At 45.1% G+C, this 115,061-nt stretch overlaps 2 protein-coding genes and 2 pseudogenes across 4 annotated transcripts in view; 1 reads left to right on the top strand and 3 right to left on the bottom strand.

Annotated features, from left to right (window-relative positions):
• Nucleotides 1–6,857: 6,857 nt before the first annotated feature.
• On the top strand, nucleotides 6,858–68,418 carry mRpS18B (mitochondrial ribosomal protein S18B). Of its 3 annotated transcripts, XM_084588130.1 has the most exons (8): nucleotides 6,874–7,098; nucleotides 9,745–9,795; nucleotides 14,658–14,829; nucleotides 18,553–18,650; nucleotides 36,447–36,518; nucleotides 44,100–44,166; nucleotides 51,251–51,310; nucleotides 68,277–68,418. In XM_084588130.1, the coding sequence occupies exons 1-8, from the start codon at nucleotides 6,940–6,942 to the stop codon at nucleotides 68,378–68,380; spliced, it is 783 nt and encodes a 260-aa protein (XP_084444256.1). In that variant the 5' UTR covers nucleotides 6,874–6,939; the 3' UTR covers nucleotides 68,381–68,418. The 3 variants fall into 3 exon arrangements, with proteins under 3 accessions (XP_084444258.1, XP_084444256.1, XP_084444257.1); XM_084588132.1 differs by lacking the exon at nucleotides 51,251–51,310 and having other exon boundaries at nucleotides 6,858–7,098; XM_084588131.1 differs by lacking the exon at nucleotides 9,745–9,795 and having other exon boundaries at nucleotides 6,882–7,098.
• Nucleotides 23,740–24,647, bottom strand: LOC146202380 (uncharacterized; annotated as a pseudogene).
• LOC146202379 (uncharacterized) lies at nucleotides 24,711–25,499 on the bottom strand (annotated as a pseudogene).
• Nucleotides 68,419–106,151: 37,733 nt separating the features above from the next.
• LOC146202377 (acid-sensing ion channel 4-B-like) overlaps nucleotides 106,152–115,061 on the bottom strand; it is a 33,270-nt gene continuing 24,360 nt past the window's right edge. The window contains exons 10-11 of the mRNA XM_084601156.1: nucleotides 111,228–111,300; nucleotides 106,152–106,277 (exon numbers count right to left, since the gene is read on the bottom strand). Of these exons, the coding sequence (XP_084457282.1) occupies nucleotides 106,152–106,277; nucleotides 111,228–111,300 (199 nt within the window). The remainder of the gene's footprint in view (nucleotides 106,278–111,227; nucleotides 111,301–115,061) is intronic.

Genomic DNA, 115,061 nt, shown 5'->3' with positions numbered 1-115,061 from the left:
AGACAAATTTTCTTTTCAATAACCTCATGTCATGCTTGCAAATCCAAGTCTCAAATTAGCTGGGTGCTACATTACCATAACATGCCTAGAAATGAGACAGCCAACAGACTGCCTGTGTCAGCCACTATGAACACTGAGAAAAAGTACCACACAGGCCTCAACGTATTTGCCCAGGCAAGGGCTGCCACTCATGTCACCTTAGCAATTTTACAGATCTCGTTATACACTGCAAATTAATATTTTAGGGCTATTGTTACTTAATCACTTTCTAAAAGCTTCACACCCAGCACATTTTACTGACTTGAGTTAACCACTTTTCTTGTGCTTGGCGCTCTTTGGCTTCAGATCCCCTGCACCGTAAAAATCCACCGTCACAAGGAGTTGCCTGCTTCTAGTGGCTAATGGCAGCAGTTATGCCAAAGCCGCAAACACTGTCTCAGCTACCAGTTTCACCCTGTTATTGCTGTAATCTAAACTACACGTGGTTTATTTGTTATTTCAGGGTTATTTGTGCTCTATGCAGTGCATATTACAATATGAAACAAGACATAAATGTCAGGTGCAGTTTCAAGGAATGAATCTATCTGCACTGACCTGTACAGAATGGGTGCTGTTGTACTGAGAGACCAATTATGTAAAGCATTCAGTTGTATCCCTGGACCAGGAGGATTATTAAATGCTGCAACAGCAGGCTCAGGTACACACAACCAAATCAATATGATTCGATTTACTGTATCTTATCCTTTTAACATTTGCATGGATGCTGAGAATGTCATACTGGTTGTTCACACCACCACTTGTGGTACCATTTTGTGAATGGGCTGTTACAATAGTTTCACCAATAAAATTGTTGTCTCTGCTTTGGCCCTTAGAGCACTATATATAGATGCTGCCTCCTTTCGGTCACTTTTTCTGCACACCGCACATCATCGGGCTCAGAATGACTTTCAATGTGTTGTTGCAGCTTGATGCAGAAATGACGCACACATTATGGTGATGGTTAATATATCTCTCAAGTTCTAAGAAATTTATCTTATGGCCTTGCTCAGTGAAGCATTTTCTCAAGAAAGGCAGCTCAGTAGTCGAAGTAAATGCACAGTGGTAAAACCAAAATGGTATTTTCATACCCTAAAACAAATCTATACAGCACTACTCAGTGTAGCAGTGGTGGAATATATGTCTTCTGCAAATTTTATTGCCCCAGCAGACAGGAAGAGAAAATGGTCTAGGCATATGTGTAGTGCACAAATATTCTGGAAGAAAGCGGCATTGTACAGGGGTGCAAAGGGTAGGGAGCTCTTCTCAAGGATACCTGGCAGAGGGATGTTGGGAGCTTGTTGGCATATTGGAAGTGTAGTTGAAGTGGGCAATTTTAGAGACCGGGCCTGAAAAATATGAATTGCTAGTCTAGTTAGTCTTAATTAGGATGCCAGTGTCCTGCTGTGAAGCACATCTCCCCCATCCTGCATTTCTAGCAGGAGGTGCTTCTACACCCTACACCCTACTAATGCTTTTCAAATGCATCTCCCCCCCCCCCTTATTTAGACACCTACTCCTAATTTAAGTTCCTAAAAAAAGCACGTAGAAGGCAGATATTGGTGAAAGGAGGAGTGATGCTTGGGATGCAGGCAGTTGCATTTTCACTAAACACTGCTAGCATGCAATACAGATTTGTGGCACCATGGCAAATAAAGAAATGAAATTGGAAATGAAATTACGCGGGTCGCACTTCGCTATGTGGCCGTTGGACAGCGTTTAGAAAAAAGCCGGGGTGGTGCAGTGGTAGGACACCCGCCTACTGTGCTGGAGTTCCCGGGTTCGAACCCGGCCGCGGCGGCTGCGTTTCGATGGAGGCGAAACGAAGTGGCGTCCGTGGGCTGTGCGATGTCAGCGCACGTTAAAAATCCCCAGGTGGTCGTAATTACTCCGTAGCCCTCCACTACGGCTCCCCTTTCTCTCTTTCCACTTTCACTCCCACCTTTCTCCCTTCCCATACGGCGCGGTTCAGGTGTCCACAGAACAAGTGTGACAGATACTGCGCCTTTCCCTTCCTGTGAACCAATTATTATTATTATTATTATTTCATCGGCGCATGGATGGCGTGAAATAGAGCGCTTCAGTTTAGTGCATGCTGTCTGTTTCACACATGACGCCCCGCACGCTCAGACGACGTGAATCTTGTTCCTGCTCACGAAGCAGCTCGATAACCGCTGCATTTAACGCGAGCGCGAACAGTCAAAATCACACACACACACACACACACACACACACACACACACACACACACACACACACACACACACACACACACACACACACACACACACACACACACACACACACACACACACACACACACACACACACACACACACACACACACACACACACACACACACACACACACACACACACACACACACACACACACACACACACACACACACACACACACACACACACACACACACACACACACACACACACACACACACACACACACACACACACACACACACACACACACACACACACACACACACACACACACACACACACACACACACACACACACACACACACACACACACACACACACACACACACACACACACACACACACACACACACACACACACACACACACACACACACACACACACACACACACACACACACACACACACACACACACACACACACACACACACACACACACACACACACACACACACACACACACACACACACACACACACACACACACACACACACACACACACACACACACACACACACACACACACACACACACACACACACACACACACACACACACACACACACACACACACACACACACACACACACACACACACACACACAAAAGAAAGAAACGAAACTATGCCGTTGCGGATGGAGCGCGATCGAGCTTTATGGTTTAGTTTTTGGCATGCTTTCTTTTTCTTGACCTGCGCAGCTTAAACGATGCAGGTTGTAGTATACATTACATAGATTAATTAAAAGAAAGCGCTAACTTGACAAAACAGGCAAATGGAATGAAAAAATACAAGACTTTGTGTCTCGTATCGTGTATTTTTTTCATCCCGTTTGTCTATTTTGCCAAGTTAATTAGCGCGCTCCTTTAATATATGAACAACTAACTAGCCCCCTTTGAAGCATTATTACACAGATACGCGTTATGGTTTGCAGCCGCTACAGATATAACGCAAATCGTAGCGCACGCCCGCTCAACGCGATCGACGGTGCTCGAGCTCGGAGCTGAGGCACGAATAGTGCGTTTAGGACGTTCTGAATATGCAGCACAGTGATGGTGCCAAGTCTTACATACTCGCGGAGATTCATACATATATATGGTGGTACATTAGAGGTGTAGTAAAAATAATAATAAAAATTAGAGGGTCTCTTAGATGTCTCTCAAGAGGAGAATGGCGAACGCCTACCCTTTCTATCCTATAATTTGCCTCCAATCGTTAGCATCTTGTCAGCATTCATTGCAGTGCTACATTTGGTTTACAGGAAAGGGAAGGCGCAGTATCTATTACACTTTCTCCTTCAAGTGTGAGTTAGGACGGTATACACAATCGCTCCTGTCGCGTGGCGTTCCTTATTAGCGCGCGTTCAAGTGTGGCGTTGTAGATGGCAGCTGGGACGCATCCCGCCTCGGACAATCAGAACGCTGCAAAAGCGGGACTTTGTCCACCACAGCATGGGCCATTAAAGGCTTTCGCTTTAAAAGTAGTCGGTATCTGGCCCGTACGTGATTGTCTTAGCAGTCTGCAGAGCTCGTCACATCGCATATAGTGCACACAATATATAAGTTCGGTGCTCACATGAGTGAATTAGCTTACGGTTACGCGCACTGCATTGCGGCAATGAAACCAGTACTGTTAGTAGACGCGGTTCGATCCGCGGAAACGGCACAGTGTATGCGAGAAAATAAGTGACCTCACATATTACATACGTCCCTTGTCGATATAGTCCGTTACTTGCTCCCGTCGTTCTGAGCTACGCTGCAATTATACATAGGTTTCTCCACCATCTATTTTTTTGCACTCCACCGGGGGAGCTAGAGTGCGGACATTTCCAAATTATATGTGATCGAGGATCCTATAGCTCAGTAGCAAGGTTGAAAGTTGGACGAGTTGAATCTGGTTCATTTTGTAGGTAGCGCGAAAAACGAGGTGTTGTGTCCTTCTACTCTTGGTCCTCGTTTTTCGCGCTATACCTACAAAATGATCCTATAGCTCATCCCATCACAGCGGCACTGGCTTCGGGGAACATTGTGGTTCGCCATAACAGCTATAGGACACATATATGTAGGCTTGCAATCGTGTTCACGCGATTGCCTGTCTACAGTCGAACCATAGAGAAAGAGATTGGTAAAGAGCGGTCACTCGGCGAAAACTGGCCCCAGGAAGTGACGCGCGACTTTTTGCGCTGCCGCCGATTGATGGATGGCGGCACCAACGTGCGCATGCGCGGACGCGCGCGCGACGGCACTCGCTGCAGCGGTAGCCCACCGGAGCACTAGCAGACGACAAGAAGTCGAAGGAAGCTGTGTGCTCGTGCCTCGCCGCGCTTGTGCGGCACAGACCTCTCGTGGGCTGCTGCGCGGAACGACAGCGGTTTGAAACGACGGCGAGGTGAGCAACGTTTTTTGCTTAACTACGCTGCATTTCAAGCAGTTTACGCTGACCATGCCGGCCGGTGCCAATAAGTTTCGCAGCTCGTGAACAGGCGCGCCAGCTGTTCAGGCGCAGTTCGTTACGCCGTAACTCTGGCGGTTCCCAACCACGGCGAGGTGTAATATGTTGTGTTCTCGGGAAACAGCTTCATTTCGAACAGTTTAGCTCGTAACGCTTGACAAAGTGGCATGTGAAGGCATCAAGGCACGCCGTTGCGCCAAAATGGCGTGTTCGCCGGCCGGTGCGGCCATGGTGACGCAGTTTGCCGAACGGCTAGTTTTGCTAAGTGTCGCGTTTAGCAGAGCAACGTAAAGTGAGAAACGTTTCATTCTTGACTTTCTTGTCAAACTACGCAGTATTTCAGGCAGTTTAGCTCAGTACGGCGGTCTGCGCTTCACAAAGTCGCACATGAAGGGCAGCCAACAGGCATGACAAGGCGCTCGCCAATATGGCTCGCCGGCCGCGATGATGGCGCGAGGATTTGCGAACGGCTAGTTTTGCGTGGTGTCGCGTTTAACAGGGCAACCGCAAGGTGAGAAATGTTGCATTCTTGTAAAACTGCGAGGCATTTCGGGCAGTTTAGCTCAGCGCGGTGGTCTGCGCTTCACAAAGTCGCGTATGAAAGGCAAGCCAACATGGCGTGCTCGCCGGCCGCGGTGAGGCCAGGCCGCGGTTTTGCGAACGGCTAGTTTTGCGTGGTGTCGCGTTACATTTAACAGGACAACGTTAAAGTGAAAAATGTTTTATTATGCGGCAAGCTTCATTGCTTCAGCTGTTCAGTGCTCTTGAAGAATATTGATAGTTTAGTGGCTGTTATTTCACACTCTGTAGAAATGTATTTTCAGATGGGTTCGGTTAGCCTGCATTTCCTGACCTCTACGTTGCAAGAGTAGCTTTTGTATCAATTTTACTAATGACAGCTTTTCTGTTCTGGACCATAACTGCTGCTCACCAAGTTTTCAGTACCCACCCACATGCACAGATGTGTGCGCGGTGCAGTGGCCTTACATTTCATTGCAACCTTCTGCATCATATTCATTCCTTTTCCAACAGCACTGCATGGACCCACGGACTGTAGCCGAAGCACGGCAGATGCGACGAGGAAATGGTGTGGCCTTTCCTCAAGCGTCAGTACTCCTCTCTGCCCTGGACAATACAAGTTACCCTTGCTGAGGTAGCCGCGACTGGGACTGTGTAGTTTATGTATAATGCCTGTTTTGTTACATATCATTTGCAATAATTCGGAAATCAGTTATGCTATTTTTTGTCTCTACCTAAGTACTGTTTCTCACCTTGTGTATTTTTATTTTTCTGTATTGTGCACATCGCTTAATGTGTGTCAAGTATTGTCAATGCATCCGTCTACATCTGTTGCATCTCGTGTTTTATATGCAACAAAATAAATTCATTTCACGAAGCACTTGGCGTCGTTTCTGCACTACTGTTTTGCAAAGGCTGTGGCGCAGCTGCGTTGATGGGCAGTTTAGAGAACTGGGAATTTTTCCTGTTATGCATGCTGAAAATAAATAGAAACACTAGCAGACCATTTAAAACCAAAATAATGTGCCAAAAGGGCAGGGAAGGGCGCAGCGCATGGCTAGCATTCAAATCGCGCGCCCTTCAGCAAGACCGGATGTAGTTGCCGCCGGCCGCTTGGTGCACTACAGTCAAATGGGCCGCTGGGCCCTGTGGGAGTGTCCGCTCTTTACCAATCTCTTTCTCTATGGTCGAACGCCCTAACCATGCATTGCGATATATACCGGGCGCTAGACTACTGTGCACCAAGGATGCGGGATCGAATTCCGGCCGCGGCGGTTGCCTCCTAGCTGGCCTAGCCACCTAGCGGCGGTGAGATGGGCACGCACGGCGCGCACGCACGAATAAAGTTGCGTTTCTGTTCTACAAGACGCTAACGTTAAGAATATTATTTTGCTTTACATGATAGTTTTTTTTTATTATCAGTATGTACAAACGCGTGCTAAAGAACAACCTTTTTTTGTATACAATGACGTGCAAGACGCTAACGTTAAGGATATTATTTTGTTTTACATGGTAGTTCTTTTCTGTACAAACGCATGCCATGTACATTGACCTTGCGCATGCTAAAGCACAACGGCACAACCTTTTTTTATACACTGACGTCATTTATGTCACTTCCTTCGTGTGTGGAAATAGCCACCATGGCGGAAGTAGCCACTGCCAAAGATTACAAACATTATCCCCTGCTAACATGGCCGCGATCGCGTGGCGTGCGTGCTTGTGGCGAGACTTGAGGGCAGCATGTAAGCCGCTGCCAAAATATTTACAATCAGTCGGGAAGAGGCCGTTGCTTCTAGAGACCCCCAAACTTCAGGAACTGTCTTCTGTTTGTTCCTTTAGTTGGTTTCAGGTGAGTGTCTGTTCTGACGTCTTCGATGGAGTAATCACTAGAACCAAACAATCTTTTGCTAAAGCCGCTAACTTGGATAGTGCTTTTTCCCGATTCAGTTCAGTACAGGCAAATTTCTAATGCGGGATTTTTTCGGCTAAGTGTGGTATGTTAAGGTCAGTTCGATTCAGCTGCACTCTTGGCACCAGTTCCGTAAAATTCTGCGGCGGTGCCGCAAGCGTACAGCGCCAGTTCCAGCAGTTCAGGTGCAGCATCGGCACCAGCTGCTTCCAAACAAATGGTAGAGTGCAGGTCGGGCCGTCTGCTAGTATTAGCGTTGCCAACAAGCTGCGGTCGGCTGTGTGCAACTCGCGTCAGCTGACGCCAACGCCTTGGTTAACTTGAATTTTCAAATAGCATATTACAGCGAAGTTTTCCCATTATCCAGCCGCGATGGCCTTTGCGCTGTAATAAACGGCGAAAAGACCCAAAGTTAATTATTGCACGTGTCAACGAGGACACGATCGAGTTTGCCAAGGAAACGGCTACGCGTATTTACAAGTAGACACACGCATGCAATGTGATGCATGCTGTGCGTTTCGATCGCCGGCTGCCGCAAAAGGTGCATATATATGCATTTGCACAACACGTACTTAATGTGATGTGCTATTTGAAAATCATGTTTGGAGTGATTGGCGTCCCCGATCTGAGCGGCATATACACATGCTATAGGATTCATTCATTCATGAATATGTTATGCATATATGTACAAAAGCTGACCGCATTCATATAGTCTGCTAGCTGTGAATTATATTGCCACTCACATCAACCGGTGCCAACATGCTGAATAAGATCAGTTTTCAAATAGCACATCGCAATGAAGCGTTGCGGCAGCTGGCACGAAGTGCAAACAAGTGATTACTTGTTAGACATGGCTTGAAGTACGCGTCGTCGTTTTTTTGGTGGACACGGGCACCATTCTCGTTGACGAGTGCATAAACTAGGGACGCTTTACTACTTATCACAACATGCAAGCCATCGTCGCACAAGCTGTTTGCTTTCATGTGGCGTCTGCAGCTGCACCATTTCGGCACTGACCGCTAAGGAGGTGCACAGTTTTGCTGAACTTTTCGTGAACTCGACCTGCACTACGTCTGCACTTTTTGAAATGAATGACGTGGTGCAGAGTGTGCCATGTTGAATCGCTGAAACGAATGGAGAAGTGCGGCACCACATGAACCGGTTCACATAGTGCAGGTGAAACGAACGGACCTTTAGTCTAGTTGAACTGAACACTGGCATTCTTCACTTACGTACAGCTCTTCTCCAAAATAAGACAACACGAGAGCATGGGCGCCGCCATATTTTGTCATGTGACTGACCTTCCTACGCTGCAGCAAGGTGTTGGCTGCAGGTAGCATCCGCCAATCCCTAATCCACGACCTCTGAATTTCGCGTTCTGTGCGGTACTAGTTGAGCTACGGCGGCATGTGTTCAACCTTCTATCTTCATAAGCACTTATGTCGCATGTAATCTATTTTGTCGGCAGCTGCTGGCACGCTGTCACCTTTTGCAATAAATACTACTAATAATAATAGCTTCGCAGGAAAGGAAAGGCGCAGTTTCTGTCACACTTGCATCTGTGGGCACTCGAACCGTGCCTTAAGGGAAGGTGGGAGTTAAAGGGGGAAGAGGAGCCGTAGTGGAGGGCTACGTGGCAATTTAGACCACCTGGGGATCTTTACCATGCGTTGACATCGCAAAGCGCTGTTTTAACTTTCGGGAATAATGACATTGACAAGCTGGCAGACGGCCCAAAGCCTAGTGTGAGGTGTGAATGCACATATGGTGCGTGGCTTGTGCTGCCATTTTTCGTTTTGTATTTTCCACTCCTGTTACATACAGCCCCTTATGGTGGCTGACAGTATTAATAAATGAAATGAAAATGAAATGAGATAGCTACTTCATTTACTTGCCTCTTAACTGCCTGTATTGGGCTGGAATGTATCAACAGACCGAGCTCAATCGTGTGTTCGTTCTTATTTTTAAATCAATTTACCGTCTAACACACTTCGTAGACTGCATGCACAGATTACAATTGGAGTATTGCTTGAAAATTTCCTTTCCGGGGCTCGGAATGTTTGCTGTAGGAGGAATATGTGTTGAAACCATCTATTAATGTTCACCATTCAGCAGTGTGGAGAATATTTACAGCTGTGTTTATTTTATATCAGGGCTCGAAATTTTTGATGTAGAAGTATTATGTCTTCAGACCTTCTGTGAATGTTCACAACTTAACGTTGTGGAGAATATAACGCAATTTATCTTCCATTAATGTCACGGCTTGCAGGTAAACATTCACCATGCGCGTTGCTCGAATGCTGCCTCGGGAGCTTAGTGGCGTTCGGCTTTGCTCTGGCAAAGTAACACTGAAAACCACGTCGGAGTTCAGCACACACAGATGCAGCCAGCCGGCCAATAAACTGCAATATGTCAAATTCTGGTGTGATAAATTTTATCGTCCCATCAATTAGCATAGCACTGAAAAATTTTGACAGTTTAAGCATAGGTGAATCTAGTATAACGTGTGAATGCACTGGCTTGTTGTATCTACTTTGGTAGATATAGATGCTGTCTTCTTGCACTGCCTGGTGCGGCATGTTTCAGCCCTCTGCAATTGCTGCAAAGGATGCCACTGCTGACGTCACAACGTTTAATGTAAGCAGACATAAAGGCAAGCAATTTAAAGGGCAACTTCGGGGTTTTTAGAACATTGAGTTCATAATCGCATCACATTTACCATTTGCACAATTAAATTTACATAGAAAACCATTTATTAAATTACCATGTAGAGCAAATTATTTTGAAAGAGCAGAAATCAGGAAATCGAAAAGTGGTTTCAGCCAGCATATGTAGTCGCAACATGCAAACGGATAACGTCATGGATGCAGCTGCAAAAGTTGTGGTTAAACTGATGACCGTAAGTGATGGCTGGGGCTACTATTTGTATGAAATTACCAAAAGCAAGCCCCCTGATTTTACTCCTGCAGAAAATGCAGGTTGAATATAGCCGACCGTTCATCCAGTGATGTCACACGCCCAATGTTGCGCTTAAAAATCTTCTGGATTGAGGCTTTGAAATTGGACATCTTAAAATTAATTTGTGTAGCAACAAAATGTTGAACTGCTGTGAAATTTGGCATAAAGTGCCAGAAAACTGCGAAGAACATACCATGAAAATTTCAATAAAATTCGAGGGGAGGAGAAAATGCCAGAGTTACACACACACACACAGACCTTCTTTTGCCCGACCGTGCCAACTGCCAAAAGCATGCTCGTGAAGGGGATCGTGGTGTATGCTGTCCAAGTTGCCGTGAGTGACATAGATACAAAATTTGATTCAACCAAACTGTAAAATTGTGGCCGCATGGCCTAAGGGTAGCATGTCTAACTCTGAATCCAAGGGTTCTGGTACCCATCTTGGAAGAAAGCAGCAGAGCAGACAACAGAACAGAAGAAGCACACACAGACACAAGGACAGCGCTGCACTGACAATATATTGATCAGAACACGCACATCTTCTTCCTTCACTTTACGTTCTGTTCTGTTGCCTGCTCTGCTGCCTTCTTCCAAGATGTGTGACCAACTAGCTCAACGTTCAACTCTATTAGGGTCCTGGAAGGCTGGATTCCATCTCACCATGCCATGTGAGTGGTGAAACCTCTGAAGTTGGCAGCACCCGTTGCAGTTCAGGGAATGATGAGACTGTTAGACCTCATGAGGTAGTACTTTCGCACTAAAAGCATCACTACAGTTTTAGTGTTTAACGAGAGTGAGCAGGGTTACAGTGTTGAACACATTCACCTTTCTTTTTTGCATGATGAATTGTAAATGTGCTTTCATTAATAGCCACAACATGATTCAATTGACTGAAAAAGTAATGCCATTGCAGTGCAATTGTGTGATGATTACTGCTGTAAAGATGTCTCCATCTTGCTGTTGTGTTCCCGAAGCTACTGCTAGTGCTGATATAAGCTCGTGCTTGGGGTTTGTGTTATTTTGATGCAAAAACACTACTTCACACGACTTAACCGGCTCACTGATTCGTTGCGTCATTAAATGGCTGAAGTCTAGAGTGTATACTCGGGCTTCATTATTAATATGGGATGGTGAGATTTGAATCCATCCTTCTAGGAAGAACCCTTGGATTCCATGCTAGACATGCTACTCCTAGGTCATGCAAGCACGTTCGTACAGTGCGGTTATAGTGGAGATTTATATCTACGCCACATGTGGCAACTTGGTCAGCATACATTAATGATTATGGTCCTTAGGACAGCGACGTTGTATACATCTATCATCTGCCAAGATAAACTACGGCAAAATAGTACATTCGCATGTTTTTCCGGGTTTAGCCACATTGAACCTTTAGTTTTTTATTTTTTACTGCAGAATAAATGCTTGGAGGTACTTTAAAGACAAATCCAAATCAAATCTCTTCCAAATCTCATCATCCTAAATCACGATCACATCTGGGACTGCTCAGCTCCGACCTGGAAGCCCAAGTATACTTGGGCTTCAAGGTGGTGACCAGAGCCCAAGAGGCTGCTGCTAATCTACACTGATGGCCATCTGGCAAGCAAAGTCCCCACTAATGCGCTAAGCCGATAATAAATGTTTTCCAATCCAGTTACCATTTTGTTCTAAAATATAGCAGCATTAACTCAAAGGGTAGCTCTTAATAGACCAAAGGAACATAGCTCTACTTCCCCTGATGCTTTTATGAGCGGAGGGTCAGACTTCAATTTTTTTGGGTTCAGGTTTCATGTTCACATCCTTTTGGGTTCAGCTTTATAGCTACATTCAGTTCCGGTTCAAACTTTTTCAAACAAGTTAATGACCAAAAAGCAATTGAACATGGATGGATTTTTTAATGAGCATCATTGGTGCTTTATTTTTATTCTTCTATGTTGTGCAAGTCCGGAAACTAAAACAGACAAAATTTGTTCTTTGCAAGATGTGCCGACTTTGACCCACATGATTTTACTGTCTACTGCAACGGATCCAATTTTACAGTTTACAGCTCAGAACAATGATTAGCGTACAGTTTTTCAGGAATTTCAAATTTTAGTAGCATTTTATCTTTCCAGATTGCTTTTGACCTGCATCATACTTAGACTCAAAGGCAGGGTTCATAGTGGTTCTTGAAACATTTGAAAACACTTGGTTTTTAAAACCCCATTTTCAAGGCCTTGAAAATACAGGCCTTGAAGTACTTGTGCTTGGACTTTATGCTCAAATATGCTTAATGGCTTTGGCTCGACATCTGGCTACATTGCACCTAGACCGGTTACAGGCAACATAAATACCCAAGAAAGCAGAGTGCCGGACACGAAATTTGGAAGCCGTAGGCTTGGGTCCTACCAGCGACGTGTCATTTTTTGTCTACATTGTACGGTAGTCATTTACATTTCAACCATAACATTATTACAGTAATAAGTCATGTCAACAGCAGCTATTAAAGAAAAAATTCGTCTGCGCTACTTGGCTTCGCTGACTTGGCTTCTGTCAAGAGTGGGTTTCAAGGCGGCATGTGCTTTTTTTTTTTTTTTTCTTGCTAATAAAAATCGAGGTTCATCTTGTCGATGGCATTGTTTTCTGTCGACAGTACTGCACACAGCGTCATAAAGTCCTTGAAATTACTATGTCAGGGCCTGGAAAGTTCCTACATATCCTTGAATTTTTTTCCTTTAAAACTGCTTGAAGCCTGCTTAAAAGAGTGTAGACACAATTTTAGGGCTCATGTTTGATTTGTTATTTTGATACATAAGACATTACTGGGTACGCATTACCACATGATAATTGGCTCTGACAGCTAAATAATTTGTAATCGAATTTCTTTTCTCACCTGTTTCGGTTTCAACAACAAAGTGATGACTGTGATGAAGTCAAGCCTAGGTCATGTCAGGGTGAAAAAATGAATTAATCATTTCCCTGTTATTTTAAAAATCTGCTACGACACTAAAGCCAGCCAGCCTCAAGAACAGAAATTGCAGCAAGTGGAGAAGCAAGCAGCAATTGTATCTTGCTTCTTTTTTTTTTTTTTTTGTCTTTCATGTGACCCTAGCCTTGACTTTGTGTTCACAGCTATCGCTTGGCTGTTGAAACCGAAACAGGTGATAAAAAAAAAAATCAATTATAAATTTAACGGTTTTAGGTAAAAACTACAAGGTGATCTGTATACAGGAGTGGCTTAAATGTCATTAACAAGAAAAATGCAACTGAAATTGGGTGTCTGCACTCCTTTAAAGATCTTGAATACATCTAGTGCAGTGGGTCAAATACACTTGCTTTAATACGTAAAAGTATTAATAAAATGTATGTTGACATGTACTAAGCTGTTTTGTTGTTAGAGCTAAATTGCTCTATCAACAAAACAGCTTAGTACATGTCGAAGCAGCAAGGGAAACTTTTTTCTTGCTCAAGGGCAGGTGCCATTCATGTGATTTGCAAGGATTTTTGCTTAAGCTGTATTTGCATGTGGATATACATAAATAATTACTGGCTGGGAAAGTGCCTAATAAGGGTGTACATAGAAGATTTTAATAATTTGAACTTTGAGCGAATGGAAGAAAGTGCAGTGAATGGAGGAGTGCTAAATGGAAACTGACTATGTATACATACAGCAGTCCCACTTGCAATGGATATGATGAGACAAAAAGCTGGGCACTTTTGTTTGAACACACAGCTCAGCATTTTTGGAAACCCTGTTGCACAAGTGGTAGGTCTCTCATTGGGCCTAGGCTTTTATTGGCATCATTTATTCAACTATAACTGAAGGTGCATATATATATATATATATATATATATAGCTTTAAGGTGAAACAGCATTAAAGGTAATATGAAATTTGTCTAATTTGTCTTTCTTTAAGCAACCGAATATTGCTTCTGTGTGCTTGAAAGCAAAGAAACTAAGACATGGGAAATACACATAGACATTTCTACTGGTGTAAACTTCAGTTAAGTGTTCCTATTTAACAAGGTAATCACTAAACGAATCCAGAGAAATTGAAGAATTCAATCAATCAGAACAGGTGGGTTTTAGGAATTGCCACTTGAAGAAAAAATCATATTCATATAATCAATAAGGTGACAGAGTAATTTTCACGTAATAGCCACTCCCTTGCAATCCTTGCAAAATAATACTAAAAATATTATCCAGCCATATTTGTATTCGTCAAATACTGGAGCAGGCTTCGAACTTGACAATGTCTGGGACCGAAGGTGCATAGGGTTTTGCATACAAGTTTGTTGGGAGCACCCGTGTAAAAATTTCATCCTTACACATTTTCTTCAAACTTCCAACCATGGAAGTTCATTCACTAGATGGGAAAATGATTTGGTTGGTATTTCTTGGAAATGAAACGAGCTGCAGGCCTTTGTACCATCTTTTTTTCTTTTTTAATTTCTTTGGGCTAGTTGGTATTCACTTTTAGTGGCATTCAGGAATAAGAAATAAGAGCTGCTTCGGGTACCTTGTGGAGCTGATTACATATTGTTTCTTATGTTTGCTTGCGTAGGGCTGCAAGAAGCTGTCCACATCAGCTTGCAGTTTTTGCAAAGAGGAAGAAGAGGTGGAAGCAAAGAGCGTTGCTGAAGGCAGTGAAGAAAGTGATGGTGATGGCAAACTAAATGTCAAGAAAGTGGTTCTTCACCCTCCAGAATTAAGTATTGAGTATCTGGAAAGCAAAGGTTTGTACCTCCTTCTCCTCCTTTTTCATTTCACCTTTGAGCGGCAGCATTTATTGCATTTAAACTCTATCAAACTGTTATATATTTTGTGCACGCAGCTGGACTAACTGGTACCGTAAACATGCTGAGACACTGTACTAGCATCAAAATACGAGGGTGGAAGTCAAGCCAGGCCAGTGTTTTTGGCGTTGTTCAGCTTGTCTTTCCTTGTCTTTGTCTTTCAGTGCTTGTGTAGTAGGTCTCATTCTGTAATTCCCTTCTCAGTGCATACAGACAAGCATGCATGTAAACTAACTTAAAGGGTCCCTTACAGGCATTTCAGAAAGAGGGCTATCAAACACATGCATTAATGCAGAATACAGAACACTCAGCATTAAAGCTGCATATAAGACTTTAGAAGCAAACTGGAAATTTGCAAGGCTTATTTGAAAATTTCCACTTTTGTGCCTCATGGTGAGCCACGGTGCTAAGCCTTCATCCTGATTGCCTGCTCGGATATCTGTAGTACTCGTGAGGTCAGCAGTGAAGTGCTTTCGTTGGTTTGCCAGCGCTGCTTGCCCATCCTGGAAGGAGACTGCAGCTTTTCTTCCTCTGCGCTCTCTCCACTGTTGTATGAGCGCCCTGCATCGATCAGGTGCCATTACCATCAGTTGTCATGAAGAGCAACCGCATGACTGCTTTTGCGCTCACTGGGGGACAGCCTAGCAGACGAGTTGCACAGCAGGCAGTGGAATGGAGAATAGGCAGACCTGCTGCAGTTTCAAATGGATTCCTGGAACTCCAAAACATTCATATTTTTCCCTTTCTTATTACGTTGAAAACTTCAAAAGGCGACAGCTACTACTCGAAGCGGGTTATGCTGGAAAATGTATTCTGCAGAAGAAGAAAGCCAACGTGTCGCATGAGCAAGTCAATTTGTTTAGGGTTAGTTGCGTTTGTGCAACTGCGCTGCACTGATTTGTTGTCGCGTGGCCACTTTCTGTCGACTGGCGCGCCGTTGTGCAGCCATTTCCCTGGGGACTGCTGGGCTGCTGCTGTGCCTCTACAGTGGCCATGATTTGCTAGTTTTCGGGCGCTGCAAAATATTGAAAAAGATGGTTGCATCATACGGTGGTGTCACAATAAGTTTATTTGCGTTTTCATAGAGTTAATATCAACTTGTTAGTTGTCAGATTCAATCTGACATTTATGTTGTGTTGGTGTTCAGCACATAGTCATTTGAATACTGCCATTTTGGTACCCTACAGCCAAGAAACGAACCTAAGCGTGGCCATGCAGATAGCTCTCGCATAACTCCAGGTTTAACCTCCACAAGCTAAACCACAGCAAATTTTTTTTGGCTTTTTTACAGTGATGCCGAAAGTATATTTTCGTAAGGGGGGGGGGGGGTTGGAAAACAAGTTGCTTCTATGTTTTTCTGGCGTCCCTGCTTCTAAAGACATGTACTTAGCATGCATGCTTAGTGGTATTTCCTAAACACAATGCAACAGTTCGATAGGCACTGGATCCCCTTTCTCTGTCTCTTTAAATGGGGAGGCTACCCTTGAACACCAACTTTTTTCATTCTTGAGATATTTGAATGAAATTTTCAGGGTACGCTCATAGTACACACATTTGAAGAACTACTAAGTTTCATGGAGCTGGGCTTATCGATTCTCAAGTTAGAAGAGTATATCAAGATAGTTTACATAGGTCCCTAGGGGCGGGCCTGGAGAATTTGCAAAATGTGCTAGCAGTGTGACATTTGTTATGGTCATTCCTGGATAGTTTCCCCAGGGCAAGACAATTCCCTTTTTCCAAATTTCCTCTTTGAAAACTTTTAGTATAGCCCCAAATTTAGTGTTAAAATTTACACCTGACTTAACGATATTTTAATTGACTGCCTCGTAATTACTCATAAAATATTTTGAAAAAAAAAAAAAACATATTGTCTTGCCCTCAGAAATTTACTTAGGTATGTAGCAAAAAAAACCTCATGAAAATCCAATAAGTGGTTCTTGAGCTATGACTTTCCCTAGTAGCCACACCGTGCAAAAAATTGATTCTGAGAAAACGGCTCTCAAAGGTTGAGAGAACAATAACTTTTTTGTTTCTCAAGTTATCATGATGAAATTTTCAGGACAGGCTCATGACATTAACAAATGAAAAACCACCAAGTTTCATAGAATTGTGCATGCTAGTTCTCAAGTTACAGAAGCATATCAAATTGGTTCGAGTAGGTCCTTTATATCGGGCCTGGAGAAATTGCGAAAGGCACTGGTATTGTGCAATTTGTCATGCTGATTCCTAGATAGGTAGATAGGCAAGACAAAACCCTTTTTCTAAATTTTCTTGCTGAAAAATAGCATAGCACTGGACTTGTTATCAATTAGACCTATGTTGATTAATCAAATTAATTATGACAAATTCCAGACATAATATTTTGAATACATGGGCTTGCCTTGCCCTCAAAAATTTTTTCAGGTACAGTCGAGCCCACTTATAACGGCCCCACTTAAGACGAACGCTCGCTTATCACGAACAAATCCGGTGCGACCGTCAAAATATACATTAAGGCTATGGCGCTCCGTCTCGGCTACAACGAACATCTGTGCGACTAGCCGATCAGCTACAGCGAATGCCTTGGTGCCGCGGACCACTTTCCACGTGCTGAGATCCGTCGATCCTGTGCTCTGCAAGCTGCGACAATCGGCATCCCCGATTACCCCGCGGCATTTCGCCCTAGCATGGTGGGCGGCGCAGACGGAGCAGGCAGTTTTCCGGTTTTATCTCTCGCGGCATCTCGCTGGAAGAACGAGGAGCGGCCCAAACGCGGCAAGCGACTTCCCGGGTTATCTTCCACGGCATAAGCGCCGAAACGAAAAAAAAAAAAAAAGCTAGCCAAGTCTGCACTGAACGCATGTCACACGTTGCACGAAACCGTTCAGAGGGCACGACGAGAGATCGTAAGTCCGGCGATCGCAAAAATGGCGAAAGGTGAACAGAACGCACAAAGTACAAAGACGGCCAACAACGACAGCAAGCAAAGAGCCGGAGCAGACGACGCGGGGAGGTAGCTGGCGGAGACCGACGCGTCAGCGGCCGCAGCAGTAGTCGCCGGATCCCCCGCGTTCTCGCAGAGCGCGCGCTTTGCCCAATCGCAGCCTTGTATTCGAGCGTGGGAAACTTGAAAGCCGCCATGAGGCTCCCAATCGGAAGCAAGCCATGCCTCGACCGCACCGCCGTCGCCGCCGCCGAGGGTGGCAGAAGAGAGCGCAAGAATTCACAAACAAAAAAAGACCAAGATGGCGGCGCTCAGATCGGCGGGAGAGGAATGGCGCGCGCAAAGTTTGAGAATTTTCGGCGCTTGCTCGCTGCTCCGCGGCTGCCGCCGCTTGTTAAATAATTTTGAGTATTTCTACGGCGAGTTGGGCATTGATAATTACAGAAATGGTAGTTTATAAGACATACTACCGGAATATATAATCTTCCAAAAATCGATTGTTTCGCGATTTTTTGGTTTTCAAAGGTCGCGTCCCCCCTTAAGGTGCACCAACTCATGATCACAAATTATGCAAAATTCCTGATTACGGACAGTGCTGCGTGTGAAATAAAACTTTATATTTGACAAACTGATTATTTATCCCCGCTGCAGCAATAACTGCACCTGAACAGTTGGACAATCATTCAGTGCACTTATGCCTTATGAAACTTTTGTTTAACATGAGGCATTTTCGTTTGCAGCTTACAAAGAAACCTATGGAGATGACCCTGTTTGGACAATGTACCGAAGAAATTTCAAAGGTCAATTTGCTCCAAAGAAGACACGCGGGAGTTGCATTGTGAGTAGTGCAGCAACTGCTTAGCAAAATACATTCAGGAAAAAACCCAGGTTGAGTTCCCATGGTTTCTTTGTACTATTTATTACACACTCTATGAAGCATCAGTAGAGGAAATTTGAAGGGGCTCTCAAATAGTAGGACTTCAGATCCTAATGTGCGGGACCCGCAGAAGTCCTTGCGGATATTTATATCAGGTTTAAGAGCTTTCTGGGAAGCTAATAATATTTGAAGACTGTATGTAGCTCTCAGTCAGCTGAGGCACCAGAGCTGTGAATGTTTTAATAGTGATAATGTTTAACGGACCGTCTACTGTCGGAGATCAGTATAAGAATATTGGCATATTTTGGTAGGCCTCACCACTTCTTGGCAGTAACGAGAGTAGAACTCTTAGTTCAAGTGGGGAATTTATATCTTTATTTGGTCAAAAAAGTCACATCTGAGCATATAGTATGCCATACTGTGTCCTCTCGTTGCAGCTAAAATGGTAGCCGTCAGCATTTGAAGTGGATGTGCTATATGCTCCATGACTATGCCACAACATTGGGGGCAAATACATTTTACATTTTTCCGCAAATCCTGCTTGGTTCCAGAAGTTGACAACGGTGTGATGAAAGCGAAATTGTACATGCAGTTATGTCGTTCAGGCTCATATGCTTTTTAAAAAACGTCTCAACTTTGCTATATTCTCAGTGTTCGGGCTCCGAAATAACTGCTGTGTTTATTTTCAGCATGTGGATTCAATCGTTTGGCACTCAGATCAAAGCAGCTGGCACTTGAATTGCATTGCCTTTGGGGATTAAATTGGTTGGCACTTGTATGATTCTAGTTGGCATTTGGATTACATGTGCTGATGCTTAGATTAAATATTATGGCGTGCAGATTAATTGATTGCTTCTTTGATTCTTTTTGTTAGCGCATAGATTAAATTCAGGAGGAAAACCTGTAGCAATGGCGCCGTTTCAGCACTGCAAACTACTGTCACAGAATGCCGAGTTACATAGCTGTGGTAACTGCCATGAATTTTTTTTTTGACTTACTGGTAGTGCGGTGAAATGTTTGCAGTGCTCGTATTGTGCTGAGCCTTGCTACACAACTTTTCATATTTTGTTGACGAGCTCCGAGATTGCACAGAAGAAATTTCTATTCTTCCCAGATGCTTAATTATGGAGCTTCTGTCGAGACCTCATTTCTAGCTTCAGGCTCTCATTTCTACTGCTTTCAACTTACTCTTGTCCTAAGAACTCGTAAGTCTATCACGGAGATAAAGAATGGTCACAAATTGTCCTGGGGATACGAATCCGGTTGATACGAATTTCGGGATGATACGAATTAGCGAAATTCCCCGGCCATAGTGCATTGTGTACAATGTGCAAAATTTCGGAAGGTTCGAACGCTCTCCCGCGCCACTATGGATGATACGAATGCGCGAACTGTGACCGAAACCTTGAGCACTATGCACTCCCCGCACAGCGTTGATTCCGCGATCGCCAGCCGCGCTGTATGCATGCATTACGAGCAGTTCGCGGTGACACGTGGTCTGCACCTTGCCGACGTCGCTATTTTTTGTCGGGCTCACGCCGCGAAAAGGTTTCAGCGAAGTGTGGCCCACAAACCGCAGACGTTGCAACCGCCGTAGCTGGTGGCGGCGAGTGCGCACGGACCGGACATTGCTGGCTCCGCGATCGTGATCTGGGAGCAGTTTGCGGCGCTGCGCGGCCCACATGTCGCCATCTCCAGTCATGCTGTACGCGCCACGAGAAGTATGCGGAGATGGGCGGACCGCATATCGTTTGCAGCGATGTGCGGCCGTGAGTAGTACCGTGTTTACTCGAATATAGATCGACCCCTATACACTAGGCTCGCCGAGGAATAAAAAAAAATTATTCGAATATAAGACGACCCATATTTTTTGAAAGACCGAGAAACACGTACACGACAAACCTTTATTCATAATGAACGTGGCCACTAAATTTCGCTAGTCGCTGTCAGAAGAAGCCACATCATCGTCGGAATTGCTTTCCTCTTGGGATGCTTCACAGGTGACCACGGCATCCCAAACGACGTCGTCCTCGCTGCCGTCGAGCGCATTCGAAATGTAGCATTCTTTGAATGCTGCAGTGATTATGTCCACTGGAAGGTTTTCCCACGCATCTTTCACCCATGTTGCCACTTGGCTGAGTGAGGCCTTCTTGCGACGTCCCGTTGGTGTCATGGCTGCACTGTCGTTCGCTAGCCACTCCTTGTAATATTTCGAGGCGCGGTCCTTGAAAGGCTTATTGACAACGACATCCAGCGGTTGCAATTGAGATGTCATACCACCAGGTATGATGACCAGGTCCGTGCCTGCCTTCTGTAGGGCTTCCTTGACGCCCGGGCAAATGTGACCTCTGAACAAGTAAAAGACCAGCATATTCGAAAGGCCCAAGTCAGCGCCTGGTCGCTTCCTACAGACAGTCTTGAACCATTCTTTGACCATTTCTTTGTTCATAAATCCCTTTTCATTGGCGCGGATGATCACTTTTCTCGGGAACGACTCATTTTTTGGAAGTGTCTTTCGGCTAAACACGATGTATGGCGGCAACTTCCAGCCATCTGCAGTGCAGCACAGCGTGACAGTGAAACGCGTATGCTCGTGGCCAGTCGTCAACAAGCGCACATCTTTTGCCCCCTTTGTGGTTATGGTGGTACAGCTGGGCATGTCAAAGTATACCGGCGTTTGGTCGACGTTCCCTATCTGGCCAAGACCATAATCCTTTTCATGCCGGAGCTTCAGAACGTAGCGCTGAAATTCTGTAAGCCGTTCCTCGTACTCTGCTGGCAAACGCTGGCAGATGGTCATTCTACGACGAAGGGACAGTTCGTTGCGCCGCATAAACTTTTGAACCCAACCCCGACTCGCTTTGAACGTCGACCGACCTATCCCCTCTCGCTGTGCCAATTGCTGAGCCTTTGTTTGTATGTCCTTGCATGACACCTGGAGACCTTTTGCATGCTCCTCTTCTACATGAAGACTCAATTTCTTTTCAAGAGCTTCATATCTCCCAGTTGCTGGCCAACGAAAAGCACGACGCCGCCCGTTACAAGCAAACAGTCGATTGCGCTGTTTCCGCCAACCCTTAATCAACTTTTCATTCTCATCGAACTCACGCTGAGCGGCACAGTTGTTCGAGTTCTCTGCAAAAAGAATCACTTCTCGCTTGAAATCGGCGGTGAAGCTTTGTCAACGTGACATCATCACTTAAGCAGCAAAACCAGCAAAACTGCGAATGCAATCTCAGAATGGCGACACAGAGGTATAGCAGAGGGAAACAACAAAGGCACAAAGACAGGCTTTCCGAGGTATGCGAGCCCCGTACGAAGCCTGCAAAGTAGACAACCTGAAAGCGGATGTCAGCGCCACCTTTATGAATTGGTTATACCAGAGATTCTTTCAATCAGCAACTTAGTCCTGCCGGTGCTGGTGGAGCTCCTCCGTATGGAGGTGGACAGGGTGGTGTGTGCAGTTGCCACGGCACTGCGCAATCTTGCCATGGACCAGCGAAACAAGGAGCTCATCGGTGAGTTGTGTGTAGTAGTGATGATTGCATTGCCGTATAAGTGATCAGTCGGATGTCAGCGCCACCTTTATGAATTGGTTATACCAGAGATTCTTTCAATCAGCAACTTAGTTGCGACTTATTAATTTCACTAGTACTTTTGCTGGATTTAATTGTCGCAAATGTTCCATATTTAATATTTGTATTGTGCGTGACTGCGGCTGCGGCCAGCTGCTGCTTCGACATGCATGCCGGAGCGTTTGTTTTGGTCACGACCTCCTTCTTCCACTGTGACCTCCTCTATAAACTGGCTTTGGTACCTATTTAAATGTAGACTGCTTCATATGCTGTCTACCACACGATAAGACCACAGAAATGAGCACGCAGAGCGATGCGGGTGCGAGGTCACCCAGCACTTCTCTATCGTCGACTCGCCGGCATGGCCGTCTCGAATGCAGTCGGCAGCATTCAAAGTAGTTCTGAACGTTTTTATTAGACTTGCCAACGCTGTTTTTTATTTGTGTGTGTATTTACTGCAAACATACATAAGTATAATACCAGTGTAGCCGGCGCTGCTTGAACAGCGAGCGCGACCATAGAACTCCATTGTCTCGCTACCGTTGCTCACTTTGGTCACGAATATAGGTTGAGGTTCTTTGGTCACGAATATAGGTCGATAGCTAATTATGGATAACATTTAAAAAAAAAAAAAAGGTCGACCTATAGTATGCGAATAAATATGGTAGTCTGTGCACGCGGTGGGCGCACATGGGCCATACATCGTAGACTTCGCGACTGCTAGTCGTGCTGTACGCAACACGAGCAGTCTGCGGCACCGCATGGCTGGCATGTCACCATTTCTTGTCGTGCTGCACGTGCGGTGAGAAATCCACGAAGGCACGCTGCCCGCGCTTCGCCGCCGATGTCGCTATTGTCTGTCGCGCTGTGTGCGCCGCGAGTGGCGAGCTGTGGCCGCGCAACCGTAATAAACCTTCTCGGACGTAAACATATGTGCAACTGCCTTTCCCATGTTTCTGCATACTTATTTTCTTTTATTTCGTCGATACGAATGTTTGGATGATACGATTTTTTTTGCGACCCCGTGAGATATCAAGGTTCTACTGTATAACGCTTAAGTTTTACATTTTGTTTTTGTTTGAATTTTTTAGTTTAATTCAACTATGTAGGGTAGAGCCTGGAGGAGTGGGACACTTTTCATAAATAAATTTTTAGATTTTTTTATTTTGAACATCAACAGATGTTTGATGGTTTACAATATAAATCAGAACACACTGTACAAATTCTGAGAAGCAATATTTTCTACCACTTCTGGGTTAGGTGCAAAAAAAAAACAGTTTACAATAGTCAACATCCGTCCCATTCCACCCCTCCCATAGGGTGGAGTGGCACATCACTTGGGAGGAATGGGGCGTGTGTAATGTTGTGGCAACAACCTTTTTATGAAACATTATAAGTTGATAGTTCCACATCAAACTTGAAGCAGGACTGCAGGCGCTTTTTTGTTCCCCCGATAGTATTCGGTACTGGCAGCTTCATTGAGAGCTCTCGTCTTTCTTTCGAAGGAAACGGACACTGATGTCGAAGTTGTCAATGGTCTCGACTCTACCCGCTGTGGTCCTTATGAAGACGCAGTTTTCTTTTTGTACAGGTAGTGGCGGCAGTCTTAGCTTTCTTCGGTGCTTTTTTTTCTGACTCTGCTGTGCCAACCTCTCTGCAGTTGTGTGTTTGATTGCACATTTCTCTAGGGTATCTGTAAATACTTTAGTGCTACCTTTCTTCCTTCCTTTTTGCCCTGGGTTACGCGATGCAGCCTTAGGTGCCTAAGGTCGCTTGGGACAATGCGACAGGGAGAAACAATCCAAGTCGATGCAGCTTCATTGACATCTCTGAGGATATTTCGAGCTGCATTAGTGTCCGTCTCTGAGTTCAAAAGGTATCCCAGAAGGCTGGAACCATCCATTTCATGTATTGCAGTGGTGAGACCTCTCTGCTAGGGGAAGCTTTGGGCCTGTCAGTGGCGGACGACGTCATGCAGTTGTCCACAGTGAAGGGCTCACTATTGAAAGGCTTAATGCTTGTTTTGTAGAACCTCGAGATTATGTTCATTTGTGTTACCATTGATACATAGGCGGATCCCACTAGTTCTCCAACGTAGATGGATATTGCCTTCCCTGGGTTAATTATAAACCAGTCATTGCAAGCAGTGTTGTAACAATATTTGAATGGTCCATATACGGATACATCAAGGGGCTGCAGGCGATGGCTACAGTGTGGAGGAAAGGTCAGCAGAATGACGCCACTTTCTTTGGCTTTGTTGATGGTGCCGATGTTGACATGACTTTCATGATTGTCAAGGATTAGAAGAATTGATTCTTCCTTCGAGCACTTTGTATATGTCACAACGTGCTGTAATGCTAATAAAAACAGTTCGCCGGACATCCATCCCAACCTGCTTGCCAATCCAAGACTTCCGGCTGGGGCGCCCTTCAGGAAACAAATGTTTAAGTCTCGCCTGTGGAAAAATGAATACCGGTGGCAGAGTGTTTCCTATGGCATTGACAGTGCACAAGACGTTCACCAATTCTCCGCGTTCCTCAGATGTGACCTGGCCAATTTGCTTCTCTCCACGTGCTGCGACGATCTTTGGCAGATTGTGGGCAGTTTTGAAGCCTGCTTCATCACAGTTATAGATGCGGTCTGGAGTTAGCTTGTGTCGGTTGGTCGTAGACGCCTTTCAGATTTGAAAGGAAGGCATCAACGTTGTGCTTGTTGAAGCTCATTGCTCAACCGAGACTGGTCGCTTCAGGCGATCGAAGCGATAGCTCAGGATGACGGTCCATAAAGCCCGAAAACCAGTCTCTTCCAGCTAACTTGTTGATTTCCCATGACTTTGGGCACTTGCGACTTAATGCTGTTGCAAACTGGCATGCCAATGAATGAACCTGCATTCTTGTAAGCCCATAATGCATCATGCTTGCCTTTAGCAAATATTCTTTCAAGAGTACATCATCTTCTGTGAGGACCATACTGCAGACCAAGTTGGAGCTGAACAAGATACTCGGCCCTCTCGCACTGCAACCCTTGCACTTTTTCACAGCTCGACCAAGGGATGATTTTGACAATTTGAGAGCTTCTGCTATGGCCCTTATACTTCTCTTCTTTTTTTTCTCCACTTTCACAGCATCCAACATCAAACCGTTCAATGCTCGAGCCCTCTTAGGATGTTTTTTCTTGTACACCCTTGGCATCTTCCTGAAAATTCAAATGGAGCAATAGCATGCAAATATAAACAAGCACCCTCACAAAGCCCTAATAAATTGGCTTCGCTTAATTCATAGCATACATTAACTCTTTCGCTACCGCGGAAAAATGGCTGATTTTGGGTGTATATAAAGAAAAATTTTTTTTAGAAGAAGTACTCAACGCATCGCACATTGCAATATATGCAATTGTAGCTTATGAGTTGATACTTTTGAATGAAACAGACTTGAAAGTTGTGCGTGGCCGGAATCTAGAAATTTTATTCAATGAACAAGCTAGTAATGTGAAAAGTAAACTCAAACAAAACACAAATTAGTGGCCGCATGAAGCCAGAACTTGATTATTGAAAAACTGAAATATACAAACTGTTGCACATAGCTTCAGTCATCACATTTGCAAGTTTCAACTCAGCAGAAAAATCACTGTGCTTTCCGTGGTTGCTCAAGTCAGTGGTCATGTCTGTTGTGCCACAGTGAAAAGCAGTCACGTGAGGATGTGAAGCAGAGGTACACTTGACATGTGCTGCACATAACTATTGTTCTGATTTCCGCTTTCGTATTCTGGTAACAGAGTTTACAATTTCTTCTCTTTTCCATTTTTTTCGGTTGGTGGCGGATTCGTTCTATGGGAGGATTGGGGGCGTGGCTCTCTTCTACCTCGTCGTACTCAAAAATCTGCTGAATGAGCTGCTCTCTAAAAGGAAGCTGGTCAAATTTGGCATTTTGGGCGAGTTCTGGGATATCCGCATGCTCCTTTCGATGAGCTTGATACAGAATAAAACTGTTCACGCAGGCAATATCCACCTCAGCGGAGCGCGCTGAGGTGGGCGCCATGTTCGCCGAATGACGCTGCTATGCCCGATCAAAGTTTTATTTTTCACGGCGCCCCCTCACGTTGTAAACTAAAAACAAAAGCTGCAACTGTGCATTGGGTTTCATAAAACCAACCTAGATGGCGCAGTGTGTCCAGAATGAATTTTTGGCGGCATTTTCAAAACATCGGTCATATGCGCCCGATCGCCTATGGCGCGGTAGCGAAAGAGTTAAACAGCACTGTAACTGTAGCCTACTATTTATGCCCTTTACCCGGGATGCTCACAGAAAAGTACAGTAGTAATCGGAGCTCGTAAATGCTTAATATGATTGTTTTATAATGCCTCTTTAGGTCCCTATCTAAAATGCCCCAACATGATTTTTTATCTAGACAGCCTGACTGTTATCTCAAGCCATTTTCATGGCACCAAATATTTATAAACTCAAAATGTGAAATAAATAAAGATATCTGGTTTTGAGGCTATTACGGCTCAGCCTTGCGGCAGAGTCGCTAGTCATAACACTAATCTTATTGGCGGGAGGAATGGGACAGTGTCTCGTTCCACCCTCATCTTAGCTGTCCCATTCCTCTCAAGCTATACCGCCCAAAGAAAGAAACCCTCAATAGTGAAAGTTGTCTTCTAGAGCTATACTTTTTACTGCACGAGGTAGAACTTTGATGCGCCTTCTTAGAGAAAAATTGGTATTAGTGACATCAGAGTTCTTTATATATGAGAAAGGTGTAATTGAGATAGCCGATACTTACTTTTACAGGCGAATCAGCAATTTCTTGTCACTGCAGCTTGCACCCGTCAAAGACGTCTGCCATTACAGCCATGCTATCGATATGCTAGTGCCATCTCGCAAGTAACTGTAGAACGTTTTTGAACTAGTTGCTAGAGAGATACACCAGATGTCTCATTCCTCCATACCTCCTGACTCTCCCCTATCCTTATAACCCTTAAAGATTCGCAGGAATGGCCGAGTTCAGCATTCGTGGACATGAATCGTCATTTTCACTTGATACATATAAATGTAGTGGGGCTATAGTTTTTCACATGTTGTGAAATCTGAAACATTCTACGAATGACTGTGTGCTCACTGATGCATGTAGATAGCTAAAAGAAAAACTAGTTAACATGAGCTCAAATATGTTAGAAGCACGGCTGGTCTGCCTGGCTGATGAATTTGTCTGTTGTGGTAAAATTAAAATGTTGTGAGCACGGGAATGAAATTATTTCCGATTGTTTGCTTTAAAGACACAGGGTAGGCTGAATATTTTTAAATTCGCTGTATGAAATTTTCACTTTTTCCTGAACAATATTCAATGTCTCTCTTGCATGTTTGCAATTTTTTCAGCTCCCCAAAAAAAGGGCATTTTCAAAACTGGGGTGGGGACCAAACATGCTCAATTTTACAACTCTGTGCAGCGTGTAGCTTTCTTGTGTTGGAAAAAAAAAAAAAAAAAAAAAGTTTTTATAGCCAAGTTTAGAGAAATTATTAAGGGTTCACCTTTAAATAAAAAAAAAATAAAAGCTTTCTAGCATTTTGTTTTAGGAGAGTCTAGGCTCTATGGAATTAACCCGAAACACACTTTTCTTTTTTTAAACTCTTAGGCTCTTGTGTGGCACATATTGAAATGACTAACTCTGAGGAAGTGAAGAGTTTTGGAAACATTGATTTTGTGCTCATCACCCTATACTGACCATCATTTTGTTGAATTCTTACTGCACCATTTCTATATGGTAGCTATCATCTACTATAAGATCTCGGTACAAGGGTCTTCAATTTTTGTTTTTGTGTGGGGGTGGTTCTTAGGACATACAGTAGAATCTTGGTGATACGAAATTCAAAGGGAGACGAAAATTTTCGTTTCACCCGAAATTTTGTATCACCGTTTTCAAGCCTTCCAACAGGTACGAAATATTTATTTTCGTTGAAAGAAATCGCGTATATCTTTCTGCTCCTTTTTTTCCGCGAGATCTGATAACAGAGAGTTTTGAAAACTGCAAAATTGGGCCGCTGTCTTCTCCCGCACAGACTCGGAGGTCACGGCGCGCCACAGAACATCGATGGCGTGCATTGTTTCTGCTGCCGTCGGCGGTGGGTCATCAACACTTTGGTCGTCGTCATCTTCGTCACTGCATGGAATGCCAGGCTGTGATGACGCTTCCTCCGCAATATCTTCAACCGTGCGGAGACTACAGGTGGCGAGGTCGTCGTCCGCGGTGACGAAATCGTCGACGCAACAGTCGACGTCAAGTTGATTCCAGACATCGATGGGAATCGGGTCTGGCACTTGCGAGGCAGTAGCCACAGCGGATTTGAAAACCCCACACTTCGCGAAACAATTGGCGATGGTCGTAGGAACGACGCGATCCCAGGCAATTGCAAGAAAATGCACAGCGTCCAGAAGAGTGATCTGGAGATTCGCGTCCTTCCTTTCAATCTTCGCGAGGAGGCGGCGCACCAACAAAGCTTTGAAATGGTGCTTAACATTCCTTATAATCCCAGCATCCAGTGGCTGCAAATGACTGGTTGCGTTCGGGGTCAGGAACACCACCTTAACACTCTGTAGTGTCATTTGTTTTGGATGGGCGGTGCACTGGTCCAGCAGCAAAACTATTTTTCTGTTGGGGCAAGACATCTTACGGGTGAGGTACGTGACGAATTCCATAAACAAAGAAGACGTCATCCATGCTTTTTTGTTCGCCTTGTAGACGCAGGGCAATCGACCGGCTGCCTTAAAGCATCGGGGCTTTTGATATTTGCCAATGACTGTCAGCGGCATCTTTTCCGATCCGTCGGCGTTGCAGCAAAACAAAACTGTGATACGTTGTTTGCTCTTTTGTCCGCCCCGGCAGGCATCGCCTTTAAAGCACAAACTTTTTTCGAGCTGAAGATTGTAAAACAGCCCTGCTTCATCTACATTAAAAACATCACGTGCCTCATATCTCGCTATGTAAGACGGCAGTGTGGTTGTCATCCAGTCTTCCACGGCGGAGGCGTCGATTTTTTTTCCTTCGCCACAAACGGTCTTGTAGGAAAGATTATGACGCACCTTGAACCGGTGAATCCATCCACCGGAGGCCTGAAAGTAGCCAATTCCAAGTGTGAGTGCGATGTCCGCTGCCTTCTCACGAAGCACTTTTCCGTCGATGTTGACGCCGGCCGCCGTGACCTCTCTGAACCACGTTAGAAGAACCTCTTCCAACTTCACATGGTGGGCAGTTTTGGCTTCTTTAGCATTCATCGCGAAGTGCTGCACATTCTGCATAATTTGGTCGCGCTGACCAACGAACGTTGACAACGTTGACAGCTGCAGGCCTAGCTCCTTGGCCATGTCAGTGCGCCTTTTCTTGGGCTCTTTGTCCACCTTATTTAAAATTTCCAATTTGTCTTTAAAGGTCAGCGCCTTTCTCTTCCGTGACATTGCAGTATGATGTACCTTTTCGCGTTGCCGAGATGATCACAAAACGGCGCGCTATCAACGCGGTGTCAGCCTCAACAAACGAGAAAACGAAGCAACGTGTAGCAACATGTTGCCGCTGCAGCGAAGACTCCGGAAAGCGGAAGAGCGTGGCCTGCGGGGCGGCGGAGAAATGTGGAGAGGGCCGCAAGGCCGTGCGCACACCAATAGCAGAAAGCAACAACGAGATAAAAAAAACAAAATGCGGGGGAGGGGAGAGAAAGAGAGAGAGCGGGAGGGGGGGGGGGGGGGGGGGCAAGATATTGCCGCCTTCTTCGCCAACTTCGCTGCTGCCGCGGGTTGCCAAGCCGATTTTTTCCCCGCTCTATTTTTTTTTTCTTTCGTGCGTGTGTGCGTGATCCGTGCTATCAGTGCTGCGCTGCTGCGCACGCTTTTCTCGCTTTGAGTGTGTGCGTGGGCCTCGACCGGTCGTGATATCGAAGTTCGTATCACCCGTAGCAAAAAGAAAAAGTGTTCGGAACATCCGATTTTTTGCCCACTGAACGCAATGCAATTCGGCCGGGGAATTTTATGAATTCGTATCACACCGAATCTCGTATCAGCCGAGTTCGTATCACCGAGATTCTACTGTATTTGTATTTAAGGAGGGGAAACACCCCGGATCAACGCTCATCTCTGCAATTGTTGAGATGAATATGTAGCAGGTGGCTGTTGAAATCATATATCAGCAGTTATTTGTTGAGTGTAGTTTGGTAATAAAGTCTTTACTTCAAAGCCAGTTATCCAAGGATGTGAATTTTTGCAGTTAATGACTAGTTTTCTTGGGAACCACAAGTGCTAGAAGCATAATTTGCACCCCATTGCCTAACAAACACAAAGGAGAGTTTACTTAACCAAAATTATTGAAATTGATGCGGATAAATTTTTAGCACAAGATGTTTATTGCCCAGTTCACCTGGCTGCTGCAAAATTAGCTCGTAGTTCAGAACGGAACAACAAGTTATTGTTAAACAATAATTCTAGTTCAATAAACACAGCAGGGATGGAAGTACTGCTCCATTTACTCCATTCTGCTCCATTCTGCTCCAAACTGCTTTCTCTTTTCCATCCTGCTTTAAAACATAGTATTGCTTCAAACTGCTTCAAATAGGCTGCTTCGATGTTTTGCCATGAAATTTAGTGAAACGCGTTTTTGCTGCTCGGTGGGTCATTAATGGTATTGCCTGCGAAAAATAGGATTCGATGCAATTTAATTAAATGACTGTGAGATTCACATCATGGTGGTAGCACGTCCTAGTAAAAGTGATGGCAACACGCTTGTAGCAGTGGTATCTCTCGCTGAGCCTAATACGTTTTCATAAACGAGAAGAGCATGGAGTGTAACAAAAGTTTCTTCACAAGTAAATTTCAAATGAAGTGATTGGAGGGCATTGATTGCCAAAGAAATGCTCTCTGCACGTGACATAGCATTTTTTCCCAGCTACCACAAGCCGTTGGGAAACTTGTCTGGCTGCAAAGAACTACACGAGTTGTTTTAATGGTTCTGCTGTTAAAACAAGCAGGTACTTTCACCATTGTGGGCTGTCATGCCAACGCTAGACAAAAGCGTACTTGAGCTGCTATGGAGGGGATGCCATTTAGGTGCTAATTACTAAATGTATTCCCAGGAGTTTTGGGAAGCCATAGAGGGCTTACTGCCAGCTTGTTGAAATTAAGGAAGCTCCATCGTGGTTCAAGCGATAATGTGGGCAGCTACTGTCAGAAGGCCGTCAAGTAAAGAATCTGAAGGGGGAAAAGGCTATCCTTCAGTGCCGACTACCCTCCCTGATGGCACTACTGACCAGTACCCAGAAACTATTCAGTATAGGCACATGATCGAAAAGCATATGCACAAGATAGGGAGTGGAAATGTGCTGCTCATCAATGTGAGGTGCTTGAGCACATCAGAGTGGGCTACCCTCTGAATCTGTCAAGTCATAACAGTGAAAAGCTTTTACGTAGACCTTGTGTTCAGTTAGCAAATGTGAAAGGAAGTGTTCCAGTGGCTGCTAGTCTGTTCCAAGTTTTACTCAGGTTGTGTTATTTTAAGGATCTGTGCATGTTTTGGCTGTTTGTCTTATCTTATCAGGGACCTGTTCGTAGTCAGCAAAGTATTGAAAGTTGAATAAAAGTAATCAGATTGGATTTTTGATGTCAGGAAGCAAAAATTTCTATTATTGAAAATGTTTGAACTTGTATAAATTGAAAGGAACGACGTTTGCCATTTGTGAGGATTTTTCACTTGCAACACAGAAGGCCAGGTCAAAGCTGATTGAATTCGCAAAAATGCATGATAAGAAATTCAAGCTATCAGTAGGCAAGCTGTGCATGGATTCACAAACATACATATGCGACATCACTTTATCGCTGTCATCCCTTTAGATCGGTAGCCACTATCCAGATGCGGTTTTCCCAACCATCACAAGCCTAAATCAGCTGTCGTCTCCTCATTTTTGTCTATTTCATTTGCTAAAATACAAAGTATTCTATCAAAGCGCACTCTTGTCACATCTTTTCGTGAAGATAGCTATTCTGACATTATCGTATTCACCGAAACATGGCTCCACCCCGATATCAGTGATCATGAAGCGCTGTCGCGCTCCACTTCATTCAATATATATAGGGGTGATCGACCTCAAAGGCGTGGGGGAGGCGTCCCCCTAGGAACAAGAAAAACTTTTACATCATTCGTCATTGACACTGGATCAGATTTAGAAATAATCTGGACAGCTTGCATGATTTCATCTTCTAAACTTTTAATAGGTAACTGCTATCGCGCACCAGATTCCGACAGTTGTTTTCCGAATAAACTTCGTGAAAGCATGGCGAGGGCACTTGAATTCTTCCAGGCCGATATCACTTACCTCTTTGGGGATCTTAACTTCCCACAGATTGATTGGATAAAGCTATTATCCCCTTGTAGTGCCTCAACAAATTTTATACACGTGACTTTAGGTTTTAATCTATTTCAAATAGTTACCAAGCCCACCCATGGTTTCAATAAGCTGGACCTAATCTTTACAACAGCCCCTGAAGCAATTAGTAACATAAATTTTTGGGATGGATTCAGTGACCACAATTTTCTTCAGGTGACTATTAACATTCCGCTACCGTTTTGTGGCACTGCGCGAAAGCAAATTCGTGATTACAATAGAGCTGATTACAATCCTTTCAACACAGAACTTCAGGAATTTTCAGACAAGATACTGCTCTCTGGTTTCTCTGACCGGTCTGTTAATGACAGCTGGGTGCTATTCCTTCTCTGCTAAAGAATAATCCGAAAAAATTCTGGAAGATAATAGGTCAGCGTAGCAGGAATAACGACATTTCAATACATGGCATCAATAACATTCCTTATTCTGATGTTGACTGTCCAAAAGCATTTAACTCTTTTTTTACATCAGTATTCACTACAGAAGACAGTTTTAATGTTCCCCATGTATCTGATTTTGACTACCCGTATATGGCTCCGTTTGACATTACATTAGATGGCCTAGTCCGTTTCATCACTAGCCTTGATGACTAGCCTTGAAGTGGCATTGATGAGATCAATTCCAAAATACTAAACAATTCTATTTCTGTGTCTAGTACTTTCTTACTTCATATATTTCGGCAATCATTATTAACGGGCATGCTCCCTGACGATTGGAAAATAGCAAAAGTGGTACCAGTTTACAAAAGTGGCAATAAACATTCCCACGAAAACTACCGCCCCATTTCACTAACATGCATCTGCTGCAAGATGCTTGAGCACATTATTGCGTCTAATATTTATGGCCACCTGAAATCAATTAATTTCTTCTTTTCCAATCAACATAACTTTAGGAAAGGCTTTTCCTGCGAGTCACAGCTTTTCAAATTCGCTACTGACCTTCATTCCAACATGAACTGCAACTTACAAACTGACTGCGCCTTTCTTGACTTCTCAAAAGCATTTGATTGCCTAGCACATTGTCGCCTAATATCGAAGCTTTCTGCTCTCAGCTTAGACTCTCTAACTTTGTCGTGGATTCACAATTCCTTTCTGATCGCCAGCAATTCACAGTTGCTAATAATTACTCCTCTCCTCTCTCTGATGTTACGTCGGGTGTACTGCAAGGAAGCGTCCTTGGTCCGTTACTCTTCTTAATTTATATTAACAACTTACCGAACAACATTTCATCTAAAATGTGAATATTTGCTGACGGCTGTATTATATATTGAGTAATAAAAAGTACTGGAGACCACAGTGTACTTTAGTGTGACTTGGATATCATTAACAATTGGTGTAACACAGGGCTAATGACCTTGAATGTCTCCAAGTGTAACGTAACCTCTTTCACTCAAAAGCCAGCTACTTCTCACTTTCCTTACACCATTAGTAACAACATATTTGCGCGGAAAAATGAGTATAAATACTTAGGCGTTCACTTGACACCAAATCGCTCATGGGTGAATCACATAATTACCATTTTCGCTAATGCTTCCCAGTCATTAGGCTTCCTGCGCTGCAACTTACATAGTGCTCCTTCTAATGTGCTTGATTAAGCCTATTTAACATTTGTTGGATCTCAACTAGAATACGCCTCTTCCATTTGGTCTCCCCATCAGACATACTTAGTCGATATGCTAGAATCAATCCAAAACAGGGCCAGTCGTTTCATTACACGAAATTATAGTTATCATTCAAGCGTAACACAAATAAAGCTAGAACTTTCGCTCCCTTTGTTGAGATATTGCCCTTCTATCTCTATTTCACAAATTAATCCATGCCACTCATTCACCGTTATCGCACCTGCAACGACCCTCTTATCCGTCAACCAGATCCCACACTAACTACAGTTTTACTCGCATTTATGGCAGTACTCATGCCTTTAACTTTTCTGCGCTCCCACGTGTTATACGCCTGTGGAATGACCTTCCAGACCACATCGCCTCTCAGCGCAATCGTGAAATTTTCCATGATCATCTATTCAAACATTTTATTGACAATTGCACTTGGGACATTCCCATCTGTATCGGGAAGTCATGACTTTGTTTTACTTTATTTTTCCCTGTCTTATCACATGTGGTTGCTATGTATTACTATTTTCTATTTCCCCATCTGTAAGATATGCACATGTTTTTCTGCCAGGCTACTTTTTATGTGTTTTTTATTTAATTATTTTGTTCATGTTGAGGGGGGGGGGGGGGGTCTTTTGCGTGGTTGTTATATTTACAGTGATTGCTTAATATATTTTTGTATTTAACACTGTTCATTGCTGCGGATTTTGCAGTTTTTTTTAGGCACCTTTGTATGCATATCTCTTCTGTACCCCCCTTACACAATGCCTCCCTGGAGGCCTGTAAGGTATTGTAAATAAATAAATAAATAAATAAATAAATAAATAAATAAATAAATAAATAAATAAATAAATAGAAAAATGCTCCAAAATATAATTCGAGAGTACTCCAAAGCTGCTCCAAAATGGCTTTATTAATGCTTCTTGAGCTGCTCCAGAATGCTTAAGCCTGCTTCCACCCATGATATAGCAAGTAGAGATGTATTACAATGATGCCAGAGTGGCCACTTTGCACGTAGCAGATCCTAAGGCTAATGGTCACATTTGCTAAAATACAGGGGAAGTACAGGGCTTATCCTATTCCCTTAATGTGAGAGCAATGTCAGACCATGTAACATATGGAAAAAAAATCGCCAAACCTGAGGATGGGAGTGTGAGGATATTTGGAAGTTGGAACATGTATAGTGTATCATGAAACTGGGAAATAACCCCATTAATAATGTCTGGTGGCAGGTTACGGTAGCAAGCACTCTTAAGGACCACAGTAGATGGGCAGCATTGCATCAGATAAACAGAATTTCTAAAAGAGAAGTTGAAGGCGTGAGAACAGAACTGACCATAGTGAATGCACCACCTCGCCAGGTGACATGGTGTGATATGAGAATATGAGACTCGGGAGAGTATGAAATAATTTCAGACTTATGCTTGGTCTCACAAGCTGTTTGCAGTACTGCAAAAGGCAGGGGTGCCCTGGACCCATCAGGATCATGGGCACTGTAATGGGTAATTGTTCTTGCACTTCGCACCCCAGGGCACATTAATAGGCAGTTGTGCCAATTATGGAGGGGCACAATAACCTATTGTAATGTGCATGATCCTGAATGTACCAGGGCTCCCCTGCCTTTGGCAGTGCTGCAAGCATCTTGTAAGACAAAGTATAATGGATGAGTTAACCGTGTTGTAGTAAGTACCACAAGTTCAGCATCGAATGACATTATGAAGCTACTCAGTGCATTATTTCCTTTTGAAAACGATTCTAATATAGTACTATTAGTGAAAAAACAATGCGGTTATGAGGATGAGATGAAATAGATTCCTTTGCTTCATTTACAAAGAAATGTTATTAAGCGTAGAAAGCTGGGCTAGTTGGTTTCTAGCACAATTGTGAGACAGTCTTCCAGCGCACGCAAAAACACGGACAAAGGTAGAAGAGAGACACAGGAACACACGAAGAAAGACACGTGGCGTTCGTGTGTGTGTCTCCTGTCTTAGTGTTTTTGCGTGTGCTGGAAGAATGTCTCACAATTGTGAAAGAAATGTTTACCTACTGGAACATGTGCAGCCATTTTTTATTTGATATTTATGAGATGTTTCCTACTGAAGTGTCCTTGAGTAGTTTTTGAGCTCCACGTTTGCATTTCTGTTGTCTTTTTCAGAGAAGAGGCATGATTGCTACTGGTAATCCTTGCCCTTTGTGCAGAGATGAGTACCTTGTAGTTCATCACACTGTAAGTACATGCCCAGAAATTCTTAAGTTCTTTGTTATAGTTACTACTGGTATATTTTATTTAGTGTTTCATGAAATGGGATGGTAATTTACTGATATTGATTTTGTAAAAATATTTTGCAGTTCTTTTTGCTTCCTCTTCATTTTTGATGGGGGAGCCATAGGGGAAAAATGGAAGTGAGCAGGGCTAGGCTTGTGGAATGAATGATTGGGTCAGATTCCTACTCATGGAGGAAATTTTCCTATACTGTATCATAATCTGTATTGGACCAACACTAGCCCTCTGTCTATGGGCCTAAACCAGCTCTTGAGTATTTTTTGTACAATGTGTGCATAATAAATGAAAGAAAAAAAAATAGTATATGCATTCTTTTTAATGCAACAATCAAGAAATATGACCTATTTAAGAACTAAGTTGACCAGAGCAATTGTTTTCATTTTGTGGGTAGGAATTTAAAATATCGCTGCCAGCATTTATCCTCGTTAACAAGAAAATTGGAGATGCAAATAGTGCAGCACATTAATTTGTTGTATCTGAGGTTATGGACTGCCCTGAAATGGTTTCAATCCAAGTGGGTGTGTATTAGTACAGTGAATGCTTGAATAAGGTAAATGGGCATAGCAGAGGTAGTATTTTGTATTGAATATGGAAATATAACCTTTAAGCCTGCAGGGCCCCAGTGCTGTGTGTTCCTGAGTAATGTTATAAATACTAGGCGCTTTTCAACTCAGAATGTTGGAGGTCCAGTTAAATGAAATGGGAACTTGAAGAAGGCATGGTTTAAAACGAGATGACATTATGTTTTGTTAAAAGTGTACTGAAGGAAATACTAAGCCCAGCTAGACTGAGACGTTCCTCCGTAATGCCAGATATGTAATTTTTTTACTGAGAACAAGACACTGAGAACAAGGCCAGAAAGTTGTGTAAAAGCAAAGGTTGGTAACAACTCTCAAAAACTGCTTCAAAAAGACACTGAGGACAACTTTATCCAACCTTTGTCTGTAAAAATTGATTCTCTGGCTCTTTTTGCCTATTTCAGTATTCGGGATCGTGTGCAAGCAGCATGTTTGTGGAAGCTGGCGCATCGCACTCTTAGCTTCCACTGCATAATCACAGAAAGTTCTCCTTGAGCTTAACAAACTTGAGGCCTGAGAAATGGGCGGCAATATCACTGCCCAGTGACCACTGTGGGGAGAACCCTAAAAAGCTCCACGTTTTTCAATTGGTGTGGTGTCTTCGGGATTAGATTGCAGAATTCTGTTAATACAATTTGACTTCGATGCTCAGGGATGTCGCTTCTTCCCTTCAGCTGGTTCATTGTTTTTGTGTGCAACACTGTTTTGATGAATAGGGGCAGGCAAACATACTATTGAAATATGTGGAAAAGAGTGAAGTGAGCTCTGCTTTGATACAGAAACGTGAAGTAAGGATGCTTCACATGCTGCTCAGTTTGCCTGTGTGGAGTTGCCATGTCACGAAGCGTGAATCAAATTGCATAATGAAATGGTACTGATTGGATCCCTTGTTCGTGGTAAATATTCTAAGAAGGACTGTGCATTTCGTTTTTGTTAGTCTTCTTTGATTTGCTGAAAGCTCAGGGGTATAAACGTCATAAAAACAATGTAAAACTTCCCATCCCACATAACATGATGATGTTAATTGAAGGGGGTCAAACTTATTTGCAATTTTCTTTGCAACACAATCACCTTTTCTAGTAGATAAATTGCTGGCAGTGTTCTTGAAGGCTGATATATCAGTCAAGCATAGCTTATTTTTTCATTTATGTCTTTCTTTAGTGTTTTTGTAAGTGCTGTATGATGCTGTTGGTGAACCATTGTTATATAAATAACTTATGGAAGCTTGTCTTGGAAAAGAATTTATTTATGAAGTCACAAGTATGAACTTTCCAGGGAAGATGAGTTCTAAGGGGCTAATTCTGAATATGCCATTGAATTTCATCCTTGTGCATTTATCCAACATGTTATGTAAGTTTTTCGTAAAGGTTACAGTCGAACCCGGATATATCGAACTCGAAGGGGATCGCAAAATAGTTTGATATATCGATAATTCGATATACAGGAATCTGCTTGAAACGCCACTTGCGATGGTGAAAAATGATACGGTATTTGTCGCATAGTCAACTCACTCATAATGAACCCACTCCCCATTTTTCCCCTGGAGCATTTGGGGAAAAAAAAGCGTTCGGTGGCGCGCCCCTCCATCGCACCCACCATCGCATCCACAGCTCATTTATTGGCAGCGTGCCAAGATGCTGCGCAGCGACAACGTCAGGACGTGCTTATCTTTCGACTACTTTTCATAGATCTTGTGGTGGCAGGGAGCGAACTTGGCAGAGTGATTGCATGATGGCTTGATTGTATAAGCCAGGTTTGATTTATTGCACCGCGCTTATGGTGGGGCGGGCGTAGTCCACTGCTACAAAATCATTGGCAAGAGTCATAGCTGCGAAGGCCGCTTGGAGCGACCAATGCTAAAAGCCGGTGTCATGATCGTAGCCAGCCGCATGCTTTCGTTGATTCATAGATGCAAAAATAAACGACACTTGCAAAAAAAAAAAAAAAAAAAAATCTGTCGCTTCTTAACGTCCGCAGCTGCCATAGTTTATGCTGCGCCACACGTTCAGCCCGACAAGAACAGCTCTCGCAAAAGAAAAAAAAAAGGTGCTGCTTCTTAACCTCTGCAGCCGCCATAGCATACGTTCAGCACGATGGCAAGAATAAACGACTCATAAAAAAAGAGAAAAGAATATATCTGTCGTTTTTTAGCGTCTGTGGCGCCGTAGCTTACACGCGTTCAGCACGATGACACGAGATGCTCATTGCCGCCACGCGCAGAGCGTTCAAATACACACCGGAGAAGTGTCTGCCGCGGGCCGAGCTGGCTTGTCAGCGCATGCGTAGTGCGTGCTGCTGCGAACGAACACCAGAAAAGAGAGAAGAACGGGAGAGATAAAGCTCAGCAGAAGGGTGGGCACACCCTTGCGCTTCGCTCTATCGCATTTTTCTCTTTTCCCGAACACCACAGCTGCATTGGTTCCCTCTCGTTCCTTCACACACATGACTTGCAAACGTCACATGCTAGTGCGGCACCGATCACCGCAGACACGCGCGCCTTTGGGGGAAGGGCGCGGCGCTGCCTTAGACCAGCCGTCACAGAACTGTGCCCTCTCATTCCTTCCGCGCATGGCTTGAAAACGTCACGTGGCAAATGGCCGAGGTGATGCAATCGTCTTTGGAGGAGGCTCACCGTCCAATGCGTGGTGCGGAGTTGGATATATCGAACGACCGGTGAAATTGAGTTCGATATACGACGCATTTTTCCTATACTTTTACATGGGATTTTCAAGGGGATATTCCGTGAGTTCGATATAGCCAAAATTTGAAATATCCGGGTTTGATTATCCGGGTTCTACTGTATGAAAAATATTGTTGCAGGGAACTTTCAGAAATGCATGCCATTGGTTTGGCTTGACATCTTGGAATGCAGTGGGACGAAAATAATCATCCTGCCTATCATAGAACTTGAGTTACAAGATTTTACATTGCCACCTAAAATGGGAATAAAGGTTTGCTTTCCTCTTTTTCATGTTCCCAATCTCAAAATCCTCTAACTCAATTTCTACTTTGATAGGCAGGACAATTATTTACCCTCACTACATTCCTTGGTGTCAAGACAAACCACTGGCATGCATTTTAGAAAGTTCCCTGCAAAAAGACTTCAGAAACTCTTTAAAAAAGCTTACATTGCATATTACATAAATGCGTATCACTTGTGTTACACAAAATTAAATGCCATATTTGGAATCAGATTCAAGAAATTCAATTTTTTCTGAAAATTTAGACTGTTATAGTAAATTTTTTTTAAGCATGAAATTAAATGTCATATTTGGAACCAGATTCAAGAAAATAAATTTTCCCTGAAAACTTAAACTGTGTTAAAAAATTTTTATAAGGACTATCTTCCCTGCTTTATGTTTCTATACTAATGATTTTACTATTCTAACGTAAGGCCGATTGCCAGGACATAATGTCAACACATTAAGAGCAAAGAAGATTTACATGTAAATGCCGTTGAGTTTATGGACACTGAAGGGCTGTATGAAGCCACTATTGATATTTTATGTCTGTGAGTGAAGCTTTCATTTGCAAAAAAAGTGCTGAAATTATGCAGTGTACTTTTGCCAGCCTACTGATAATTTCTTAAACTCTACTTATGAGGAACATGACATATTGTGGTCCACAGTGTCATTTCACGTGCACAGCCCTATTGCAAAAACCAGCGTCTCCCAGCGTCTTCCAGTGCGAAAACAGTAAGATTTTCGCGCTGGTTTTGCACTGGGTGTGCTGGGCACACTGGAGGTCTGCGATATTCACTGGAGCAGTGACGGGGAGAAAAACGTTGGGGTTAGCTTTTTTGATCTAGGTGTGTCGCTGGCATCCGCGATGCACTGGGAGAAGCGCTGACTGTGTGCTCGGGCCGCACTGGTCTCGGTTAGCATCCCTCTGGGGCCAACATGGCAACAGCATACTCGCAATCGACCATCGGGGCACATATGAAAAATATGGTTCCAGTAAGCGCTTTTTGCTGTGAAGTCGTTGCGCACCTGTAAGAAAACAAAGGCAGTACCTTTTTTCTAGAGTTTTCTGTGCTTGCCGGTATTGAAGCTTCGTCGCACTTTTTTCCTTGAAAGCTTGTGCTACAGCTCTGTGTTCAGCGAAAATTACGCCCACCGGTAGCTGAGCACCACTGAAGAGCCGGCGTTGGTAAATTTGCCAGCGATGTCAAGCTGCACATGTTAAAATGATTCCAGTGCACAAAATAGCATGCATAGGCATCCAGAACATTGGTTGCAAGTCTTGAGAGCAGGCAGCAAGCTCCAATGATCAAGAAGTTGTAATTGTTAGAGCGGCAGGAATGGGCCTGTAGACTCCGAAACATCAAATCCCAAACTTATAAATTTGGTCATGACATAAAATGCAAAAATGTTTCGCAGATTTCCAGCTCTCGGCGTGGCCAAGTAGTTAGCGTGGAGAGCTAGAGATTGAAGAGGGGCCGAGAGGTACTGAGTTCGAGGCCCGCTAGTTACTGCTCTTTTTTCTTTCTTTTCTATACTTTTTTTTTACTTTTTTAGGTTTTTTTAATGTACTTAAGGTGCTTCGTTACTTTTTAGCTTTTACTTTTTATCCCAGGCCTTTTTTTCTCCGGGCGACCAGTGCCGACAGTGCGGAGCATGCCAGTATGCCGCGTCCCAGTGTGCCCAGTCTCCAGCGTCATACTGGGACCATAACCAGGTGTGGCGCTGGGGCGCTGGGACCCAGTGGCACTGGTTTTTGCAATAGGGAGCTTTGATGTGATTGTACTTCCTTGCTCCAAGGTTAGGATTCCAATTGAAACCAGCTGATTTTGTACACCATTGGAAGCATGAGTTTAAAAGCAGTTTGAGTCAATTGGTTTCACATCCCATTGGTTGCAGTTGCTCTCAATGATGTCTAAAAATCGACTGTTTCCGAATGAAACCAAGCCCCACCGCAGTGGTAAGGCGCCTGACTACTGTGCCAGAGTTCCTGGGTTCGATCCCGACTGCGGCGGCTGCGTTTCGATGGAGGTGAAACTAAGTGGCGTCCGTGTGCTGTGTGATGTCAGCGCACGTGATCCCCAGGCGGTCGAAATTACTCCGTAGCCCTCCACTATGGTTCCTCTTTCTCTCTTTCCATTTTCACTCCCACCTTACTTCCTTCCCTTACAGCGTGGTTCAGGCGTCCAGAGAAGGAACATAAGCTAGATACATATGTACGAAACACACTTTTGCTCCTGCTTATATACAGTCGACGACTGATTTTTCGGGCTCTCAACGGACCACGAAAATGTACGAAAAATCGGGCAGTCCGAAAAAGCAAATGTGCACCAAGAAAAGCTCAATTTATTGCCTCTTATTCATTTGGAGGCCGGAAAAAGTCATGAATGCTTTTCTGCACCACGCTCCGCTTCCGTGCTAACAGATCCGCCTGAATTTCGCTTGCATCAGCTCAGCTTGCGTCGGCTGCGCTGCTGCAGGTGGGTCATCGTCGTCGTCGCTCTCAGACTCCACAAGCACTTGGCAAATAAATTCTACATCTGTGAAGCCCAGTGCACAGTTCCAACTCCTGGTCCATGTCTGTGAACTCTGAAAACGAGACGGCCGATGGAATTTCGACACCGACAGTGCAAAGGTCGTGAATGAGCTGCTCACTGCCTGACAGCTGCTCGACAATGCTCTCCTCGTCCAAGGCATCCGACTCGTCATTCAGCACAAATCCCGCGTGGCGTTGGCAATTGCGCAGCGTTGTGGATGCTACAGACTTCCACGCATCGGCGAGCGTGCTAAGTGCTCCCAGCAAATCGACTGAGTAGGTTTTCTCCACTGTCGAGGCACACCACAACCACCAACCACTGGATCACAACACCAACTCCGTTGAGTGCCTTCTCGCTGCTGCATTGTGCGCAAAAAAGAAAAAAATCTTTATAAAATCCGGAAACGGCTTCTTGAAGAACTGAAGCCGATTCAGTTAAATGCGAGCCACAGTAGCGACAGAACGTAGTTCATGCATCAGCACGACCACGGCTAGGCCTACTCGCTACGCTCGGCAACGCACTTGAAACGCACGACAAACACACAGAGGAGCAGGCAGTCGAAGTGATCGTGATCCCGCTAAAAGAAAAAAAAAAAGCACTCCGGCGGCGAGCAGCGACGGCAGCGACGGCAGCGACGTTGTCTCGGAAATGGAGGCTGCTAGGCAAATAATATAGCCTCGATCCAGCGTCAGTTTAGTTGAGGAGCGGCACGCAATGCCGGTACCGGTTTCGAGGCTATCGAAGGAAAAAGTAAACAAACAAGATAGCGGCGACACTGCTCAAAATGTGTGGCAGTTGGCCCTGCTGATGCTTGGAATGTCCGAAAAATCGAATAGCCCTCCTTAGAGTGTCCGAAATTTTGAGCAGCGTAATACATTGACTTTATAAGGTATGTCCTGGGGCCGGGAAAAAGTCCGAATAATCAAGCATGTCCGAAAAATTGGGTGTCCGAAAAATCTGTCGTCGACTGTACTGCACTTTTGGGACCCTCTCGCTCGAGCAGTGGCGCTTGTTCATTGTACAAATTTATTTCATTTAATTATGCCAGAAACAATATATTTTTACTAATAAAGTCATTAATTCGCAGTTTTGTGTTGATAGAGAGCTATGTGCAGGTGTAAAGATAAGTGTATATTTGGAATCATTACAGCATCCAATTACAGAACCAAATAATAAATTTGTCTTGTTGGATTATTCAGCTGGTTTTTCACATTCTAATGGATTCCCAAATTCCAATTGCTGTCATCTCTCCCATTTGCAAAAAGGCATGACAGCAATTGACATTTTAGCATCAATTGAAATAGACAAATGGAATTTTCAAAACAAGTTAGTTAACCCTTGGCAACAGCCAATTCGATCCAGCTGGGACCAATTGAGATTCTCACTTGCCCCAGTGTAGGGGGCAGTTCTTATCATATTTGCCCCCATTTTTTTTTCTCTCTCTTCCAGAACACCAAATTGCTGGCTCAGTTTATTTCTCCATACACAGGACAAACACTTAAGCCAGACAAAACAGGTGAGTGACTTGCTGGTGGTGGCTTGGGTCAAGGGGACTGGGAACAAACAGTGCAGTTGCAGTCACATATAGCTAAACCTCTATATAACGAGCCTCCATGTAGCGAATTCCTCGATATTATGAAGTTTTTAATTCTTCAACGCTGCGCCCATTGAAGTGTGTGTATTTGAGAACTCCATGTAACGAACATGTCACGGCAGTTGACCTTGATGTAACGAACTCGTAGTGCCTACTATCTCTTAGTGCTGAATTGCTGGAAATTTGGCAGAAACCGCAAGTTTTAAAGAAGATAAAACACGAACTGACGTGAGATAAACGTCTGCGATGGTAACGAGCGATCGCAGTTGATGTAATGTGCGGCATTTCAGCGCCAACGGATGTACGTGGCAAATACAGTAGTCTCCTCTGCCTTCACATTTGGAATGTGTTGCTAAAACAGTTTATGCTTTAAAGCAGTGAAAAATAACAAAGAAAAAAAGACACGGCGAGCAGTGTGCATCCATCGCTGCCACGCGGTTGCTTACAGGCTCCCGCGCATCGCAGGAACAGCAGAGCGCGCTGCTCATGCGAGGCAGAGTTGGTTTCCTAGGGCAGCGGTGGTGGGCCAGCAGGAACATGTTTGAAGATGCAGGCGCCTCCTCACTCGGCAGTGGCATGAACACTCTCCCCCAGACTGATTCTCCTGCCACTCCCCCATTTCACGCTCACTCGTAGACACGTCGCGTGAGCCGCGGCAGTGGAGGCTGCTGCCAAAGTCGCAACGTGCTCTCAGCGCAATCTCGAAATGTTGCACCGCCTCTATAACAACTAATAATTCTGATTTACTGTTAACACTTTCCAGGTGTTTCACTTGCAATCAATTTTTAATTTGGTTTATGTTCTGCATTGTCCTCCTGAGTATTGACATGAAAACTGCATATAACGAAAACCTGAATGTAACGAAAAATTGCTGACATTTTATCATTTCGTTATAACCAGGTTTAACTCTATTTTATTGCATAAACTTCACTGAAAATTGTGCAGTTTTTACTAATGTGATTCACTCTCAGATAGCAGCAGTTAAACGAGATTATCATGTGCGTAAGCATGTAAGAAGCAGCATGTGCAGGTTTGAATGGCACTCGGTGTTCATCCTTGTGGGAAAAAAAAGAAAATATTATGCATAATCGCCCATGAAATTCTTGAAGCTAACACTTTACATTACAGCGAAAGCTCATTGATTTGAACCTCAATAATTCAAATTTTAAGATAATTCGAAGTACACTACTTAGGTAGGGGTAACATTAAGAGATAGGAAGCGTGCAGAGTGGGTCAAAGAAATAACTCAAGTTACCGACATTCTAGCGGAAATTAAGAAGAAGAAATGGACATGGGCAGGACATGTAGTGCGAAGAGAGGATAACCGATGGTCGCTGAGGGTAACAAACTGGATTCCAAGGGAAGGAAAGCGTAGCAGGGGGCGGCAGAAAGTTAGGTGGGCGGATGAGATTAAGAAGTTCGCAGGGGTCAAGTGGATGCAGCTAGCACAAAACCGGGTTAAGTGGAGAAATATGGGAGAGGCCTTCGCCCTGCAGTGGGTATAATCAGGCTGATGATGATGATGATGATGATGACACTACTTAGTCCGGCCAAGCCCCATAGAGATCAGTGTATAAAAAAGCCCGTTAATTTAAACACACGTTGGTTCCGCTACGGACAATTTGAACTATGCGCCGCCACATCTGGGCGGCTTGGCACTTAAGCACATGGCCAAAAAAAGAATACCTCTGCGAAAGAGTGATAGAACCAGGAGTGGGTAAAAGGCGCCATGACCGGCGCGGCGGCCGGCAGCGCCGTAAGGTAGGGGTTGGCGGCCACAGTGGCTCTTTAGCAGTGGCAGCTGCCTACTCTCTTTTCTGCGCAACCTCCAAAACTCGCCACTAAATACTCGTTAATTCGAGCTCTGTTCATTCAGAAATACGGATAAGTACTGAAGTACTGTCGGTGCCATCCCAGTCAACGCCCTTGAAAGGCTATAGCGTTGGACGGGCGCTACGGATTATGCGGAAAAAAAAGTTTTTTTCTTTTGCGCAAAACACGTTTGCTGCTATCGCACTAGCAGTTGACGGCACCCACCCCAATTACCCATGGTATATGATAAGGCGAACATAGGCTTGCACAACCGGACAAGCACTGGCACTCTGCCAAGCATCTTGGCACACTGCCAAGCAATCCGTTGTGGACCGGGACATAGGGAAATGCTAAGGGCTGACACCTTTCCTTTCTTTTTGTTTTCCAATTCTTAGGCAGAAGTTGGGGTGGGTGGGTTCATAATGCTAGTAAATATAGTACATTTACCATTAATGCAAATGGTTTTTGCCAGTTTTTTCGAGACCATTCGATAATTCGGACATTGGATGATTTGAACTTTTTCCCAGTCCCGTGAAGTTCGAATTAACAAGCTTTTACTGTATTCCTTGTAGTGAACATAAAAGTTAACTGCCATGAGCCATGGGACTTAATTCTGGCTGTTGCTTTGCTCAGAGAAAAAAAAAAAAAGTTCTTTTGTTCTAGCCATTCACTTACTTGTTCAGGTTTAAGTTTCGCACAGGGGTGGCGTTTAAGGTGGGTTCGGACGAAAGGACCGGAGCGTGGATGGTCCGCGCGCATCAGCACGGATCTGGTGCCACGTGACACGCGTCCACGTGTCCATTCGACCGTCGAGCATTCACACGAATCCAGCGGACCATCCGCGTGTACCCTCTTCCCCAGCGCTGTCCGCTCGCTGCCGAAAACGTTTCTACCGAGAGTTTCAGCATGGACGCCGAGCGAAACCGTCGACTTGCTGCTCTGACTGTTCTATCATCTATGTGAAGTGTGCGAGGACGCAAGGAAGCGAAAAAGCGCTCATTTATTGCAAGCATGCTTTATTGCAATTGCAATAAGATGCTTGCAAATTGCAAGCATCTTCAATATTTCATATTGGTGGACAGCTCTCTACGAGCGTTAAAAACGAGACTGTCGCTTCATCACTGAGCGCTTTTTGCTACTTCACCCATAATTAGCACTAGAAACTGAGTAAAGCTACAACTCTGGCACACCCACAAGCACAAACACACAAAAACGAAGCACTGCTGTGAACACAGAGCGAACGACGCAGCGCATGCACAACAAACAATACCCCACTTGAACTGAATATGAGACGAAAAGCGCGGGCGTAGCAACAATAAAGCAAAAAGAGCAAAAACATTCTCAGTCCGCGGTGGACGCTCGGTTCGCGCAGACTGAAAAAGGTGCTTGGCATATTCAGTCCGCTCCACGATCCGGGGACGGCCACGCCGCTCTCTCACCGTCGCTCAGAGCAGTGACGTCGGCGTCATGTGGGGCGCGGGTAGCGCTGACGCGTGCGGACCGTCCACGCTCCGGTTCTCCCGTCTGAACCCACTTTTAGCTGTAATTTTTGTTTTCCATTATGTTTGGGCGGGATACTTACCCGATTTGGTCACAATTAAGTCCTCATCGTCTGCTGCGATGTTGGACCGTAACAGTTTCTTGCCAACAGTACCAATGGTGCTATCTCGCATCCAGCGTAGAGCGAACATTCTATTGTCGAGCTGTAGAGCTTTTGTTCGTCCCTTGGATGGGAGATGCCGTGGCCAGTACAGCTGGTGAGCGGCGGCCGCTTTTTGATTGAGACGGAAAGCAGGGCGCCCTGTGTGCTGTGTATTTTCAGTGCACGTTGAGGGGTGGGGGGGGGAGGCTACCCTTGAGCACCAACTTATTTATTTCTTGAGATATTTGAGTGAAATTTGCAGGGTAGGGTCATAGCACAACCATTTAAAGAACTACCAAGTTTCTTGGAGCTGGGTTCTCTGGTTTTAAATTTAGAGGAGTATATTAAAACGGTTTACATAGGTCCCTTAGGATAGGCCTGGAGGATTTTCAAAATGTGCTGGCACTGTGAAATTTATTATGGTCATGCTTCGATAGTTACCCCAGGGCAAGCCGAAGCTCTCTTTCTAAATTTCTTTGCTGAAAAATTTTGCACAGCCCCAAAATCGGTGTTATTAATTAGACCAGCATTAACCAAATTTTATCATTAATTTCAGACTCAATGACTTAAAAAAAAAAAGAGATTGTCTTGCCCTCAGAAATGTATTGAGGTATGAAATAAAAGAAACCTGTGAAAATCTGTTGAGCAGTTCCCGAAATGCGGCTTTCCTAAGCAGCCACAGTAGGCAAAAAAGTGATTCCGAGGAAAAGGCCTTAGAAGGTAGAGAGAACACCAGCTCTTTTGTTTGTCGATATATCTAATGAAATTTTTAGGGTAGGCTCATAGCATGGACATTTGAGTAACTACTAAATTTCATAGAGCTGTGCACACTGGTTTTCAAGTTACAGGAGCATATCATATGGGTCACATGGGTCGAGGCGTGGAGAATTTGCAGAATGTGTTGGAATTTTTATTTATTTTTTTAAATTTTATTTTCAAATACTGCAGGCAGCAGCACATTGTGAAATTAATTGTGGTAATTTCTGGATAGGTATCATAAGGCAATACAAGGCTCTTTTTTGATGTTTACTTTTATTCAAAGTTCCACTGTAACAGATGCTAGGACGTTGCAGGCATCGATGAAGCCATTGGCGGCGCGCTTCGGCATGTGGACGGCCTTAGCTTCCGTGAGCCAAACAAGTGTAGCGTCCCAAGGCATTGTGAGCGACCACAAAACGATTGACATGTTGCACAAAACCGTTCAAAGGGCACGACGAGAGATCGTAAAGCAGTTTTGCCACATTGGTCAGCTGGATTTTCCCAGGTCTTGGCACAGAATCCCCCCCCCCCCCCCCTCTTTTTTTTTGCGGAAAAATATTTAGAGGGAACATCTCCAAGCAAATTCACAGGAAAAAGTAGCACAATAAAATAAACTAAAAGCCTGTGCATAATGATAATCAGTGCAACAATTCGAGGCGCCTTCAAGTTCCTACAGCTCTATGGCTTGGCCTGCGCTACCTCCTCCCTCGTAGCGATCCACAACACCTTCTCTCCAACTTATCACCTGCAGTTCTCTGCACCCTTGGAAAGTGGGGTGAGTGTGCTCAAGTGTGAGAAAAGAAAGCTGTCTCCTTCCCACCTTCTAAAAGTAATCCAGAAAGCCATACCCCGGTTGTGTATGCAGTGTGCCACATGCGTAAATCTTTGCCTTTGCAACAAGGCTAAGCAGGAAAGGGATGAAGATGGGCCAAATTTTGGCTCCCAAAACGGGCCAGCTCGGTGTTTTCACTGTATCTCTTTACATTTTCCTGAGAATACGCATTTCTCATATATTCAATTGACTGAAAATAAATTTCCCTTTTTCCTTTTGTAGCTTGCTCTTCCCATGTTTCGATAGCACTGTCGTAAAGACGATCGCAAAAATGGCAAAAGGCAAAGTGAACGCACAAAGTACAAAGACAGCCAACAATGAGAGCAAAGAGCCAGAGTAGATGACGTGCGGGATCATCTGGCGGGGACCATCGCATCAGCGGATGCAGCAGCCAAGCAGTCGCCCGATCTCCCGTGTTCTCGTGGATAGCGTGCTTCACCGAATCGCAGTCTAGAATTCGAGCGTGGGAAACTCAAAAGCTGCTGCGAGACTCCCAGTCGGAAGCAAGCCACGCCTCGACCGCACTGCCGTTTCTGAGGTTGTTAAAAGAAAGCACCAGAATTCACAAACAAAAAAAGACCAAGATGGTGGCGCTTGATTCGGCGGGAGAGAAGTGGCTTATGCGCAAAGCTTAGAAATTTTCGATGCTTGCTCTTAGCTCCACGGCTGCTGCCACTTGCTATATAATTTCTAGTATTTCTGTGACGAGTTCGGCATCGATAATTACAGAAAGCGTAGTTTATAAAGCATACTACCGGAATATATAATCTTCCCAAAATCGACTGTTTCAAGATTTTTCGCTTTTCAAAGGTCACTTTCCCCCGTAAAGAACCCCAAGTGGTTGAAATTTCCGGAGCCCTCTACTATGGCATCTCTCAGCTTAAGTCGCTTTGGGGCATTAAACCCAATAGACCAGTACCACTGGTATGAAACTGCTGGTGTGAACACCACCCAAACATGATGCAAAAACAATATAACATTAAATATTGCTTATATATGAAATCTGAGCTAGGAGTGGAGGGGGGGGGGGATTTTTTTTCTTTGGTATAGCCACATTGGCTTCAAAATGACTGAAGCTGCTGGCGAAGTTGGAAGATATTTTTTCATAGTCAGCAAGGCCAAGCATTTCTTCTTTATTTTCAACAGACATCTCATTCATATAAGACCACAACTCTGAAAATTAGCTTTTTTTTTTTTTTTATGAAGAACATTATAGCATTATTGGAGTACATACAAGCAAAAAAACAAAATTCAGCCTTTTTGTTTTTAGTTCACCAAATTTGTTCAAAAACCAAGTTTTTTTTTCCTTTTTTGAATTGTTTGATCAAATGCTCTCTTCATTCATGTGTACTTGTACAGTGTTCTGCAACTTATCAACCGTTTTGAAAAATTCTCCCGCCTTAAGTGGAGACTTGTTTGCGGTGAAATAGCATACAAAACTTACACATTGTTGACCCTTTTGTTGTGTAGTAAGTTTGACAACGGTGCTTACCTGCTTTCGTCACGCATGATGAGAAACCAGAACTATCTGCGACAAGATTGAGGGAGCAAAAGATGCCAAGGCCGAGTTTCTGGTAAAATGCAGTTGTGGTGCCATTTGGCGTTGCTGAAGTAAAGCACCGCTACTCCAAAGCATCGAGGCAAGAGTGGCATGTTTTCGCAACAATTTTAGATGGTGCCATCACTGCCCTTCACCGGGAAATTGGCATTGGCATCTTTCGCTCCTTCAATCTTGTCACAGACGGTTCTGGTTTTGCATCATTCGGGGTCAAACCAGGTAAGCACCATTGTATAACTTGCTGTACTACAAAAATGCGAACAACACAAGCTTTTTGCTCAGTTTCACCGCAGAGGAGGTTCTGATTAAGGCGAGATAATTTTTCAGAATGGGTCAGATAAAGATGCAGAACACTGTATGTTCTTGCCAATAATGTGTCACAAAGGTTGTTCTCTACTTTCAGGATTGTGTAGGAGGAAACAGTTTGAGCTTGACTTAGCCATCTTGAAAGCCAAAGACTTAGGTGAGCAAATGTTACAGGCACTGATATCATTCATGCTTCCTTTCTTGTGCCAAAGGCGAGCAGCAGACAGGAATACAGTGCAGCAGTAACAAGAAACAAGAGAGGTGGACGCAAACATAGGTTGCACCTGTGTTTAGCCAGTGCCTGTGTATGCGTCCGTCCCTCTTGTTCATGCTACTATTGCGCTGTATTTCTTTGTATGATGGACCAACAAGCCAGATGTATTAGAGTGCAGCAGTTGTTTCATTTCTTTTTTCCTTCACATTGGGGATAATAGGGGTGAGGGAGGGTGTTTCTTTGCCCTTGCAGAAGGTCTGGGAGTTTATAGTTTACTTCCATTCCATTTTATGAATTGAATATTTTGTGGTGTCTCATTTGGGTCGTGTGTTTACCGCTGGAATAGAAAGTAGATACTAAACAGCTGTTGCCGTAGCGGAGCGGTAGAGCACCGGACGTGATATTCGGAGGTCGTGCATTCGTATCCCACCAACGGCAAGTGGTTGTTTTTTTCTTCTACATTGTTTTTTCATTTTCATTATATACAGGGTGTCCCAGCTGTGGTGGGCCCCAGTCCAGTGAAACCAAATCAGAAGCTGTTCAGTCGCCTATGGTAACCTCCACTTTTTTTTAATTCACCAAAGTTAATTCATTAGTAAGGAATAATTAGCTATTTTTAATTATTGCCTTGAGAGAAAAAGTGTCAATACAAAAGTTGTAGATCTTGAAAAATGGCTAGCTACATTGCTTCCATCAAACCAGCGTTTACGTTAAGTGATATTTTTACCAGCTGAAAACGACGCCTGGCACAATAAAAAAACGAATTCCTTGTGACTGCGGCGTGTCACTTAGCCTCGAGATGTGTCCAAGATAACAAAATCCGCTTTTCTGGGCCGTGCTGTCTACGATGAAGCTGGTTGTACGCACTATGCGAATGATTTAAAATAACAGTTGCTCACGTGACAGCATTTTTTGAAGGCCTATAAATAGGGCTTCGTAGGTCGTAGCATGAGGAGACCTACTTTTGTATTGACACCTTTTCTCTCAGGGCAATAATAAAAAAATAGTTAATTATTCCTTACTAATGAATTAACTTTGGTGAACAAGAAATATACTGGAGGTTAGCATAGGTGACTCGGAACAGCTCTATATTGGTCTCCTTACTAATGAATTACCTTTGGTGAACAAGAAATATACTGGAGGTTAGCATAGGTGACTCGGAACAGCTCTATATTGGTCTCAGTGGGCTGGGGCCCACCGCATTTTCTGGTCTTTGGTCCAAGTTAGCTGAAACACCCTCTATATATATATATATATATATATATGTATAAATAAACATACATGCCCCTTTTCATTCTTGGTGTCAGTGGCTTTTGTCTTTCTACCTTATAACAAATCTGGCACTTCCCCCACATATGTTTGCTGACCACTGGGGTTACAGTAGAACCCTGCTATAGTAAACTCGGCCATGTTGAAAACTTGGATATAGTAAAATGAAACTGACGTCCCAGTTCCTCTTCCATAGACGACTGTACATTTCTCTCTTTTATATACTCCTAGACAAGTTTTTGTGGCTATGCAGCCAAAGCTATGGAGCCAGAACACATCAGCTCACTGCGCAGCACAATATAGTCCCTTGATAAATTACGCAAATTGTGCTTTGCAATATTATATCATTACAGAAATGCCTATATTGTTATTACATCAAGATTGCACTACAATATAGGCCAGTACAAAGTTAGTGTAGTGCATTTTAAAATCAGTACATGACACCGTGTAAATGGAATGGCCGTGCCATCTGCCGGGAATCTTCCGAAGCGTACTTTGGCTGCTGCTGCTGTGTCTACCAGTCGGCTTCTGTGTGCTTGCGTAATGCACTTGTTTCGGTAACATATGTAGCACATGATATCCATTAACCACAAATATATGTTCGCTTTGACCTTAAGTAGTCTAAGAAAGACATTGTGCGTCATTGGAGGCTCAGAAGCCATTATTTCAAGCTAAGACGGAACTGAAACCGAAACCGTACCTAAGGCCAGATATGTCAGAACTACATGGTGTAGTAATACCATGACGAAAGTTCCGCCCCCGTAGCCTTGTCTTCATAGCTAGAAAAACTTGTCTGCGAGTATAGTAAAAACATTTTTGATAAAAATTGGTTATAGTAAAATGTGTCTGGCCGCGGCGACGCTTTCCCAAGAAATGACATCACCGCACGCGCGCTACCTAGAATCGCGAACAGTTTAAAAAAACAAAACAAACATTGAGTGTTCTTTTAAATGGCTTTACCACTAGGTTTAGTAATACTTGGGAGAAGCCAACTTTACAAAAGTCTTGGAGCCGTGGGGGGAAGCATGCAGCGCGTAGAAAAAAAAAAAAAAAAAGCAAAGTAAAGCTGTTTACAAGCTTGGAAAGAAGGCGGCGCAATCTGTTCAGATATTAAAGGAGAGTAAAAATGCAGTGAGAAATAAGGAAAAGAAGAAATGACCGAACATTCACAGCACTGTGCAGTACGAGGCAGCAGTGGTAAAAACTGGAGGCGCAGCATGTACGGTTTTGCAGCACTTGACTGCCGCGTGGAAGATGACGCCGTGTTCATGCAACGCTTTGGTTTTCACATGAAATCAAACTTAGTTGTATTTATAGCCACGTTGTCCTCATGCTTAAGTACTTCCACAAGATGTAAACGAAAAACCAATAACTTGAAAACAAAATGGGACGAATAGACTATAAGAGATGGGAGGTATTTGAGAATGTTTTTTCCGTTAAGCAACAAGACGTGTTCAGTAAGTAGCTATTTAGCTACCGAACAGCAACTTCACGACCATGTTATCACCAACCGTTGATATAGCAAAGACCCTGGTATAGTAAAGATTTTTGCCGGGCCTAGTGACTATTATAAAGGGGTTAAAAGAGTAGCTTTAGCTTTGCATATGCCGCACCCCTTGAAGGATGGTGGTGCTGCTATTGCAGTTCACCTAGAACAGTAATTGTAACTAATCTAGCTTTTACCTTGTAAACTGTCATGTGGTTACATTAACGCATTCACTGCATTGTGGGTCACTACTGGATGGTCATGTCATGCATTCAAGGTGTGCAGCCACGCATACTGAGTTCGAGGATGAGCTGTGGGAGAGTAGATTTTTGAGAAAGTCTGCTAAATGCACTCATGCCATGTCACCATTGGCATTTGCAAGCTGTTCCAAAAAGTTGGTTCCACCGGTGACTTGATGGTGGGTCATGCCGCATCCAAGAAAATTAAAGTGTTCCACCAATCAGCCACAACATTGAAAGATAGGGTCTTCGAAAATAGCTGCCACAGTGAATATGTTAAGTTATGTTTACTGAACAAATGAGCAAGTGTGGCAGTTTGAAGCTCAAGTTTGGGACGAGTCGAAAGAATATAATAAGAAGGATTCAATTTCTTGGTGGCTACATTCAGTGTAGTTGCAGATCTAGGGACAACAGTGGCAGTAGATGTAAAGCCTGGCCGACTTTAGTTGCAGATGTTTTTAATGTAAACTGGGGTTTGGCACTGTGGCACCTGTAGTGTAAAGACTGCACCATAATTGCATGCATAGGAAGGACAATAGCTCCACCGTAATTGCAGTCTTCAAGACTGAATGTTTTGTTAGCATTTGCAGCTCACATCAGCAAATTCTACTTGCTTGATGCGAGTTCTTGGCAGATATTGTCTGCGATGTGGCAGTCGACAGCAGGTGAGCTTAAGGCATATCCAGCTACTACAGTAAAACCTCGTTAATTCGGCCCCCGTTAATTCGGATAATTCGGCCTTCTCACTCCCTCTCTTCAAAAATGTACATAGTCTATGGCAGCAAACTCTTGTTAATTCGGTGCTAAATTACATGCGTATCATTCCCCAAGGATTGGAAACGCTGGAAACCACTATCAAAAACGTACGGAAGGCGGCTCTGCTCTACACACACACACACGCACGCACGCACGCGCGCACACACACACACACACACACGCACACGCACACGCACACGCACACGCACACACACACACACACACACACACACACACACACACACACACACACACACACACACACACACACACACACACACACACAAAATAGTGGGTTTCGGGCGCGCATCGCTACAGCCATCATCTATCGATCCGCAACTCCACTGCTGTGCCGACGGTCCGGCTCGTGTTTCTCCTAACACTACCGCCGTGCTTCACCCTGTGGATCAAGGAGTTATCCAATATGTAAAAAAAAGTATCGTAGGCAAGTGCTGGAGCGTATGCTTCTTTGCATGGATCGGAAGCAGGCGTGCGTCATCATGCTTCTGAGTTCCATTCATATTCGGACTCACGTGTGGGCACACACGCCAGGCACTGTGGATTAGTGCAGTCTGTCACAAGCTTAATTGGAGCCTGCAGCGCCAGCAGCAGAGTAAGACGACGACAATGAGTTATTCGTCAGCCTGCTGTCCACCGAAGTGAATCTCGCAGAATGCACTTCCATCGATGACTGCGTTGTTGTCACTGGCCAGTTACCGTGTTTACACAATTGTAGTCAACCCCCTAATCGCATGTCTTGGGAAAAAAAAAAAAAACACACATACTGCGGTGGATGCTCTTCGGCACTCCCTGGAAGTGCCGCCGTGTCATGTGACCCGACGCGACTGACGTGCAAAAAAAGAGCGTCGCCGCGATTCGAACAGCGGCTCTTCCGTAAACTATCGATACTCCACAGCTGCAGTTTGTGCTGCGCAGTAAAAGTTAAAGAAAAATTCTTCCTGAGGAGCGCGCACAGTAACTGAATGTTGCACTTAAAGCCATAGAGCAAACAAATTTGCTGTAGCCTCCCTGATATGGTTATTGTCTTGCTCTTGTTATCAGTGCCATGCTTTGGTTTCGATTGTAAATCGATGCCCTAACTTCGGATTTTTGAATTTTTAAAAAGGGGCCGACTTAGAGTCGTGTAAATGCATAAGCGATGATGAGATAATCAGGGATGCCCTCGATGTGGCAGATGAAGTGCCCAGCGAAGAGGGCTCGCTTGATAATGATGAGCTCCTGGTGTGTCGTACCGCTACAGAAGTCGCGGATGCTCTAGCAGTTTTAGAGGACTTTTGTTGTGATGCTCCTGGCAACTTGCTTGCCCTGGAAAGGTTGTCCCATGTCCACAAACTGGTCCTCACTGCCCAGCTTTCCGCGAAAAAGCAAACGAGCATTTCTGACTTCTTCACGAAGTAAAGGTATGCAATAAAAAAAATTAAAAAATCACATGTAGTTTTTGTTACTCATTTGATAATTCGACATTCGAATAATTCGGACATTTTTTGCACCCCTGGGAAATTCGAATTAACGAGGCTTTACTGTATTACGGTAATCACCATTGTTTGTGCTTTTTGATCATCAATATCAAGCACAATGTATGAGTGAAAATTCGATTTGTTAATTTTAGTTAAATAGCGGAATCCTGTATCCCCCATTTATACGACAACTCGCATTATATGATGTATTGGCACCTGCCCAGAAATCCTCAATAGGGATGATGCAATAAGAACCTCAAATTATACAACAGAAAATTATGCATGCTCCACTTCATACGACGTCCGGCGGCAGCTGTTCATAATGGGAGATGATGGCGGAGCACTGTGTTAGTAGATCTTACATCAACCAAAGGTGTTCGAAATTGCAGTTAAGATGCAGATAACTGTGCACAATAGTGCAGTCCAGTGTACGATGGCGTTGAGTGACAGCTCTGCTGACGGCTCTTGATTCTGTGCATGCGATCAGTGGTCATCGGTGCGTGGCAGCTCTTTGTTGACAAAGGTGGTATAGAAATCGATAGGTGGTGTCCAATCTGAGCGAGCCACAAAGCATGCTAGGTAATTCCGACTTCCGGGTCTTTCTGCGAGACGTGTGTCTGCTGCACTGTGCTTGCAATTCTGCATCGACAAGCTTAAATTCGACTCTTCACGTGTTTTATAAGCGCGAATGAAGTTATAGAAAAGGTCATAATGAACTGCACACTTGTTATGACCCTATTTACCGTTTCGTATTTGAAGGAAACGGGTGAAAAATCGATGCAAGTGCAACCTCTACAACGTGTGTAGTCTGTTCGCGCATAAGTTTAGCATGCATCATTCATTTGGCCAAAGTTCGTTTTTCATTGATGTTATCATGCAGTCGCTACATATATCTCTAAAATGTACTAGAATAAGCATTTTTAGAGATATTTCGGTAGCAGAAGCCAGATAATTAGACTGCCGGCAGCCGAAGTTTAGCGATACATAGGAGCGGACTGTCACGCAAGTTGTAGCTGCGACAGCTAAGAGCTGAAAGCATGCAAATACCAGGAGGACATTGTGCACTTTTTTTTCAGCGTTTACAAAGCTTAATCTGTTTATGCTGCACTGCCTGAAAGAATCAGAGCAGCTAGGGTTTCTTGCGGTGTACTGCAGCTGCTTGCAAGCACGCCCTGTACACCGCATTTTAGTTGCTCAGCCAAAATTGTGATAGACGATTCTAACATTCAGTGTGTTGTGCTATTCCTCCAGAAGATCTAGATCTACTTACCAGTGCTTCAAAACCTTAAAAGTTTGCACAATCTTTGCTATTGCAAGCTACATGCTCTTGACAGCTCAACTGATTTTGTTTACATGCTAGTTTTCTTTTTTTTTTTTTCTGGAAACTGTAGGATGTAGAATGCTAAAGAAGTGTATCATTGTTAACATCATACTGTCTCAATGAAAACATTAGGAGGACCATGAAATAAATAAAAATCTCTCTCAACCATTTGACTTTTACTTGAGTTGTATTACGAAACTGCAACTGCATGATTTATGAGTTACATTTTTAGCACTGCTGTATTCATTCTGCATGCATCATACCCCAACATGTATGTAGCCAAGACTATATGGCCAAAAGCCTCTACTAATGGGAAACCGTTCTTGTACTGCAACTAAACCTGATATTACTTTCTCCAGCAGAACTTTTGCAGCACATTTTTTACAGCATGTGATTATTGACCTCCAAGCAAGGCTGGGAGTGAGGAATAGTAAGTTGTGGCAGAATGCTTAGTACAGGCTGTAGAAATGAGCTTCAATAGACCTGAGGGCGAGTATTAGCAAGCTGTAAGGAAATGCATAGTACAGAGCACAGAAGTCTTGCCTCGGCAAGATTCATACTTCTTGTACCCTTACAGACATAAAAGCTGCTAGCTAGGCCAGCCTCTGTCTACCTTGCAGAATTTTGCACTTCTTGAGATAGCCAATGGCCACCAGTGCCTTGTTTACCATCTGAAGGCCATGCAGCGAATGAAAAAACAGTAAAACCTCGTTACAAGAGACACTCAAGGGACCCTTAAAAGATGTCTCTTGTAACCAAACGTTCTAGAAGCACTGTGTTGATCAGTTTATTGCACATCAGCATATAAATGCATTCACACGCATTATCAGGGAATTGTTCAGGAAAGCTTAAAGAAGTTATTCATACTAGTATTTATTTTTGTGAGCACAGGGTATACCTTCCTAAATTTTGGTAGTAAAGCACTTCACTTTGCAAGCCTTCCTGTTGCTCTAATACCTTTGAAGCACCCTTACGTGCTTGTCACCCTCATATGTTGACACTTTTCCTCTGAAATGTCCTCGTAGTCATCCTCTATGGCACATGTGCCATTTACTTGCGCGAGAATTGCACAGTCTGTAAGCTCTTCGGAAGCACACAAGATCCGCATCTGCAGATACGAATTCCTCAATGGATTCTGGTACCTCAACAGTCTCTTGGATGCTCACCCAAGCTTCATCTTCAAGGAAGCTTTCCACAGTATCCATATATGGACCCTCTTACATCATGTCATCACATTTAAAGTCAGCTTGTATGAAAAGGTTTTTCACAGCTTCACTTCTCAGGCCATAGTAAACTTCGCATCAATTACTATTGTACAATCTTGCTGCCCGTCGAGCAACAGGCATTCTACCAACCTTGTTTTGTACAGCAACTTGACAGAGTGCATAATGCCTTTGTCTATTGGTTGACGGTAGGGTATGGAGTTTGGAGGGAAAAAATAACTTTGGTAACTTTGAGCACGAGAACTTTGGTGCAGCAAGAAGCATTGTCCACAAAGAGAAAGACATCAGAATTCTGGGATTTCATCTTGTGATCAAATTTTAAAGTTAAATATGCTGGATGTCATTCATTAATTTTGATTTGCTTTGAAGGTGACAGTAATGTGATGCCAGTGGCTGAAACAACAGGGTCGTCTTGACTTGCCAATCATGGGGAAGCACTCTTTCTCAGTTCCTGACATATACAACAAAAAGGGATGCTGATATGGAACAGAATTTAGCTAAGGGAATCTGGAGTGCATCATGTACGAGTTGGTATGCTTCAGCTGCATTGCATGAGTACACTTGGGTTGTCTCTCTTCTAAATAGTGAAGAATTTACTCCAGGGACCTGAAAAAGTTGTCCTTAGTAACCGAGCGTCTCTTGTAACCATGTCTCTTGTATGTAGTGTTGTTAGCATGGCAGGCATAGGAAAACCAACCAAACCATTTTCAAATGTCTCTTATAACAGAGTGTCTCTTGTAATAATGCCTCTTGTAACGATATTTAACTAACACGTAAACTTCATGCAACACCTTGCATTGCATCACAAGTAGTTTATGTAGACAGTTTATGTAGAAAACGACTCTGCATTTCCTTTTGGGACATAACTCTACATCAACCGCTGCCGAACTTGTAGCCATTCGGGAATCTATTCGCTATATATGTGGGGAACCACCTCAAAAATGGTGTATATTCACGGACTCGAAGACTGCATTACAAATTTTGGAAAACTTCTTACGCCACACTGCCTATCAGTCCCTGGCACTAAACATTACGGAGCTCATCACATCTGCCCAGCTGCAAGGCCACATGATAATGTTTCAATGGATTCCTGCCCACTGCGGCCTCCATGGGAATGAGCAGGCCGATGTTGAAGCGAAAAGCGCTCTCATCAATGGCTTCCAAACAGCTGTGCCTTTTTCAAGAGCAGATACGACGTGTCTTCTAAAGAGTTGTATGAATATTGCTACAGCGACTTACTGGGCTCAACCAGACGCCCGACACATGCGTCTAAGAAAGCTTGATCGAACATTTAAATTTACTGTTCCGCGTGATATTCCGCGTCATCAGGCATGCTTGATACATCGACTTCGTTTAAACGTGGCTTTCACGCGCAAGTACTTACATTTAATTGGACAGATGGACTCACCGGAATGTTTAACTTGTGGCATCCCAGAGACTGTGGACCATGTATTATTGGTGTGCCCAGAATATGCGAACGAAAGAAATGTGCTAGCTGCTTCCTTGAAGCATTTAGACAAGAGGCCTCTGTCGGAGGAACTGCTGCTGGGCGCTTGGCAGGACAAGGGGAAGGGCATCCAGGCAGTGCGCGCTCTTTGCCGTTATTTGAGCGCCAGTGGACTTGATTCACGTTTGTAAAGCAAGCTGCTGTGTCTGTATATATATTTCATATGCCTTCTCCCACATCGTCACCCATCATGACCTTCTTTCTTCTCTCCTTCCCCTTCCCCAGTGCAGAGTAGCAGGCCAGATTTGAATTATTCGGGCCAACCTCTCTGCCTTTTCCTATCAATAAATCCATCTATCTATCTTTTAATTTTCGCATGCACGTTTTGCAGCACCTAGGTCATTATAGAACTGCTTTGCTGAACAGCAAAATTTGGTTTTATACCATATGTATCTCAGCTGTCAGCTTTTTTACGTGCCATAATGAAAGATGAAAAATAGCTGGACAATGTTAGGGTGTCCTGAAGTGAAGACTTTCATGACTGTGTCCGAGAGTAGGTCTGCACAAGCAGGAAACTTTATCCATCTTGGCTGTATTTCCCCGCAATTTCTGTGTGCTCAAGCTGCGATTGATTCGCTGGTGAAAGCATGTTTCATTATCTGGAGTCAAGTCAGCAAATAATTGCTTACACAACAATATGTACACAACAATGTATAAATCTTACAACTGTAACGGTACGCTGGCCTAGTCAGGCAACGAGACCAATCATAGACAGCTGATTGGTAAGCACTGGCCGTGGTTCTAGAAACTTGCATTTAGCAGAAATGGCCGGGGAGAAAATTGTTCAGTACTTATAATATCGTACCGCGCTTTACTGATGGAGGCCAAACTACACAATTTGCGAACCTTTTGAAGACTTGGAATGACCGCTCGCTGCTACCGTCGTCATGTGAAAACAGCTGTAGCGCATAGGTAAAGACGCCCGAGCGATAACTTGGTGCTCCTGAACAAGAGCAAATAACCTGCTTCATAAAATTTCCTAGCTTTCACAGCGCTATCCAACACTTGCCATTCACAAAATACTCTAAATAAAGCTTCGCGTTCAACGTGCAGCTCGCCATCGACGGTCAGCCAGCGGATCGCAACAGCCAATTGTTTTCGCCGCTCACAACTCGACGGCACTCGGAACATCTTGTATCATGTTCTAGTTGAGTTGGCGTAGTTGGAAGCCGAGCACCACACTTCCAGCAAATTGAGAGCAAATATCAAGAGAAAACCGCACGCCTGCAAGCAGTGCCAGCAGAAACCAAACCACAAAAATGACCCGGAAGCCTCGCCATGACGCGATGTCTGCTAAAACTTGGACACCACCTATTATTCTACGTTCATAGCATCATGAAGTTACTGTGCCTGCGATGACAAGGTTAGACGGTGCTGTGACCAGTGGTTAGTTCGAAAGTGCTTTGCGCTGTATATGTTGGCGTCGACTCATATTTTGAAGCTAACTTTCTTTTTTCATTCCCCCCTCCCCCCTTTCTTTTTTTTTTCCAAGTGAGAGGTGTGAGCTCAGTGATACACATATACACGACAATGTATGCACGTTTGACACTCATAGAGCCTTTAGGACCCGTTCGGGAAATCACGTAATCTGTGCATCCCTGTTTTGAAGCCCTAATTTGAACAACTAAGTGCGTAAAATAGCCAAGTAAATGTGTCCACTTTTGCGGAAAAAAAAAGGGGTGCTTTCATAATATATGGAAAAAGAATTTTTAGGCCGCAAGTGTAGCAGGTGCATTTACAGTGTGAATGCATCAGTTTCAAAGGATTTCCGATCACACAATGCCTTGATTAGACGACAGCGCACGGTTCCATGAAAGTTGTGTAATCAAAGTTTTGCTATATTAAATTTGTGTAGAGTCACTGAAAAGCAAGACTTGAAGTTGACACCAATTATTCTGGCATTTTGCTGATCATTGTTAAGCTGCGAAGTTTCGGACAAATGTGTTTGCAAGCACATGCTAGCCAAAGTCTATAATTGGATCTGTGATGAGTTAGGTAGCCGTTGTCTTGTTTGTTTAGGATGTGAATTGTGGCAGCGCGTTACAGTTTCCTTGGCAGAGCTCCTTGTCTAATATAGTGATTACATCTGTTTCCTGCATAAATAAAGAAATGCACATGTGTCTTGGTTTTAATATTCTATGGACATGACCTGACATATGTCATGTCATGTCCATAGAATATTCAATAGAATACAGCAGGTCATGTCCATAGAATACAGCAGCAAGTTTTTAATATTCAAAAGCTCATCATAAGATGAGCTTTTGAATATTAGAAACTTGCTGCTGTAATTGCAGGCGCTGGTGCAGTGCATACCAAATGTCCTCTTGTGATGCACCAATTTAACTGTTATATTCTGTACCATGAATTTATTTATTCAAGCTCAACATTTTGGCGCATGCTAGTCACAGTTACTTATGGGCCATGAAACCCACAACTAACAAGCTTAACATTACTAGTTATTAGGTTATATGTCTGATGCTGTGACATATATGCTTCACTTTTATTGCTCTGTTTGGTGATCTGGATATAGGCCTAGCTTATCTGTTATTGTGCTAAATACACGGCTCTTAATGCAGTGCTGTATGCCCATTGTCTACCTGCTGTCAGAACACTTCTTCCCATGGAATTTGGCTAGGAACTTAACAAAGACTAAGACTAATTGCAGAGCACAGATGGTTACATGCTGTGTAGCTTCATCAGTCTTCACTCTAGTGCCAGGAAGTTTGCTGTGAGGTCCCTGGAACAAGAATTTTCTCATGTGAATGTTGACAACATTGTTTTTAATGGTGCATCTGATAATGCAGCAAACTTTTTCTAGTCCGCTTTAGTGCCAAGGGCAGCTTTGCATCTACTGGCTAGATTTTTTTTTATCAACAAAGCTCTTTAAAAATTCCCAAACCTTAAATTATAACAGCAGGCAAATAAACACAAACAGAGAAGAAACTGACAACACACACAGACAATAGACAACACTTATCTGTGTGGCCATGTTTGTTCACTATGGTTAGGATTCAGTAATATGACCAACTAGCCCAAAAGCTTATTTTATTCAAGTTTATGGTACTGAACCACCCTTTAAGCCTGGTGAGGTACCACGCTTATACAGTAGAATACATCATTGTGAGCCTGAACAGCTTAGTTATCTAATATGTGCAGAGGTTAACACTTGCAAACTAAGCACAGCGCAAGCTCTCCTTTGTTTCACCTCGCCGTGGTGGTGCAGTGGTGAGGGTGCTTGACTGCTGTGCCCAAGGATGTAGAATTGAATCCCAGCCGTGGTGGTCACTTTTCGGTGGAGGCGAAAAGCAACGCGCCCATATGCTGTGCGGTGTCAGTGTCTAAGGGAAGTTGAAGGGGTTTTTCTACATTTGCACGTTATGCAATGGTTCGAGTGTACGAAATTTGTAGATAAAGCACGTGAGCTGGTTTTGTGCTAGCTTTTAAAATAATGATGTGGTCACAGAATAAAAGTTGTCTCCTCCTCAGTGTGCTGGAGTAATACAGAGAGACTCGTAATGACGTCATTGTTGTCAAATTGTTAGGTTTCCCTTCGCTTTGCCCAGATGCTGTCATGCGTCGTACGATGCTTCCAAACAACTCTTCATACTCAGTGGCTTTGGTTTTCTCCCTTCAAGCACTGTTTCGTCACTTGAAACGTAGCGCTGCTATGTATGACGCCGTTGTTGCGGCCCCTGCCCGGTGCGCTGCACTGCAGAGAAGTCCAAACGCCTACATCACTTTATTTGGCATACTTCACGTTCATCTGCAAGTTTCATAGATCTGTCCCCTTTAAGTTTGTTGAAATCTGAAACCTTTTCAGCTGCCCTTTAAAGAACCCCAGGTGGTCGATAATTCCGGAGCCCTCCGCTACGGCATCTCTTATAGCCTGAGTCGCTTTGGGACGTTAAACCCCGTTAACTAAAACTAAACTCTTCTTTGTTTCAAAAGGGGGTTTTTTCATCCGATTTATGCTGTCACAGAGCATACTTCTGAAAGAGGAGAAGATTGGAAGGGAGGGAAATTGGGCAGAAAGGAGAGGTGGTTCAGGCTCGCCACCCTGTGCGAGGTGGGCGAGGCGAGAGCAGTACTCGGAATCCCGTAACTTGAAATGCCCTGCTTTAGTTCCTTAGCATCTTATAACATATCCGAGAATGGGGCGCCCCACCTCTCGTGGTGTGTGTGTCCCCGACCACTAGCTGTGCTTCCGTCCGAAGGTGTGGAGAGTCAATTGCACTGCTTTTCCTGTGTTGTATTCAATCAGGAATGTGGTATCCTTTCGTTCATATGTGTACTTAGAGCGGTTCAAGCTAGGTACAGGCAGTTTGGTTCCTTCATGGTTTTTTTCTTTTTTTTTAAATGTCAATTTCGCCTTGGAGAGACGTCTGCAAAGGCGTTTGGTGTTCCTTCCGCAGCGCGACAATTGTGCTGTGCACTCGCGGGGAAAGCAGCTGCCTTGCGTCTTGAAGCATCAGTGCAGGGCTATGGCCGTAATTTCTCGCTCACAAAGGAGACTCCGCATTTACGCTCTCGAAAGCGAGGCCTTTAACGCTCTCGAGTTAAAATGAATCTATAGATGATATTTTCTGCCAGCAGTGCTTGTGTAGCCACATACAACTGCAACTCCTATAGTCTGGAAGAATAAGGGACATGTTAACATCTTGGTTGCTGCGCCGTGCTCATGTAACAAGCGACACACACGGTACGTAGATATTCCATTTTAGGTTTACCCTAACTCGGTCGTCTCTCTTCCAATATTGCTTTGAGCAAATCCGGTCCAACGCGATTTTGATGTCAGTGCCTGTGTCCCTTTTTGTGGCCTCCTGCACTGCTGCAGATGACATTGATAGCAGTAGGCAGTGTCAGCTAGTCAATTCTTTGGCAGGAAAGTGCAAGCAGTGAAAATACGGAGAAGAAAATTTGAGTTGATGGAAATTGCAAGGGCCAGCACAGTGCCTTTCGCTTGTCCATTTATGTTGCGTAAGGAAGGTGATGCCTTGCCCAAAAACAACTTTTTGCTAAGGAAGATCAGGACATTTAGGAACGTTGAGCAAACTGTTTTAGTCGCCTAACACACAAGTAGTTTAGTAGTTTAGTGTTTCATATTAAGTCCCGGGTCCCCAACATGAGAGTCTGTGGTTCTGTAGCCCCAGGGGCAAATGTATACCACATCCATCTTTTTGGTGTTGCTCTTCCTTACAAAGCTGTCATGCACATTATTACTCAGCTGTTGTCAGGCATGCTGTGCAGCATCAGTGGAAAGTGGAGTAGGCACACTCACTCACGCATAGTATTCATGGTTGTGCTTTCTTGAAGTGTGCTTAATAACTGAGATAAGCTTGCATTTGCCCAGGATGTCTAATCACGTTATCAGTCCACCATAAATAGAATAATTGCTCACTAATATTTGGACAAAAAGGCTTTCCACTGCACCATCGGCAGTGAACTAAGCGAAGCTAGGCTTTATTGCTTCGTTAGTTTGGCTCTGTTGTATGACAACAATGTGGCATGGAAAATGAGTAATACCTCTGTCACACTGGCAATCACAGTGCCCATCGAGGCAATGGCCATTGAGATGCACCACTGCCACAAGGCAGATTTCAGTGACTATTGAGCAGTGAGCTGTGATCTGGCAGGTGGCACCATTGGTAACAACATCCAGTAAAAGTATGAAGTGAAGCAGGATAAAATGGGGGGAATATTGCGCTGGGAAATTGGAAGTTCGTTTGGAGAAGGGTGTTCAAATACCTTACAGCTTGGCATAACCCACAGGCACCACAAGCAACGTGGAATGACGATGGGGTAATGATGCGCAATCGCCACATTAATTTTGTGCTGGCAATGCTTCCCCACCTCGGCGGTCGTCTTCGTCGCGTTCGTAGTTACTATCGTTAGAAGCGCTTGCGGGGCTCTTCTTGGCCTAGGTTGTTGGGAAGTGTGCTCACAGGTAAACATGAGCGAAACGCTGCAGCAGGCAGCACAGCTTCAGAGCAGCTAGACACCCTAGAACAGGGTCAATTTGTTTACGTCTGAACACCGCACGTTCTACACAGACATCATTTTTACTCTCTAAAAACTAGTTGACGAACTGTGTAATGTAGTCTGACTAATTTAATCCAGAAGATGTTTTGTTTCTTTTAAGTATGTCTTGTTTTTCTTCTTATATTTAGTGCGGGGCAGCTCTCAATATTCCCTGGAATTCCGATGGTCATTCGCAAATTTCATTGGGCCAATGTCGATTAAGTTCAAGTGTTATTGACAAGCGCCATGTGGAAGTGGCCGACCTCCATCGAGTTCGATCTCCATCGACACAATGGGCATTGAAAATACACGTGTGAACAGGGGTATAAAAGAGACCAAAGGCCTCCTTGAATGATGTCTGACACTCGCCTCATCATGCGGTTGCACAGCGCTAGTGCCATCTGCTGGTGCCAAAGGCCATGCATGGGAAGTGACCGAAGAGCACTGTTAGAAATGCCCCTTGCAGTAGCTTGGTGTGCCATTCAGTGTACCGATTGATTATGGGAAATTGGAGTTCGATAAATTGCGCAGTCTAGGATTTTCAAGGGGATAATCTGTGCATTTGATGTATCTAATAACTCCAGATGTCCAGACTGAATATATCTTAGTTATCTTAGTTGGAGTGTTATATTATGGTGCATTGTACCACTTTCCCTCTCTAACTTATTTGTATTTTTTTATGTCTACAAACAGAATGGAATGTTTGTACCAAACTAGTGCATCACCAGTGCGTGCCAAAATTATTGTCACAGAAAAAAATTATTAGCACCACATTATGCTAGCTAATGTGCCTGCATTCAAAAGTTCATATATAAATTTTGTTAGTACCACTAAAATGTGAGAAATCTGCGTCTCCAAACACTTGGTTCATTTTATTCAGCTAGTCCGAGTTGTGCGAGTGGCCAAATCAAGGGTCTCAAACCACATTAGAGGCCCAGAGACTGTAGACGTTTATTTTATCCTATAGATGCCTTCCCATTTCTTTTGCAACATTTTCCAGAAAAAGAGGAGAAATTGTACGGCGGCTGCACGGTGCACATACAACACCCCCTTTTTCCTCTGCCTAGCTTGCTCACTGTAATAACAAATGTTTTGACTGGAATGTACTGGCTACTGGGAATGTACTAACATCTGTAATAAGGGAGTAATTACTCATTGGCATCCACCCAAGCGCCCCGGCAAGGCGGTGGTCCTGGGTTCGATTCCAGGATCTGGACAAATTTTTCTTTAACTACGAAGTTTCTGAGGAAGCTGTATAGCTTTCCTTTGTAGCCCTATGGCTATACTTGAGTGGATGCCAATGAGTAATTACTCCCTTATTAAAATTTACTCCACCTTGGGGGATTCCCCTAAATATTCGATCTACTAACATCTGTCTTTGCATGCTAGCTGCATGTAGTAACGAATAACGATGCGCAAATGGTATGTCACGAATTTCATCACTGTGTAGTACTAAATTTGAATAAAGGTGCAGCTAATTACTAAGTGTATTATAGAAGTGTTATTATAATAACACTTTTCACTGGAATGCAAGGCAGAAATGGCAAAAGCTTCATTTGAAGTGGTGTGCTAAACTTGTGCACTAATTTAACTTTTTTTCTCTTTATTGAAGGTTTGATCAAATACGAAGTACCATTTCGACACTATGATTACAAGGACTACTACCCACAACTCGAGGAACGCACTGAAGAGAAAGTTGCTAGTTTGCCAGAGTAGTAATCTTTAGGATTTAATAAAGCTAATTGAACTCTTTACTGCCTTGCTTGAGTAATCCAGAACTATGTTGGCATCTCTTTTTTAGTTCATTAGAACAGTGTATATATGGTGGTCAATTCAAGTTAATGCCCCCGCTGCTGTGGTGCAGTGGTTAGGGCGCTCGGCTGCTGTGACCAAGGATGCGGAATATAATCCTGGCAGCGGCGGCTGCTTTTCTGTGGAGATGAAAAGCTAGGCACCCATGTGCTGTGTGATGTCAGTGCACGTTAAAGATCCCCAGGTGGTCGAAATTTCCAGACCCCTCCACTACGGTGTCTGTCATAGTCCGAGTCACTTTGGGACGTTAAAACTCCATAAATTAAACCATCAAATTAATGCCTTGTATTTTATTGGAGTGTGGAATAAAGTTTTTGCTGGCATGCTGTGCTTTTGTGGCGTTGCTCCATATTAAGGTCAGTGAGATCTTCAGACATTCGTTGAGTAGCTACAGTGAAATGCACAAACTGAGATGGTTGTTATGGGCAGGCTAATGGGAACATCTTGTTGGGGAGCAATAGAAGGAATGGAAATATTTTGGCCTTATTGACCACTTTCTCCTCATCCTTTGGTACCGTCACTGGACATTACCCGAAATTCACTTTAGGCCAGCCTTGAACAGTGCAACGATATTCCTGATGGGTTAGTAAGTAGAAGGGGGTCAGCCAAATTTGATGTTAAACTTAAAAAGTGCAGGCAACAGCTTTATGTATTCACTAACCAGCCCCAGCTAAATGCAGGGAATAGGATACTTGGTTGTCAATTGAGATTCCAGTGACTTAAAAGGGACGATGAAATGAGTTTGAAGATTGGTGGCAAGTGTGTTCGGTATGTGGAATTAATGTCTGTATACCACGCTGGCAGGCAGTAGCTGGCAACTGACAAAGCCATGCACTGACTGGGCACTGTCTGACTTATTCTGGCACACATCTGTTTGGAATATCAATTGTATTCACATGTACACTGATGGATCTGTGTCGGCACAGGCATCTGCTGCAGCCATGATGATACCCACTCGGAAAACGACTCTCCTGTTGGGGCATAATTCTTCATCAAGCACTGCTGAACTTGTAGGCCTTTGGGAATCTTCGCTACATATGTGAGGAAGCACCTCAAAAATGGTGTAAATTCATGGACTCAAAGACAGCATTGCAAATTTTGGAAAATTTATTTCGCTACATCGCCTACCAGTCCCTGGCACTCAACATCATGGATCGCTTTACACCTGCCCTACTGCAAAGCTACAGAATAATGTTTCAGTGGATCCCTGCACACTGCAGGCTCGATGGAAATTAACAGGCTGATGCTGAAGCAAAGAGCGCCCTCAGCAGTGGCCTCAAACAGCTGTGCCTTTTCCAAGAGCGGATACCCTAACGAACTGTAATGAATGCTACGGCAGCTTACTGGGCCCAGCCAGACGCCTGAACCATCTGTCTAAAAGACTCGATCGAATGCTGTCATTTTATGCTCCGCGCGAAATTCCGCGTCGTCATGCATGCTCGCTACATAAATTTCATTTAAACGCGGCTTTCACGCGCAGGTACAGTCTTTTTCAAACGTGTAGAGCCCGGGGGGTCTGCTTATGGACCGCAAATGGGACAAGAGCCTTCCCTCTCTTGCCTATACTTGGTCTCACAAGATTTTTGCAGCACAGCGAAAGGCAGAGGCACCCCAGCTGGTCCAACCAGGATCACGCGTACAATAGGCAATTGTGCTCCTAAGCGCCTCTCGCCCCCCCCCCCCCCCCCCCCCCCTAAGTTGGCGGGGGGTGACATTAGGAGCACAATTCTCTATTATAGTGGGCACAGGCGAGAGGCACTTAGGAGCACAATTGAAAGGGCTCCTCTGCCTTTCGCAGTGCTGCAGATATCTTGTGAGACGAAGTATAGTTTCCGCTGTAGAGCCACGAACCCGATTGCTCCTACCAGCCGAGCGTGAGGGGGTTGGACTGGACTGCAGTAGGCTAGCTTGACTGAACACAAATAAAACAGGGTGTCAACATGATTGCACAGTGCATTCTTAGTACGAGTGAAAAGGAAAAGCGAATGGCATTATTTCTGCAGACTTTGTCAATGAACCTTAGTTGAAGTCGGCGCCTGTCTTGTGTTCTTTTGATCCTCGTCTTTAGGGCTGTGCAATCGAGTGATCATTAGCGAGCTTTAGAATACGGCGACCCATTCCGTAAGTGGGATAGAGTAATAGCGGAGCGTGCGCACTATAATAGAGAATTGTGCTCCTACTGTCACCCGCGCTATTACCCTGTCCCACTAAGTAACCTCCCTATTGTTGATGCCATAGATATAGTAGGGATCGGAACACTCCTTGACTGGAGTGGAAGCTGCCAGCTCTTGCGGTCAACGGAAATTTGCTTCATGAAACGTGATTACAAATATGATAATGTAGCTATAATTAGCTGAACTTCACTCAACAGTCGCCCTTGTTTATTTTTTTGTTCGTGATTGTCCAATCTTGGAAACTAGAGTTGGTAAGTTACAATGTGCAAATAAGTGAATGATTGCCCATTTTTCCCTTGAGATGAATCGATATTTCGAAATACATGTGAAATCCACCCAGAGGCTATGTATCGCGCAGGAGGCCGGCATGTATTCATGTTCTCTTCGGCACTGAGGAGGCGCATTCACACTAAACTATGTGGGAAATGGGGGAAGGGGAGAGGGGGTTGTAAAGAAATGTTGCTAGAAGAAAGGACCTAAAGGGGACAGTTTTGTAGGCGCTTATGGCGGCCATGCACTTCCCCACTCCCAATTGGATGCTCCACAGAGTCTTCATTTTATTTATTCGCTCGCGCGCGTGCGTGCGTGCGTGCGTGCGTGCGCGCGCGTGTGTGTGTGTGTGTGTGTGTGTGTGTGTGTGTGTGTGTGTGTGTGTGTGTGTGTGTGTGTGTGTGTGTGTGTGCACGCACGCACGCAATTAAAGGAACACAGTATTTTCAGGCAATTAGAATAAAATTTTAACAATCAATCTCTTAGAAACATTTTTCTCCTGCGGAATTTCACTCGACACTGAAATCTGATGTGAAAAGTAGCATGCTGTGGAAGACGCTGACCTGTCCTGCTGCAGCTTCCCGTGATGATGCACGCGCTTTCTGAACCAATATATTGGGTGGATTACTGTTCATTATTAGCTTGGAGCCTGACTTTATTGTACTCATTTTACAGGGCACACACACGTATGCAACAAGTATACTTTAGTGTTGAGCCCACCTTTCGGCTTCATGTGTTGGTAGTAAATAATTTCGTGATGTGGCACTTACTTGTACATTCACACATTTGCAACATAATAATCAGAGCCCAATTTTTACTCCATGTAAGAGCGCCCATGCTTACCAAATGTTTTCCTGCAAATGCCAAGCGATTAGACGCATCGATCAGATCGCGTTCTGTCAGATTTGGCATGTGCTATAATTTGTGAATTTTCCCATACCAATGCAGTACAGTGGTTTTGCTTCATGTGGTCAAACGGAAGCACGTTCTTTGTATGCTTCGAAATTCTCACATGCTTCTATGCCACTTTTGCTAACATGATCGGACACCTTTCAGCGCAAAGGAAGGCGAGTTGCTTCAAAACAAGGTTCAAATATAAAGTCAACAAATTGGGCGTTGAGACGGCGGGTGAGTGGACGACTGAGTAACACGTTATCTACCTTACTCGAGATAAGGGCCCCATTCTTTTGGAAACGGCCGACGGGCTTTTAGAGCGTTAGCTCTGTTGCTCACTTGCGCCAGTGGCGCGTTTTTCTAAGAATCGTAAACAGTGCCATCACCATAGCAACATCGCCGTCTTGTTATGCCCGGGCAAACTAGACCGAACGCTCCACGCCCCCGGCCACAGTGGCAAAGCGCAGTAGCGGGCGATGCTAGGCAGGTATAGCATTATAGCAAAAATGAACGCCGAACCAGCTTCCCTGCCGAATGCATCAACGGTTTACCGTAGACGCCGTAATGCTTCGGACAATCCGCGGTATATCCCCCTTCACGAAGCGGAATTAGCTAGCAAGAGGACGGGACATCATGCACGTATAAAATAAATAAAATAAGCGCAAATAAAGGCATCAAACAGGAAACCAATTCAGTGTTTTCTCTCATAATATATATATATATATATATATATATATATATATATATATATATAAGCGCAAATAAAGGCATCAAACAGGAAACCAATTCAGTGTTTTCTCTCATAATATATATATATATATATATATATATATATATATATATATATATATATATATATATTATCTTTCCCCTAAACAGATTACATTAGTAATTTCTGTGATTATCCAAGTAAACATTAAAAAAAAAAAAGTACCATCCCCAACGCTTTCCTTGGCCTCGCCGACTGTTGGCTTCTTTCCTATATATATATATATATATATATATATATATAGGGGCACTGATCAAGTCAAAGTATTTGAAGAAGATATAAACGAATGCTTTTTGTCTGGTGAACAACGAAGCTGTAGGGCTTCCGAAACGTTAGTACATTTTCATGAAACTTTGACTTGGTCAGTGACCCTGTATATTTTTTTATGCCACCACCTGATCAGACTACATTTCGTCGAACTCTTGATTACAGAGGTTTCACTCATTTGAGCTAAACCTCGACATTCGGTTCAGCAGCGTTGAGCCTCATCGTTTTTTTTTTTTTTTTTTTAATTTTTAGTGAGGAGAATGACAGAAAAGCAGTGGCAAAACCCGATTCAACATTACATTTTTGTATTGAAGAAGCTTCACATGGCTGTTTCCTACTTGCCCATTCACCGAAAAAGTCCCCGGCAGCTACTGCGGCACGTTACCTTTACTATCATCACAGGAACACAACATTTGGAAAAAAAAAAAAAAAAGAAACATGACCTAAACGCTGGTGATTATCTTCGGCCGCCCACTACATCATTTTTTCTCCTTTTTTTTTTGGAGCCTGCACTGCTTGCGCTATATAGGAACTTCAGTAGGAAGATTGAAGAGGCATGCTTGTGTATGTTCAGGTTTTCAAGTTGCACTTGGCAGACTGTCCAAACATTTTATCTGTACCAGTAAAGTGGCAGAGAGTACAAGTATTCGTGCAATTTCTCCTAGGGAGACGCTCTTTGAAATTATATTATATTAATTTCTGCAGTGTTATAGTTCCGTGCCCTACTATTCATTTTATCGTAGAAAGGGGAAGATATTTTTTCTTCTTGCCACTGAAAAAAAAAAAAAGTCTAAATTCCACACCCACACAATATATGCTAACACCTCGAACATCTGAAGATAGCTTTGTGGCGGAGCTAAGACGAGGAGTAACCAGCTCCGACAGCGTTCGTGTTCGAACTGTGTTTTTTTTTTTTTTTCGCTGCTTGCACTGAGACGCTTAGCGCCAAATTCTTCTTTGTCCAGCGCTGTGCCGTTGTTTGTGATAAAAGCGCGGCGCGAGGGGCGCTCCAAGAGGGGCTTTATCCAAGACTACAAGCAACTACGACCCTGCCAACCATTTTTTTTTTCCTCCCTCGGCTGCGGCGGCAAAGTCCAATTTATTCACACTTTTGTAACATTTTTTTTTTCCTGTCCGGCCTAAGATATGGAAAATAAACAAACAGCACTGCAGTTGGGCTGATGCTAGTAAATAAACTACACTTTAGCAGCCGATGCATTCTTTATCATGTGTGCAGAGCGAAGCAGAATTTTAGTATTTCTTTTACCGTTTCTATCTTTGTTCTGAACTCGTAAAATCTTCATATCATGCAATAAATTTGTGCGGCACGTAACCTCTTATCCTCATTTGATAATTTCCATAGCATCAAGTTTTATTTTTCCTTTCAGGGTTTGCATGATACCGACCCTCTAACGAGTGTAAGACTGATTCGATAATAAGAATGCAGAGATTTCGCGTTGTCTGGATGTATCTCTAGCTACTAGGTTGAAATTATAACAGCACTGTTGTTTGAATTGCTCATTCCGCTTAGTCGTTTCTGAGGAAGGATAGAGGCCTCCTTTGTTCGTCGGTTTCACCATGTCAGCGGCTATTCGCTTCTCGTGCGAGGCAGCTCCATGAGCAGAAAGATGCCTGCTTTTGCCAAACACAAGCATATATCATGTGTGTTACTAAAAAAGCTAGAAACGAGTAACGAAAGCCACTACTTGCACTGGACAAGAAGCACGTTTCGTTCGCCAGGGTACAGTGCTCATTGTAGCCGGGGCGCACCTCAGCTGCATGCGCGAGAGCCTTAGCTGGCAACATTTCGGCACACAAACAGTATGACACACTTAATTCGAGGCGATAAATAAATCGCAAAGCAAGCAAGTGTACATTTGTCAAGGGACCATTTTCAAATAGCGCTACTGCGCATGCGCGAAGCACCTGCACCTCAGTTCGACCCGACCACTCGACCTGACTCGCCAGTGTTTACCTCTCTCGCCCTATTGAGAGGAAAGGGCAGAGGGAAAACGTTGCAGAAGCACAATACCCTCTCGTAAATACCCCTCGATTCAGGTAATTCAGGGTGTTTGTGGCGCCATCCTCGTAATTTTTCTGAACTGCAACATTTTAGTGCACATAAAATTTCATAGATGGCGCTACCTACTACATTGATTATACGTGGCTCTGGTGTTTCATTATTATTTGCTTTTTGCACACTTTGTAGTTGATAATTGTTAGCGGTTGAATAAAGGAACGAAAGCCCGAACCTTTAAGTTATATTCGCCAAAAACAAGCAAGCCATGGAGCATTTCAATCATGCTTAAAATACTTCATGAAGAGCTCGCTCGCTTCAAGTGAACAACGAAAAAATTAGCTGAAATCACCCTGACAGTGCACATTCCGCGAGAGTCGTAGAACAAAACCGATGCTTATCCTCTGACAACGAGGTGTAAAGTTTTTCCACGCGAAATTTCAGCACAGATAAAAGCTTATTACTTGAACAGTTTAGCATTTACTTTTAGCCATTTTACAAAAAACGCTAAGTTTGATCACAAATAAATAACTTTTACACTAACTGAAGCAGACAGATGATATTTTCAGGAAAAAGCGAACTATGTACGACCTCCAACTGCTCAAAAAATCTCGGTAGCAGAATGCATATCTTGAAAGTTATTGTATGTATAATTACCTGTTTTATACACTTTTCACAGGCGCGTGGCTAATAAACTATGCGATACACAGTAATAAAAATGCTTAACTTTGTTCATTAACATCTAATCTCAAAACACCTCGAACGGTTTTTTTCTAGGTGCAAAAGATTTTGCACAATTTTGCTTTTCCCGAGACAAGTAAGCTGAAAAGGCGTTTCTTACCCTTGTGTTTTCCTTTACAGCTTAAACATCGTTGCAGCTATTTATAAACCAAATGCACCATTAGAAAGGAGAGGAAATAAACTTTACAAAAATAATAAAGTCACATTTATAAACTAAACGAGTGAGGCGCAGTGGGCGTATGAATATCACCAAAAATGTTAAGTGTTGTGTTTACTACCGAAGCGGAGTGTTATGTGCTTGCTGCGTTCGCATAATGCGTTCCGTTCTACTTAGAATTTACGCATTGTGCTCGTGTAGATAGTTTATTTTTTTGCTTGTGAAACAGTACGTTACTCGTCAAGACTACCTCGTGTAGGTGGTATTCTTTGAGTGCCTAACGGTCACTCGTGAAGCCGGCAGTCAATCAACGTTACGAGCGTATGCTCGAGTGGTCAAATGCATGCATGTTTCTCAGCTGCAAGGCCTTGTTGCAGTTTGGGGAACTGATGAGACATTCGTGTTCCTCCCCATTTTTAATCCTAAGGCTTCCGCGCTTGCTTTCAAATATAAAAAAATCCAGTGGAGCGTACATCGCTACATTCCATGTGTAGCGTACATGTCGCTATAGCTTACGTTGCTTACTTCGGGAGGTGCTCTCTTCTAGCTCTTTGCAACAAGAAAGGACCACGCCACTGAAACAACGAAGATAATCATAGAAAAGTTGCTTAGGCCACAGCTTATCAACGCAGGAAAAATAGTAATAGTAAGAAAACTACGCAAGTAGTCATCATGTGGTGGTTGAACTTTGCAAATAACGAAATGTTTGTGTGTACTGCTTGATTGTGCTTGCTCATATTGTTTTTCTCTTTGTCCACCTCATGAGTTTTGTAAATAAAGAAACATGTCTTAAACTGCTCACAGTGTTTGCCTCTTAATTTTGTTCAGAAAGGGGCTAGTATCATCCGGCGGATGTTTAGTGCCAAAAATGTTTTGATAAGTTTCGCATATCATTGAAAGTTAATGAAAAATTGCTAACTATAGTGTGGCAGGCGTGTATGATAGTGCCATTCTATAGTCTATAATTCCTTTGAATTATCCCATTTGCTCGGCTCGGCCCTTTGCGTGTATAGGCATAGGAGTGAACATTAAAAATAAAAGCACTGCACCCAGTCTGTAGCATATGCAAACAAGTGAAAACAACAAATAAGCTGAAACTCGCGTGATAATTGCGCACATTTATGCTATGGCGGGCCGCGTAGTTTACAAACGAGGTAATAGCTTCTCTTTACTTTCGATCGTATAAGCTGATCCGTTTTTAACGGGATCACTTCCGAAAACCTCGCATATAATCATATGACGGCAGAGGTGCCTGAACGTGCCCCGATTACCCTTCACCTTTATTGAATTTTTTTTTTATTACGCAAGCTTGCCATAAGACATATTATAAAAACCCATGTCAATTGTTTTCCGTAAGGACTCTATCGAACTTGCGTGCTTACGATCTTCCAAGGCTGCTTTAAAACCGTGCGAGATAAAAAAGATAGCTATCGTGACATGCATCTAAGTAAGCAAAATCATGTGGCTGTGGCGGAACCATTTAGAGAATTGCATTCGTGCGATGGATGTTTATGTAAGTCGCCGCACTCGTAAATACGGTATTTGGCGAGTTAATGAACTCGCAAATGTACGGCGTGTATATACAAACTGACAAAAAAAATAAAGACGCGGAACCGCAGCAGAGAGCGCCAGAGCACGCATGCATGCTTCGGGTAGTCGCTGCCTAACTTTGCGCATGTGGGCCTTATATTATAAGTACTTTACTTTAACAATAGCGAAATGGTTGGCTGCCGTCTTGCCCGTGGCATTTTAAAGCTCGCAGCTCGACTGTGGTACGAGCACAAGCTGAGGAAACTCGTGTTTTATAGTTTGCGCCAAGCTGCGGCGGAACACTTGATGCATAGGTGGCGAGCGCCACGGTGCGGCGAAAGACGCTGCCATGCTCCTTTTCCAACTTACGCTCTCTCCGGCCGTTCGCGCGGAGTTGATCTCGGAGGCCATGTGCTGACATAGGCGGCGTTATCGCAATGTATGGCGCCCGCTGAGGAGTGAGCCCACTACCCAATTCTAGCTCACTTTAGCTATGGGAATGCATAGTACTTTGGCGGAACTGATTGAGGCGGTAAATAGAGAGTTTTAGCTTACCGTGATCCGCGATCCGCTACTGGGATCCGCCACCGCGCGTTCCACTGCGCATGCTCAGACCCCCCTTGACGCCAACAGATGGCGCCACATACTGGATGTCCAACACAGACCTGCCGCGTCGGAACCAATCAGCTTGACCGCCCCGCCCACGCGCGGTAGAGAGCCACGGTGGCGGATCGCGGTAAGCTAAATCTCTCTATTGTCTCGCAGCTAGACAGGCTCAGCACGACAAGGGTGGGGAGGGTAATTTTGGAAAAAGCGGGGCAGAATCCGGTTAGGGGAAGGTGCATGCAGGCCATCATAGGGTGGAAGGCACGAGACTGTATTCGAGTCCCCCCATTACCAAGAAACATGCACCCAGAATACAATATAGAAAGAAGGTAGAAAAGGGCTGAGGCTCTGGAATGCATATATTCAAGGAAGCCGAGGGAGCAGGTCGCATTTGTAGATGCGGCGGGCGAAAAAAAAAAGGCGAAGGCACCTTAGCGGTAGTGGTTAACGGGGGAGGGGGCTCGATCTCGGCACTATCGATTAAGAGTGATGATATTGATGTGGCAGAGGAGGTTGCAATAGCTCTTGCTTGTGTCGGTACAAAGGCCACGTATGTGTTGAGCGACAGTAAAACTGCAATTCAAAATTTTGGTAGTGGGAGGATATCTCCCATGGCACTCAAAATTCTAAGACAAAAAGAATTGGATAGGACAGTTAACCTGATTTAAACCCCGGCGCACGAATCTGTCAGTGGCAACGAGGCTGCTCACAACCTGGCTTGAGGTCTCTACTACCGAGCAGGTCGGAATGAGCAACCTGAGGAAGGCTACAACAGAGAAGGGCGTCTGCTGTCGTATTATGATGTGACGCAGTATTATAGAAGGCAGCGTTTGAAACTACCTCCTCCAGACAAGACTCTAGATGGGAAACAGATGATGGCATGGAGGCGTCTACAAGCAGATGTTTATCCAAGTCCGGTGTTGAATAATTATATATTTCCAGATTTTGAAGATGAGCGCTGCAGAATTTGTGGGCAGAGGGGCACCCTGAACCATATAATATGGGAGTGTTTGCATTCCCCAGGCAGGGCAAACAAAATTGATAGTAGAGATGCTTGGGAGGCTTTGCTGGAAAGCCCAACCCCGGAACACCAGCTACTAGCGGTTCGACTGGCTGAAGAGGCCGCCGAGATCCAGGGGATTTTGACGCGCATCTCAAGCGGATTCTCACCTGCCCCAATTGGCACCTCTCCTCTAGAGGGGAAGACCTGGGGTAGAAAAGAGCCTTTTCTGTCGGACAACGAAGTTGACTCACTCGCTCACTCACTCACTCACTCACTCACTCACTCACTCACTCACTCACTCACTCACTCACTCACTCACTCACTCACTCACTCACTCACTCACTCACTCCCTCACTCTCTCACTCACTCACTCACTCACTCACTCACTCACTCACTCACTCACTCACTCACTCACTCACTCACTCACTCACTCACTCACTCACTCACTCACTCACTCACTCACTCACAGGACTTGACTCGCGCTTGTAACGCAAGTTGATGTGCCTGGTTCATACATGGAAAAATTACTTTTGAAAAGGAATTAAATTACATTACTAATTACTTTGCTGAAGAATCTCAGAAAAGTAATTAAATCACATTACTCATTGGTGCTCCCAAAAAGTAATAAAATTACATTACAATTACTTCTACTTAGTAATTCAATTACCTTTAAATTACTTCCTAGTTTCCGTCCATGCAAAAACTAAGTAAAGCTTGTAAACAAAACAGCAACTTGTTCTCCAGACGCGAAGAACACACATTCTTTCGTTTTCCCGCCAAATTCCATCCCAGAGAGCTATTCTTTTCCTCTTTTCTAGAGCACTTGCCATTACAAAAACAAGACAACAGGGGGAAAAAAAAGGACAAAATCAGAAGCATGGTCGAACAATCGTTAAATGACCGACGAACCGAGTGTCAAGCTAGGTTATTTATTGCTTCCGCAGTCCCAAGAATCGACGTCGGCACCTTGTGCTCAGTGCTCAGTAATGCTCAAGCCACGGTGGCTCAGACCATGGACCCTTCCGCCTATCTCCCCCAACCCCAATCCTCCCTCGCCCCGTGGTGACGAGTGTAACCAGGCACCACTATGCCCTAGCCGAAGCAACACGGAGTGCCACTGCGCCGCGCTTCCAACTAGTTTTCAACTCAGGCCTTCTTGCACCAACTGTCCCTTCGGCTTTCTCTTGGCGTCTTGTATCCTGCTGCTTGGAGAATGGTTGCCATGGGATAGCCGCACTAAATGACCCTGCTGCACACGAAGTCTCAGACGCACTGTTCTGCTCAATTCTGTCTCCTTTTGCCGATCCGTTACGCTGACTTCGGCTTGCCGCATGTCGCTCCTGCTTTCGCGGCACTCTACTTCGTTGTCTATTGAAGGAGTAGTGGCGCACTTTAGTAAAAGTAATTTCGAAAGGAATTAATTACTTTTGCTGCGAAATTACTACCAAAAAGTAATTCATTACATTACAAATTACATTACATTCGGGAGGTATCGGGCTCGATCCCTGGTGCCGGCGGGTACCCACCGGTTTTTCAATGGGTACAAGCTTTCCCCCGGCCTGGTGCTCGGCTCTTCTGGGTGAAATGCTTGGGAAAAGGGGTCATGGCCCAAATAATTGCGCTGATGTGGCAGTGATTCGTTCCGCCATCGGACAACAATAAGTCTGCCTCGCGCTGCAAAAGCCCATTATGTGGCTCTTTTTTACTTTCATCATTTTTGAAACACATAACAGTGGCTGTGGTTGCACATCTTGCGATAAACATGCCTTTGTGTAACAGATATGAACCTATAAAACACAACACTGACAAAATCAGCCAGTGAAGGCCCCAGCATGAAGGAGGAAGGTTTCATCCGGGCTAGTAAAAAAATGGGAAGCTACCAGCAAATGAATGATCCTAATGCCACCACTGCCGGTTCGGATCCAGATATGAATCCTTTGAGTAACCTACGCTTGGGTTACTTTGTAATTGAATTGAACTATTGAATTACAGTAATTTCATTACTGTAATTCAATTACTGCTATGTCTGGCCTGTATATATTTTCATATGTCTTCTCCCACACTGTCACCTATCATGATCCTATTTATCCTCTTCCCCTTCCCCAGTGCGGAGTAGCAGGCCGGATTTTAATCATTACGGTCAACCTCTGCCTTTCCTATAAATAAACACATCTATCTATATCTGACTGGGCCAAGACCCTTGAGCTTCATTCGCGTTACACCTAGGCCACGCAGGCATGTTTATACGGCTTGGTTAAAATGAGGCGTTATGTATGGGTTGGTAGCCTACGCTATCGCGTCATACCCTTGAAAGCGGAGCTTAAGTGTCCCCCATAATTTTTCGCTTCTAGCCTAGTGTGATCGATTTAACCGATTTCCAGTTTCCGTCCGCTATGGAAACGACAAAGCCTAGCTTTGCTATACATATACTATGAGCTGCTATGAGTGACCATGACTGCCATGAGTGCCAAGTACAAAGCTAATGGGACTTAACCTGTGGGACGCACTGCTTAAGAAATCAAGTTAAATGTTGCGCACGGGAAATTATTAAATGAGTCATGCCATGGTCAATCTAATATATCGCACTTTTGTAGTCTGGCAGATAATAGTTTTAGCTTACCGTGATCCGCCACCGCGCGTTCCACTGCGCATGCCCAGATTCCTTGAAGCCGATAGATGGTGCCACATACTGGATGTCGGCACATAGACCTGCCGCGTCGGGACCAATCAGCTTGTGCCCCGCTCACGCACGGTAGTGGGTCACGGTGGCGGATCGCGGATCACGGTAAGCTAAATCTATCTAATACTTCCGAAATTTGAGAGCCCTAGATGCATTCTTTATTTCAAATGAAGTAACTGAACTTGAGAAAAAGAAGCTCCTCGCAGAGACCGTCATGTCGAGACGATTGGTGACGTCACAGACTGACTCCGCGTCGTCTGCTGCTGTGCCGGCGCCGATAATAAGGTGCCGATACACTATTGGGCGCGAGGATAAAGGGACCTTATGCGAGGACATACCGTGGCGCCACCTCTCGGAAGCGCCCGCATGACGAAGTAAGTGGGGTAACGCACGTTGAACGGCTGCTGTAGGATGCTTTCCTAGGCAGTTCAGTTGCGCGTTAGCATTGCGTTCAATTATTTATTTAATATATACCTCGGTCTGGGCCTGTGTAAGCTTGTTTTGAGGTTATGAGACCAAGTCATTCGGCAAAAAGGCACTTCACCGAATCAATGTTATCGAAGTTGGCGAGCTTTACTGCTACGGCGACGCGCACCGGCTGCAGCATGTCTGCTGTTATGAAAAAAAAAATCCTGAAGCTACCGCACAACCAGTAAGATGTAAGCAGTCAGTGCACAGGTAATGAGATTCCTGTGCAAGAGCAGAGGACTGTCAGGAGCCTGACAGATGTTGAGCGCCTTCGCATAGCGCCGGCGGAAGCGGTACCGTTCGCTTGCTTCCTTGAACGTAGTAGAGCAAGCAAGTTTGACTGCGGGGGATGACATGGATTAATTTTTTTAGAAAGTGTGAAGGCATGTGTTCCACGCAGCGAATTCTTGCGCTCTGACTACCGTCATTATCACTCTTAGCTAAAGCGGATATTTGTTTTTCCCGCGCACAGTAGGCTTTCTTTTTTAGGCAGATTTTGATCAGCACATCACAACATGCTTGCAATGCTCTATCTTCCGTTTATTCACGAACTCTGTCATTTGAAATTACTGCAGTACTGGAGATGCTGCCTGAGACAACTCACCAGCGGCCCAAGGCTGCAAAATCTTCTAGTTCACTTCAGTGAAATTTCCGTGTCAACGTGTTCATTCAGAATAATTTGAGACCTCCTTGCCTTGGCACTATCCCTCCTTTCTTTGGGAGAGTACTGCTCCGTGAAGAAGCCAGTATCTTTTCCATCCTTCCAGCAATAGTATCGTTAGAATTCACAGTGATAAGCACAAATTAAAACGCGCGCGCCGTTTCTTCTGCCGCTCACCGAACTTTTAGCGCCAACTACAAATTCTCGCTCGCTGAAATGTCTGCAGCGCACATCATGAGAATGATCACTCGCTGATTTGCTCATTAAATTTTTAATTAAGGAAGGAGAATTCTGTGAGCTTATGTTTCGTGTAGCAATGGGAGCTTGCGCTGGGTTCCCTCGCTTACGTCCGGGTACAGAGCAGTAACGGACCGTAGCAACAGCTTAAATAAACTTCAGCACCCTCAGTAACGCTACAAGATCAAAACATGCAAGGCTGGCACTCCATATCAACCCAAACTACAGAAATAAACGCGACTATTAGCTTTTAAAACGCACAGATTCAATCGAGCGTCTGCTTCAGCAGAAGTAAGAGGAGTCACGTGATCCCACTTTCTCCTGTAGGTCGACACTAGCGCCATTCGCTCCAGTGGTGGCGCTCGCGCTTGCTCAAAGACCGGCACGACTCCCTATGCGTGCACTCAGCATGTCTCTGAAAACAGAACGCAGACTCTAGTGAAGCGCGATTTAGTTCCTGCCCACACATCCACCTTCAGTGCGACCGCCGACATCGTCCATGGCAGCACTGCCACCACCGCCGTAAACACCGCCGCGCCGGCCATGCCCTGCGAGCCTTTCGCAAGACGTCCGCGCCAGTGATACGGCGGATCCCTTGCGCCTGTGTCAGAAACGCATATTAAAACTTGTTTTTCTAGTAATAATTTTAGGCCCCGGAAAAGGGAATTTAAAATATGGATGCTTTTTGAGAAATGCCGGTGCGGTGCCGGGACGTGTTCTTGTACGCTAACTCCGCTGCTAAGGCGTCGCCGAAAATAATAATTTTCTTCAATACAAAACTATGGGGTAGAGAGGAAGTTTCAGGATCAAGTGGTCCTTTTACTAAAACGCCTCGCTGATCACTTACAAAGTGCCGTTCACCATGGCTTCGATGCTAATCAATGTAGGCGACGATTACGTAGAAGCGGACGGCCAGAACGCCGTCAACCGCCGGGCGCGCGGGCGGCACCATTTCTGTAAACTTGCGGCATTCTGTGCTTTAAGCCTCACGAACTTATCATCTACTTTTATAATGTGGCTGGGGCCGGCCTTGGGCCTGGCAACGAGCAGCGTAAACGATGAGACAGGACGGGGTACTGGGTGCCTCGATGTAGCGGGCCGCTGCGCTGTCGGGTAGTACTCGAAAATTGTATTCGGTCGTTCCAGCTCATATAGGTGGCGCGGCGGCAGCGCGACATGGCGGCTGAGTCGGTGATAGAGCCGCTACCATATAGCGGGCTTTTTGACAAGCGGGTCTGCTTCTTGATGTTGTGGCATATTTCGTGTGAGATTTGGCATTTAAATAAGCAGCAGTATGTCATATCAGTCATAAATACGAAGTTATCTATGAGTTTGGCTACACTAGTTTCAAAATAAACGTTCGTTGATACGAATGCGCATGGATTCGCAGTATTGCTGCATATACTAAACATGCCGCATTAAAGGGCGACAACTCTTTAAGCGACGGATTTTCGGATATTCACATTTTATTTTATGACATGTCTCAGCGCAGCCACTGAGCGTATATATTGTTCACGTGCTCAATACCGAGTATATAACAGCTTGTCTTCAGCGTATATCATGAGGCAGACTGAAGCAAATAACACTTCGAAACAGTAGCGAAACGGCCATTTTAGCTTAATGAAACAGTCGAAATTAACAGTCGAGGTGTGTTCTTTTCACTACGGAGATAAAAGCGCATGATCATGTAGGTAGAAGACACAAGGTCAATGTTCAACTGGTCGCGCAACTTGGAAGAAAACGCGTGCAGCTGCCTACTGCCAGCGGCATCAACTCGATGATGAGGGCTCCTGCGAACTGTGAGGCAAAATACAAGCGCACAGAAACTAAGATCTGCCAGAACTCCAAAGAATTAGAAAGTAAACATAATATTCTCGCTCAGGAATGAATGCAGTTTTTGTTTCTTGCGTAAAAAAAAACGTGTCACATTTTTAATATTTTAACTTGTTTCTAACGGCCTCTCTCGGCCACTTATTATCCGCTGCGTAGTTGCCCAAAGCTCAGATATGGCTCAGACCAAAGCTTTTTTCATCCGCGGAATGGGTGCGTCATCGGCCCCGGTTCAACGTTCATCGTTGCGTGCTGCGTACAGAGTGGGTTATCTGTAACAAACAGTCAGTATTTATTATGCTGGTTGTGGTAGAGCTTTACAGCAAGGCGAAGACTGTGTGTGCTAGATGAGAAACTGATTGCTGCTGCATGTGCGCATTTCCGGACGATGGGACAATGCTGCGTCACAGCTCGGCGGCTCGGCTCGGCCTCCCAGGCACGTCGCAAAAGTGGTGGCTTGTTTTACGGATACACGTCCGCATGAGCGGCGTATCGCTGCATGTTTTAATTGAGCGGTGAAGGTGAGATTTTATTGCCCCCAAGACGCGTATCGCATTGCTCAAAGCCTTCCGTTCCGCTCCCTTTGCTGCGTGTTTTGCTTACTGCGTCGTATTACCGCACCAACGTTCGCTGAACGTGCTTTAGCTATTATTACAGTGATGTTCCTATTGTCAATGAGATCTTTCTCATGAACATGTTAAATGCTTAAGTTGTAAATTTGTAACCTCACATTGACTCCTCTCAGTGGCAAATGAAGCGCGAGTAAAATAATGGAATCATGAACAGGGCGAGATTTATTGGAGCAAAGCTATATCGTAGATATTTTGACTTCTCAGACGCATTAACTTCTAAATACTAGTAATCCCAATTTGAATTGCTTACCTAAGCTCTTACAGGTTGGCGTTCTAGCGCTAGCGTTAGTTATTCCGTTCGTTTGTTTTTGTTGTTCTTTGACACTGATATGTACTTTGTTTGTTAGCAAGATTTTTTACCCTTTTATAATCTCACCGCGTCTCGTTTGGAGACCTACGCTCAGGTCATTTTGTTATCACGAGGATTTCATGAAGACCGTGACGAATGAGCGGTGGTCTCTTTCCTACACTTAAAGATTTCATTGTCGTGAAGCGTCTATGTAAGTAATCGTGAATTAATAAAGCCTGGCTTTCTATGCAGCACAGCTTCACTCATTTATGCCCTTAGTGAAATGCCTCAAGCCATGTGATTCTATCCATGTGCTTGCCGAATTCACTTGAAGGCCTTTGTTCACAAACATGCCCGAAGAAATAAGCCCCAGAATGCGTTTACATGACGCGCGACGAAAGACTAGGCTAACGACGACGGAGGCAGAACGATGCTATGATAAGGTGGTTAAAGATGCCGTAACATTTAGTTAACGTAAAACTTGACTGTAGAAATCCATGTCAAGTCAAGTTGGCTGAACAGTTACGGTGTCCATTTTTCTGCCTTATCCGAGCATCGTTCTGTCTCCGTCGTTGTTGGCCTTGTTTTTCGTTCATAAGTAAAAAGACAAATTCCCCGCCAAAGTACGTCACTGTGACGTCACAAGCAACGTTACGTGTTTGTTGTGCCTCACAGTTCGCAGGGGGCGCTGGGAAACTAAAGCCTCGCTCAGAGTCGACACGCAGGCTTCTATGGGAGTTACGCTACCATTTGTTCTTCTACCATGGAAGACATCTGTTAAGAAATAGTTGCGTTTGTTCAGATCCATTGCTCACCCCATCCGAAAAATTAAAATGCAACTGAAAAGTTAGCGCATTTCAAGTATATCGCTAACATTTACCCCATTAAAAAATGAAAATACATCTCAAGAATGTGAGCGTTTCATATCGTTATGTCGACGCGGTGCGGTCAGGAAGTCATGCTTATAAATCTTATCCTTCATTTTTTTTATTTTTTTTTTCAATTAACCTCGTAGTGATGAATCAGAATAATTTAAAGAAAAACTAAAGAATAAACGAACAAATGCACGCGGAGAAATATAGGTGGTCATTAATAAGAGAAAGGGCTCCCTCTTTTGCACGTCCACCAAGGTCTATGTACAACTGGTCGCGCAACTTGGAAGAAAACGCGTGCAGCTGCCTACTGCCAACGGCATCAACTCGATGATGAGGGCTCCTGCGAACTGTGAGGCAAATTACTAGCGCACAGAAAATAAAATCTGCCAGAACTGCAAAGAACTAGAAAGTAAACATAATATTCGCGCTCAAGAATGAATGCAGTTTTTGTTTCTTGCGTAAGAAAAAAACGTGTCACATTTATAATAATAATTTAACTTGTTTCTAACGGCCTCTCTCGGCCATTTATTATCCGCTGCGTAGTTAACCAAAGCTCAGAAATGGCTCAGACCAAAGCTTTTTTCATCCGCGGAATGGGTGCGTCGTCGGCCCCGGTTCAGCGCGTGCTGCGTACAGAGTGGGTTATCTGTACCAAACAGTCAGTATTTCATTCTGCTGGTTGTGGTAGAGCTTTACAGCAAGGCGAAGACTGTGTGTGCTCGATGAAAAACTGATTGCCGCTGCATGTGCGCATTTCCGGACGATGGGACAATGCTGCGTCACAGCTCGGCGGCTCGGCCTCCCAGGCACGTCGCAAAATTGGTGGCTTGTTTTACGGATACACGTCTGCATGAGCGGCGTATCGCTGCATGTTTTAATTGAACGATGAAGGTGAAATTTTATTGCCCCCAAGACGCGTGTCGCATTGCCCAAAGCCTTCCGTTCCGCTCCCTTTGCTGCGTGTTTTGCTTACTGCGTCGTATTACCGCACCAACGTTCGCTGAACGTGCTTTAGCTGTCATCACAGTGATGTTCCTATTGTCTATGGGATCTTTCTCATGAACATGTTAAATGCTTAAGTTGTAAATTAGTATCCTCACATTGACTCCTCTCAGTGGCAAATGAAGCGCGAGTAAAATAATGGAATCGTGAACAGGGCGAGATTTATTGGAGCGAAGCTATATCGTAGATATTTCTACTTCTCAGACGCATTAACTTCTAAATACTAGCAATAATTGCTTACCTAAGCTCTTACAGGTTGGCTTTCTAGCGCTAGCGTTAGTTATTCCGTTCGTTTGTTTTTTGTTCTTTGACACTGATATGTACTTTGTTAGCAAGGTCTTTTACCCTTTTATAATTTCACCACGTCTCGTTTGGAGACCTACGCTCAGGTCATTTTAGTAATCACGAGGATTTCATCAAGACCGTGACGAATGAGCGGTGGTCGCTTTCCTACGCTTAAAGATTTCATTGTCGTGAAGCGTCTATGTAAGTAATCGTGAATTAATAAAGACTGGCTTTCCATGCAGCACAGCTTCACTCATTTATGCCCTTAGTGAAATGCCTCAAGCCATGGTGATTCTATCCATGTGCTTGCCGAATTCACTTGAAGGCCCTTGTTCACAAACGTGCCCGAAGAAATAAGCCTCAGAATGCGTTTACATGACGCACGACGAGAGACTAGGCTAACGACGACGGAGGCAGAACGATGCTATGATAAGGTGGTTAAAGATGCCGTAACATTTCAGTTAACGTAAAAAAACTTGGCAGCAGAAATACATGTCAAGTAAAGTTGGCTGAACAGTTACGGTGTCCATTTTTCTGCCTTATCCGAGCATCGTTCTGCCTCCGTCGTTGTTGGCCTTGTTTTTCGTTCATAAGTAAAAAGACATTCAAATTCCCCGCCAAAACTACGTCACTGTGACGTCACAAGCAACGTCACGTGTTTGTTGTGCCTCACAGTTCGCAGGGGGCGCCGGCAAACTAAAGCCACCAAGGTGTGCAGGGTGACCTGGGATGGTCTTCTTTTGAGAGCAGGGAAGCTGGCAGCAAGATAGCGTTTGAGCAACGATTGAGAAAAATGGGAGAAAAGCGGTGGGCTAGGAAAGTCTTCAGCTACCTCTACATGAGGAATGTTGACACAAGATGGAGAAGGCGGACAAGAAAATTGGCAAGCAAATATTTGGACAGCAGTAGGGGGACCAGCCAGGAATTATCAATTAAGAAAAAGGTTAAGGAAACAGAGAGGGGTCTGTGGAAAACAGGGATGGAGACTAAATCAGCATTAGAAATGTACCGAACGTTCAAGCAGGAAATAGCCAAAGAAAACATTTACGATAATTCTAGGGGCAGCCCATTGTTGTTCGAGGCTAGGACAGGAGTATTGCGGACTAAGACGTACCGAGTCAAGTACCAAGAGATAGACACGCTGTGCAGGGTGTGTGGGGAGGATGAGGAAACGCCTGAACACTTAATAATTTCCTGTAAAGGGCTCCGCCCTATAGTTCAAGGCAATGGGCCAGATTTAGCTAAAGCATTGGGGTTTAAGGATAATGAAGGGAAAATAGACTTTAAAAGGGTAGAAATAACCAAACGAAGGTTAGCTGATTGGTGGCTGAAAGGAAGGCAAGAATAGGTCCACACTATATATTACTATTCACGGCTAGGCGGCCTGTGGCGCCGCCGCCCGATTCAAAGGGTTCAGCCTTATCTATCCATCCATCCATCCATCCATCCATCCTCGCTCAGAGTCGACACGCAGGCTTCTATGGGAGTTACGATGCGTCCACCTTAAAAGATATCACCTTACGTTTCATATCAGCTTGGTGTTTAAACACTGCAGCACTTTCGTGCAGCTGCGATGGCATGATATTAATTTAATGCGATTCGTGAACATGAATGCGCTAATGACGCGGCTTTTTTTTCAACAAAATACGTCGCTCAGAATCCGCATGAGTCAAGTCAAAACGTCGTACGAACCGGCCCGGCGAACCAAAACACTGCTTTTTACACATTTGCTCCGTGGCAGGAACAACATATTTGCTTCGTCAAACAGTTTATTGATTTGCACATCTCGGAATCGCAAAAATATTCGTTTCCTGCTCGCATCTTCACGCTCCAAACCAATGTGGTCGCCCGCGCCGCGAAGAGCTACCACCGGCTCGCTGGTTCAAAAACCGGCCGCGCGGCGCCGCCACCATCGCTGAAACGACCGAATACAAAAGCGCCGTCGGACGGCACTCAATGCGCATATCATGTGTTGCTTTTCAGACTGTGTTTCAGTGTACAGTGTTTACGTTCGAACGGGCCGGCCAGCTCATGCGGCTTTCGTATTCGGGCGCCGACGTGCTGAATCCCGCCCTCAGGCTCCGCGCTATTGCCTAGGTTAAAAGCGCTAACAGAGATCGAAAAGCTGTTTTCAGTAACCGCGGTTAGCGACATAGTCATCGGCTTCGCGTTGGCGCATGCTCGTGCACAGAACATGTAGCAGACGACGCGGCGTCACTTTATGTCGTCACCGGCTACGCCAGTGGCCAGATCAGCAGCTGTTCACAAAGAACTAAGAATACTAGTTTTAAAAATATCTGCAGCTCCGGTGAAGCTGTTCAGGTTTAGTTGATTGGCACATCGGGAATAAGATTCAATAAACAGTTTATAATCCAAAATTGGTGTCATGACCCCTTTAAGTCCGACCCCCAGATACGGAACTTCCTGTAGAACTAAAGTCTTTCTGGGGGCAAAGAAGAACTGGTAGCCTTTACAAAGGGTCATCCCGACTATCCCGACGACCACCCTATTCCTACGGCGGTTATCATGGCCGGCCGCTGACACTGCGCTTGTTAGTGCAGCGGTTTTTCCTACTGCGTGACCCACCGCATACGCTATGTTCATAATTTGCCTCACACGCTTCGTGCTTGTGGCTGAGCACAAGCGTGTTTTTTTTTCTTTCCCCGGGCATTCCGTGTTTATTCAACCTGCCTGTGCTCCATCTATGCAGCTCGTCGCAAACCCTGGTTTGTCATTGCGCGCTTATTAATTGGGCGGGAGAAATTAGTTTTCTCCTTAGGTTTCAGAAAATATGTTTACGCACGTTTCTTATTAAAACTCACTGCGAAATTACAGAAACAGCAAAGAAGAAATGTGCTGACAACCACTGACAAGAATAAAAGTTGATAGCCTGCTTCGTATTCATGCAGAGCGGGGGGCCCTCTGACCTCTCCTAAATTCTGGCCTTAAAAGCTGAAGAAAGTAGCGGCTTCCTCTAAACGCCCAGCGGTGCGGGGCGCTGAGGTTTTTTCGTTCCCCTCTTCCGCTATACCGTCAATACCGCGCTGGTTTTGGGTATTGATGTTTCAGTAGTAATAATCTCAGAAATTTATATAATTTAAGCAAATACCAGAAAAAGAAAACGCGGAATGAAATGACGGTATTTAAGGCGCCATTGCCTAAGCGACATCCTAATTTTCTCTCTGCAGACTACAACGAGCTCCTTCAGTAGACACTGGTTGTTGCTACAGTTCGCCCTCGCCCCTTCTATTTTTTTTTGCAGCCGTGGTTCACGTGGCCACTGTAATTGGATCATATTGATACGTGGCAAGGTTACTCCACGAAGGTTAGTCCAGGAAAACACAGCACATCAAACACAGAAGCACAGCAGCGTCGACCTTCTAGCACCAAACGTTGCTACCACTTTGTCTTCTTCTCTGTCACTGCTGCTGATCGTTGTCTTCTCCAACGTCCAGCGATGCAGGGCATATATGTCATATTCAGTTCAGTTCAGTCGTGTCCGACTCTTCGTGACCCTATGGACCATGTCACGCCACGCTTTCCGGTCTCTCACCATCTTCCTAACATCACATAACTTCATCTGCAGTGCCTCGAGGATGCCATCTAACCATCGCGTTCGCTGCCTACCCCTTCTCCGGCGACCCTCAACCTTTCCCAACATCAAATCTTTCTCCAGCGACAGTAGCTGAGCTTTAACTTTAGAATTAGACCCTCCAATGAGCAGTCAGGGTTTATGGTCGACAATATCGACTGATTTGATCTTCTGGCAGTCCAAGGAACTCTCAAGAGTCTTCGCCAGCACCACAATTCAAACGCGTCAATTCTTCGGCGGTCAGCCTTTTTCACAGTCCAACTCTCGCATCCATACACCACAACTGGAAAGACCATAGCACGAGTTATACGGATCTTGGTTGGCAGACTAATGTCTCTGCTCTTTATTAGGCGGTCAAGGCTAACCATTGCTCTCTTTCCCAGAAGCAGGCGTCTCCTAATTTCATGGCTGCAGTCTCCTTCCGAGGTAATCTTGGAGCCCAAGAACAGAAAATCTGTCACAGCTTCCACTTCTTGTCCATTGATGCTCCAGGACTTGATAGGGCAGGACGCCATGATCTTTGTCTTTTTAATGTTCAGTTTAAGCCCAAACTTCTCACTCTCTTCTTGTACGCGCATCAGAAGTCTCTTGAGTTCCACTTCACTTTCTGCCATTAAAGTGGTATCATCCGCATATCTAAGGTTGTTGATACGTTTTCCAGCAATCCACTCCAGCTGAAGACTCGTCCAGACCGGCCTTCCTCATGATGCACTCTCCATATAGGTTAAATAGGCAGGGCGACAGTATGCAGCCTTTCCTCACTCCTTTCTCGATCGGAAACCAATCAGTAAGACCATGCCCAGTTCTGACTGTGGCCTCTTGCCCTTCATACAGGTTCCTGAGGAGACAGATGAGGTGAATTGGAACTCCCATCTCTTGGGGAGCTTGCCACAATCTGCTGTGATTACGCAGTCAAACGCTTTCGCATAATCAATAAAGCAGAAGTAGATGAGTTTCTGGGACTCTCTTGCTTTTTCCATGTTCCAGCGAAGGTTGGCAATTTGGTCTCTAGTTCCTCTGCCATTGCGAAGCCCAGCTTGCACGTCTGGGAGCTCCCGATCCACATGCTGCTGCAGCCTACCTTGTAGGATTTTCACCATCACCTTGCTAGCATGCGAAATAAGTGCGATCGTGCGGTAGTTGGAACAATCTTTGGCACTGCCTTTCTTTGGAATGGGGATGTAAACTGACCTCCTCCAATCCTGTGGCCACTGCAGGGTTGTCCAAATCTTCTGACATAATGTATGCAGAATGTTAACAGCGTCATGGTTGAGGTTTTGAAGCAACTCAGCTGGAATGCCATCAATTCCGCTAGCTTTGTTCTTAGCAAGGCTGGCTAAGGCCCATTCAACTTCACTCTTCAGGATGCCCGGCTCGAGATCAGTAATCACAACCGTCTTATGTTGGGTTTGCACATTCGGGTCCTTCTTGTACAGTTTTTCTGTGTATTCCTGCCGCCTATTCTTTATCTCTGAGGCTTCAGTGAGGTCCTTGCCTCGTTTGTCCTTTATCACGCCCAGCTTAGCACAGAAGCTTCCTTTGATATCTTTGATTGTCTTATACAGAGCTCTTGTGTTCCTTAATTGGCTGTTGTCCTCAACTGCTTGGCACTGTATGTTCAGGAAGGCATTCTTATCTCTCCTTGCTATTTTCTGAAAATCCGCATTGAGAACCTTGTATCTTTCTCTTTCCCCCATAACTTTTGCCATCCTCCTTTCCTCAGCTATTTGCAAAGCCTCTTCAGATAACCAGTTTGCTTTCTTGCATTTCTTTTGCTTTGGAACTACCTTAGTAGCAACTTCTTGTATTATATCACGAACATCAGTCCACATCTCTTCGGGCTCTCTGTCTTCTAGATCTAATTCTGTCACATTACCCCCCCCCCCCCCCCCCCCACGAAAAGCACAGTCCCGGTGCGCACTAGGACCAACTACTGCAGGTGTAGTACGGCTTCATTCGGGCGAGATGAACAATCTCGGTGCGTGACATAGAGGACTGTCGCGGCGGATTTACAGGGGCGACCTCGTATGTCACAGGAATGACTGGCCGTAAAACACAGTAGGGTCCTGCGTAGCGTGGCAAGAGCTTCTGACACAGCCCAACTTTACGAGCGGGAGTCCAGAGCAAGACGAGAGAGCCCGGAGAGTAGTGGACATCCCGGTGGCGAGAATCATGGCGCTGTTTTTGAGAATTTTGAAAGGAGGCCAGTCGGCGGCGAGCAATAACACGCGCGGCGTCAGCTCGGGAGATGGTGTCACGAACGTAACAACTGGCGTTAGCGGTGGGAGGCAGTACGCTGTCAAACGGAAGGGGAGGGTCGCGGCCGTATAGAAAATAAAACGGTGAGTAGCCCATTGTGTCGTGACGAGAGGAATTATACGCGAACGTTACAAACGGCAAAGTAATATCCCAGTCACGCTGATCATCCGAGACTTACATTGACAGCATGTCCGTGAGCGTGCGGTTGAGGCGTTCGATGAGGCCGTTCGTTTGTGGATGGTAAGCGGTGGTAAAATAGTGCTTAATGGAGCAGTACTGAAGAATTTCGTCGACTACTCGAGCAAGAGAGCAACGGCCATGGTCAGTGAGCAGCTGGCGTGGAGCACCATGGAGCAGGATGACGTCGTGGACAAGAAACGCAGCCACGTCAGTTGCACAGCTGGTGGGTATCGCTGGGGTGACAGCGTAGCGCGTAGTATAATCCGTGGCCACCGCAATCCATTTATTCCCCGACTCAGAAAGTGGGAAAGGCCGGTGGAGGTCAAGGCCAACTCGGGAAAACGGGTCTACTGGGATGTCGATCGGCTGCAGGGATCCCGCAGGCATTACCGCCGGTTTCTTCCGTCGTTGACACCGGTCACAGGAAGCCACGTAAGACGAACAGAGCGATAGATGCCTGGCCAAAAGAATCGGCGGCGGACGCTATCGAACGTACGAGATATGCCAAGATGACCCGCTGTGGGTGCGTCGTGCAGCTGTTGAAGAACGGTGGTACGGAGGTGTTCGGGAACTACGAGCAGAAGCTCGGCGCCATTTGGTCGCATATTCCGTTGGTATAAGGTGTCGTTGTGGAGCACAAACAGAGCAAGGGTAGCATCAAGGTGATCAGTGCTGAGGCGATTGATAATGCTGCAAAGCTTGGGATCTAAGCGCATGCTCGTGGCGAATGTTTGAAAGGTCAGTGATGGCCAACACATATGTGTCATCGTCGCACTCGCTCGCAGGTGGCGGATCTACCGGGTTGCGGGACTGGCAGTCGGCGTCAGCGTGCAGCCGGCCAGACTTGTGGACGACAGAAAAAGTGTATTCCTGAAGGCGGAAGGCCCAACGGCCCAGGCGACCAGTAGGGTCCTTCAGCGTATAAGCCAGCATAAGGCATGGTGGTCGGTGATGACGGAGAACGGGCGGCCAAACAAGGGCGAAACTTTGTAATGGCCCAGACGAGGGCTAAGCACTCACGTTCTGTAGTAGTTCCGTTCAGCCGCAGAAAGAAGGCGACTGGCATAAGCAATGACGCGAGTGCAACCCATTTGCTGTTGGGCGAGTATGACACAAATACCGTGACCACTGGCGTCGGGGCGTACCTCCGTTGGTACTGAGGGATTGAAGTGTGCCAGGACGGGCGGGTTGGTGAGGGCTGAAATGAGCGCAGAAAAGGCTTGGGGTTGTTCTTGGTCCCAGCAAAATGGAGCGTCGTTTTTCAAACGATTGGTGAGCGGACGAGCCGTCTCCGCAAAGTTGGGTACAAACCGCCGAAAATAGGAGCAAAGCCCAAGAAAACTACGCACGTCACTGGTACAATGGGGTGTAGGAAATGCACTTACAGCACGTATTTTGTCTAGATCCGGTTGAACGCCACGGGCGTCGACCACGTGACCGAGCACCTTGAGTTCACGTCGGCCGAAGCTACATTTCTTCGAGTTCAGCTGAAGGCCAGCTCTTCGGAAGACGCCAAGAATGGCATCAAGGCGATGGAGATGGCTCTCGAATGTAGAAGAAAATACAATGACGTCATCGAGATAGCACAATCACGTCGTCCATTTCTAGCCGCGCAGGAGAGAGTCCATCATGCGCTCGAATGTTGCGGGCACATTACACAAACCGAAAGGCATCACCTTGAATTGATACAGGCCATCGGGAGTGACGAAGGCGGTCTTCTCTCGGTCCCGTTCGTCGACCGCGATCTGCCAATAACCGGAACGAAGATCAATGGAAGAGAAATAGCTGGCACCATGCAAGCAGTCGAGGCCATCATCTATCCTGGGGAGCGGGTAAACGTCCTTCTTTGTAATTTTGTTGAGGTGTCGGTAATCAACGCAGAATCTCCAGGTATTGTCCTTCTTTTTAACAAGCACAACAGGCGACGCCCAGGGACTGCTCGAAGGCTCGATAATGTTTTATGCTAACATCTTGTCCAATTCATCTTGTATGACGCGTCGTTCAGAAATGGCGACTCTATAAGGTCTTCTGTGAATTGGGCGGGCGTCTCCGGTATCAATACGATGTGTAACGAGGGACATTTGTCCTAAGGGGCGGTCACCAAAATCGAAAATATCGCTGTGCGAAGTCAGAAGACTCGTAAGTGCTGTAGCACGGTCAGGGCGCAAGTTAGGGGCAACCATTCCTGATATGTGGGCCTCCGGAGGTGGGGACGGGGCAGGTCGTGTCGACACTTTAGCAGTAGGGTCAGGTAAAAGAGCGGCCACTGTGATGTCAGACGGCGGGGTCAGTTCGGCGAGAGTAATGCCCTCAGGAAGAACGTGCACAAAAAGGCCGAAGTTCAAGACTGGAATATAAGCGTTGTTATTTTCTACGTGCACGATGTTATGAGGGAGAGCGATTCTACGCTGCAGTGTCACTTCGGTTATGGGGCAAACAACGTAGTCGCCGTCAGGAACAGAAGGGAAAGGCGACATGGGCACATAGACTGCAGCTTCTGGTGGCAGATGAGTAAATGTAGAGGAGCGGAGACGGAGCGTTGAAGTATCAGAGGCCTGTTTGTCAGGACAGAGTCGCAGGTCTAGATGAAGCAGTCCAGAAGAACAGTCAATGAGCGTGGAATGTGCAGTTAAAAAGTCGAGTCCTAATATAATGTCGTGAGGGCAACTGGTGAGGACAGTAAATAGCACAGGGATATGGCGGTCGGCAGTGGTAATTCTGGCAGTACACATACCAATCACAGTAGCTGTGTTGCCATCAGCAACACGAACGGTAGATGAGGAAGCGGGTGTGAGGACTTTGTTGAGGTGTTGACGGAGCGAGGAACTGAGGACGGAATGTGGGCTCCAGTGTCAATAAGGGCAGAAACCGATCCGTCCACAAAAATGTCAATGAGGTTACGTCTGGGAGCGAGGGTCAGTTCCGAGTTGACAGTCCGGGTCGGTAATGCAGCATCACTCCGGGGCGCTGCTAGTTTCCCGAGTAGGGGCCGGCGTATGATGGGGAGGAGTTGCGACGAGGCACCGGTGAACGGGATCGACGAGACCGTGGAGATGGAAATCGGCTGGAGTGACGGACACTTGAGACGGCTTCGGTTTGAGGTTCATCTGGGTGAAGAGGTAAGTGTCCAGGTCCATTATATGCGGGGCGGAGCTGTTCAGGTTGGGCAGGGGAGCGTTGAGGTCCGTAATAGTACCGACGGTCAGCGTTGTAATAAAAACGAGGGGTGGGGAAGGTACGACTGCGGCAGTAACGTGAAGCGTGTCCGGCTCGACAGCAAATAAAACAAATTGGCCTGTCATCTGAGGTGCGCCACTCTGCAGGATTGCGACTAACGTAGCGACGTGGGGGAGCTTGGCTAGTGGGTGTAGCAGCCACTACAGGAACAGGATGCGATGGTGAGGAGGGCGGTACGGGGCTGGAGGAAAAACCGACGTTGGCAAGTTCCTGGCGGACAACAGCCTGTATCATGGCCACGGTGTCGGGCAGTGAAGATTGGAGTGGTGCAGGCTCGAGTTCTCGCCTGACGATCCGAGTCATGAGTGTGGACTGAGAAGGCTGTTGCAGAGGAGCCAGATCATCGCAGGATGATGTAGATGCCGTGTTCGGAAGGCACTCAAAGCGATGTACCAGGCGTCGTTGTTTAGCCTGCTGGAATCTTCGACAAACTTAAAGCACCGACTCGACGGTAGAGCAATCCATACAGAAGAGGATGTTGAACGCGTCATCTGCGATGCCCTTGAGGATGTGCCCTACCTTTTCACTATCCAGCATGGAGCTGTTCGCCTTGCGACACAACGCGAGCACGTCTTGAATATAGGCAAGGTAGGACTCCGTGGTGGATTGGACGCGAGACGAAAGTTCGGTTTTGGCTGCAAGAGCCTGTCCAATGGGCTTCCCGAACAAGTCGTGAAGCTTTTGCTTGCAAATTTCCCAGGTCACCAGCTCGTGCGCGTGATTTTGGAACCATGTGCGAGCGGTTCCCGCCAAATAGAAAATTAGATTGGCCAGCATGATGGTCGCGTCCCAGTGATTGATTGTTCCTGCTGCATCGCTCGTATTCATCCAGCCAGTCGTTAACATCTGTCTTGTCTTCGCCATTGAAGAAGGGAGGGTGGCGGATTTTTGTGAAGACGAGTGGCTGCGCTGATATTGTTGCGATGGTAGGAGCTGCCTCAGAGGTCATAGTGGCCGTTGTTGACGTGGTGATCCCAGGCAGGTGGCGGCCACTGCGCAAATCTAGCTTTCGGCTGCTTAAATGGATTTATGTGTGCACACGGGGATCTTTAGTCCCCTCCACCAAGATGATACGTGGCAAGGTTAGTCCACGAAGGTTAGTCCAGGAAAACACAGCACACCAAACACGGAAGCACAGCAGCGTCGACCTTCTAGCATCAAACGTTGCTACCACTTTGTCATCTTCTCTGTCACTGCTGCTGATCGTTGTCTTCTTCAACGTCCAGCGATGCAGGGCATATATGTCACAATATTATGCGATAGCACAAGGAGTTCGTGGGCCCGTTTTGTGTTGTCTGGCGCCACTCCGGAGCCTGGGTAGTATGCTGCGTATGATGGCAATTACTGGTTTATGATGGCGCATAATAAACATGATTTGCGATATGAGGTCGCCCATGAGCATGACAGCATGATTAATTAATGAATTAGCACAATTGTATGGGTCCTATTGGGTAAATGTATAAGCGGATGAGTGCAGTGCATACACTTGATTCGCTATACGACTCATGTCCTGGGCCGTGCTTAGCTGTATCGACGTGTTCATTATTGTCACAGAATTGGTGGCATCCCTCAATTTATCTTTGAGTGTTTATAAAACTGCGTTAATCTTGTTTTCGTAAACATGTCCACGTAGCCTGTGTATGTGTTGAACGACCGGGCATGCCAAAACGCGTGCGTGCACGTTGCCTCCGTACAAGCTCTTCCTTCACCAGATCCGGGTGAACGTGTTGCTTATTTTGTCTATTTTTTTACTTTTCTCCCCTAAATATCACCCCCACGGTCAAAGTTACTTTTATTTCTTGGCAAGGTGACCCCCAGCAGAACCGAAGTTGTGGCGTACGTGTGGGTTGTTTTGGTTGAGTGTTACTTTTTGAAACCCAACATGACGGCCATGCTGTGTCAAAGTGTGGCAGTGTGGCGCGTCTACGTGACCCTCCCGTCGTGAGTGAAGTGTGGGTGTCCCTGTGCAATTACCGAAAACTTCGACCAGACTCCAACAGCAGTCCACCCCTCGGAGGGTAAGCCGAGCTTCCGCGCACTCCCGGGTTCCCGAGCTGCAGCCGCACCATATCCCCGAAAACGCCTCGGAAGGTCCAGCGCCTTCGGTAATGGATTGCCGCCGCGCTCCCCGGTGTGTACTCCTGTTCTGAGCTTACTTGCTACCGTTGTAATTGGAATATTGCTTGCATCTTGAAACTTAATTCTCTGTGTAACGTAAATTAGAGTGTTTGACTGAGATGTTCTTCACTCGTGGTGTTGTTGTTCTTTAGTATGTTAATGTTGCTTTCCGCTACGAGCTGCGTATCCCTCTTTTTGAATAGATAAACATTGTTTGTCGTTGTTACAAGCCAACACGCCATCGTCTCATTCGCTACGTTTGCTTACCGGCTATGCCGGGCATCGAACGACCACCTCCCTTTTGTCATGTCTCGGTAATATGCCCTCGGGTAATTACCGAGCGCTTGACAATTATGCTATTGCAAACCAGACTGGGCATTGGCTATAGGCCTCTGCTAATATTAATCCGAGCGAAGCAAATCTGGCGCCGGCGTTGTGAGCGCAAAACTCTGACACCGTGGTAGTTGGCAGGTGAAGATGGCCGCGGGCAGTGATTGGTCGGCAGGTTGTATGACGTCACGAGACCACATGACGTGGCCATGTTGGCGGGAGCTGCCACCACTGGTAGCTACTTTAAAGTGGAAGATAGGAACTGAACTATCCTGGTGCGAAGTCAGACATGCTGCTCTTATACAGGTCTCGCAAGGCACGTTCGTACGACTTGGTTAAAGCGGGAACTTAGATGGCTGGTATATTACGACTGGAAGCAATACAGGCATTTATTAACGGAGCAGCCATTTAAGCGAGTAGAAAAGTGCGTGTACGCAAACGAGGATTCGCAAGACGAGGCACAGACTGGAGTCGTCAACACTGTCGCGTCATACCCGAAAAAGCAGAGCTAAGAGTCTGCAACATTTTTTTACTCTTCGTCAGCCTAGGTCTTCGAAGGTATTTGTGGGCAGGCATATAAGATTTACACATCCGTACAAAGTGGTCAGCCACCATGTTAAATTCATCAGTTGGGTATTTTGCAGCCGTCGAGTACGCTAAAGGAACGTTCACTCATGTGTATGTTGCATAAAACAGGTAACTGATTACAATTCCTCCATTTTAAATGCAACGGATTACAGCCGTTGGTTAGCCCCAGAAAAGTAACTGATAATTACAGCAATAAACTAGTGCAGCTAGCTTGCCTGAACTTTTTTACACGCGATCAATTTTCAACAGGAGTTGTTTTTAAAAGTGTCAGCAACCTCTACACATGTAAGCGCTGGAGGGTATGTTATACCACACGGACACATTGCGCACCCGCTCGTAGTTGCGCAATGATTTCATGCAAATTTATACATCCCTTATAACTCACCGTGGTAGCTTAGTGGTTACGGCGCTTTACTACTCAGCTACAGGGAGCGGAATCGAGTACCGGCAGCGGCGACTACTTCTCAATGGAGGCGGGAACAAGGCGTCCGTGTGTCAGTGCACATTAAAGAACCTGAGGTGGTCGAAATTTCTAGCGCCCTGCACTACGGCGCCTCTCGTAAACTTTAGTTGCTTCGGCACGTTAAAGCCTCTAAACTGAACTTAACATCCTCTACGAAGCGCCGCGCTTAGTTTTTGGTGCTGTGAAAAAGCAGTGCAGGTATAAGGACGCTGAAGAAATCATGCTTCCTTTGGATCATCAGAGGCGGCTTCTCCTGTGGAAATATAGCAAGGCCGATCGAATTCATCGGCCAAAATTTGATCCTGATGTCGTCCTTCACTAGACTCCCATTTAAATCGAGGAAATGCAACAGATGCCAACAGAAGGTACACCAAGAACGAAGACCGCGGAGAGCGCAACATGCCAGTGATCACTACCGTGAGGCCGAACAAGTTGACGCAATCACAACGTCACAGACGCTTTGCCCCGGTAGCCTTTTCTGCACAGAAGTGATTGGTACCTTGTCAATTGACTGAATTACCGAAACATTACTGTTTAAAAAAGTAATCAACTGATTGCAAAATAACACAAACATGTAATTAATTACAATTAATCGATTACAAGCATCAATTACGCACAACTCTGTTAGCGTTGCGCTGTTCACATTCTTCAAAAAAAATTATGGGGGACACTTAAGCTTCGCTTTTAAGATATGATGCGATAGCGTAGGTACCAACTCACATATAAAGCCCCGCTTTAACCAAGCCGTATGCACGTACGTACCTGCGTGGCCTGTAGGGGCAACGTGAGTGCAAGTGTCCTGGCAGGCTGATTCTGATATCATCCTCCCATATGAAAGGAGAGGCCCGAGATGGCTGCTCTTACCAAATGTAATGGCAGACAGCCGTCGTCATCATCATAATCAGCCTGACTATACCCACTGCAGGGCGAAGGCCTCTCCCATATTTCTCCGATTAACCCGGTTCTGTGCTAGCTGCATCCACTAGACCCCTGCGAACTTCTTAATCTCATCCGCCCACCTAACTTTCTGCTGCACCCTGCTACGCTTTCCTTCCCTTGGAATCCAGTTTGTTGCCCTAAGCGACCATCGGTTATCCTCTCCTCGCACTACATGTCCTGCCCATGCCCATTTCTTCTTCTTAATTTCCACTAGAATGTCGGTAAACTGAGTTATTTCTCTGACCCACTCTGGACGCTTCCTGTCTCTTAATGTTACCCCTACCATTTTTCGTTCCATAGCTCTCTGGGTTGTCCTCAACTTAAGTAGAACTCTCTTGGTTAGCCTCCATGTTTCAGCCCCATAGCTGAGTACAGGCAAGATGCAACTGTTGCATACTTTCCTCTTGAGCGATACCGGTAAGCGGCTAGTCAGACAGCCGTATGTCTAGTCAATGCTTGGCCATGTCAGCTGCCAGCTACCGCCATAGTGATTTTTCGGTCAGCGGCGGCGGACGGCCGCCGACGCGGGGTTTTCGGCTAAAGGCCGATTCACACGACGGACGAACCGTCCGCGGACGGAGCACCACGTCGCACGACGGCACTGGCTCCGAAAAAAAGAAACGAAAATACCATTGTTGTCCCACTTACAAGATGTAGCGCTCTGCTAGAAAAATAGTAGACGACCCCCATATTTGGACGGGGGAAACACGCGCCAGATTTTGGCTTGCGATAGCTGTGCCGTCCGCGGACAAGGCGGAGCCAGTGACGTCGGGTCACGTGGTGCTCGTCCGCTCGCGGACTCCAGCGATTCTATCCTTCGTGTGAATCGGCCTTAACGAGGCCTTTAACGCTATCGCGCTAAAATAAGAGACATTACTTTGAAAGCGACTGTCACGTTTTTTTTTTTCGATTATTGCACAAGCTTATACATTCTAGTATGCGCATGTACCGATGTAAAATTTGCGATATGAAATTATTTTCGAACATTACAGGCATATAATGCTGCATATTTATTTGCATTTGTTTTCCGCTTGGATGTCGCAAAGTAATGCCTCTTAGTACGAGAAATTACTAGGCATTAAATCAATTCCTCTCACCTGATGTTTAAAGCAGATCCTAACTGAATGCCATCACTGCAGCTGTCCTGCGTCTGAAATGAGAGATATGCAGGGCAAACATTCAATAGCGGCCGCTAAGTTTCACTTGTAATATATATGATCAGCGCAAAAAAACTTTATACGATTGTTGTACATAACAAGGTAGGAATAGCGTTATCGCAACGTGGCTCCATATTTCGATAACGCCTTCTCGGCACACAAGGTTAAATCACGTGTCGTATGGCTCTGCTCTTCAGCTTTAGTATACCCTGCCGGTGTATCCTTAAATTGTTGGGATGAAAGTCGTTTCAAATAGATAGCTCTGCTCAACGCAATAGCCGAGTTTCATATCGTCCCAGACATTTAACGTTCAGCCAACGTGAAGGCGCCAAACTTTCAAAGTTAAGCCAAGGCTTGACCTTGAGGACGGATGGTTGAGGTTGGTATCATTGCTGACCCTTGACCTTAAGTGCCATAGCCAACTATCACGTGGTAGTTTGCAGACGACGTGGTCTATTGGTCGATTGGTTGTAACGATACCACATGCTGTCATAATATAATTTGGAGGAGCTACCAACTCGGGCTGCCTCACCGAATGAGATGGGAGAGTGAGATAGAAATCGGCCTAAAAAGGCTTGGATATACTAGGAAAGCTTCGGGGCATCTTATCCTAACCACATTTTTGTCACCTGAAACTGCAGACTCTATCTACGTATAAGCCCCATTCTCAAGAACATGTAACCATAATATGCCGTACGTTAAGCGAGGTACAAGTGATACCCAGAAGGTTCGATGAAATACCTGAAATACCGCACGTTGTCTATACTGACGATGCGAGATATCGTCACAGTGGATTTAAATAATCCACAGACGATGAAGTCAAAATGGTTACAGTGTGAACCTCCAGCAAATTCGAAGCAGCGAAGGCAATCATAGCGCGTACCATGTGAAGCGTTCACGCAAAGATCATAATGATCACCTCCGATGCATGAGCGGCCTGATCTGGGCTTCAGGGCACAGTGACCTCAGCGGCAACCAGGAAGCTCACATGCTAGCCCGGGCCTGCGCACACCGAGTCCTGGAAGCCGACGCCAAAAAGAAGGCTTGGAAAATCCGCCTTACGCCCTGACCCCGGTACTCGGACATGTATGAAGAGCTTTTTTATTTATTTTATTTTGTCAAAATGAGGCAAATCCGCCGAAGCGCTAAAAAAACAAAGAAAAAAAAAAAACGTTTATTACCTACACAAACTGTAGAGAAATTTAAGCTGTTATATATGATTTACACTTTAGAGAAACTCAACACCACAATAAAAAAGTAAGCGAATAAGTTAGTCAATATCAGCATGTAAATATTGGATTTGACTCTTCGATGTGAAACTCTAGATTTCACCCTGTTTTGTTGAGAAAACTTCATCTTGAAAATTGTTTCTAAGCTCTGTTTATGAAATTAATGTATAAAAATGGCCGCGCTTTTAACTAAAAAAAAAGCGAGAATTCATTTGTATAGGAAAGGGAAGTGTTCGGCTTCAATGCAATCAATGGAAGCAAATATAACGGGCTTAGGTCGCAAGCGCTTACGTCAACTAGCCAGTATGTTTGGCTTGATTATGGGCCCAGCTTAACGTGCTAAAGTTACTCAGACTATGAGAGGCGCCGTAGTAAAGGGCTCAGGAAATTTAGACCACCTGTGGTTCTTTAACGTGCACTGACATCGCACAGCACACGGGCGCCTAGCTTTTCACCTCCGCCGATGAGCGGCCACTGCGGCCGGGATTCGATCCCACATCCTTAGGCAAAGCAGTTGAGGGCCCTGTAGGCAAGGAGACAGGCATTCTTCAAGGGGGCCTGATAATGAGCAATGCAGCTGCAGTGGAAAACTTGTGAAGAGCTGTCCGGATGTCGTTAAATACCAGGCTAAATATGTTAGATATTCTTAGGCAAAAATACCAGCCTATGCTGATATGCTGGTATTTTTTGTAGAAGACTGTCGAACATTCTAGCCTGTATGCTGACATTTAACCAGATCCGGGAAGCCCTTGACAAGTATTCCGCTAGAGCTGTATTGCTTATCAGGTCCCTTTGGAATTCCTGTCCCCTGCCAAGGAACACCTGCCAGAATCGAACCTGTTTTTGATGGACCATCTACCTCGCATTTTACTTCTCCCTGCTGCTCTGCTGCCGCCTTTTATATTATATATTTTTTTTCAGGTCATGGGGTCATCGGTTCCGAAGTTCATAGAATTCATACCCAACAAAACATTCTTTCATTCCTTGCCCTCCCTCCCTCCCTCTCTCCCCCCCCTTTTTCTTTTGTTCTTCGTGAAGCAAAAGCGTATTTAAACGCTGCCAGTGATGATCGCGCTGTCCAGACGAAGGAAAGGCTTCTTGTCGCAACGTTGATTTTGCTTCGCGCCCCGCCGGCGTGGTGCAGTGGTAAGACGCCCGACCACTGTGCCGAAGTACTCGGGTTCGAACCCGACCTCGGCGGCTGCGCTTCGATGGAGGCGAAACGAAGAGGCGTTCGTGTGCTGTGCCATGTCAGCGCACGTTAAAGATCCCCAGCTGGTCGAAATTACTCCGTAGCCCTCCACTACGGCTCCTCTTTCTCTCTTTCCACTTTCACTCCCACCTTCCTCCCTTCCCTTACGGCGTGGTTGAGGTGTCCACAGAAAACAAGTGAGACAGCTACCGCGCCTTTCCCTTCCTATAAATCAATCAGTTTTTTTTCTCTTTCGTGCTGCTGCGAAGTATACCAATGCTTAACTTGCGCAGGAAAAAAAAATAATAGCGGTCATATTCTAAACTATAATGGCTGCATTCTGTGCACCCATTATACTTTTTGTAATTGCAATCGAATTGCTTTTCAGCCAGCTGACCTGATTTGCCAGGGCAGCTTTCTTCCACGCAACGCAAGCCGCAAACCAACCTTGTCACGTCCAAACAGTGGCGGCCTGCGGGGAACAAGACACAAAACAAAATTAGTTATGTGAGAGCGCATGCCTTCAAGTACCTGCAGCGGCTGCCGTACTATGTATATACTCTCTTATTTTGCTTCATTGTCGTACAGCCGAACTATGTACGCCTGGTTGTTGATACGAGGAATACCACCGGCCATTGCTTGGTGCGCAATAAGCGACCTATATGACTGCTGGCTCATGACAATGAACGGATGCAATTTATTTTCTCTTCATTGAATTGTTAATGTTCAGGATAAACATAGACAGTCAAAATTAAGTTTTTATAATAAATGAGATAACATTTAATGTGTTATTCGCAAAACGAAAAGGTTATATAGTCAAGTCGCTGTATTTAAATAGGAGAGACCAAGAACAAATCGTGCGGGGTAGTGAAAACAACACAAAATCTAGCAGCCTGGTTGCTGACATCATTGCGAAACTTATGGAAGATTTCTGAACGATTTGGTCTAATGTTGGCATCGCAGCAATAAATAAGTGGGAGCAGCCGCCGAGAAGCGACTGGAGCCTACGGGTGTTCCGTCGATGATAGCGAGGAGTAGAGGCGCTTCTGTGCCTGCAAAGCCACGGTGGCCAGCGACAGGCCCAGCCAGATGCCAAGGTATCCGCTCAAGTATCCCAAGACCTCCACCCGCTGCACACGCGATGGATGTCAAGCAGTTAGAGATATGTACGACAATTTGTCCCCAATTAGTTTCAACAATTGGCCCCACACAAGAGAAAAGCGTGAGCGTGCAGTCATTGTGCGTGCAGTCAGAATTTATTGTGTCTGGGCTACGTGGGCAATCGAGGAATAGCATTTCGACTCGAAGGGGGCAAGTTGAATCGAAGGTGGCAACCAAAGTTCCCCGCCCGTCGCCACTGGCTACTGCGTACCCAGGCTCTCAAGCGCGTTCGGATTGCAGCGGTAACCTGGTGCGCTGTTGAAGGGTGTGTGGTTTATGACAGAATTTTTTCTGCAGAGAGTTTTTGAGTTTTAAGAGCTCTATATTCAGCCCAGCATTATGAGCAGTCGTGTGCATCACAGTATAGTTAAGCCATGCTTACTAAAAGGCTGACTAATTAATACTGAATAAATATTAGATACTGATTTGAACTTGCTTAAAGTCGATAGTATGAGGAAATCCCGTCTTGCCGGTGGGATACATTTATTTATTTATTTATTTTGGATACCTACATTGGGCCCGTAAAGCATTACAGCAGGAGGGGCTACAGACGTTAACTTTGACTTTACATATTATTTCAATGCATGGTAAAAAAGCACCGTTCATCGGAATATACACAGTGCTTGATGGCAAATTGTTCAAAGTCTCGCACAGTTCTCAAAAAAAAAAGATCAACGCAAGACGTCACCCTTACAAGAAAATTCCCCGACCTTCGATATATATTTTCGATATATAATTTGGTCGCCGTCCGGCCGGCGGGATACTTTTCAAAAAACAGTGACGCCTACCAGTAAAAATATCTTTGACTTTTATGTTCCGGCACTGTTAGAACGGTGGCCGGAACGTAAACGTCAAAGATAGGCGTCACTGTTTTTCGACACTTTCTTTATATTACTGCTAGGTCTTTTATTCATTAAAAGATTCGTATGCCGCCGTAACAGATAATCATATCATTTTTTAGATTTTCGAAAATATGTTCTTAGATCCGCCACAAAAAAAAACAAAAACGAATGCCTCAAGATATCACATTTCCGGGAGCCATTTGTGGGCCGCTTACCAACCTCGTAAACCGTGATTAGTTAAGACTGAGCATAGCAGTAAAAGAAAGCTCCAAGTAGCACACTATGCCTGGCCCACGTGGGGCCCGTATGGGCAAGTTGGGCTTGAGCAACCACAATAACACCCATGAGGGCCCCCTTAGGGATCAAGCGGGCAAGCCCAAATCGGGCTTGCCCATGCTTTTTTCATATGGGCTTCATATAGGCGTGGAACGGGCTAACTGAGTACACATTCCCACATCTGGCCCTCAAGGGTCCCGCTTGGGGAATTTTAGCGGCGATGCAAAGAAAATTTGGGCTTTGTGTAAGAAAAGGCTGGGCTAATCTAATTGGGGCTGCCCACTAAAAAGCCGAATAGGTCCCGCATGGGCCGCGGCGGGGCTAAATACGGGTATGCCCGCACATTGCCTACATGGGACCCTTGAGGGGTACTTGAGGGAAGGTCAGACGGAAATGTGGAATTCATGCAGAAAATTTCTGGGCTGCCCTAAATAGGGCTGCCCACCAAAAACCTATATAATTTCCGCATGGCCGTTAGCGGGGCAGGCAAGTGCTCCTTCCCGCTTCTGCCCGCATCGGTCTCTGGTGGGGCAATTTCGGGCAGATCCGATGCAAATGTGGGCCTAAAGCAAATAGAAGACAGGCTAGTCCGATTGGGGCTGCCCACGCAAAAGCCGTATAGGTCCCGCATGGTTAGCGGCCGGGCTGAAAAGTGAGCACACCCCCACGCTGCCCACACGGGTATTTCTTGGGGTACATGCGGGAAAATACAACATATATACGTAGTCCATGCGGTAAAAATAAGATCGGCCCAATTGTGGCTGCCCATGAAAGGCCGCAATGGGCCCCAAATTGGATGTAGGCGGGCTTACCTCTCTGAAACGTCTCCACCCTATCTTGAAGGCACCATTTTATTTATGTAAATTATGGTATACCGGCCACTAATTGTCTCTTATGGAGGTTTCACATAAACGTCCTAAGCATATATCCATGCCATGAATAAAGACTATCTATTTTTACTCTAAAAACTACATTAATTATTCAGTATTGACAGAAAATATGCAACAGTAACTGTACCGCTTTACGAGCATGTACTGAACGACCTCCAAATGTTTCCTGCGGCATTACTATTCTACACACACCACCGAAATAAATATTGTCACGTGGTGGTGACCAGGGTCGATGACACAAATGAAGACACAGGCTTGGTGGTACGGAAAATAACTCTTTACTGGGCTTACTTGCGCCCGCAAAAGAACTAAGCAACTCGGCGGCGGCGATAGCGGCAAACGTGTTGGTCGATCGTCGGACAAAGAATGCCCGTCACACTCGTCAACGCTCAATTTAAAGGCTGCTCAGAACAATCTAGATAACGTCGCAAACAGCTACCAGCACGGGCTGGAACATTGTGGAAAGACATACGAGTGGTCGGGATCTTCGAGATAGATCTCGGTGCATCTTGCGCTACAACGAAACTGATAAAGGTATGACTCGCGACATCGAGCATTAACAAAGATTACGGATCTGGTACGCGATCCAGAATCAGAGTGATAAGCCTGTATGCCGGCGGCTGTTGAAAAACAGCAAATACAGTTTTGAAGGTTTCGCGGCATTACTCCCCTCTTAAAAAAAAAAAAACATCGCCTCGATGTTCCAAAACAAAGAAACTTGGTTGGTTTGGTTTGGGGGGTTTAACGTCCCAAAGCAACTCAGGCTATGAGAGACGCCGTAGTGGAGGACTCCGGAAATTTCGACCACCTGGGGGCAAAGAAACTTAAACATAAACACTGCAAAGTTTAAACGCCACAGATTCTTTAACGCGCGTATAATATGGCTTCAGTCGTACAACATGTACAATTTCTGGGCGTGTGCGTCGCCGTTGTGATGCTGACGTTCCGTCGGGAATGACTTCATGGTCCAGTGGTCCGACGCGGCAAATGATTTTGTACGGCCCAAAGTATCGACGCAACAACTTTTCACTTAATCCGCGACGGCGAATTGGTGTCCAAACCCACACTTGGTCTCCTGGATTGTACTCTGCGTGGCGTCGTCGTAAGTTGTATCGTCGGCTGTCGGTGCGCTGTTGGTCTTTAATACGTAGTCGTGCGAGTCGTCGGGCTTCCTCTGCACGCTGCAGGTAGGCGGCGACGTCAAGGTTGTCCTCGTTGGTTACGTGCGGCAGCATTGCGTCGAGCGTCGTCGTGGGCTGAACGTAAGACCTGGGACGCCATCTTGCCGTACGTGATCTTCGCGTATAACACGGCAGTCCAGGAGACGACCAGAGCGACCCCGTTTAAGCTTGTGTACGGCATCCCTGCCGTACACAAGCTTAAACGGGGTCGCTCTGGTCGTCTCCTGGACTGCCGTGTTATACGCGAAGATCACGTACGCCAAGATGGCGTCCCAGGTATTGTGTTCAGCGTCGACGTACATGGCGATCATGTCCGCGATCGTTTTATTCAGGCGCTCCGTAAGGCCATTTGGTCTGGGGATAGTACGCAGTTGTTCGTCGATGGCTTGTATAACTGTATTCCAGGATGGCTTGCGTCAACTCTGCCGTAAACGTCGTTCCCCTGTCCGTGATGAGCACTTCTGGGGCGCCATGTCGCAGGAGAATTTGTTCGACAAAAAATTTGGCGACTTCTGCCGCGGTACCATTTGGTAGTGCTTTTGCTTCGGCGTAACGGGTAAGGTAGTCAGTGGTCACGATGATCCACTTGTTACCCATAGACGAAGCTGGAAAGGGGCCAAGGAGATCCATTCCAATTTGTTGAAAGGGCAGGTCAGGGGGCAGAATCGGGCTTAGTAGTCCTGCTGGTCTGATAGGCGGCGTCTTGCGTCGTTGGCACTCACGACATGTCTTCACGCAGTGGGCAATTTCGGCAGGCAGTCGCGGCCAGTAATACTTCTCCTGGATTCGACGCAACGTGCGCGCAAATCTGAGATGGCCTGCTGTGAGCTCATCGTGCAACGCCTGCAGAATTTCCTGCCGGATGTTTTTAGGCACTACAAGCTGCGCGGTCTTGTTGGTTGCGAAGTTCTTCTTCACAAGGAGGCCATTGCTTAACGCGAACGATTCAGACCAACATGTAGGGGGTGATCTGGGCCAGCCCACATTATTGTAGTGTTGGGAATAAATTTCTCTCATGTTACTGAGTGTTGCATACAAGCAAAAAATACTGCTTAATCTTTCACACTTGATGATTTATGGAACTTGGGCAGCCCCGAAATTGCCAGATTCAACCCATGAGGGCAGCACGTGGGTCAGCCCGAAACGGAGTGGCCTTCGCAAATCCCGCGCCTGTACAATTCAGGTATTGGAGGGATTAATCGACCTAAAAATTAAAACCTTGATCAATGGGACGGCACAGCCTGCACAAACGTGGGACCCATTAATAATTCTGGTGTGCTGCTCACATTCGGCTTCCTAGGCTGAATGCGGGCAGCCCTATTTGGGCGGCCCACACGGATACAGATTGGGACCGATCGCGGCAAAATTGTGCAGCCCACGCGGGGCCCCTCTGGGTACGTGTTGCAAATCCCGCATGGGCTGCCCCCACGGGCCCAACGCGGGCCCCCCTGTAATAGCCCACTTTGTGCTACCGCATTCCTTGTGAAGAGGCGTCCAAAGTGGTCTCATTAATTGCACATTTTACGTATACACGTAAATCATCCGCATTGTATTTTAAGCTCGATAAGAAAGGCAGGCAAGACACAGCGTACATATGTGAGTTATAGACACAAAAAGGGTGCGATTTTGTGCACAGCGTACGCAGATTGGCATGCAGCAGTGAAGCATCGACTCTTCGGGTGCCTGTTGCATGCTCTGGCAGCGCTAGCTACCATGCACGGTACACTTACAGTGAGAACGGGCACGTAGTGGACCACTTGTTGCACGTCGGAACTGAACTTCACTTCGAGGCCGACGCTATTTCTGAAAGTGGGCATCTGCTCACCCTCCTTGCTTGGCTTTCATACGTGCACGCTTCAAAGACATAATTTGCTGTCCCCGCACCAGGCAGTGGCTTATTCCATTTCTTTTTCATGACTAAGAACTGAAAAGTGCTGAAGCTTGAAATTGTATTGCTTATCCTTTTTTTTTGTTGTAGTACTGTGCAGTGCCCCGACACTGAAAACACCGGATAGAAGCTATGAGCACCAAGATATCCTCATTAATCGTTACTTCGTTATAAAAAGTCAGACATTCATTAGGAAGATTAGAAATGATTTAGTTTAGCTAACTTTAGTTATTTTTTATTATGTCTGAGGACGATAAAATTGGAGGAAATAAAATGGGGGAAACGAACTCCTTTTTTAAGGGTGTGACTGAACAGCCTTAACGGCTGTCTTTCTTCCATGTCATGTGGTCCCGTGCCGCCACTCAGCTTGCCGGCCGTGCCACCTGCCCCCAGTGAAAGGCATGTTCGTGATTATAGAGCCTAAGCTCTACTACTAAGGGTACAATTTAGGATTTCGCCTCTCTAGGTCCGAAGGACCTTGAGTGAATATATATATATAAACAGGATGTCACACAGCTTTCCCGATTATCTATTTTATTCCAACAGTTTCGGTTACCGTCCGAAACTGTTGGAATAAAATAGATAACCGGGAAAAGTTGTGTGATATCCTGTTTGAATTTAACTCTGGCCCATTAGTAACAAGCAATCCATGTCTCTCTCTCTCTCTCTCTCTCTCTCTCTCTCTATATATATATATATATATATATATATATATATATATATATATATATATATATATATATATAGCGCATTCCTTTCCCCAAAAACCAACTTAAGCAAAAAAAAAAAAAAACAGAAAAGAGAAAGATCGTGGAGCGAAAAAGGCGGTATACGTTAGAAATTTGCCTAATTAAGTGTAGCTGCCCACCGAAAAGTGAGACAGATACTCAAAATCAACATGAACAAAAATGTATTTAAAAATTACGGAATGAAATGGCTGTGCTAATGCGTTCTCGTCCGCACTCTTAAATTAGTCCAAGCTGCCCTTAAAAGCGGGGCTTAAGTGTGCCAGGCATACTGCAAGTATTGCAACCTGTTTCAAGCATTACTGTGAACGGTACTGTTGTGTTGCCTGGAAAGATAGATGGCCTGGGCAGCGGCAAAATTGGGGAAGTTGGAATTGCAAGGTGGAAAGCGGCCGGAGAAGGGTAGGCGGTGGCGGTAGGCGGTAGGCGAGCGAAACATCGCGAGTATGCCACTAACACATCAGAGTTTTCGGGTCACATGAATTGCAGGCAGATGGGAGGGTGACATAGGAATCGAACCAGAGAACCTCGGATCGCGGTAAGACTTGCAACCCCTAGGCAACGTATAGGGATGTTCGGGTGGCTTGGTTTAAGCCGGGCTTTGTATTATGTCGGGTGGTCTTTTAGATAACGCGGCAGTTTACGACTGCATACGCTGTGTATGTTTGAGGTGACGGAAGAGAAACGCGTCCACGTCGCCCGTACGCGCCGCTCGAGGTGAGCTTGTCTAAACATGGAAGGAATCGTGAAAACGTTTCTTTTGTAACAATCAAAAACTGAGAAAGAATTGAGTGCCACTGGAAGGATGGTTATGGGAGACAATGTAGAGTTGGCTCAAACTGCACGCATATAGAGACATGTCTCTCGAATTCACTACTCCAGTATATTGCAAAACTAAAATACCTGGAGAGCTGCTCCCAAACTTCGCATTACCGAGTATCATAATCATTGGCCATTTTTAGTTCTCTCTATATATGTCACAGGTCATACGCGCAGCATGAGGGGTTTACCTGGGATTAAAATGGCACTGGCAGGAACGGACGCTCAATAAGTGAAAGGCCGGATAGGAGTTGCACGGAAATCTCCATAATCAGAGCTAAAACAGTAAACTGAGTTTGTATATTCGGACACATGCTCCTAAACGCTAATACAACGAATGCTACACCATGTCGATCAGCTTTAAAAAATTCAAAGAATTTCTGCGGTTGACATATCGCCACCGCCGCTAGTTCAATTGCCACGGACAGACAGCGCTCAGAAATACGGCTCAGCTTGTTCGAATAAAAAATAATATTTTATTCATACATTTCTTCATATATGGGCAGTATTCGTAAATAAATTAACTCAGGCTGTCTACTGTCATCGCTTAGTGCGGAGGGCGATCGGAGCTTTCGTCTGCTCGAGCCAGGTAAAAAAAAAAAAAAAAAAATAGCACTTCATCATTTTCTAAGCAATGAATTGCTCGCAGTTTTAACGCATCGTCAAAAAAAAAAAAAAACTTTTCTAGAAGATTAGATGTCGACGTTGTCGGCGTTGTGGCAAAAAAAATCACGGGTATGGCCCCGGGAGGTGGTAGTAGCTGGCAAGTGAAAGGCCCGGGAACTGATTGGTCGTAGGCTTGTGTGACGTCAAGCAACCACGTGACATGCTAGGCTCGCGCCTTCTACCAGATTGTGACTCGCAAACCACTAGCGCGCTGGTGTGTCCTTTGCAAGATATGGGGGCAAAGCGTCAGGAGAATCGCAAAGCAGGTTTCTGTTGTCTCCGGTCATCGACGTATGGTCTTAAAGCTCTTTATTTTCTTTCAAGGTATTTGTCTGTTTAGTTCATTTTAGTTGTGCACTATCGCGCTCAACGTGAGCTGCAGCGCACGGGCTGTGGTATAGAGTTGCTAGCCCAGCAAAGCTGAAAATTTATGCCTCTGGCACTGGGCGCTTATCTAAGTTGTGGGCTTTATGCGAAGGCGCATATATTCGCCATAAAGTGGAAACAGCCGGATCAATTGGCACATATATTGCAAGTCATACTGACAGCACACGCGTTAACACGAAACATTGACTCGGCGCTGTGTCGCCAAGTATGACCTTCGATGAGGATGCAGTTTTTAATGGCGCTTTATAGAAATAATGCGCTGTGTTCGCTCGGTAAATTTAATTTCTCGTTAAACTAAAATGATCGCATTTTGACGGAGTGAGAAGTAAGAACTTAGAGCAGCCGCCAGGAACTTTTCAATTCGCTCTTTTTCAAGCGGTGGGCGAGAACAGCGCTAGAATTTAGAAAACTGGTTGAAGACCGAGTTTTAACATGAAATAGGAATGCCGTCAAAACTTGAACGAACAGATTTTTTAGGAGGGGAATGGAGAGAGCTCCAGACCTAATTCATCATCAACATCATCATTAAGCCTCAAAGGCCCTTGGTTTAGGGCATAACAAAGGGGGAAGCAGCCGTGAAATAATACAATCAGTAATGTGACCCAAAAAAATGCAAGGTACAGGATTCGTGGCATAATAATTAAAATAAAAAAAAAATAAGACCAGAAGAATATGTCAACATTAAAAAAGACACAGCAGTTCAAGAACAACTTGGAGAGCGATAAAAACAAGAAAACGCATACATACACACTCAGAAACGCGACAAAACAACACAGCACTTGAAATGTGCAACGTATGCGCTGCTGTTAAAACGTCGGCGTGAGGTGCGCCGCGGCTGGTGCATGACTGTTTCTTAGGAAATGTGTAATACAATTTGTGGAGTAAAGAAAACTGTGAAACTTTACACCGAAGTGCCGGGGGTTGAATATCCAGGGATACATCTATCATTGTGCGATGTGATAAAACGGGCCATGCAATTTTGGATGGCTTCAAGCTGATCGATCAGATAGGTCTTATGGGGATTTTTTACTTCCCCAGTTTTTCACTTTCTAAGTGAA

Source organism: Amblyomma maculatum, chromosome 1, assembly GCF_055883805.1.
Source record: "Amblyomma maculatum isolate TAMU_Amacu chromosome 1, ASM5588380v1, whole genome shotgun sequence".
NCBI classification, from domain to species: domain Eukaryota; kingdom Metazoa; phylum Arthropoda; class Arachnida; order Ixodida; family Ixodidae; genus Amblyomma; species Amblyomma maculatum.
Note: the sequence above shows the minus strand (reverse complement) of the source record. Positions and strands in the feature narration are given on the sequence as shown.

Excerpts from the sequence above, each read along its gene's own strand:
- mRpS18B (XM_084588130.1), top strand. The coding sequence starts at position 6,940 with ATGGCCGCGATCGCGTGGCGTGCGTGCTTGTGGCGAGACTTGAGGGCA. Across the intron at positions 36,519-44,099 it reads ACCTTGTAGTTCATCACACT|AACACCAAATTGCTGGCTCA; the intron begins GTAAGTACATGC and ends TCTCTCTTCCAG. Across the intron at positions 51,311-68,276 it reads CTTGAAAGCCAAAGACTTAG|GTTTGATCAAATACGAAGTA; the intron begins GTGAGCAAATGT and ends TCTTTATTGAAG.